The 144179-nt window shown below is 45.1% G+C and overlaps 3 protein-coding genes across 3 annotated transcripts in view; 2 read left to right on the forward strand and 1 right to left on the reverse strand.

Moving 5' to 3' along the window:
- The window catches only part of LOC146073958 (uncharacterized), an 11320-nt gene extending 4845 nt beyond the window's left edge, over positions 1–6475 (forward strand). The window contains exons 5-10 of the mRNA XM_083181577.1: positions 543–620; positions 1277–1345; positions 2947–3123; positions 3947–3997; positions 5840–5878; positions 6068–6475. Coding sequence (XP_083037703.1) covers positions 543–620; positions 1277–1345; positions 2947–3123; positions 3947–3997; positions 5840–5878; positions 6068–6144 — 491 coding nt within the window. The 3' untranslated portion in view covers positions 6145–6475. The remainder of the gene's footprint in view (positions 1–542; positions 621–1276; positions 1346–2946; positions 3124–3946; positions 3998–5839; positions 5879–6067) is intronic.
- A 31064-nt stretch (positions 6476–37539) lies between these two features.
- On the forward strand, positions 37540–105978 carry CSF1R (colony stimulating factor 1 receptor). The gene is made up of 21 exons (XM_083181578.1): positions 37540–37718; positions 52274–52534; positions 54406–54672; positions 56856–56989; positions 57068–57227; positions 60507–60705; positions 63110–63225; positions 65250–65361; positions 66170–66336; positions 70960–71069; positions 75526–75652; positions 80140–80244; positions 83213–83323; positions 86498–86651; positions 90727–90785; positions 93185–93300; positions 94281–94403; positions 96906–97017; positions 99813–99912; positions 100752–100857; positions 101533–105978. The coding sequence occupies exons 1-21, from the start codon at positions 37670–37672 to the stop codon at positions 101638–101640; spliced, it is 2796 nt and encodes a 931-aa protein (XP_083037704.1). The 5' UTR covers positions 37540–37669; the 3' UTR covers positions 101641–105978.
- Positions 105979–112333: 6355 nt separating this feature from the next.
- Positions 112334–116674, reverse strand: LOC146073960 (HMG domain-containing protein 3-like). Its single transcript, XM_083181579.1, is given in 5 exon segments — positions 112334–112846; positions 114796–114908; positions 114911–115004; positions 116420–116442; positions 116445–116674. Coding segments are annotated over 5 exon segments (795 nt in total). The 5' UTR covers positions 116530–116674; the 3' UTR covers positions 112334–112366.
- Between the last annotated feature and the right edge of the window lie 27505 nt (positions 116675–144179).

Genomic DNA, 144179 nt, shown 5'->3' on the forward strand with positions numbered 1-144179 from the left:
CTGTATTTGTGAGAAACTGAAGCCAACCTTCCCTCGATGATTTAAATAAAAATTAAAAGACATGAAATGTTAGCATTGAAAAATGTTGGTTGGTTTATTTAGCAAAATATTTTGTCAAAAAGTTATACAGTATTCAGTGATGAAGCGCACATACTGTAGCGGTATAAAAGTGCAGCATCACCCATGTGCTCCCCCCAGTCCTCTGCCCCTGCAGCAGCATTCAGTTGGTCGACCTAAAGATGGTCGACAGTCATTAGGGCCTCACCACTAGGTCGACATACTGCAAGGTCAACAAGTCATTAGGTCGGCATAGGATTTTTCACTGTTTAAAGAGCCGACAGGCGGTATTTCATGCCCTAATATCCACTAGGGCAGTGATGGCTAACCTTGACACTCCAGCTGTTAATGAACTACACATCCCAGCATGCCCTGCTACAGTTTTACTATTTGGCCATGCTAAAACTGATTTTTGTAAACCCAGTAATGAGTACAGTAACTTTATTTAAACAGCACACTTTCTCATTTTTCTCATCTTCACATAGTGCCTCCGCTTGAAGACCAGGGCACCCTGCCCTTGCGGGCCGTTACAGCCCCCAGCGCCTCAGCCGCTCCGTCTGACAGTAAGTCCTGTCATTTGTTTATTGAGTTTGTGTATTTTTTCTTCCTTTCCAACTTGTGTCTTTTGTTGGCGTGCCGTTGGCCGAGGCTGAGGGGACGCAATGCACTTTTCTAGTGTCCATGTTGACTGTGTCGACATTCAGTCAACAATAATGAAAAACTCGATGGTGAACTTTTTGAATGTTGACCATACCCATGTCGACCTAATAATTTAGTTTTCCTAATGACCATGTCTCCCTAACCCATGTTGACCTTCAGTCATGTCGACCTTCATGCATGTCAACCTTCAGTGGTCGACCTAATGCTTGTAGATGATGGCTAACCTTGACACTCCAGCTGTTAATGAACTACACATCCCAGCATGCCCTGCTACAGTTTTACTATTTGGCCATGCTAAAACTGATGCAGGGCATGCTGGGATGTGTACTGTAGTTCAACAACAGCTGGAGTGTTAAGGTTAGCCATCACTGCACTGGGGCATTGTGTGAGAATAAAATAGTGTGCCGAGTGCATGGACACTTAAAACTACAGTACAGTATGTCGACATTCGGATAAAAATGTCGACCTTTTGACTGTCGACCTAGACCATGTCGACCTAATGCTTGTGTCTGGCGTGCCGTTGGCCGTTTGCTAATTGCGGTGACATGTCTTCCAACAGCCCAGCAACCCCCTCAACAAGTGGGAGCTCCCAGACAGCTCTGGAGAGGCCGTATCAGCCCTCCACCTAGTAAGTACAGTACATGTTTTTGTTTACAGTATTTGTTAGTTTTTCTCTCTATGGGGCTGCATCAGATGTTACAGTATTGTACAGTGGTGCAAGTAGAATTTTTTTGGTACTTATGTAATATCTGGGCTCCCGTTTTTCTTATGAGACCGTGTCCCCTCGCGGGGCTCGCTACGCTCGCCACGCTTCGGGCACGGTGGCTCGCTGCGCTCGCCACAATATATAAAATCAACTCCATGCATACTTGGATAGTAGGGGTATGAAAAAATGGGGTGCATTTAACATGGGAGCCCAGATAATACATAAGTACCATTTTTTTCTTGGTGGTACTGATAGCTTCCACCAAAAATGGGCGTGGCCATGTGTCATGAGGGGGCATGGTCACACAAAGCTAGGGGAGTGACTTACAGTATACCCACTTTAAACCAAAATCCTTGGTTAGACCTGATCTTTGTACACAGGAGTTTCCAGGGTTGAACCCAGCTTTATACCCCATTTACACAGCACTATGTCCCAGGTCGGACCCAGGTCTGCGCCATTTATACTGAACCTGGGTCAGCCCTGCTTTTCCCTTTGGATGACATTAAAAAATGTCCATTTTAGGACTGATAAACTTCCAGTCAACCTTCCGTCATTGATTAAAAAAATAAAATAAAAAAGACATGAAAAGTTAGCATTGAAAAATGTCGGTTTGTTTATTTTGTTAAATATTTGTTCAAAAAGTTTTATTCAGTGCTCAAGGACACATAGCGGTATAAAAGTACAGCATCAACCATGTGAGCTCCCCTGTGGAACCTGGGGTGGGACCATTTACACCACCCACGACCCAGGTCCAACCAGTGTTTAACTTCGGTCAGGACCTGGGTAGGAAACCAGTGTTACTGGACCAGGGTGGCCCCTTTTACACCAACACTGACCTGTGTCCAACCTGGGTTTCTCACTTGGTGTAAAAGGGGTATTAATGACAATAGTAGCATGGCATTGGGAGACAGGGAATGAGAAACAGGGAATGACTGGGGGTGGGTTGGCTCTTGCTTGGGGAGAGCCGGGCAGCTTGTACTGTACTTACAATTGTGGAGCCTGCTCTTCATGCTGTCGGCACCGTGTGACAGGCTAAATCAGCAGTAGCCAGTAGCTGCATACAGCACCAATCATAACACTGGGTGGGCGGGCTGCGGATGCATTACAGTATATTTAGACTTACAATAAAAATAGAATTGACAGTGGGTCAGGGAATACAGTAAGTGGTACTGCGTACCTGCAACATACAGTATTTCTCCGTACCACGCCGTACCCCCTTACTTGCAACACTGGTACTGTATCTCTACCAGTACAGTACAGTACAGTATATTATGGAGGCAAGTGCTGCTAATATACCCCACCTCCCTTCCATGCCCTCTTACACATGCGCAGAAATACTGTACAAGTGTGTCTGCTTGTGCTCACCTCTGAATTAGGCACTCTGTCTCTCTTCACCCCTCTCTACTGTACAGCATACAGTATCCTCTACGCTCAAGACTTTATTGTTACCTATTGTATTTATTGTTACCTAGTATACTGTACTGTATCAGCAAGCTCAAATTTTGGTGCAATTTTTTTTACAGACCTGCAATACCCAGAGGTGCCAAAGGAGGACAGTATGGACACCTGCAGTATGGACACCTGGAGCTGTTCATCCCCGGAGCCACAGGAAAATTGGAGCTACTGTTCCTGCCGCTCGGAGGAAGAAAGCGAGGTGGCAGCAGCGCTTCCTCCTGCATCCAGCAGAACTCCCCCAGGGTGTAAGTACTGTACTCATGGCCAGCAACAGCAATCCTGGGGCCCCATAAATTGATCTCTCTGGGGCCCCTTCCCCATCAAGCATAGTAGTGGTGTGGAGCAGGGGGGGAGTAATAGTGTGGAGAAGGGAGGGAGGGAGGGAGTAATAATGCAGAGCAGGAGGGAGGGTGGGAGTAGTAGTGTGGAGCAGGGAGGGAAGGTGGGAGTAATGGTGTGGAGCATTGAGGGAGTTGTGGAGTCCACCTGTAAAGCCATACTGTATACTGTACAGTACTGTACTGTACCTGTGCACTACAAAATTCCCTCAATATTGCCATTCTGTATACTGTACAGAATGACCCATACTGTATGAAGAATGCCCCCCTTTAGTGCCTACAGTAATTACAGTATGCATTCAACCCCCCCCCCCCCATCACCTAATGCACAATGCCCCCTGACTTGTGTAATGCCTTCATTCATCAACACTCACTGCTGCAACTGCTTCTGCTGCATTGAATACTGGCCTACAGTATGGATAGCTGTCCTGAGATTCTGTCTCCAGGAGCAGCTGAAATGGGAGCTGCTCCATCTGTACATTACTGTACACAGAAAGTTGTGCTCCACTATGACAATTCTTATGACTTTATTGGTGTTCATACAGTACTGTACAGTACACTAGTGTACAGTACTGTACTGTATGTGCTGCAGTATGAGACACTATTGTTCAGTACTGTACAGTAAAGTATTTGTACTGTAGTGTACAGTAATGTACCGTATGTACTGTACAATATGCTGTACTGTATTACTATTGTTACAGAAAATGATCAAACATTTCTTTTTCCACAGTGCATTCCCCTTGGCTACCTTGGCAGTATGAACAAACTCCTCCCCAACCATGTAAGTAGTAATAGTAGCAGTACGTTTATTTATTAGGCGCCACCAGTGGCGCCGGAAGGGGGGGGGCGAGGGGGCAGCTTGCCCCCCCCAAAATTACTGAGGCGCTAAAGCAGCTGTGCGGGCGGCTGATTAATCAGTAATATACAGTAGGCGGGCGGGCGGTGGGCTGATTAAGCTTGATCCAGCCTCCCGCCCGTCCGCCTATATTACTGATTAATCGCAGCCGCCCGCCCGCACAGCTGCTTTAGCGCCTCAGCAAGAATCCGATTCCTATTCGCAGCCGTCCGCCCACATGGATGACTTCTGCGGGGAGATGTTGAGAACCAGCGCCCGCCAATCACAGTGGCTGTGGATGTGATGCGTCCACAGTGATTGGCGGGCGTGATGCGGGCCGTAGGGAGGGAGACTGGTCGCGTGGATCAGTGCATGGGCGGGAGCCGCGGGAGCATCCTACAACAGCCGTAGCAGCAGCCATCACGCTGTGCTGCCACAACTAAAACTTAAAGGTAAATGCTGCTCCTCTCACCCTCCCTTCCCCAGTGACTCCTGGATCCAGGGGTTGTCATTTACCCCTGGATTCACAACCAAACAGGTTTATGTAATTACTGTATGTCTGATTATCATAATCAGACATACTGTAATCACATAAATCTGTTTGGAGGTGACAGTGCCACTTTTTCCACTTTTTACGAGTAAATGACAACCCCTGGATTAATGTCAGTCCTGGTGTCTCTGGCCACATGTACTGTATACTGTATGCCGCTGCCCGGTGTATAATGCCCACGTGTATATGCCGCTGCCAGTGTGTATAGTGCCCGGGGGTAACATATAGCAATTTAGGGTGCGCCAAAATGAGATTATATCTTGCCCCCCCCCCCAACCTAAAAACGTTCCAGCGCCCCTGGGCGCCACAAAGTGTCCACAGCGCCGTACATACAGTACTGTAGCAAACAAAAAAACAAATTACAAGGTAACGTACTGTACAGGGTGTGTTGAAAATTACAGCATACTGTAAATAGGGGTACAGTATACTGTAGCTGGTAGAACTAAAATCAGCATCAGTTCAGAAGTACTGTAGGTGTTGAAATGAAGTACAGTACAGTACAGTAGATGAAGGGAACAACAGGAGAGGAGCACAGGTGAGGTAAAGAGGTAGGGTGAGTACGTGAGGAAGGAGGGCCCTACTCATAAGAGTTAACAGACTACAGTAAAAGGAGGACGAACGAAAAACAATAGGATACTGTACTGTAAGTACTGTAGGAACAGATGGGAACGGAGGCATGATAGGAGGATCAAAAGAGGTTAGGAGGAGGGATAGGCTAGTCGAAAAAAGTGGGTTTTGAGGGAGCGCTTGAAGGAGGTAAGGGAATCAGAAAGCCTGATACAGTAGGTGGCGGGAGGTTGTTCCAGGAGGCAGAGGTAGAGTGGCGGGAGAGGAAGATGAGCCTAGCAGCAGCGTTAATAATGGATTGGAGTGGTGCAAGGCGTGTTCGAGGTAACCCAGAGAGAAGGATGTTGCAGTAGTCAAGGCGGGAGATGACAAGAGAGTGAATGAGAATTTTGGTCGTGTCAGTGGAGAGGAATGGTCTGATGCGTGAGATGTTGCGTAGGTTAAAACGGCAAGACTTGGAGAGAGCACGAATGTGGGGGGTGAAAGAGAGGGAGGAGTCAATGATGACACCAAGGCCGCGCGTTTGGTCGGTGGAGGTGATCTCGGTTTCACCAATGCTGATGAAGATACTGTAGTGGGAAAAAGGGTACTGTACAGTATGTTCGGGGGATGGAAGATTAGAAGTTTAGTTTTAAACTAGTAGTAAACTGACAGTGCTTTTTTTTTTACAGCAACTCCTGCACCATCAATTCAGGATGAAGACCAACAAGGTACAGTACAGTTTTGTACTTCTTAATACTGTAACTTACAGTACAGGTGTTTTTAAACCTTTTTTTTTACAGTAATTAAGGCTTTCACCACTGTCTCTCAACTTAATTCCCCACACGGTGCCTTGTAACTGTAAAGTACTCAACTTGTATTACTGTTCTAAAACTGTTAATTTTTTTTTATTTTCACAGATGCCATACGAAGTGAAATCGGGAGACTGATTGCGACCGAAAATGAAGTTTTTAATTATATTTTAAAAAATATATAAATAATTTATTTTGTTTTAAATGTGCAGTGCTATTTATTTGTGTTACTACAGTATCCATCTTAGTAGTAGACTACTTTTTTTTTTGTGGTTGATCACCCCGCCCATGGAAACGGAGCCACCAGGGCAATCCCTGGCCCGCCAGCCGGCCGACCCCAGCGCGCAGCATGTCACTTGCCATCTCCCCAGCACTGGCACAGTGGGGGTTGAGGTGAGCGAGCTGGCTGCCTCACTAATCCACTGTCCCTTTGCAGCATTGGGCATCTGGCAGCGGGTACTGTATACTGGGATTTACAGTAAGATTGGACTCCATGCAAAGCAGCAGAGATTTGGAGACAGGGAAGTTATAAAACAAGTCCCATTCTACCCACCCCCCCACCCCACCTTAATGGAATTACTGCGGTGAATTACAAGGTGAGCAGGAGCCGGACAGCCAACACAATAATCTCCCCTGGTCTCCTTCACACTGCCGGACAGCCTCTGCACTAATCCACGCTGGTCTTCCACGCAGCCACACATCCCAGAGCATGGGCTCTGCCGACCTGCAGCAGCGGCAACGCTGCTCTCTCCCCCCGGCTGCTGAAGCTCACGCTCCACTGGAAGCACCCTCCCCCTTCACCTCTCCCGTGGTCATCTTCTTCCTCCCGGGTTCCATTGGCAGCACAAAGAAGAAGGCTGGCTCTATACCTAGCAGCTACAGTAACTGCGGACCACAACAGACACAGGTACAGTACTCCCACTCGCCTGCTCTCTCTCACACTGTGCATCTACAGTATACCATGCTCTCTCTCACACTGTGCATCTATCCCCTGCTCTCTCTCACACTGTACACCTACAGTATCCCCTGTTCTCTCTCCCACTGTCTCCCTATCCCCTGCTCTCTCTCCCACTGTCTCTCTATGGCCCCATTTATCATCTGGGCGGAATATTACAGTACCTCCAGGATCGCATTGTAAAATGCGATCATACAGTATCACCGGGATGTACTGTATCACCTGCTGTGCGCAGGGACAGGGCTCCGAAAGGGGGGCTGATACATCGGGCAGCTTCGCATCCCCCATAGAAACCTATGGGGGATGCGGCCGGCGGTGCTGCAGGGGGGGATCGCAGCAGGGATCGGAGATTCCTGCTGCGGTCCACCTTAATACTGTACATTTCAGTGCTACAGTACTTAATATTTGTGCATCTATCCCCTGCTCTCTCTCCCACTGTCTCTCTATATCCCCTGCTCTCTCTCTCACACTCTCTCCCCAATGAACCCCGCCCCCCCAGCATTACACACACACACACACACACAAAAGCCAAATACTGTAGTACAGTATATGCACCCGCACCCCCTGACACACTTCCCAGGTCACAGCACAGACACACAGGTGTACTCATTACTCACTGACACACTTCTGCAGAGTGCGCACAATGCCTGCTACCCTCTCCAGCCGCGACCTCCAAGCTACAACTCCCCTCACAGCCGCAAAGCCGCCTACTACCTCCGCAGTGCCGCTACCCTGACACCCACCACTGCACTCAACTCTCCGCCGCTGCCTGCTACAGTACTTCAGCACCTGCAAGGACTACCGGTACTTTATTGACAAAACACAGCATTGACCAAAAATATTGTACAGTACATTACAGCACTTCATTTTTCTTAAAACATACAGTACAGTACAATACAGTGCAGGAGAAGTGTTACAGTATTTACAGTATGCATGTACTGTACATTACATTACATTCAATGACGTCAGGCAAGACCCTGTACAGATGGTTTGCAGTTTGTCTGGGGACTTAACGTAGAATACAGTATAATAATAAAAAAGTACAGTAATTCAATCAGTCCTAACACAGTATTTTAAGTAAAGTACAGTACAGTATTTTACAGTAGGTGACAAGAAAGCTTTTTCCAAGGCAGTGGGTCTCTCTTTTGTCCCAAACACGCTTGATTTTGCTCATGGTAGAGTGGTATGGGGAGAGAAGAAAAAAAGAATAGCGTTAGTACTGAATGGTCACAAGGATTTCAGGGGGGGGGGGGGGAGGGTAGACACATGTTGGCAGGGGAAGAGGAGGGGATAGAGGGAGAGAGATACAGTAATGTACAGTAAGATCATTGGTGACATTTACAGTATTAGAGATCGATGGTGGGTTTTTGGCGATTTTTATCGCCAAAACGGCCGTTTTTTCATTGTTTTCCCAAATCCATTTTTGTAATGGGTGGCGATTTGCGGCATACTGTAAATCGCACTTTTCTAAAAGTGCGATTATTTTTAACTCCGGAATTCGCATTCGTGTGCTTTATTTTAACATTCTTTTTACAGGTGGGCTACTAGTCCCAGCGGGCCCATTAATGCCACGCATGCTGGGACTTGTGGTTCCCCAAGTCCCAGCCTGCTGGGGAGGTCTGCTGGCACTTGCAGTTCTCCTGTATTAAGCAATGCTAGGAATGACAATTTAACCCTATCAGGCCGGCGTCCAATGGCCAGGGACGCCGGTGACAGCCCCAGGCTTCAGCCCTGGACGGGTGAAGGCTGGGGGGGGGACCCCTTTATTGGGGGGGTCCCCACTCCTCCAGGTACCACTTTTCATGCCGGAATACACACCTCATTAAATATTCTAGTTCTGGAAAAAAAAGCGATTTAAAAAAACGGCGATAAAGGGCGTTTTGAGCAAAAATCGCATTTTCGGAAAAACGGTAAACACAATAAATCTCGCCCCATAAACTTACTTTTTTCCATTTCATTGCCTGTCCTTTGCTCTCTGTCCCAAACACGCTTGATTTTGCTCATACTGTAGTATACAGTAGTGGCATGTGGTGGATAAGGGGAGAAGAAAAAAGAATAGCGTTAGTACTGAATGGTCACAAGGGTTTCGGGGGGGGGGGGGGGGAGACACATGTTGGCAGGGGAAGGGGATGGGAGAGAGGGAGAGAGATACAGTAATGTACAGTAAGATCATAAACGTACTTTTTTTCCATTTCATTGCCAGTCCTTTGTTCTCAGTCCCAAACTCGCTTGATTTTGCTCATTGTAGAGTGGCATGTGGTGGATAAGAGTTGAAGAAAAAAGAATAGCATTAGTACTGAATGGTCACAAGGGTTTCGGGGGGGGAACATGTTGGCAGGGGAAGGGGATGGGAGAGAGGGAGAGAGATACAGTAATGTACAGTAAGATCATAAACGTACTTTTTTTCCATTTCATTGCCAGTCCTTTGTTCACTGTCCCAAACTCGCTTGATTTTGCTCATGGTAGAGTGGCATGTGGTGGATACAGTAAGGGGAGAAGAAAAAAGAATAGCGTTAGTACTGAATGGTCACAAGGGTTTCGGGGGGGGGGGGGGGGAGACACATGTTGGCAGGGGATGGGAGAGAGGGAGAGAGATACAGTAATGTACAGTAAGATCATAAACGTACTTTTTTCCATTTCATTGCCAGTCCTTTGTTCACTGTCCCAAACTCGCTTGATTTTGCTCATGGTAGAGTGGCATGTGGTGGATACAGTAAGGGGAGAAGAAAAAAGAATAGCGTTAGTACTGAATGGTCACAAGGGTTTCGGGGGGGGGGGGGGGGACATGTTGGCAGGGGAAGGGGATGAGAGAGAGGGAGAGAGATAATGTACAGTAAGATCATAAACTTACTTTTTTTCCATTTCATTGCCAGTCCTTTGTTCTCTGGCCCAAACACGCTTGATTTTGCTCATGGTAGAGTAGAAAAAATAATAGCGAGGGAGAGATACAGTACACATGACAATCTGTAAGAGTGTTGTACAGTAAGATCATAAACTTACTGTACTTTTTTCAGGCCAGTGGTTCTTCCTTGTTCTCTGACCCAAGCAAACTGCAATGTGTAGTACATGTCAAGTAAACATTGAAGGGAGGGAAATACAGTAAGTTGTGAGGTGGACAGCGAGTAAAAGGAGAGGTACTGTACTGTACAGTACAGTATACTGTACTGTAAGAGACTGCTGCGAGGGGTTCATTTTTACAGGTACAGTACTTTATACTGTATTATACAGTACTGGAGAATCTACTTAGCAGTTGCATGCCCATTTCGCTCAATGACGACAGGCAAGACGGTGTCCAGATGGTTTATGTACTTAATACACTGGACACGTGTCAGTTTTTTTCCCAAAAAGTCCTGATCCCATCCAAAAGTTCTTGTTTATTTTTCGGTTTCACTTCATTCCTGATGAACTTCTTCATTTGTGCCCAGACCATTTCAATTGGGTTCATGTCCGGTGACCTAAAGTATACGTAGTACAGTACATACAAAAGTTAAGTACTACTGTATTAACATACTGTACAGTACAGTAGTAATAAAATCACGACTGTACAATAAGTAGTGTACTGTAGTTCAGTAAATGCTGTTCGAATAATACTCACTCTGGTGGTGTGCGTTGCCAAATTATTCCTCTCTCTTCCATGTATTTTGCAGAAGCAGAATGTTTTGGGTCATTATCTTGGAATACTCTGTGTCCAGATGGATAGTATTTTCTGATAAATGGCACCAAAACACGATCGACTATTTGTTCTTGGAAGAAGATCTTATCCATAATCCCTACAGAGATACAGTACAGTAAGATGCCATTAACATGTACACATTTCAGGGTTCTGAGTTGTTTAAAACTACAGTACAGTAGAAATGTACAGTACAGTACCTTCAAAAACTAACATAGGTCCAGCACCCCTGCGAGATATACCTCCCCATACGTGGACTTTTAATGGAAACTTTGCTCGTGGTTTCAATGAGATAAAGGTAGGTTTGCAGAAGGACATTCTTGAGAACCTCTCCATAGAAACAGAAGTTTCATCTGTGAAAAGTACATCATTAAATTTTTCGGCACTGTCAATCCACTGTTGAGCTTGTATCACTCTCTTTTCTTTATTGACATCTCTTATCATGGGATGCAGCCTAGAGGTACAGTAAGTAAAGAAAAATTAGGACCATTGAGGCATTAAATGCTTATGACTTGCAGTATACAGTATTGTAAAATTAAGGTTGATGTACTGTACAGTACAGTATTTTACATTACCTTGTGCGACAATATCTCCATCCCATTGTTCTTCGCATCCGTTTCACACTGGAAACTGAAACGTCCATATCATAGTCCGAATGAAGAATGTTTTTTATTTTTCCAGCAGTACGCTCATCATCACCACAAGTTAATTCTTCTACAATCTTTTGGACTTTCCTATAGTATAACACAGACAAAAATGATTGTACAGCATACTGTACAGTACAGCAGGCATGCCCAAACTGTGGACCTCCAGCTGTTGTGAAACTACACATCTGTATCTTTCTCTAATAGCAAATCGATGGCACAGCATGATGGCAATTGTACAGTAGTTTCACAACGGCTGGAGGGCCACAGCTTGAAGCCGCCTGGTACAGTACAGTATACAGTAGTAATGTACAGTACAGTAATTATAGAATCTGCTAATACTGTATAGAGTACTGTACTTACAATGTGCAGTGAGAAGAAGTTCTGTATCTGGGGCGCATCCTCATAGAAGCATGATTGCGCACAGTCTGTAAATGAACTTCAGTACCACTTTCTTTCAGCCAAGCCTGGATCTCTCGTGTTGTCTTGTTATCTTGCTTCATCTTGACGATGATCTGGCTCATTTCTTTGGTGATTTTTGGCGGCATGTTTAATCTCAGGAACTGTGGAGACAAGATACTGTACAGTAATGTACCGTAAATACAGTACTGACCAGTAATGGAAATTTTGGTACTTCGGCAACAAGTCGACTGGCTGTCAGCCAGGCAGGCAGGAGTGAAGTTGGGGCCGGACGTGCTGCCAGTAGGGTTGCCTTCCCTTAATTAGTGGTATGCGATGCGATGATAATAGACAAGTACCAAATACAGTACAGTCTCCAGGATTAAAGGGATGAGGTGGCAACCCTAGCGGCCGGTAATGTGTGGCTCATAACAACACAGAGCAGGGGGAAGGAGCAGGGACAGGAGAAGGGGAGGCGCAGAGGTGGTCCGCAAGTTGAAAGCACGCGCGGTGTACACACACACACAGCGATGATGGATGAAAAATTATCCATCATCGCTGGCATGCTGGTCAAATCAGCAGACGGGAGACTTTGCTAGTGTTGTGTCTCCCATTGGTGGCCTACACTATACACACTTGGAGATTTACTGTAGATCTGAAAATTGGCAAAAAGTAGCATGATTAAAAAAAAATGGGGTACTTGTGTATTATCAAGGCGCCCACCATTTCCATCGCAGGGCATTGTACAACCAAAAATCGCATCGCATGTGATATGAAGCGATAGGACCGATTTGTAATTGTACAGGCAACCAGATGAGTACCCTGATGGGTAATGACTATTTTAAATGCACCACCATTGTTAACGAGACCCCATTATCAACACCAACCCGAAGCGTGGCGAGCGCAGCCAGCCCGCGAGGGGCGGCGGTACGCGTCCTCTGACCTTTTTATACCCCCACTACACACGTCGGCGTGGAGTTTGGAGTTGATTTTACAGTACAGTATATAGAGCGCAGCGAGCCACTGAACCTGAAGCGTGACGAGCGCAGCAAGACCCGTGAGGGGACGCGTAATACTTGTGAAGTAATGCGCGTGCCCTCGTGGGGCTCGCTGCGCGCGCCACGCTACAGTGTATACTGTACTGTACAGTAAGATCAACTTCACGCCGACGTGGATAGTGTGGGTATGAAAAGGTCAGAGGATGCGTACTGCCGCCCCTCGTACTTACAATACGAACACCCACAGCTAGGGGATTTTGTACACAGCTAGGGTATTTTTTTACACAAATACAGTACAGTATGAGTGCAAAATAGCGAAAAAATACGTTATTTACAGTATTACACCAATTGTATTACGGAGAGAACTAGTATTTAGCAGCCTAAAGTAGCCCACCCTAATAGAGTACTGTCATCGCTAGTCGGGGATCTGCGGCCCATACACACCAGGCAATTTTAACACATTGTACAATATTCTCAATGGCGCTATCTCTACTGCACTGCACTGAACGTGTAAGGCATCAAAAATCACGATATCACTACCACTGTAGATACTGTATACAGTTAGTCTGCGAAACAGACTCTAGTATTTATGGACAGTGGGGCAGGTGTATTAAGCTTTAACAAGAGGTACTGTAAATCCAAGGGTGATAAGGAGAGATAAACATCCAGCCAATCACCTCCTAACTGCCATGTTACAGGCTGTGTTTGAAAAAAGTCAGAAAGGAGATGATTGGCTGGACGTTTATCTCTCCTTATCACCCTTGGATTGAATCTCTTGTTAACGCTTAATACTGTACATCTGCCCCAATACTCATAGCGGCAGCCTGCAGTATCTGAATACAGTATACACAGCAAGCGATGGTATACAGTATTCTGCACCGGGTGCATTTGAACAGTAGGAAAAGAAGGGAAACAGCTTCATTCAGGGAAGGGTGGGAACCGAGCGCTTCCGCGCAGGGACCGTTTTGTAGTGCTGCTTACTGTATACTGTAATGCAGCAATCAGTGAAATGTACAAAAGACTGTACTACTGTATAGTGTACTTACTGTACTGCTCCAGCGAGAAGATACAGTAGTGTTCTTGCGGAAGGAAGGCAGTATGATGGTAAAACGGTAGAAACACGAAAGCAGCAACAACTTGACTTTGGATTCAGCAGAATGAATAGTCCAGGTGTACAGGTAGAATCTCGTGCTTGTATACAGGCAAGAGATGAAGAGACGATCCGTAGCAATTCTACACGGTTTAGATGCAGAAAAAAAAACTGGATTGTTTGACAATTTTAATGTAGCTGAATTTATGCTGGCAGAGACAAAGGAAATCCTTCATGAAGCTGATAGGTGCATTTGAATTATGTACAATTACCAGCGAAACAAAAAGGCAGACTGAAATTAACATATGACTGCAATCAACATCTTATTGTCTGAGGTGTCGGTCTGTGTCTGAGTTTGGAGAAATCTACTGTATTGTTGCTGAAAAAAAACGTTCTCTGTAGCGCAGTACAGTATGTACAGTATGGGTATTAACTATCGTTTTTGTTTGTGGAAAAGTCCGAAAGATTTTGATAAGCACCAACTACTGTAACTGTATTAGTTTAAAAAAAAAAAAAAGAACGTTTAAAAAATAAAAATATAATGTAACCAACTGAGGATCGAACTACTGATACTGAGATAGTGAAGCCGTGCCTCTACCCGCTAGGCCACTATTGCCTGTGATTTTACTGCTGGCAGATGGTTAGCATGGCTTCTGCACCAATCAAATACAGTTCATGACCATCCAGTACGTCACTGCGGCTGCGAATAAAAGAAAAGAACTCTGTCCGTAAAGTAAGGACAAAATCCGTAGTGTAAAGTATGATACTGTAGGTCCTCAAATAAAGTTTTAAGTAGTCATCCAGCAATAGCAAAGGTTAGCATGTCTTCTGTACCAATTACATAAATGACCGTACGTAGCTGCTTCTGCGAATAAATACAAAACAATCTGTCCGTAAAGTAAGGACAAAATCCGTAGTGAAAAGTGGCTGGTTAGCAATGGTTAGCGAATTTTATCCCGAAACACGGTCCTCAAGGCAAGGAGTTTTACCTGAAAAGCTAAATCTATTTTGCGAAAAAAAACGTTTAAAAAATAAAAATATAATGTAATCAACTGAGGATCGAACTACTGATACTGAAATAGTGAAGCCGTGCCTCTACCCGCTAGGCCACTATTGCCTGTGATTTTACTCCTGGCAGATGGTTAGCATGGCTTCTGCACCAATCAAATACAGTTCATGACCATCCAGTACGTCACTGCGGCTGCGAATAAAAGAAAAGAACTCTGTCCGTAAAGTAAGGACAAAATCCGTAGTGTAAAGTACAGTATGATACTGTAGGTCCTCAAATAATGTTTTAAGTAGTCATCCAGCAATAGCAAAGGTTAGCATGGCTTCTGTACCAATTACATAAATGACCGTACGTAGCTGCTTCTGCGAATAAATACTGTACTAACAATCTGTCCGTAAAGTAAGGACAAAATCCGTAGTGTAAAGTATGATACTGTAGGTCCTCAAATAATGTTTTAAGTAGTCATCCAGCAATAGCAAAGGTTAGCATGGCTTCTGTACCAATTACATAAATGACCGTACGTAGCTGCTTCTGCGAATAAATACAAAACAATCTGTCCGTAAAGTAAGGACAAAATCCGTAGTGAAAAGTGGCTGGTTAGCAATGGTTAGCGAATTTAATCCCGAAACACGGTCCTCAAGGCAAGGAGTTTTACCTGAAAAGCTAAATCTATTTTGCGAAAAAAAACGTTTAAAAAATAAAAATATAATGTAATCAACTGAGGATCGAACTACTGATACTGAGATAGTGAAGCCGTGCCTCTACCCGCTAGGCCACTATTGCCTGTGACTTCATTCCTGGCAGATGGTTAACATGGCTTCTGCACCAATCAAATACAGTTCATGACCATCCAGTACGTCACTGCGGCTGCGAATAAAAGAAAAGAACTCTGTCCGTAAAGTAAGGACAAAATCCGTAGTGTAAAGTATGATACTGTAGGTCCTCAAATAATGTTTTAAGTAGTCATCCAGCAATAGCAAAGGTTAGCATGGCTTCTGTACCAATTACATAAATGACCGTACGTAGCTGCTTCTGCGAATAAATACAAAACAATCTGTCCGTAAAGTAAGGACAAAATCCGTAGTGAAAAGTGGTTAGCAAAAATCCGTAGCGTAAAGTCTTAACGTGGAGCATTAGTCACCCAGTGGTTAAACTATGTATTGCATGGCGTGGTACATAACGCAGGACATAACGTGATCTGCAACTCGCGAGTCAGAGCCCTCAATGGCGCGTTGTAAACCACGATGTACCAGGCCATAACTGTAGGTATTTTTATATATGAATTTTGTGAGGCGCTGCTTTGACGGAAATGCCGGTGACTGAAATTGCCCTTTACTAATAAGATCTATGGCTACAACATATAAAAAGATGGCTGCCGTGAGTAATGGAGACGTTTTCTTCAAAAAAATGGCCTCCGCATTCAATGATATATATAGAACAATGCGAGTAAAAGGAGAAAACAAACATGTCTTAAAGAAAGTGAAAGAAGTCCGGCACTCCCCTGAAAGCAGCGCTGCTAATGATGTAATAGATGATTACCAATCAGAGGGCTATATATACACACAAGGTCCGTGAACGGACACACCCACTGACGAAGTCCGACAGGGACGAAACGCGTTTGGGCGGAGCTGAAGGACGGGAGCTGGTGAACTCGTGGTGACGCGGTGACGCAGTGACACGTGGTGACGCGGCTAGGTCCAGGAGAGAGACTGTCTGTACAGTGTGCTACGTTCCAGAGAGCCCCAAATTGGTGATATATTCATGCGCTTTTGTGTTATTGTGATGATAACACCTGTACCTTTGTGAGTGAACCTTTTTTATGAGTAAAGATTGATGCTTTTAAATCTAAAAATACTACACTATTGTGCGCCTCTTGTTCTTTCCTTATCTATCTATATATATATATATATATATATATACACACACACATGTGTAACACTGTGTGTGTGTGTGTGTGTGTGTGTGTGAGTGTGTGTGTATATATATATATATATATATATATATATATATATATACACACAAATACACACACACGTGTGTGTAACATATATATACATATATATTATAGATATATGTGTGTGCGGCCCTCAAATATTTACTGGGAGTATTAAGTGGCCCCCCACCCAAAGTAATTGCAAATAATCTAAGAAAAGCAAAGCAGCAGCTCTGTCTATATCTTCAATGCTCTCCCTGGACCACGAGCCAATAGGAGCTCGCTGTCCGGCAGCCAATCAGGAGCGGCCACCAATGATGCTCCTGATTGGCTGCTGGCAGGAGCTCGCGGTCCAGCGGGAGCAATGAAGATATCGACGGAGCTGCTGCTTTGCTTAGACAGTGACTATACAGCTCATATATATCGTACAGCATACAGCTCTTTCTGCCCCGCTGTCATTTCTTTAAATTGTGTGCGCCCAGTGTCAGTGTCACTCCCCCTTGGCAATGAGCAATTCCCTCACCCTTGGCAATGAGCAATTCCCCCCCCCCCTGGCACCGAGCATGAAGCCCCTGGCATCAAGCAAGAACCTCCTAGCAATGAGCATGTAGGTAAGCGGCACTTATGTGTCATAGTATGTAATGGGCATTATGGTGTGTGGCCTTATGTGTAATTGGCATTACAGCGTGTGGCTTTATTTGTAATGGGTATGACGGAGTTTTCTAAAATGCATAATGGGCATCACGGTTCGTTATACAGTATGTAATGGGCATTACGGTGTGTTATATAGTATGTAATGGGCATTATGTTGTGTGGCCTTATGTGTAATTGGCATTACAGCATGTGGCTTTATTTGTAATGGGTATTATGGAGTTTTCTAAAATGTGTAATGGGCATTACGGTGTGTGGTCTAATGTGTAATACCATGCCCCTTTTTGTGATGACACACCTCCTTTTTATGAGACCATGCCCCCTTTTAGCCATCCGAATTTCTGCATAATTTTGATCTGGGACCACCCATTACCATATTTCTAGATTCCCCTATGCTGGTTGGATGTATGTTATCTCAGGTACACCTATTGTACACCTACTGCACTGCGGCCAAGGGCAGTAGAGGTTTAGAAGTCACTCACCCAGCCCCTGTTTAGGGAAAAAAATGCTGGGGATCTAGTAAGATGTGGAATGAAGTGTTCTATTGCAACATCTATGGATATGGATCCGTTTGAGTAACAATTGCTCCGCAGACCCCACGGTGGCTTGGAAGCACTAGATAAGTTTGGTCGCAGCGGGGTCTGCGGAAGCTATTGCTGCTCCAATAGTGGGACTGCTGCCGACGCATCTGTTGCTGCCGGGACCAGCAGAGCTTCCTGTCCTCAGTCCCGGTGCTACAAATTTTACTGACCGCTACTGGATTCATCAGACATAACATTAAAACCAATGACAGCTGAAGTGAATAAAATGGATTACCTCATTGCAAGGGGATGGAATATATTCCGCAGCAAGGGACTCTCATTTCACCAAGTTGATGTGTTGTAAGCAGAACAAATGGACAAGTATAAGGATGTAAGCGACTTTCACATGGGACAAAATTTTGGTGGCTAGACAGCTGGGTCATAGCATCTCCAGATTTCTTAGGTGTTCCCAGTATGCAGAGATTTGTACCTACCAAAAGTGGTCCAAGGAAGGACAACCGCGGCCATGAGCGCGTGGGGAGGCTAGCATGTCTGGTCAATTCCCATTGAAGGGCAACTGTAGCAAACACTGCAGAGATAGACAAATCTGGCCACTGTACATATAAAATAGCCATCTAGGGTACACTGAGTATGGATCCTGAGGAAGAGATTGTGTATCTCGAAACATGTTGATCTAATTCAGTGTACCAACATAGGAAGAGGACCCAGTTTTGGGCGGATTAGCTTGCGGTGTCCCAGTTCAAGTCAGATCCGGATTTTGATCACCTCGGTGAGAACCGCAATAACTACCTGCCTATACTGAAACCTCAACCCATCCTTTTACCTTTTACACCATTTTATTGTAAATGTACCCATAAATAAAAAAAAATTGTATTTACTGGAGTAAAAGAAACCTTTATGGACGTCTTAATTCGCCATATACCGTGAGTACTGGTACGCCATTCAATATTTACAAAAGATACAGGTTATTATACAATTTCACATGTGAGTTTGGTACACACTTTGGGCCTTATTCAGATCTGAGCTCAGTACAAATTTGGAAAATGGGCAAAAGCATGTCCACTGCAGGTGGGGCAGATGTAACCTGTGCAAAGAGAGTTAAATTTGGGTGGGGTGTCTTGAAACTGAAATCTAAATTGCAGTGTAAAAATAATGCAGCCAGTATTTACTCTGCACAGAAACAAAATAACTCACACAAATCTAACTCTCTCTATACATGTTACATCTGCCCCACCTGCAGTGCACATGGTTTTGCCCATTTTCCAAACAAATTTGTACTAAACTCAGATCTGAATAAGGCCCTTTGTGGATACATACCTTTGTACTGTATATGAAATATTGTGATAATATCCGGATTCACCCATTGCATCTAGACACATTCACCGTAACTAAAACCATCATCATTCTAAAAAAAACACTGCGAAAATACGTTTCACCTATTGCATCTACGAGAAATACGAATACAACAGACAGAGGGGAGTATTGTATTTATTTTAATTCTTTTTATCACATATGTGCACCTCAATGTCCAAAATAGGGAGCGCCCATTTTCTGGATATTTCCACACAATAATTGGTACTTGTTTCCCAGCACGGCGCCCCCGATATTGCTCGAAGTGCATCTTATACAATCGCATCGCATGCAATATAGCGGCATACGATTCGATTTTTAATTGTACAAGCACCCTGATTGGTGCTTACAATGTTAAATGCACCCCCATTGTCAACGCCACCCCCACTATCAATGCCAACCCGAAGTGTGCGTCCTCCGACCTTTTCATACCCCCGCTATTCACGTTGGCGTGGAGTTGATTACAGAGAGTGTGGCGAGCGCATCGCGCCCCGCGAGGGGACACGGATTACTTTACATGTATTCTGCATCCCCTCGCGGAGCTCGGTGCGCTCACCACGCCTCGGGCTTGTATTCCGCGTCCACTCGCCACACTTTGGACTCGGTGGCTCGCCACACTATCTAAAATCAACTCCACGCCAATGTGGATAGTGGGGGTATGAAAAGGTCGGAGGACGGGTACCGCCGCCCCTCGCGGGCTCGCACTCGCCACGCTTCGGGTTGGTGTTGATAGTGGGGGTGGTGTTGACAATGGGGGGTGCATTTAACATCAGGGTGCTTATACAATTAAAAATCGCATTGCATCGCATGCCATTTGCTGGCATACAATGCTATGCGATATTTCATTGTACAAGCACTCCTGTTAATATAACGGGAATATCACATCGCATCGCACACCACTAGTATGGTATGCGATGGGCGCCGTGCTAGGAAACAAGTACCCAATAATTATTTCACTGTCTATTGAAAGAGGTCTGGGGCAGACCTTATTATATCCAGACAGGCTGATCCCTAGGTGCAGCGCCACATTATCCTTCAACAGAAATATTTTATCGATTTAAGTCTAGACACACTTGGTGCTGCGAAGGTGGCCACTGCTGACGTCATCGGCCGGGGAACGTGAAGGCTAGCTTTTGCATGGTCCATTCGCAAGGGGACCCCAAGCATGCTCAGTCTTTTGATATTTTGCAGGGCTCTGTGTGTGGGTCTCAATCGGGCCCTTTATGTGTTTCTGAATTGAAACTCAAAGTTTTGTGCTAGTGTTTTCTTTTCCTCTTTGCAGAAGTATGAATGATACATTGGGCATCTAGGGTTAGATGTAATAAGGTGTGATTTTTTTTTTTTTATAACACTTTTATCACTTGCGATTTCTGGTGATTTTTAGTAACGGCAGTGGTGTGGTCTTTTGTTACTCCCAGGGGAGGCTTGCTGGGACTTGTTGTTCCACAGCACAACCTAATGGTATTTTTTTTTCTATTCTTTTGGTTATACATTGCATTGTGACATTTGCCATTTATTTTGTGTGGCGCTCATTTGTATTGTGTGAATCATTTATGAATCACCATTTCTTTCTTGTCTAATAAAACAAGATGCACAACATCCTCCAGTGAGTCACAATATATTTATACTGAATTCCTATTAATGCAAAGAAAAATTCAATGGAAAATTCCTAAATTAACTCAGGGGTATGCAGTCTTGAGATCGACATTGTCTAAATCAACAGGCAGAAGGTTGACACATTAAAAAAGGTAGACATGCAAAAGGTTGACACGTTCAAAAGGTTAACATGGGAAAAGGTCAAAATGTATTTTTTCATGATTTAAAAAAAAAAAGACTTGTTTATACTTTACCAAGTGGACATAGAGTTATGCATGCACGACGCATGGCAAACACAGCGAGTGGCAAATATGGAGCTCGGACCTGATTGGCTGAGGGGAGTCCCATTGAGCGAGGACAGTGGGAAACCCCATGTTGATCTCATGACAGTGTTGACTTTCCTTATGTCGACATTATGACCCCATCGACCTAACCCATGCCGACCTTCAGTCATGTCTACCTTCCTGCATGTCAACCTTCAGTCATGTTGACCTTAATGCATGTCGACCCTGTGGTGGGGGGGGCTGGGTAATGCAGCATCCGTCGCTATACCCCATCGGGGGGTTTGGTGGAGGGAGATGCGGCCGCATCTGCCACCCGGTGGGGGGGGGGGGGGCGGTTAGAGATGCGGCGATCGCCGCAGTTCCAGGCTCCAGGGGCGAGGGTAGGCTCACTCACCTGCTCTCAGGACGGTGCTTTCCTCCTGCTCTCCTCAGCGCCCGTGGGGGTTCAGGACCCTTCATGCTGCTGCTGCTCCTCCAGGCAGCTCATTACCGCCCTCTAGTGGCCGGGTGTCGCCTAATGCTTGTAGACCTAATGCTTGGTGACCCAGTGACTATAGGACTGGCCAGTCAGGAGACTATATGTTTTGGCTATGGCATTACACTGCTGGCTGTTGGAGCCCATTGCTGGTTGCAAAAATACAGTGACCCCCTACTCCTTTTGTCCCCCTTGTTTTTGGAACCAAGACTGGTCCAAGAGCCAGTGCCGGTTTTTGAATTACAGTCCAAATACTGTATTTCTGGACCCGGGATTGGCTAACAACGCCCTGGGCTGTAATGTGGGGGGGGGGGGGGGGGGGGCACGCCGTTTTTGTTTTTTTCTTCTTATACCCCCTAAACAAAAAAAAATAGCACCCTACTACATGTGCGCTTTTGGCAGAAAATAGCTGGTTGGTAAGAGGCCCATTTAACATTTCAAGCTTCAGGGCCCTTAAAATGAAGGTCCACCACTGTGCATACAGTAAAGCACCTGTGTGTTACATACAGTAGTTAAATAGTTACATAGTAGGTAAGGCTGAAAAAAGACTTGCGTCCATCTAGTTCAACCTGGTATAGATATCCATTGCTGATTTGGTAGGTTCTGGTATTTTACAGACAAATTATATTTCTTATTTGTACCCATGGATGTTTTTCTCCAGTAAATGTTTGTCCAACTTTGCCTTGAACGCATTTAATGAGCCAGCCGTTACCACCTCCATGGGAAGAGAGTTCCAGAGTTTGACTGTTTTGACCGTAAAGAAATTCTTTCTACTAGCTGAATGAAATCTTTTTTCTTCTAATCTATACTCATGCCCTCGTGTCCTAGATTCCTTTCTAGTAGAAAAGAGGGTGTGTGACAGTTCCTTATATTGGCCCTTGATATACTTGTACATGTTGAGCATGTCCCCCCTTAAACGTCTCTTTTCCAATGTAAATAGTCCCAAATTGCTTAATCTCTCCCCGTAGCTTAAATTCTCCATTCCCCTAATAAGCTTTGTTGCTCGCCTTTGGATTTTTTCTAATTCTATGATGTCCTTTTTATAGTGTGGGGCCCAGAACTGCACTCCGTACTAGAGGTGAGGTCTCACCAATGATTTATTCAGTGGCATAATTACCGTTGAGTCCCTAGTTTCCATTCCCCTCTTTATACATGCCAGAATTTTGTTCTCATAGTGTACTATTGTATAGTGGTTCCCAAATGGTGTACCTAGGCACAACCGGGGGAGCTGCAAGACACTTGAAGGTGAGCCTCGGCTTGGTGATCCAAGACCAAATTCAATTATTCATGGTCAAAGAAATAGGCAAAACCAGTGCTAGTGCATGCCTAGTAGTCGTGCATGCATAACTTAGTCATGAGTCTTGTCCTCCGACCCCTTCCACATGCACTGACCGTCTCTGCCTGTCTTCATCCTGCCATCAACCCACCTCCCAACTGCTTGCACCTCATGTAATCTGTCTGTTGCCCCTTCCTATAAGATTATAAACTCTTCAGAGCAGGGCCCTCTTCCCTCCTGTCGTCTAAGCCCTCTTCTCTTCACATTTCACTCACAGCTCTCCCATACTCAAACAATCAGTGTCCATCTTTGACTACCAGCCCCTACTACAGGGCTGGGCAACACCGGCCCTCCAGATGTTGATGAACTACACATCCCAGCATGCCTTGCATTAGTTTCAGCATGGCCACATAGCAAAACTAATGCAAAGCATCCTGGGATGTGTAGTTCATTAACAGTAGGTAGTACATATCAAGTCCTCACTACCTACTTTTAAGCTGTAATGTGTATTGAACTGTGGCATTCATTTTACCTGTAATCTATCTGTTATTTATTTACTGTAAGTTTTGTCTCCCTGTACTGTTCCTTTGTATGGCGCTGCAAAACACTTGTGGCGCCTTATAAATAAAACAATAATAATGCCAATCATAACATATGTGGCCAATCAGAAGTACAACTGTGCACCACCACAACTGGGAATAAGGATAACAGGCATGTTACTTAATTTTTTTTTTTTTCCTTTCTCATTTTATCATAAAAAAAAAAAACTTTTCTCCTAGGGGTGCCATGAAAATAACGCAGGTACTATAGGGTGCCGTGATTGAAGAAAGTTTGGAATCCTCTGTATTAGTGAGTACTATGGTAACAAAGGATTTTCTATGTTTATGATATCGTAATATTAATAGTATAAACAATTGTGCATTTCCAGAAGTAATTTTAGGTTAAAATAAAAATCTAAAAAATACAATCTCTGCAGAGTAAGTAGTTGATTTAGGCATGGCTGAAAATTCCCATGAAGCCCATCCGGAGTCTGAACAATGGAGTGAACTTAGAGTGGAGGTCAAGCTTTTTTTCAACCAGTGCTAAAAAAAAGCTTGAAGAAGGGCCAAAGATCGAGGATTTTAGTATTGGCTGTCATTTTGTATCTCATACGACAGAGTTTCAAGTATTACCTTCTCCTGGAGAGACATCTGTGCAATTAATTTCTGATACAAAGTATGATTCAGACCCTGGTGACGATTGGTCACCTAGTGAACTGGCGCATGAAGATGTGACTAGTGCCATCAGCTCACCTCAAACATCTTTGGATAAAGACCCATAGGATTTTTTTCCCTCTCTTCTGTGGGCATCTGTTTGCAAACACATGCAGGGTTAAGGTGATATAAAAGGTAATGTGCCAGTTTTAAACTCTGTCGGACACATTTGGCAACACAGTATGTAATTATGATGGTAAATAAGACTATAGTATACGCCGGGGGGGGGGGGCATAATGTCCTCGTAGGGATAAGTGGTTTAGGGGAGTTAGCCTCATAGGTAAATTGTAGTGGTAGTGGTAGTTTCCCTTGTGAAGGGAGGATTCTAAAGTATGCCTAGGGCGGGGTGGTATACAGGGTGGAGGGAGGGGGGTAAATATAATGTTGTATGTGTAATGTACTGGACAGGGACAGTGTGGCACCAAGACAATAGAAATACTTTGTTAGCTGTGGTGGAGACAAAGAGTGTACGGTGCACTAGAAATAGTTAATTTGTATAACAAATGGTTCGCTTATTAACCTGGAATACCATGGGTATGAATGATAAGATAAAGCGGTCTTTAGTTCTACGACATCTTAGATACTGTGGTACACAGGGGCGGGCTGGGCCAGGGTGCCATGTGCCCCCCGGGCCGCTCAATCTAATGTGTGCGGGCCGCCTGTCTGTTTCTGAGGCTGCTGCTGCAGCCACGGCTAACCAGTCTCCGACCGGTCTTCGGAAACATGGCCGCCGGCCTCCTGCACTGAGGATGTCTAGTGCAGGATGCCGCTACAGAGAGTGGCTGTGGACTCTCTGAAGAGCTCAGACCTCTGTGGCTGCCAGCAGCTGCTGCGCCTGCATCACACTGCATTACAGGCAGCAGCGTGGACAGCACAGAGGATCCCTCCCTGCTCCTGGTCAGCGTCCCTGTAGGGATCGGAAAAGGGGTGGGGCTAACGTCCGGAGGGGGCGGAGCTACACGACTGTGAAGGAGATGATGATGAGCTGCCAGCCTGAAGTGCCCTGAACCAGGTATGTAAAATGTGAGTGTACTTTAACTGGTGTGGGCATGTGAACAAGCAGCGCTACTAGTGTCTGCAATTGGTGTGGACATATGTACAGGCAGCGTTACTAGTGTCGGCAACTGGTGTGGGCATGTGTACAAGCAGCGCTACTAGTGTCGGCAACTGGTGTGGACATATGTACAGGCAGCGTTACTAGTGTCGGCAACTGGTGTGGGCATTTGTGCAAGCAGCGCTACTAGTGTCGGCAACTGGTGTGGGCATTTGTACAAGCAGCGCTACTAGTGTCGGCAACTGGTGTGGGCATTTGTACAAGCAGCGCTACTAGAGTCGGCAACTGGTGTGGACATATGTACAAGCAGCTTTACTAGTGTCGGCAACTGGTGTGGACATATGTACAGGCAGCGTTACTAGTGTCGGCAACTGGTGTCGACATATGTACAAGCAGCGCTACTAGTGTCGGCAACTGGTGTGGGCATATGTACAAGCAGCGCTACTAGTGTCGGCAACTGCTGTGGGCATATGTAGAATCAGCGCTACTAGTGTCGGCAACTGGTGTGGGCATGTGTACATGCAGCGCTACTAGTGTCGGCAACTGGTGTTAGCATATGTACAGGCAGCGCTACTAGTGTCGGCAATTGGTGTGGACATATGTATAATCAGCGCTACTAGTGTCGGCAACTGGTGTGGACATATGTACAAGCAGCGCTACTAGCGTCGGCAACTGGTGTGGGCATATGTATAATCAGCGCTACTAGTGTCGTCAACTGGTGTGGGCATATGTACAGGCAGCTTTACTAGTGTCGGCAACTGGTGTGGGCATATGTATAATCAGTGCTACTAGTGTCGGCAACTGGTGTGGACATATGTACAGGCAGCGTTACTAGTGTCGGCAACTGGTGGGGGCATATGTATAGGCAGCACTACTGCTGTTGCGTCTGGTGCCGGTGTGGGTGTTACGTATAAGTAGCACTACTACTGTCAGAAACTGGTGCGGTTGTTATGTATAGGCAACGCTACTATTGTCGGCAACTGGTGTGGGTGTTACGTATAAGCAGTGCTACTACTGTCAGCAACTGATGTGGACGTTATGTACAATATAAGTTGCGCTGCTACTGTCGGTAACTGTGTGCGATATATATATATATATATATATATATATATATATGGGAAAGAAAGGGGGGTTTCAGGGTGTGCTTAACCTTTCCTGATTGAACAGAATCTTTCAAGTAAGTAAAACAATTTAATATAAAACTGCCCTAAGGGCATAGCAGTGTACAATAAAGGTTTGGTACAATTACATTGAATCACAATAAAAATTATATATTTTTATACAAATGATGTCCAATCACAACAAGTGTTTCAATACGCCCATAAGCCCAACGCGTTTCGTCATTTGCATGACTTCATCAGGGGCACGATGCGATAGTTGAACAAGATGATCACACAATTGTAAACTGAGACAAAATTCTCCCAGGCGGTAAAAAAGCGAAGGTGATTCTTGGGTAATGTTAATACAAACGACCAGAAATCCACTGGTTGCTGTATATAATATATGGAATGATAGCACCTCAGGCTCTTTTAAGCGAAAGAAACGGCCTTCAAATATTATACGTATAGTTTTTTGCTTGACAAGTCCACAGTTGGTATTTGTGATCCAATAGATGGGTGTACACTGCTCAGCTCCAAACATGAGAATGCCTGGACTACTACACAATTTGTGTTTTTTTTTCTGTTTTTATTTGCATGTAACCATACGAAGTAATACTGGAAAGGACACAGTCCAGGATTTCAAGTTGGTAAAATATAATCGATATTCAATTTATCAATAATATCCACAGTAGAGCGCTGTTCTCCCAAAAATACCATATAAAAACAGTAAACATTAAAAACATGAAGTACAGTATAATTCGCAGAGATCATATGCCAATTCAGATAAGTCAAGTAGCTATTTAGCATACCTGGCAAATGTCGATAAACCTTCAAACGTAATTCATAAAATTCTAGATATAAATGGGATAATGCAATATAAAGCAGCGGATATAGGTAGGGTATTTAGGGACTATTTTAGCAAATTATATGAGTCCAAAACCCCATACAATCAAATCCAAATCCCGGAATTTGTCAATAAAATCAGTCTACCCTCACTTACGGAAGTAGATAGGCTGGATATGGAGACCCCTATATTGTTGGAGGAAATAGTGGGTGCTATTAAAGAGCTACCAGGAGGCAAAGCACCGGGATTAGATGGCATTCCTATTGATATATATAAAAAATATGTTGAGTTCTTTGCCCGACTGTTGGAGCTATTTTCGTCATGTTTTGCTACAGGTATATGTCCTCAGACAATGATGGAGGCAAAGATCATTCTTTTACCAAAACAGGGCAAGAACCCTGCAGACCCTGAAGCATATAGGCCAATATCACTACAACCCTCAGAAGCCAAGATATTGGCAAAGATATTGGCAATAAGGCTAAATACATGGCCAAAATTATCCATCCGGATCAAACCGGCTTTATGCCGGTAAAGTCAACGTCTATTAATATAAGAAAGGTGTTTAGACACCTGCAAATATCGCAAAATAGGATGAAAGAAGCAGCTATAATGTCATTAGACGCCATTAAGGCATTTGATGCAGTGGAATGGCCATATTTGTGGGAGGTATTGAGGGCATTTGGATTTGGACCTAAATTTGTGAAATGGATTCAACTGCTTTATTCCAGCCCAACAGCCAGAATATCGGTGAATGGGTGGGCATCAACTGGCTTTGCCCTCTTTAGAGGGACAAGGCAGGGATGCCCCCTGTCACCTAGTCTATTCTCTCTAGCAATAGAGCCCTTGGCTTGTGCCATAAGAGCTCATCCCAATATAGTTAGTAGGTTTTGGAGTGGGACAGTGCATTGATACAGTTGCTCTGTATGCGGATGACCTATTGGTATTTTTGCAAGACTATGTTAAAGCCGCCCCAGAGGTACTACAGTTGATTACAACACATGGAGGGTAGTCCGGTTTTGAGATTAATGTGCATAAGTCCAGCATTCTTGCAGTAGAGAAACAACAGGTGAATGTGACTTGCAAAACATTGTTGATAAAATGGACAGAGTCCTTTAAATATCTTGGGATCCAGATTTCTAGTGACCCATTTGAATTTGTTCAGTTGAACGTGCAACCATTGCTGGATTATGTCACCTCAAAGTTCAAGACCTGGAGTAAACTATTGCTCACAATGACAGGGCGGGTTAATTTGATAAAAAATTATTGTCCTACCTAAGTTTTTATATGTTTTACAGCAATCACCAGTGTACCTACCGTTATCCATCTTTAATAAGATTAATAGTTTAATTACATCCTTTATATGGGACAATAAAAGGGTAAAAATCCAAATGAATACCTTAACAAGAAAGAAAGGGTTGGGTGGGTTAGCCCTTCCCAACTTTAGACTGTATTATCTAGCAGGTCAATTGATGCACATAAAAGATTGGGTGGCGGAAGTCACTGGGAGTAAATTGGTTAGAATATTAGTAGCACAGGGCAAACTAAATAACTCTCCCTTACAACATCTGTTAATAGGAGCAATTTCTAGAAAAGATGTACCATTGGTGATACAGGCGGTAAAAATCTGGCGTGAGGTGGGTAAAATAACTAATTTTACTGACATTGAAATAGATCACCCCATATCTGACTATACAGTAAGAGGTTTGATGAACTTGCATCGTTACAGCCAGATGGACCGTGGGGGCCATATGGGATTAGTAAAAGGAGCCAGTTGTATGGGGGAAATGGTCTAAAGTCTTTTATGCAATTGTCAGAGGAATTTACACTCCCAAGATCCTTTTTCTTTAGATTTTTACAACTAAGAAGTGCGTTGGAGGCCCAATTTAAGAACAAAATACCCAAATTTTCAATATCACCAGTTAAAAAATGCTTGCAAGAAGGGGCTAGAGAGAAAGGTGTTTCTAAATTGTATAACCAATTGTTGGTAGCAATACACGGGGAAGAGCTTCACAAGCTCAGTGCAAAGTAGTCAGTTGATATGGGTCCCTTGACAGAGTCAGAATGGAAAATGGCTATGGCCTTGGTACCACTATCAACAAACTCAATAAAAGTACAACAGGTGCAATTGTATATTCTTCATAGGTGTTATCTCTCCACTCCAAGGCGGTTAAAGATGGGGGGGCAGATCCTCACTGTTATGTCCTAAATGCCTGAGAGAGAGAGGTTCGCTCTGGCACTTACTATGGGAATGTACAGTTCTTGGGGCATTCTGGGCTAAGGTGGTCCAAAAACTGATAAAAACAGGGATACCCAGCGCTCAGCTGGGCCCCAAGAGCTGTATATTGGGTATATGCACAGGCGGTATATTAAATACATTTGATAAAGCTTATATCCTCAACACATGTGCACTGGCTAAGTTGGTTATAGCAAGAACATGGATGTCAAAAGATGGTCCAGAGTTTGCAGCCTGGATAAATTTGGTTGAGGAAAAAAATCAACCTAGGTTGATTAGGAGCGCTTCTCACAAGCTGTTCCCTCAAGGATTTAAGCAGCTGCTGAAAAAGGGAGTAGTCAGTTCCCTCACGAAAATAGACAAGAAAAAACAAAAATAGCAGCGCTGTACAGTAAAATTAATAATTGATAATAAGTGAATCAAATTACTATAAAAATATAACAATTTTAATGGTACATAGGATACAATTAATCCGGATTTGAGAATAAAAAGCTTCTATGTAAGAAAATTTTAAAATCAAATAACGTGGATATTTAGCACATCATATGACCTGCACTGGAACGGGCTAGAGTCCTTTGTGGAGAGAGTCCTTGGGTGAGCCAATCTTAGTTAGAAAGCCGTTGGAGGTATGAAGATCCTTGAAGAATTAGGGCAAATTTCGCCTACAGTGGAGCAACCTCGACGATGTATGCGGCATATGGCTTGTCCCGATAGATGGTAAGTTCTCCCAGGTCTCGGTATTAGGTCCAGTAAATTAAGCAGGTGGCAGGGTCCAAATAGGTAAAGTGAGAGGATGGCAATCCACACAACACCAACGCGTTTCGCTGACCCCTGTCAGCTTTATCAGTTAAATTTGGTTAACTTCACTATCTCACTCGAGAAATGTATTTATTTAAGTAGAAACAATATTAACACATACACAAAGATATGGCACAGATGGCAAGATTCTGGTTACATGTCAACAAGTATATCGCTAAACAGTGTGGTATAATGTATAATCTGTATAGTACACATCATATGTAATGTGTCACAAAGAACCACGGCACATTTGAATGCAAAGTATATGTTGACCATTAGGCACTAGGATAACTAATCACAAAGCAAGAAGGCACAACAAGAGCACTTGGTATAATCGCATAATATATTTATTAAAAAGGGAAAAAAAATCTTTACTGAGGTATCCGAAGGTAACTTAAGGTTGTGTGTACGATGTTATAATGTTGGCGCACTAAATTGGACTACTGGCACCCCTAGATTGGGTGAGCGCAAGTCGCCTATAAAGATGGGGGTATTCGGCCTTGTGGAATAGTAATTCATACAAGGGCAATATGTGTGTCATCTAGTGAAGGTTCATCCAGGAGTGGATCCCTCAAAAGTCTCCAATCCCAACAGCCATAGATTATAAGTAGCTTGGTGCCCCACTGTTCTCGTTTATTAGACCTGTCCAAGGGAATAACTGTATTCTATTTTATATCTATATGTTATGTATGTCTGGAAATGTGTATAAGATGGTATATACTGTTAAGTTAAATCGAGTCAGCAGTATACGCATGTACTAATGTAATCTGTTTTGTCTAAAAGTGTTGAATAAAAATTCAAAGTTAAGAAACCCTAATTTCCTCTCCTGTTTTTTGGTATTTTCCATTTTGAGACCCATGAAATTGTTATATTCTGTTTTTGGCTGTACTGTTCTACCCATAATTCTTGATTTTCCAGTGTGTTTTTCATTATAAGGTATCTGTTTGCAGGTCAGAAAATATGAAGCAAATGTCATTGTATATTGCTCTGAAATGTACAAAATGTATATATAAAATCCACTAAATCTAAAAAAAAAAAAAAAAATATATAGAAATAAAAAATGGGAACTGTGTGTGTGCGGAGAAGTCATTGCTCAATTCTTACAAGGCAAAAGTCTTGTGCAATAGTCTAAAAAAAAAGTATTTTAGTTTCCTTTGTATGAAGGTAAGTGCTTACGCGGCAATCCACAGCCAGACAATGCCAAAATGTTTTTATTTACAGTTTATCCTTTTATGGAGGCAAATGTAGATGTTCTATTCCTTGTATATACACCTTTTGCAATGCCCCTCCCCCCAAACAAATTCTTCTTGTTCATGAAGATATACATGAAGATATACAGTAGATGCACCCTTTTTTTTAATCCTTTCTTCAAAACTGGATAGGAAATTATAAAAAGTGATCATCCAGGGCCAGTGGTACAATTATACCCCATTCTCATTGCTAGGCAAATTCCCAGGTTAAGCATGTCGACCAGGTAGTTTGCCTTTCAACACAGGTTTTTTTTTCAGTGTGAACAGGTCAACCCGGGTCTAAATTCCCGGGTCTCAAACCCTGCTTTTAGTTTTTACCCACTGAAGAAAAAAAAACGTGTTGAAAGGCAAATTACCAAACTGCTTCACCCGGTAATTTGCCTAGCAGTGAGAACGGGGTCCGGCGCTGTTCCCAGCATTTAAATGCCAGGTAAAAGCCAGGTTGTTCTCAATTGCAGTGAGAACATGGTATTAGGTGAACATATGTTGGCTATTGTCACCTCAAAATATTGAATACATGACATGTCACATAATGGGGAGTATTCAATGTGGGATCCCGACTGTCAGAATGTCCCGACAGTCAGAATCTGGGGCCGTTTTCAGCCGGCTTGTCTGCAACTCGACAGGCGGAATTCAATTTTCCACCTATCGAGTGGCGAAAGTGGAACAAAACAGATCTGACTTGTTTTAAACTGTTTTGAGGAAACCCACCTTCAATGCTGTTGGAAACAGCAGCATTGAATAGGCGGGCGGCGTTATTTCCCTTGTCGTAAATAGCGACCGACATTGAATAACGCCCAATGTGTTTTTAATATCGCTGTGACATCTACAGAGGGTATAATGGGAGTAGTTAGTAGGGACTCCTGATCAACTACAGCAAATCCCCGTCCTTGCAAAAAATACTCCTTAGTAGCACCCCAGGCAGAATCTGAAGAACCCAGGTCAAAATTTACTAAGAAGGGAGTGCTATTTAACATGGGATGTTGCTATGGGCAACCAATCAGAATCTACTTATTCATTTAGCATTTTCTAGAACATTGGTCAGGGAACAGGGGTAAATTATGAAATTCTGGAGGGTGCCGCAGCACAGCCTCTCTCCCCAGCTCAGCACACACTGCTCAGTGCCATGTGCTGAGCTGGGGAGAGAGACAGCGTTATTTATTTTTTTCATGGGGGGAGCCCTCCCGTAGGGCCCGTCCAGTAGCCACGCCCCTACCATTTTACCAGGGCCCGGCCGACCTGTCAGCGCCTCTGTATGTACCTGTAGTAACAATGCTACACAGGCATATCACAGCAAGGATGTAAGACACCTATATGTTACCTTATACTGCACAGGACTATGATGTGTTTTGTACAGTGCACTGCTGTTATTAATCGGGTACATTAACCCCTTCACGACATATGACGTATATATACGTCATATGTCCGTTGCGGGGGAATCAAGCCAGCTCACGGAGTGAGCTGGCTTGAAAGAGAGCAGGTAATGGCTGTATATTACAGCCAGGTCCCTGCTCTCACGGCCACGAGCGGCGAGTTCGCCGATCGTGGCCGTTTAACCCTTTAAGCACCGCGGGCAAAGCGCCCGCAGTGCTTAAATAGCTGATCGGAGGGGGGGCGCCCCCCTCCGGCGCCGATCGGGGCCCCCCGCAGCGAGATCGGAGGGTGCCGATCGGTTGCCATGGTAGCCAGGGGTCTAATGTAGACCCCTGTGCTGGCCGTGTATGCATACCTATTACATCCTGCCTCAGGCAGGATGTAATAGGAAGTGCATAAAATCACTACGTTCAGCCATAGAGCTCTATGGCTGAACCTAGTACAGGCGATCGCGCCCCCTAGTGGTCAAGTACACTAGGGGGCCTTGTAGTAAAAGTAAAAAAAAAAAAAAATAAAGTTTAAAAATAAAAAAAAAATAAAAAAATATTAAAAGTTCAAATCACCCCCCTTTCCCCATTTCCCAAATAAAAATAAATAAAAAATAAAAAAAATAAACATATTTGGTATCGCCGCGTTCCTAAAAGTCCGATCTATTAAAATATAACATTAGTTATCCCGCACGGTTAAAGGCGTAAACGGAAAATAATCCCCAACGCTAAAACTACGTTTTTTGGTCGCATCGCGTACCCAAAAAAAAATAACTAAAAGAGATCAGAAAGTCGCCCATATCCCATAATGGTATTAATTAAAAAGTACACTTCAGCCCGCAAAAAATGAGCCCTCACCCAGGTCCGTAGGTGGAAAAATAAAAAAGTTATAAGCCGCAGAACATGGCGACGCAACGCAAATTAGAAAAACCGTAAAAGTTGCGATTTTTTTTTTTAGTGGTAAAACATAACGAAAACTATATAAGTTTGGTATCGCCAGAATCGTAACGACCCATAGAATAAAGATAACCCATCATTTTAAACGAACTATGAACTCCAAAAAAACCGTAACCAGCGCAAAATTGTGCAATGGCGGTTTTTGTTTTTTTTACCCCACATTGAATTATTTCCTGATTCCCCAGAATATTATACGGTATAGTAAATGATACCATTACAAAGTACAACTTGTCCCGCAAAAAAAGCCCTCATGTGTCTATATAGCCGGAAAATTAAAAAAGTTACGCTTATTTGAACGCAAGGAGGAAAAAAAAAAAAAAAATTACCTTAAAAGGCAATGTCGTGAAGGGGTTAACATGTATGCACCTGCATTACTTATATCGGCCCCAGCTTATGAACTCTTTGTAAGGCACACCTGGCCACACCCCCTTTGGAGACTGCTACATGGTTTATGGTGTAATTTGTCATTTTGTTTGCAATCGATGGGGGAGAACACGATAGTTTTCCGCTACTGGTGGTATAGAATCAACCGATGCAGCCCCCCACTGAAACTATAGGGATGACCATGAGGTTGTGCAACCATCGATGGTCATATATTGCATAGTTTGCAACCATTTTAGACAAATTAAGGCCCATCGCTACTCTACGAAGAGATTCATACACCCTGCAGTAATTAAGAAAACAAAATTAGATCCAGTGTAACCTTCCCCTATAATACATACACAGCAATGGAAATATATGCACTCTACTTAATGTTTAAAATGAGATGTAGGTTGTAATCCAGGGAAATAGGATATAGAAACAGTGCTGTGCCCACTGTAATACACCCATAGACATGACTGGATGCGTTTAGCATACCAGCTATCGGGATGAAGGCAGGTGAAATCCCAGTGCCGAAAACCCAACTAGGGCTTGAATCCCATCACTGGAGAACACGAAGGCCAGCATCCCAATTATATGGGTATCTGGTTAAAAATCACTAGGTAGACCACTAATGGTTGACACTAGGTCGACACCTAACAATAGTGAACATAAAGTGCATCCAGAAAGTATTCACAGGGCTTCACTTTTGCCGCATTTCTGTTATATTACAGCCTTATTTGCAAATTCATAAAAAAAAAGACGTGCATAAGTATTCACAGCCTTTGCTCAATACTTTGTTGATGCAACTTTCCAGGGCCTGTTAGCGTTATTCTGTGGGGGTTAGGGTGAGGCACTAAGGGGGAGGGTTAGGCAATAAGGGGAGAGGGTTACTCACCAAGGGAGAAGGGAGGGTTACGCACTAGGGGGGAGGGAGGGTTAGGGTTAGGCACTAGGAATAAGGGAGGGTTAGCGTTAGGCACTAGGGAGAAGGGAGGATTATGCACTAGGGGGTAGGGTTAGCGTTAGGCACTAGGGAGAAGGGAGGATTATGCACTAGGGGGTAGGGTTAGCGTTAGGCACTAGGGAGGAGAGAGGGTTAGGCACTAGGGGGGAGGGTTAGGATTAGGCATTATGGAGAAGGGAGGGTTATGCACTAGGGGGAGCGTTAGGGTTAGGCACTATGGAGAAGGGAGGGTTAGGATTAGGCACTATGGAGAAGGGAGGGTTATGCACTAGGGGGAGGGTTAGGGTTAGGCACTAGGGAGAAGGGAGGGATGGGGTTAGGCACTAGGAAGAAGGGAGGGTTAGGCACTATGGAGAAGGGAGGGTTAGGCACTAGGGGGGAGGGTTAGGTGCTAGGAAGAAGTTAGGGTTAGCGTTAGGCACTAGGAAGAAGGAAGGGTTAGGCACTAGGGGAAGGGTTAGGGTTAGGCACTAGGAAGAAGGGAGGGTTAGGCACTAGGGGGAGGGTTAGGGTTAGGCACTAGGAGAAGGGAGGGTTAGGCACTAGGAAGAAGGGAGGGTTAGCGTTATGCACTAGGGAAAGGGAGGGTTATGCACTAGGGGGGAGGGTTAGGGTTAGGCACTAGGAAGAAGGGAGGGTTATGCAAGAGGGGGAGGGTTCGGGTTAGGCACTAGGAAGAAGGGAGGGTTATGCACTAGGGGGGAGGGTTAGGGTTAGGCACTAGGGAGAAGAGAGGGTTAGGGTTAGGCACTAGGAGAAGGGATGGTTAGGGTTCGGCACTAGGGAGAAGGGTTAGGGTTAGGCACTAGGAGAAGGGAGGGTTAGGGGTTAGGCACTAGGATAAGGGAGGGTTAGGGGTTAGGCACAAGGGAAATGGGAGGGTTATGCACTCGGGGCTAGGGTTAGGCACTAGGAAGAAGTTAGGGTTATGCACTAGGGGGAGGGGAGGATAATGCACTAGGGAGAGGGTTAGGGTTATTCACTAGGAGAAGGGAAGGTTATGCACTAGGGGGTGGGTTAGGCACTAGGAAGAAGGGAGGGTTAGGCACTAGGGAGAAGGGAGGGTTAGGCACTACGAGAAGGGAGGGTTATGCACTAGGGGGAGGGTTAGGGTTAGACACTATGGAGAAGGGAGGGTTAGGATTAGGCACTATGGAGAAGAGAGGGTTATGCACTAGGGGGAGGGTTAGGCACTAGGGAGGGTTAGGGTTAGGCACTAGGAAGAAGGGAGGGTTAGGCACTAGGGGGGAGGGTTAGGCACTAGGAGAAGGGAGGGTTAGGCACTAGGAAGAAGGGACCGTTAGCGTTATGCACTAGGGAAAAGGGAGGGTTATGCACTAGGGGGGAGGGTTAGGGACTAGGAAGAAGGGAGGGTTATGCAAGAGGGGGAGGGTTCGGGTTAGGCACTAGGAAGAAGAGAGGGTTATGCACTAGGGGGGAGGGTTAGGGTTAGGCACTAGGGAGAAGAGAGGGTTAGGCACTAGGAGAAGGGAGGGTTAGGGTTAGGCATTAGGAGAAGGGAGGGTTAGGGTTCAGGACTAGGGAGGAGGGTTAGGGATAGGCACTAGGAGAAGGAAGGGTTAGGGGTTAGGCACTAGGGAGAAGGGAGGGTTAGGGGTTAGGCACAAGGGAAAAGGGAGGGTTATGCACTCGGGGGGAGGGTTAGGGTTAGGCACTAGGAAGAAGTTAGGGTTATGCACTAGGGGGAGGGGAGGATAATGCACTAGGGGGAGGGTTAGGGTTATTCACAAGGAGAAGGGAAGGTTATGCACTAGGGGGAGGGTTAGGCACTAGGAAGAAGGGAGGGTTATGCACTAGGGAGAAGGGAGGGTTATGCACTAGGGAGAAGGGAGGGTTAGGGGTTAGGCACTAGGAGAAGGGAGGGTTATGCACTAGGGGGGAGGGTTAGGGTTAGGCACTAGGGAGAAGTTAGGGTTAGGCACTAATGGGCGAGGGTTAGGGTTAGGCTATAAGGGGAGAGGGTTACTCACTAAGGGAGAGGGGAGGGAGAAAAGAGGGTTAGGGTTAGGCATTAGGGAGAAGGCAAGGTTAGGCACTAGGGAGAAGGCAGGGTTAGGGTTAGGCATCTGATTATCGGGATGGTGCTGTAGGTCTTCTGACCACTGTCATCCCAAACACTGTCTTGCATATGTATTTTCATGTTGAAAATAGAAGAAAATGTGAGATTAGCAAACACTATCCTGCAATATGCTGGCAGTAAAACTATAAATGGGTCCTGTAAATGTTTGTGTGACTTATTTGCAAGTCACCTGATTTGTCCACAGACCCGGCTGGTGCAGTTGGGAATTACTGCTGGGAATTACCACTGCGCCAAACCACCTTTGGTCATGTAGAAGAGCACAGAAACGATGCGATCTACTCTAATGTCCATCACTGTACACTTTGCCCTGTTCTTCCCCTGACACACAGTATGTAGAGGCTGGCTCTTTTGTTTTAAGGTTAGCAGACAATTTCCACATCTGTGATGAGCAATTTGGAAAACAGAAGTTCCTAGACAAAAGACATGTGTCAGTAATACAGATCATCACATCCTTCTGGTCCCTCTGCTGAGCTGCACATGTTACTTACTGGATCTACAGTACTACCACTATACTCACACACTGACTTGGATAACTGCGACTGACCCAACGGTGGGACACAATGGTCACAGCAGCCCTGACCCTGCTGGTCCTAATAAGTGTCAGACACGGTGAGTTCCAAAGCTTTCTATTCTTACTGTCATGGACTTATGCCTCCAATTATTGCTGTGTGTGTGGATCTGATCTGACAGCAGACTTCTTAAATCATAAATTGGTCCAACCATGCAGCATACATACATATATGGACACTAGGTTGTCCACAGGAAGGTTGAGTCAAAAGGTCGACATGGGGTATTGACTTATTTTTTATTTTTTAGCCGACATGGGCCAACAGGTGGTATTTCATGCCCTACCATCTACTAGGGCGTAAAGCAGAGGTTCCCAAACTTTTGTTCCATGTTTAGGAGCAAATTGTCAATTGTCATTTGCTCCCAAAAATTTCGAGATTTTCATTCCAACCAGCCAGTTTGGAAAAATAATCTTCTAGTGTGTATGGGCCTTTAACTTCTTGTCTAGCGTTCTAGGCCCTTATTCTGGTTCACTCGCAAAGGCAAATTCCTTCTCAAACGGACAAAACCATATGATTGCAGGGGGAGGGGCAGATGTAACATGTGCAGAGAGAATTAGATTTGGGTGAGTTATTTTGTTTATGTGCAGGGAAAATACTGGCTGCTTTATTTTTACACTGCAATATACTGTAGATCTCACTTTGAAGTAAAACCCCACCCAAATCTAATTCTCTTTGCACATGTTACATCTGCCCCCCCCCCCCTGCAGTGCACATGGTTTTGTCCATTTGAAAAGGCATTTTCCTTTGCAAGTGAACCAGAATAAGGGCCCTAGTCTGCTTCTGATGGACAATAGGGTTCTGCGCTGCACATCAGATCTGTTTCATAAATGTCCTTGGTCTGCAGTGTATGAACTACTGTAGACCTTGCTTAGTAACTTATACATTGGTGTACATTAATAAGGACCACTGCAATGTTGCTGAACAGACTTTTTAAAGCAGAAAGCCTGGACCGGTAAATTATTTCTGCATTAAAAAGAACAGAGCCTATTGTATCTGATAAATGAGCAACTGTAACCCTGGTCTGTCTGATTGTTGAATTGCAGAAAGCTTTGGAGAGAACCTAGAACATGTGGAGATATCATTCCGCACTACTAGAGACACCACGTAGTTGCATAGGTGTAACCAAGTTGCTCTGCTGTAGGTGTAAGGAATTACTTTTATAAGTGAGTTACCACTTGTTAGGACATTGATATTTAAAAGGGGTTTAACAGGTACAACTATAAAGGTGACTGCAGAGAGTGCGTTCAAATTTAGTACATACTATTTACTGGAAAGTGCACAGATAAACACTTGTAAACAGGGTGGCCAATCCTGGGATCGGGATCGGCGGGATCCCGGGATTTGGCCCCAAAGTGTCCGGGATTTAAATCCCGGGATTGAAGGTATCCAATCTCAGTATTTCGTGATTAGACTGCATATGCGCAGTGTTATGCCGGGAAATGTCTGAGCACCCGCTGCTCGGCTGTTCCTGACCCCGGCGTGTGGGCCACACGACTTGGTCATAGGTCATGCTGCACAGGCCGCACCTCCTCATCATGGCTCTGCTGCAACACTGCCACCTGCCCCGCTCGCCGAAGTAAGTAAATGTGAGGGGCGGGGTGTTTTTCTTTTAGGGATGCCAATCCTGGGAATCCCGGGATTGAGCATTTTTTAATCCCGATTCTCGGGATTTAAAAAATAAAACCTGGGATCGGCATCCCTACTTGTAAAGTATGGCCCTAAACATAATACAAATCAATTACTATTTTACACTAATCTGAAATGTAGTTAAGCAGATTGGCTAAATAGGGTGCCGGACAGGGTATCCCGACAGGCATTCACCCGACGTCAGGATCCGACTGTCAAAACAGCGACAGTCGGGTTCCCGACGGCCACCCGCTATTTACCCTCGTGGGGGTCCTCGACCCCCATAGAGGGAGAATAGAATAGGTGGCTCACGTACGAGCCACCGTGCCCACAGTGTGGCAAATACGGCGAGCCCGCAAGGAGCTTAGTTGCGCTCACCATGCTGTATGGGTCCGGCCAGTCGGGATCCCGACTTCGAGATAATGACTGTCGGGATCCCGACTGTCGGACCCCTATACCACACCTGGCTAAATACATACCAGCTGGATATAACAATGGCTACTTTTTTTGGGGAAAGCAAAATACTTCTTTAGTAAAGACCAAATGTACATACATGTTCCTATAATAGACACACTGGGAGAAATTTACTAAGATGGGTGTTATATGTCAGATGAGATGTTGCTATGGGCAACCAAGAGATACTATTGGCCAAATGTAATTCAGCGTGAGATTTAGAAAGTGAGAGATTTTGGGAGAGTTTTCCCATTTTTTTAAAGCGGAAATGATTACCGCTTTACAAAAATGGGAAAACTCTCCCAAAATCACTCACTTTCTGATTCTCACACCCTATTACATTTGGCCCTATCTATTATCTTCTAGAAGGTGCTAAATAAATAAAAAAGTAGATTCTGATTGGTGCCCATAGCAACATCCCATGTGAGCTAGAACTCTCATCTTAGTAAATTTCCCCCATCACCTCTACCGGTTTCGGAAACCTGGAATCTAAGATTTGGCAGAGGCAACATTACTGGGTACTTGTGTATTATCACGGCATATTTTAAAAAGTGATCCAATTTAAAAAAATGTTTTACCAGATCGTCCAAGTTTTATTTATCGTCGAGCACCCGCTCTTAAAGACAAACTCGTTCAAAGCAAATTGGCGGAGGAAAAAAGAAGCAGCACAAGAAGTCAGGGATTCCACCGCTGTGGAATGTGCCTAATGTGCAGGACCACAAAAGGCCCTAGCAAACAAAAAGATTTTAAGTGCAATAATTTTACGCATAAGATTAAAGATTTTATAACTTGCAATACAAAAACCGTTATTTATATTTTAGAATGCGACCGCAGTCTTTTTTATGTTGGCAAAACTACCAGACCACTAAAGACCCGTATGGCTGAGCATGTTTATAATATTAGAAAGGGCCTGGACACACATACCGTGTTGTCGCATTTTAAGAGTAAACATAATTCTAAAGAATGTCACCTAAAATCATTCCTGGGAATACAAACTATAGCGCCTGACTGGAGAAATAGGAATACTGACCTTAGATTATCCCAAAATGAAATGAGGTGGATACATAAATTAATGGGTGCTTACAATGTTAAATGCACCCCCACGCCACCCCCCACTATAAACATGAACCCGAAGCGTGGCGAGCACAGGGAACCCCCCGGGGGCGGCGGTACGCGTCCTACGACCTTTTCATACCCCCACTATCCACGTCGGCGTGGAGTTGACTTAATAAAGTGTGGCGAGCGCAGCGAGCCACTGAGCCGGTAGCGTGGGGAGCGCAGCGAGGCCCGCGAGGGGACACGCATAACTCCACAGGTATAAGCGTCCCCTCGCGGGGCTCGCTGCGCTCACCACACTTCGGTCTCGGTGGCTCGCTGCGCTCGCCACACTTTATAAGATCTACAGTGTCTAGATAGATAGTCGATAGGTCTACCCCAAAATGTCAACATGCAATAGATAGACAGGGTCAAAATGTCAACAGGGTCAAAGGTCAAAATGTGAACTGTCTTGATATCACTTCACCATCCATGTCGGCATAGAGTGATATAATATAATAGTGTGCAGAGTGTAGCGAGGCACTGAGCCCCAAGAATGGCGAGTGAAGTGAGCCATGTGAGGGCACACGATACACTAATTGGGGGTCCATGTCGACAGTTGTCGACATGGACACCTAAAAAAAAATGTAAAAATAAAACTGTGATGAGCACTGGAAGGGTAGAACAGTTTGGCTGTATCCCTGTTCCCTTATTTCCCATAAATATCACAGTTCAGAAACCAAAATGCTGAGTGCTTCATTAGGGTTGGCCTTTATATAAAGTAGCAGACACTAAGCCGGCCAGAGGAGTGTACAGTATGCGTGGAAGTGTGCATGTCTAACCTGCTGATAAAGCAACTTACTGTATGGGCTAGCACATTATACAGGAGGAGGTTACACCACAATGGGGTTGAAAATAAGAGGACGGAGAGCACAGACTCTGAATTGAGGAAGTAGGAACATTTCTCCGTAACAAATGTCAATATTTGTTGTGATACAACTGAAAACATACTTTACTGAGCCTGAGCACTGACTATGTAATTATGTACAACTAGCAGTGCCGCCGAGAGGGGGGGGGGGGGGTACTAATTACCTGGGCCCAGGCTTACTGGAAGGGCTCAGCATGAGTGTCTCACTGAGGGGCGGCAGTTGGGAGGAGTCCCCCCTGTTTTATGCATGCGCATAGCTTCTATTACCAGAGACAGAATAGAACAAATAAGTAACAGAGATATAAAATACAAACAAAATAGGCCAAATAGTTGGAGTCAAATTATGGGCCTAATTCAGACCTGATCGCAGGGCAAATTTGTTCTCAAAATGGGCAAAACCATGTGCACTGCAGGTGGGGCAGATGTAACATTTGCACAGAGAGTTAGATTTGGGTGAGGTGTGTTCAAACTGAAATCTGAATTGCAGTGTAAAAATTAAACAGCCAGTATTTACCCTGCACAGATACAAAATAACTCACACAAATCTAACTCTCTCTGCACATGTTACATCTGCCCCTCCTGAAGTGCACCATGGTTTTGCCCATTTTGAGAACACTTTTGTCCCGGGATCAGGTCTGAATTAGGCTTATATTTATTTATGTTCTAGAATTGTTTTCCCCCCACTTATTGCTATGTTAACTAAAACAAAAAGGTTGCAATAGTTACAGTGGCACAAATTGTATACAGTTACTACAGTACGTGTACATATATTGTTAAGAAATAAACAGGAATTTTTAGGAACAAAATAAGTAAAAAAAAATGTGCTGTAAAGACAGAAAAGCAATAACAAATGAAAGTGTGGCATAATATAGAGTAACTAGAGAATATACTGTGGTCGCTGCCTGCAGTATACAGGAATGAAGTTCCTCATTCAACAGGCTGAATTCTGAGAAATATTTCGAAATTCTAAATCTGTAAATACTGTAATCTCGGGAACGCAATGCAGCCCGTCTGCAAGTAGCGATTTATGTGTCAGTAATAGCAGCAAACGTCGGCTATGTACTAAGCCTTGGAGACAGCTAAAGTGGACCGAGACAAAGTACCAACCAATCAGCCCCTGTCACATAATAGCCTGTTTCAGAAAAAATGACAGTTGGGGGATAATGGCTGGTAAGTTATCCCAGTCCACTTTTATCTCTCTCCACGACTTAGTAAACAGACCCTTTTTTAGAAAAAAAATACAGTTAAGAGCTGGGTGGATGGTACTTTATCTCTATCCACTTTTTCAATCTCAGGCCTGGGTGTGTCAACCGAAAACTGCGGTAAAAACCCGTTCTCTGGGCTTTTACTGCATTCTCAAATGTGTCAATGCAGGACTGCCGGGATTTCTGTATGGAGGGTAAAGCTGATTTTTTTGTTGTTACCCTATAGAAGCCTGTGGGCTTCTTAGCGCATTCCCCGCCACCCAAGCCACGCCCCCCTCCTCCCCAGCTTCCGGGTGCAGGGAGGAGGAGCCTGGGAGTCCCTGCAGCCATGTGCAGCAGGATGCTCCTGGGCGTAGGATTAGGAGGTGAGAGGTGCCCGTGGGGGAACCTCTCACCTTGCGTTGGCTGCTTTGTAAAGGGCAGTTCTTTTTGCAAGAGTGGTCCTTTGCAATACTATTGCATATGTGTTATTATACATATGGGATTACTGTTGTTGCAATGCCGGGCTGGCTCATGTATTTTGCACTGTTGATACATCCGGCCCTCAGAGGCTTTGTACATAGAAAACTACTTCCCAAGCTTCCACTATTGATAATGCTCCATGTTTCTAATGCTTCTCCAGGCAGATGGAATCCAAGTCTATTTAAATTATAAGAAATTCTGAAGCTTGGATTTTACTAGCAAAACATGTGGGGGTTATAGCAACCAATCAGCTTTGACGAATAATTTATCAAGTACATTCGATACAATGAAAGGTAGATGCTGATTGGTTGCTTTGGGCAACATTACACTTTTCACTGCTTGATTAATAAACCCCATGGTATTATGGGAATGTCAATAAAAAGGATCTGAACATTTTCTGAGTGATGTCACAGCCATATTAAGGACATAGAACAGCATCATAATCAATACATTAGGGCCCTTATTCAGATCTGATCGCAGTACAAATTTGTTCTCAAAATGGGAAAAATCATGTGCACTGCAGGTGGGGCAGATGTGCAGAGAGTGTTAGATTTGTGTGAGTTATTTTGTTTCTGTGCAGGGTAAATACTGGCTGCATTATTTTTACACTGCAGTTTAGATTTCAGTTTCAACACACCCCACCCAAATCTAACTCTCTCTGCACATGTTACATCTGCCCCAACTGCAGTGCACATGATTGCCCATTTTGAGAACAAATTTGTACTGCGATCAGATCTGAATAAGGGCCAAGATCCACTGCATAATCCGCCCTTGTGTTCTGTCTATAGTTACTATTATGTCTGATCTGGGGAATATGTCATCTTCTATATAAATTGATGTTCCCTATTCCCTCCTGGTTCCCTTATTTCATCATCAGACATCCTGTCCAATGATTCTTCATTTAGCTAGAAAAAGTAGCTGGTTTATAAAATGAGATGAGTAAAACTGTCCCATGAATCACAGTTTTAAAGTAGAGATGTGCAGGTTCTGATTTACTCTGATTTCAAAGCAGGATCTTATTGGCTATACCAAATCACATGACAGTTGTTGACAGTTGATAGCCAATAAGATCCTGCTATGAAATCAGAGTAAAACGGAGCCTGCACATCTCTATTTTAAAGTTGAATGTTTTTCAAAGATGTTCTCCAATAACTGCAAATACAGTTTTGGTGAAAACCAATTATGCTGCGTTCTCATTGCCGCCCCTGCAAAATCCTGGGTTTTTCTTGCCGGATTTTTGGCTGGGCACAGAGCTTCTCAGCTCAACAGACCCCCTTCATACTGCACCTCAGACCCTGGGATTTCCCATGTCTGCCCCTTTCACACTGCTTTCCATGGTCTGCCTTCCAACAAGTGTGTGGAATTTAATTGGGTGTTGGGAAATTTGTACAAATTGCTGTGATTGGCTGTTTAAAAACCATCTTTTATTGGCTGGCTGTCACATATCACATGATTATATCCCCTAATAAACTTGCTTTTTTACATTTTGTGAGAAAAATCCGGGTCTCTGCTGTTCACACTGCCATACACCCCTGTATTACCCAGGAAAAACCCTGCAAAAAAACCTGTGTCTAATTCCCAGGACATAACACCCAGGAATTTCACAAAGACCCTTTGTGCAGAATCCCTTTCAGAAGAAAAAAAAAAAAATATATATATATATATATATATATATATATATACACAAAATATATATGTCCTCCTGTGGTGAGTCTGTGCCTTTGCAACTCAATTCTGGATGTGTTGCTCTGTGCAACAGACTGTCGCTTAATTAGCTCGTTATCTTTGGTCTCAGCTGCAGTAATTTGTGCTTATGGAGACCTGTGCCTCTGCAGCAGTGTTCATTGGTGCTTGCTCCTGTTATATGGACTGCAGACACAGACCCAGATGCCGGTAATAGCTTTAGCTTCAGCTCCAGTTTCCAGATGCTAGCTTCCAGCTAGTAGTCTCTAGCGGCCTGTTTCCAGTTACCAGCTTCAGTTCTACCTTTGTGGTAGTCACCTGCCCTCCTGTTAGTTCTGGTCTCAGCAGGCACCTGCCTTTCTCCCTGCTCCATTATTGTTTCCCTGGCTGTATCATTCCAGTCTTCCCTGCAGTCACCCTCTGCATCATGCTGAATGGTCGGTCATCCATTCGTGGACTCCTGCCGCACTCCTGGTTCCGGTTCCAGTAAACTATAAGTGCTCCATTGTGGAGCCCGGGTGTTTCTTCGTTATATTCTGGCTGGCAGATTCCTGGTCATTTTGTTATGTTCTCTACCTGTCCATAATTACATGCGGGTGCTCTGGTCAGCTGAGTACGCCACAGGTTTTGCACCATTACTTGGCATTTACCACAGCGGGGTTATCTTCTGTTACGGTACTTCTGGTACCTTAGTGTGGTTTTCTGTGTCTTTTGTATGGTGTTATATTGTGTTTTTGAGTGCCGTTTTTTTCTTATGCTTGCAACTAGGTTGCCTCTGGTTTGCAACGAGGTCGCATATACATTTAGAAATCTCACTTCCCTGATACTGGCTCAGGAGCCATTAGTTAGTGTTTTTCCCAGTCAGGCCCCTTTTAGTCAGTTTGACCTATTTCCCTGGAAGATCGCTGGTACCTTGTCCCTGCTTAAGACCTGGTTGCACTGGAGTTGAGGTGGACATAATTCACCCCTTTAAACGTGGCAATTGTAGGTGAAGTACTAATTATAGCAGGTACCAGTCATCTTTCAGTGGAGGCCAACAGAGGCAGAGTAGGGTGCATTGTGGCCATTCTAAACAGCTGTCACGACTGTAGGGTAACAGCCAAAAACTATAACACTGAGTGATGCACTATTGCTCATGCTGCATCATTTCTTTCACAACTGGAGGAGAATCTTCTACTAGGAACATTCCCCCATCTAATTGTGCAATTGTTTCATGGAAAGGACACTGAACGTTGTGACGTTCTCACTCACCCAAACATTAAACGGGGATTCATGAACAATACATGATAAATAATTTTTTACCACCATCAGTGAGACCAGTGACTTACATTTGGTAATAAAATGATGCTGCATAGCTTAAATAGGACACATGGAATGACATTGAGGGGTGAAGATTTAATTTCATTGCACAGGGGCCCATCTTCAGATGGACAGCCTAACTCAGTGGCGTATCTATAATGGGTGCAGTGCGTGCAGTGCACACTGAGCCTCGAGTCCCAGGAAGACCCACACCATGCACACTGCACTCAATTTTGGAATACCGATCCTCAAAAGTCCAGAGGTGGCAATAGCGCTGCCAAAATCGTGTATATAAAAAAACACACACGCACACACACTCACACACGAGTATATAATCAGCCTAACTTGATTGGTGAAACAGTAGTCTTTGTTGAGATGATGGACAAAGCTGGGAATCATATATAAAGACCCATCAAAAACAAAACTCGATATCGATTGCTGCCGGGACCTGGCATCGAACAGGAGGGCGGCAGGAGGATGGTGCCCGGGAGGAGGGAGGGGGGATGCTGCATGTAACTGTCTTAGATCTGGAAAATCGAAGCATGGCAAGTCTATTTCTGCTTTCAATCATGCTGTGCATCGGGATTCAATCTAGATCAAAGTCAGATAATACTGTTCAATTCTAGAAGCAAAATCGAATTGAAAACATAACGGGGGAAATTTACTAAGATGTGTATTCTACTTCACATGTGATGTTGCTATGTGCAACCAATCAGATCCTGTCTACTATCTTCTAGAGGGTGCTAAATTAATAAGTAGGTTCTGATTGTTTGCCTATAGCAACATCACATCTGAAGTAGAATACACATCTTAGTAAATTTCCCCCAATATAATTAATGTTTATAGCACAGTGTTATGGACATTTGCTCTCAGGGATTGAGACGGAGTATTCGGATTGGGTTGCAGGCTCATATTAAGACAAGTCTTCTCCATAAAAATGGCCGTCTAGAACCTTGACGCAGTGGGGTGAGAAAGAAGAAGTCAGGCAGAAGAGATATATTGTATTACTGTCACACAAGAGGGAACAATGACCAATTCTTTATGCAACATGTTTCCTGAGGCTCACAGAATAGTATCTGAAGAGTATGTATGAGAAGTTCCCTCAGCTTAACACTGACTCTCAAGTCTCACTTCCTTCTCTCCATCGGCAAAGACATTTCTCAATTATCAAAACTTAGAAACTCTTTTGCATGGAAGTTGTGGATTTATTTCTTGTTAAAGTTACAAAATACAATTTCTCCTGCACACAAATGCCAAGAAAGGTCGTCCTCAGGGCCGGCGCCACCACTTGGCAGCTCTAGGCATTTGCCTAGGGCGCCGGCCACTGGAGGGCGGCACTTGGGACGGAGCAGGTCACAGAGTGCACCCCCCTTCCCACCGGCTATCCCCGGCGGCTTTGTGCAGACACTCTCTCGGGTGGTGATTGACAGCGGGGGATCAGGAAGCGCTGCTGTGCTATGATTGTGCCATCGGACACACAGCGCGTGGGGACACTGAACTTGCGCTGTCTCACCATTATAGCAGAGCAGCGCTTCCTGAGCCCCCGCTGTCAATTGCCGCCCAGGAGAATCTCCCCCCCTGGAGTGACCCGGCAGCGGCGGTGGACGCATCACCCCCCCCCCCGGCGGGTGAGTGGCGGGTGAGCGGCGGGTGGGGGGCGGGTTAGCGTCGGAGCACTCCCCGCCGCCTGGGGCGTTGTGTTAGCTAGCACCGGCCCTGGTCGTCCTTATTATTGGGTGGGAAGAAAAGTGCTAAACACATACTGTATCTCCAAGCTATGAAGATGATGGTTGAGGCTGCAGGACACAGAGCCCAATTTCGCCAAATATAAACAGTGTCAAAAAGAAGTAATGGGTGCCTATCAAACCAATTCCATTGTTGCAGTGGCCAGATGACCATTAATCTTTAAGCACGCAAAATCATCGGATTTAGCTGCACAACGTAGCTAAATAAGACTAAACTAGTGCCCACAACATAAGAAGTCCCTTTTGGGAACCTAAACAGAACACTTTTTGACCACATCTGCTCACCACCTCAACAGGCTGCAAGCAGCAATTGCCAATGGTGATGTAGCCTGTATGGCGGAACATTGAAATGGCTGCTGTCAAGCGCCATCTAATGGCAGGCTCCAGGCAAACTGCTGCTCAGTATGAAAGGGGATCAGACTGCACCCGGCAAAATGAACCGGCCCTCAAAATGCTGGGTGGCATGTCTGAAAGGGGTATGAGTCACTTTTTTACATTACCATCTAGACTTTTTCTCTGCGTAGTGTAAGTAATTAACAGGGGGAATATTTTCACCAGGAAGGCGCGCGCCCGAAATTAGGGAGCTTGGATTATAATATCCTATTTTGTGAGGCCACGCCCCCATTTTGACACTGTGGGGGCATGGCCCAGAGGCTCTGTGAGCCTCTAGCCATGCCCCCAGCCCCTCTGGCTGTAGCAATAGATTTTAGCGCTGCTTAGCAGCTGACAGGGGGGACTCCCGACTGCCCCCGCGCCACTGGCAACCCTGGTCGGGGTGCGTGAACATCCCCGAACACCGGGACGTTCCCGCAGGAAGCAGGACCGTTGGGAGGTATGCATTGGGGGTGGAAGGGAGGGGTTAGTAACATGTGAGAACCAGGAAGTAAGGGACTTTAAGGGTTGTTCTAATTCATTCGGTCCCCGTGTGTTTGCACGGGGGGACCGATTGTTCGTGACTGCACATGCGTATAGGTTTTTATGCTGTTTGCGAGTGCCCACAGTGCTCAAAAACAGAAGTCCGGGCGGGGTTCCGGAGGGGTGTGCCGGTGAATTGGCCTATGCGAATGCCCAGCATTTCATGGGCGTTCCCATTACAATGCTTGGTGTTCCCATGGTGATTCCCTTATGACACGGGTGCGGTGGACAGCTGACGTCAGCTGCCCGTCCTGCCATTGCACAGGGCACTAACAGATCAGAGACACCATAGAGGTGTTTTAGATCTGCGAGCGCTGAAGAAATCATTTAATGGTCGTTGACCATCGAATGATTTCTCTCCTGCACCCAAGACTGTGAATGGATGATTATGCAAATCCCCCACCCCTTCTACCTTTTCCCTCTCCTTCCAAGGTACTTACGGCGAAGGGGAACTAGCCGCAACCTTCTGGGAAACCTCTGTGTATAGGTCATAGAGGGGAGTGCCGAGCTGCTGCTGATCGGCACTCTGCCTCTGCTTGGGATGCAATGGAACAGGCAGCAGCACATGGAATAGCGGAAGAGGGAGGAGAGGGGGCAGCAGATGACCCACAGACGTCATTGCTGAGGGGAGGGGCGGTCATGGCCAGAGATGACCCGCAGCCGCAGGCTTGGCTGTGCAGTGAAGGGGGGTGCTGGCAGCCATGGGAGCTATGGGGACAGAGAAGCCCAGGCCACATGCCCTGTCAGAGTATCCGGGCCTGGGACAGTTGTCCCCATTGCACCCCCTGATGGCGGCCATGCCTGGCCATCCAAAATGTTTCCAAAGTAGCATTGCGCGACTACCGCATATCACACGGACTTACCCACACTCCCAACGTCACTATGATGTTCTTTACATGTGACCCAGGTATTAAGCTACTTCCAAAAGACCTAGAGACGGATCAGATTTGTACACAATGCTGATGTTCTCACCGCTGAGAATTTATCGGTAGACTGTGCACACGCCAAGGTACTCTATCCATGCCACCTGCAATAAGCCGCAAAATATACAGTAGTGCTATGGATTCTGGGCGAGAGGAGGGCCCCAAACCGATATCTTGCCTAGGGCCCCATGAGGTGTAAATACACCTCTGGATAGGAATGGATGTGCATGAAGAATGACTTCTTACATAGATATTAAAATATAAGTTTACAAAACACTCCAACAATTATAGCAGTACAATTCTAATAGAGATCATATTGCTCTTTATATATATATATATATATATATATATATATATATATATATATGTATTTGTAGAGCTATAAATATTGGTGCATTTTGTGTGTTAGCTACATTGAAACAAACAGGCAGATTACTTGCCGTCGAGTCATAGGATGAAATTTACTAAGATGGGAGGGGAGTGATACTAAATCCCGGTGGTCGGAATCCCGGCGGTCAAAATCCCAACGCCGTAGATCGCCCCCCCAGGCATGGACACCCATAGAGGGAGAAAGTGTCTGTATTTCGGCGGTCGGGATTCCGGCTTCGGGATTTTGAACGCCGGGATTCCGACCGCCGGGATTGTAACTGCATCCCGATGTGAGTTCTATTTCACATGGGATGTTGCTATAGGCAACCAATCAGGTACTATCTATTATATCTAGAAGGTGCTAAATAAATAAGAAGTAGCTTCTGATTGGTTGCCCATAGCAACATCACATGTGAAATAAAACCCACATCTTAGTAAATTTCCCCCACAGAATCCTAGAAAGGAGGGCACTTGGAAACAGCACAGATTCATGGAAATAAAAAGTTATTAAGTAAAAATAATAAAATTTACCATCTAAAACGGAATAAGAGATACTGTAATACAGGATTATAATACAGTTAAATACGGACACAGGGATGGGGCCTAGTAATAACATTGTATCCCGGGCCAGCCCCTGGTAGTTGTCTCCAGCATCTCTCTTCCAGGCTCCTCCCTGGGAGGAGTTCTACAAATTTGGCAAGCGTATGACTTACAGCAGGGGTGGGCAATTATTACAGCTGGGAGGCCACTTAATACTTCCAGCAGATATTCGCGGGCCGCACTACAGAAAAAGGGGGTGTGGTCACTCAAAAGGGGGTGTGTCTTTGAATGTATTGTAGGACACCATATACCCCTTTTACACATGATGCAACACAATAGTAGGACCCTTATACTTTCCCCTCACATTAGTAATTCCACACATCTGCCCCCATTAGTGATGCCACACATGCCCTCACATTTCCACACACCAGCTCTCCCTTAGTTATTCCACACACCTGCCCCCATTAGTAATGCCACACACCTGTTCCTCTTTAGATATTCCAAACACCTACATGCCAGCTTTGAAAAATGGCACCGATTGCAGCCCCATGTAGTCATGGCGACTCACCTATCCTCGGCAGAAGCGCTGTGGCTGTAGTGACATATTGGGGGGGGGGGCGGCGTGGCGGCTGTGTGTGTGCGTGTGGCGTAGTCCTGCGGCCTTTCGTACATGCGCCAGGCCACGCCTGGCACCTGCTACGCACAGGCTGAGCGTTGGCTACACAGGACTATGCCGCGCACACACACAGCTTCCATCGGACACACATACAGCAGCGCCGAGCGGCAGGCCATTCGGGAGCTGTTCGCGGACCACATTTGGTCTGTTGCCCACCCCTGACTGGGAATTTAATAGGATGAGAAATTCAGAAACTGAGAGATTTGGTAAGAAATCTCCAGGTCTTTTTAAAGTGGCAATCATTTACACTGCAAAATCAAATGAGTTTTGCAGTGTAAATGATTGCCGCTTTAAAAAAAACCTGGAGATTTCTTACCAAATCTCTCACTTTCTGAATCTCTCTTACTATTAAATCTCACCCACAGTCTATGTACAGTAAGTGCAGTGGGTGCATATGCTATGGGGACATTGGAGGGTATATATGGTCTGTATCCCATTAGTAAGTATTCTCTGACAGTCCTGCTAGTCCTGATAGTTACATCGTGAACAAACTGGATATTATTGCATAGCAGTATAGGAGTCAGATCATAGTCGTTTGTGAACACTGAGTGGATCAGGTATTTCTGGTTAGATTTTTAAATGAAGCATATTGGGAGGTATTGTAACAACCAAATATATTCTGTTTTTTAATAAAAACTTCTGTCAGTTTATTACAATACAATACAATACACTGTCATGTATATTTAATATGCTAATATGTTCCCAATTTTTATGAACCACATTTTACCCTGTCCAGGTTTGGCCGCCCCACTCATTGAACCGGCTGTGAGTGAGATCATTATACAAACAGGGGACCCGGTCACTTTAACATGCTCTGGAAACGCAACTGTGATGTGGAACATTACATGGAACTGGAAGCAAAGGAAACAAGTACAACCAGGCAATAACTCAGTGGTGCGAATACAACAGGCTAAATATGAAGACACTGGAACCTACCGATGTATATATAGCAACTCCAGCCTCACAGAAAGTGCATCAGTTCATCTCTTTGTAAAAGGTAACTATTTAGGGATCGCACCACATGAAGTGGGGCATTAACCCTTTGAGTGCAAAGTGAATTTGTTAAAATACTAGGCGTGAATATTGCCAAGCAAACAATTTCTATCATACCTCCCAACATCGGCCAGGCGCTGGTCTGAAATTTTGAGGGCGTGGCCTAGCAGTAAAGGGGCATGGCCTATTCCCGCAAGGTCATGCCCCATTTTTTTAGCCGCTGTGGGGGCATGGCTCACGGCTCTCTGAGCTTCTGGCTATGTCCCCAGCCCTTCAGGGTGGCTATGGCTATGTCCCCAGCCCTACATGCACACAGTGTCTATTCAAGGGTGACAGGGGCGACTCCCAACTGGCATTACTTTTATATTATACAGGGGGAGCAGTCTGTGGTGTCATGGCATTATTATTATACAGGGGGAGCAGCCTGTGGTGTCATGGCATTATTATTATACAGAGGGCATAATGCCATGACACCACAGGCTGCTCCCCCTGTACAATAATAATTATGACACCACAGGCTGCTCCCCCTGTATAATATAAAAGTAATGCCATGACACCACAGGCTGCTCCCCCTGTATAATATAATAATAGTAATGCCATGACACAAACTATTATACATATGGAGCAGCCTGTGTGTCATTGCATTATTATTATTATTATTATTATACAGGAAAAAGCAGAAATATAGTTTTTTTATTTGTGAGTTTAATTCTCACTTACTGTATTTTCTCCCTCCTGCCCTGCTGCTGCTGCGGCTCCCAGAATTTCACTTCTGCTTTCTGCGGCCTGTCCTGCTGCGGCCCCACGACTCGTCCAGCCTGCCTTCCGTCCTCTGCAGACGCGTGGGTGGGAGGCGTCATCGTCATGCCGTCCACACCCAGCGTCTGCCACTGCCGCCCGGGGATCAGAGGGAACAGGCGGCCAGGCCCTCCTCCACGTAGCCGTGGAGGCTGGCGGCCATGTTCCTGTGGCCGCAGACATCTTTTAAAAGACTACAGGAACATGGCCGCCGGCAGTGCAAAAAAACTGTAAGGCGGCTGCGTACATGGCCGCGGCCCGCAGCACACCTGCCAGAGCGTCCTAGGGGGCAGATGGCACCCTGCCCCCCGGCCCAGCCCGCCCCTGCCCAACGTTTTGGGAGTAGATACCCCTTTATCAAGGTGTACAAGTGCACTTTATTCTTGACTGTGGAGTGCCGCTGTTTGAGTGCCGCTTCAGGGAGACGGGCAAGATTAGGGGGGGGGGGTCAGGGCGACGAGGGGGACTGATGGCGGGGAGCTCCATTGCCATGGGGTGCGCGAGTGTCCCGTGCACACGCGCCCCCTGGTGGAAGCTAGTGGCTGGCAGGGGCTGGCGATAGTTTCGCCAGCCCCCGGCAGGATGAGACCTGCTACATCTGTAGTAGGACTTACCCTCACAGTGCCAAGCTGAGTGTGCAGTCTTGAGTGCAGGACTCCAAGCTAATTAAGAACTCGCAGGGAGGTCTCTCTTCCTGCTACTCATCAACCCTCAGTATACCAGCTGCCACTCTGATAGTTAGTGGGCTTCAAGGTATTGTGGACAACAAACCTAGAATCTGGTGTTTCCCTTTGGAGCAGCTGCTGCCGAGCTTTATATACCTATACAAATTTGGGGGTACACTAGTTTTCTTCAGAGGCGTCTCCCTCTAAGACACCAGAGTAAGGCGTGTACGCCATTTTCAGACCATGGTGAGCTTAGATACACCTTCCCGTTTCCTTACAACCATCGCAGACATGCCAAACGCAGTGTAGGACAGGACGACAACATCCGAACATTTGAGAGATATTCATGTAGAAAATAATTAGAACTAAAAGATGCTGTCGTTATTTTTCACTGTATTTTTTTCTTGAATAGACCCTTCACATTATTGGAATAGGCTGACAACGCGGATATTGGTAGACGAAGACACAGATGCCGTACTTCCATGTCTGCTAACAGATCCATCAGTTCCTGAATCCATGATCTCTTTATTTCCTACAAAAAATGGGTCATCATTCAACGCAAAGACCGGATATACTATCTATAATGTGCAAGAGGCAGATGCAGGGACATATAAGTGCCAGGCTAAGGTGGACGGCATTGATAGGATATCCACGCCAATCACACTTCTGGTGAAAAAAGGTAATTTCACAGGCAACGTGACTCAGGCATGCCGAAACTATGACCCTCCAGCTGTTGTGAAACTTCAAGTCCCATCATGCCTTGCCACAATTTTGCTATTCGCGAGTACTAAATCTATGGCAAAGCATGCTGGGAGGTGTAGTCACTGGAAGGCCACAGTTTGGACATGCCTGATAACTGTTAGGACATTGGGCCCGATTCAGACCTGATTGATGGGCTGCAAGTTCTCAGAGCCCAGCGATCTGGTAAACATTCCCTGCACACATGAATTCCCGCCCATGTGCACAGCCGTGCACATGAGGGGAAAACCATTTGCAATCACTCACCATGGTTTTCCCTTCTGTTGGCAGTGGCGAATAAGCCAGGATTTACTTGGCGCTGCGATTGTCATGAGGAGAAGGAGGCCGCCCTCCCTCCCAATGCCCAGGGAACATCTGCGTTTTCTGGGGCACTCCCAGAAAATGCAGGGTTACCACCCCCAAACAGCTGCAGGGTGTCACTCACCCTGCAGGCAGCCATCTCTTACTGCCTTTGCACGGACGGCTCGCGCATGCGTGGTCATTTGATAATCAGCAGGGCTGTGAATTTGCAGCTCTGCGCGCAGGTCAGAATCAGACCCATTGTTAGGACATTTAAATGGATTCATATACAAACATTATCTGGTGGATTGGCAATAGAAGCCCAAGTGAAGACCCTGGTGGGTCGATGAGGCCATGAGGCCGACTATGGCTGGAAAAGGGTGGCAGGCAAATCGCCAACCGCAAGTTGCCACCATCTGACGTAAAGGGGGCGCATGCGCATGAGATGCGCATGAGAGAACCCTCCGCCACCTGCTGCAGCTTCCCTGATGTCCCCAGCAGCTGCCCCCAGCTTCCCCCGATCCCTGCCCGTCTACGTGAAGCGTAGACTGGCAGGGAAAGCACTCCCCTCCATGTGAGACACTCTCCCCTCACCGTCAGATGGAGCACCTCTCCGCCAGCGATCGTCAGCTAAAGGGGAATACGCCGATTCCCAGCGCTGGCTGAGAGGTGCTCCATCTGTAACTTACCATCCAATAATTTTCACAGTCTGAGCAAGTGTGCATAATTCTGACCCTTCCACAACTCTCCGACAGATACAGGCTGATCTAGGCCGGCCAGCGCTGACGTCACAGACCCTCCCTTAAAAAGCTCGGACATGGCTGTACTTTTGCTGACACTCCCAGAAAACAGCCAGTTACCATCCCCAAATGCTGGCTTCCTGTCAAGTCAAGTTGCAAGAGGATTGCGGAAAAGCAATCGCTGATTTTTGGCCTCATGCATGCATGCTACGATCTTTGTGCGTCCATTCGATAATCGATAGGCTTGCAAATTCGAACAAGAGCAATCAGGTCTGAATAAGCCCCTAAAATCCTCCAATTTAAAATTTCGAAAATTTGACAGATTGTCAGTAAAAAAAAATGTTGGATTTTAAACCTAGATTAAAATGCTGTTAAAAATATTTACACCTTCAGATGGAGCCGCACTTGTCGTCCATGCTGGCTCACCAGATGCCCACGTCCATTGCCGGGGAATGGGGCATGTGAGCAGGGCAGCCGAGAGGTATACTGGGCCCGTTAAAATTTCGGAGGTGTAGCAAAATCACGGGAGGTGTGGTCACATCCTGTGGCTGGGCCACACCCCCAAAATGTTTAGGGCGTGATAAAACACACTAAAGTCGAGGGGGAGGGTTATTGTATCCTCCCTCAGCAGCAGCACACCTACAGCATGTGCAGTGCTGACAGCAGGCTCAGCATGAGCTCTCACGCTTTCAGTGGGTGTGTGCTTCTGCTGCTTCTGCCCGAGAAGAACGGAGGGGGTTTGACCAGGGCCCTGCCAGGCCCCTACAGCAAGCCTGGGCCCGGGTAATTAGTACCTGCTCCCCCCCCTCTCGGCAGCCCTGCGTGTGAGTGTCACAGATGCATGTGTGTCACATTTACTGGCGTGACAGCTGGCATGCCTTCAGCAAACTTCTTCCTTCCCGAGGAGCATCAAATAGGATTGCCTTCAAGCTTTGTACATATGGGAATGGACTTTTTATTTTTCAGCCATTAATATATTCATGACATGCACATGACACATTATAGCAGAAGTGGTCCCTACATATTAACACCCTTGTCCAAGCTAAACCAAAATGATGACTGTCAAATATTTTTATTTGCTTAGTGGCACGGGAGCCACCTTCAGTTACCCTGGAATCTGAGAAATACATCAGGATTCAAGGAGAACCTTTACAAATTAGGTGTACTGCAACTAATCGCATCAGGCCCAACATCATATGGGAGCACACCACGAAACAAGTAAGTACTGTACCTCTTTAATGATATATTTATGGGCACACATGTAACTGTGACTGACAGAGTTTTGTCTTGTAAAAGGTGACAGGAACCACAGTAATTGACTTTATAAAGTCCACGTGGGTCAGTGTCTCCACCCTGCAGATTCCTTCAGTGGACTTCAACGACAGTGGGAACTACACGTGCATAGGAGAAAACAAAGGGAAGATCAACAGGATTTTTGCAAACCTCCAAGTGCTAGGTAATGTAACATGTTCCCGTGGCTAGTTCCTGTCTGTCACAGCAGCTGGTGAAATAGACATCTATGGAGTCATGTGCTATGGCTTGTTGCTAGGTAATGGTATATGTTCCTCTCTAGTCATACACAGCCACTGGTGAAAGACGTCTATGGAGTCATGTAACATGTTCCTCTCTAGTCATGCACAGCCACTGGTGAAAGACCTCTATGGAGTCATGTGCTATGGCTTGGTGCTAGGTAATGTAACATGTTCCTCTATAGTCATGTTAGGTATTGGGAAGGGAAACGGTTTGTTTTTTTGCGGTGCACCAATTGGCAAGAAAGGAATCATAAAAAATACCTTTTATTATAAAATTTATCTAAAAAAGGAACGCAAAATATGACAAACTACATAAAACATCAAACAAGTGAATACAGTTCATTAAAAGATGCACGTGCAGAGTCTCAGATCTACTGTCACGGTACTGGTATATGCATGTGGCAGTGTAAGGGGGACACTTTGAAATATTCCTTATTCAATTGTATAATTTTTAATATTTAAGGAAAGTGTCACCAACTAATTTCTGCGGTCTGTGTATTGATTTTACTATTGCTGCTGGGTAATGGTTGTTTAGAGATAACACCGGTAGTCTGTTGTTTAGTGGTATTTCCCAAAATGGTTCAATCAAACAGCGTGTCTCACTATTCCCGCGATATTATGTATTGTGGGTTATTACAGTTCCTTACGGTGCAGCGGCATCAATGAATGTACTATTATTAAGCCCATACACAAATTGGGGAGATATTGCTGTAGGCAAACAAGCATCGGTGTTGATATATAATTGGAAACCAATTCCCCCGACATTAGCAGGTTAACAATGATGTATTCATTCCCTACACTGTATTGGTTATAGTAAACCCATTTGACATACAGTTGTGGTGATATACATAAATAGTGTGGTTTGAGTCACCGCTGTTAGTATTAGCTCTAGGCAAATGGCTGCCGTCAGCTGTGTCTCTCCTGTCAGGAGGGTGTCAGCCACGAGGCAGCCTAGCGTGTACTAGTTGGCACGTTATATGCCAGCTCTCAGTCAGGTGGAAGCAGCGTTTTAGCAGAAATACAATTACATTAGAGTCCTGATAAAGAATGGTATACACCGACAGAGTTATCAGACGGTGATCTGAGGACGTCCGCACGGCTTGGTCGGCCGGCGTACGCTTGCCCTGAGGAAGATCTGCGAAGGGTTCGCCGGCCGACCAAGCCGTGCGGACGTCCTCAGATCACCGTCTGATATCTCTGTCTGTGTATACCAGTCCTTATCAGGACTCTAATGTAATTGTATTTCTGCTAAAATGCTGCTTCCACCTGACTGAGAGCCGGCATATAGCGTGCCAGCTAGTACACGCTAGGCTGCCTCGCGGCTGACACCACTTCTGAGAGTGGAGGCAGGCGATGTGCAGATCTGTCATATGATGCCTTGGAACCTACTCTGCGCCTGTTAATGCAGTCACGCACCTGGGATTCCACTCTGGGTTGTAGAACCTGCTTTGCCATTGGAAGTACTGTGCGGGTGCGCCGTGCCAACATACACTGTGCAGGGGAGGCTAGTCCATCTCTGGGTGTATTTCTCAGGTTCAGTAAAGCTAAATAGATATCTGAGCCATCTTGTGCACATTTTTCCATCAGGTGCTTTGCCGAACGGACTGCTTGCTCTGCCAATCCGTTGGACTGCGGATAGTGAGGGCTGCTGTTGATATGCTGAAAGTCCCAAGTATTCGCAAACTCTGTGAACTCTCTGCTCTTGAATTGCATAGCATTGTCAGTGATTAACTGCTGTGGAGTACCATGTGCTGCAAAGTGCCTTTTTAGTTTCGAAATTACCATCAGGCTTGTGGTGGTGGTTAGGTAGTTTATCTCGAACCAGCCTGAGTAGGAGTCAACGAGCACCATATACTCCTTCCCCCTTCATTCAAACAAATCTGCCGCAAGCATGGCTTGGTGTTAGGTAATATTACTATCTAGTCATGCACAGTTACTGGTGAAGAGACATCTATGGAGTCATGTGCTATGGCTTGGTGCTAGGTAATGTAACATGTTCCTCTCAAGTCATGCACAGTCACTGGTGAAAGACGTCTATGAAGTCCTGTGCTATTGCTTGGTTCTAGGTAATGTTATATGTTCTTGTCTAGGATGCAAAGACATCTCGGGTGGTAATCAAATGTTTTATCACGCCTTATCTTCAGTCTAAAGTGGCAAGAGATTGTGGTGTGATATTCAATTGATATATTTCTCATGGCGCTCATGATAGTGAGCTGAAATGCTGGTAAAAACAATTCTACACCACCCCTAGAGTCATGTGGTATGGCTTAGTGCCAAGTAATGAAATATGTTGTTTTTTATTTTATATTTTCATCCATCCACAATAAAAAAAGGTATTTATGATCTAGAACATGGGTCCTCAAACTATTTTGCTCTGGGACCCCCATCAGACAATAAAAATAATTACAGGATCCCAGCAAGTTACTGCAGAATGTCATCACACCACATGTGTAGTCAGCAGACAGCACACACATCGCAGCATTGTGGAGGCACAAAATTATGGGAGGAGTCTAAAATAACAGACCATTCAACAGATTTTCCAAACTCCTTGAATCACTGACTGAGATTAGAAATGTCATAAGCCTGATGGTCAGCAACATGAAGTCATGACTGAGAAGGCTGGGACCCACTTTGGGGTCAGGATCCACAATTTGAGAACTGCTGATCTAGAAGATGTAGTGTGTGTCCACTGCGTGGTCAGAAAAAGATATAACTTCTAATTCCTCCTCTATCCTAATTGAGTGGAAAGTCCCTGTGCAACTGCTGCCTGAGTAAGTCTAACCTGACGCTGCCCGGCTTGCTTGGCCAAGGAAACGGTGCCGTCTTTGAGAATTGGGGCATCATGCCCACGTTTTCCAGAAACATTGGACACCCCTGCACCCATCGCTAGCTTCAAACTCCTCTGTCTGTCAATCAGGCAGAGGCATTTGCTGTTCTGTGGTGTGATCGCTGGACACCACCATCAGCCATAATGCCTGTTGGATCACTTATGCGATCCAATCAGAATTAGCCCTAGTGATCGTAAGTTCCATTGGGGCAGGGACTGAGGAGCATGACCAAAATATCCTCAGTACAGTGCTGCAGAATATGTGTGTGCTATATAAATAGTTCATTACTCATTCTTTATTATACTATGTTTGCAATGATACTAGGTCTTTATAATGCCACCAGAAAGTGACAATGACTGTGTTTACTTTCCACAGCTAAAGGGTTTCTTAATATCTCAACGTCACAAGCCACTGATATATCATTATTTGTGGGTGACAACGTGGAACTAACGGTTGATATTGAAGCATACCCCAGTCTTCTGTCCTGGAACTGGCAACACAACAATTCACACAGTAATGGTGATGCATTTAACATTTCCTCATTATGGAAGATGTTGCCCGGTGGACCATACAGGTATAACTGCTGTAGGGTGGACAAGTCAATGAGGGCAAACCAACTTACACTTTAGCAAAGCTGGTGAGGTATCATAGGAGCAATACAAGGGTAAAGGTGGGACAAGGGTCAGTAGCACACGCGGAGGGGGGGGGGGGTTCTGAGTACCCAGAACCCCCCCCCCCAGTAGTCTAAGGACTCTAGTTTGTGTTCTTAGGTTTGTCAGTTTTTTACCTGGTTAGGCAATGTTACATTATATACCCTCAGGGGCAAACAAAGGATTTTCAGAAGGGAGTTTCCAGAGGCAAAGCACGGAGATGGACACTTAGGTGACCCAGTATATGCCGGGTCAGTTAAAGTATTATAGATAGACCAAATGTATATTAATAATAATAATAATAATAATAATAATAATAATAAAAAACACACACACATATAAATATAACAGCAGTGTAGACCCCTGGGCATAACAATGTATTGGGGCCCCTACCGATCCTCCAGCGGTAGGGGTGGGGGAAGCTTTGATGTCCCGCTGGTGGAAAGGGGTATTATACCTAACGCTCAGCATGTAGGGCTCAGTAATTTCCACTAATTGCCCCTTTACTGCACAGATGGTGGGAGATGGGGTGGGAGAAGGGGGCATTGGGCTTAATGAAGGGGCCCTGATACACAACTTCCAGGGTGGTAGATGATGTTTAATATGCTTGACTGCAGATATCTCCAGTTCCCGGAAATAGCTTTCTTAGATTTTAATGGAATTAAAAACTAGAGAATCCCACCTACCAAATGGTATTGGGGACTAGGGGATCAGACTTCAGTAGGCAGAGCAATCTGCCAACGAGTATATAAAACTACATACCAGGTGTGTGGAGCTGGAGCAGTAACCAGCTGCTGGAAGGCTGATATCCCCGGTTCTGGGAACAGTAGAGACAAGCTTCTAGTGTCCTTCAAAGGGGGAGAGTCCCTGCTTTTGGTATATACCCTCAGAAAAACTCTAAGTCAGACAGAAACTGAAATATCTGACTGGGGAGAGCAATTAACAGGCTTGGATGGGGACCACTTCTTTGGTTCCCCAGGGCCGATTTTTAAAATTCTTGTACCTATGGAAAGAGGGGACCCTCAGCTTTCAGACTAGGGCCCTCAGATTCCTGAGGGGGGTTTCTGGGTACTCAGACCCCCCCCCCTGCGTGCGCTACTGTATCTAGTTATGCCACTAGGTAGAATTGTGATAAATACACCAGACATTCAGGGTGGCTGGGGTATAGATTCATACTGTATATCCCAGTGTCACAATTAAAACATAGTTAGACATACTATAATAATTTAATGTGTATACGAATAAAGAAGAAAAAAAGGAAATTAGTTTACCTAGGACGCACTCCTCATCCACAAAGTCTTCAATAAGACTTAAAAACAAACATACCTAGAACTAGGTGTATATTTTATTGGTATATATTCTTGATAACTAGCAGGCCATCATTTCATATTCACAATAGTTGATTTTATTAATCATATGTGACCTTATATAGTGTTTCCCTGTGACAGGGATTATAGTAGCGAAAATATTAAAACAAGATAAAGATATAGAAGACAGGAATTTTTTTTTAAAGATTAAAATTTACTCTGCAATCCGTAGCTTAGTAAATATTGTATTTGAGTTGCTTCTTGATGCAAATACATAGGTATAGAGGCCAATGTTTAACCCTCTTATAGTCAATGGTTATTTCATCTCTTCGTGTAATGACCTATACGCTGGATATTTGTCCTTGTTGCAAGTGTTAAAACTGAAAGTACAAATATCCAGCGTATAGGTCATTACACGAAGAGATGAAATGTTACTCAAATAAATGGTGCGGGTCTCCCACCCCTTTTCTCACTAATTTAAAGTGTGTCTGGTAATGGGTACAGCAGCCTAACCCTCCCTCCCCACAGCCTGACCATAGCCCTCCCTGCTAGTATCTAACCCTAATCCCCTTTGATAGGGGCCTGAGACTGCAAACCTCAATTCCATGTAATGAGAGGTGCTACACTGCTGAGAATGTTAATGTCACACACAAAGAGAAAGATGCGCGTGTGCTATTTAAACATTCCTAATTAGAAGTGTAATACTTTTTGCAATTAAAGTTTTTTGGGATAATCTTGGCCAATGTTATGGGATTTCCTACCATGTCCAGGTCACCTCATCATCGTGCAAGTCCCTAACATTCTAAAGGTTCATGTCTAGGGAGTGGAATACCTTTAAGCCAGGGCAACCAAACCACCCCAGGGCAACACACTAGTAAGAGATAGAAAGTCTAGGGGTAGACAGTGTTAAATAAGTGAAGAAGCCATATTGGGGGGTTATTCAGTTCAGCCCTAGGACTGCCAGTGGTGATGGCTGATTTGACGTATGGCCAACTTTAAGTATTTTATTTTTGTGTTTTAGGAACAGAAGCATTCTGTCTCTCAACCGTTTGAAAGAAAATGAGAACGGGGCCTACACATTTTATGCCGAAAATGCCAAAACCAGCTCTTCCCTGACCTTCAATATCATCCTATACAGTAAGTTATGTGGTTAGTCCTTTGTCCAATCCCGGTCATTACAATTCCAGCTACTGAAATCTGCTCATTTGTTACTGGCCATTTAAGCCAATGTGTTTGACCTTATGGGACAATGATACGTGGACAATCTATGGCCTTTGCCACAGAACAGGGCTGGTTACTGTTACCTTACTGCAGGTTTCCAAAACCAACAGAAGGAAACTTTAATTACAGTGCTCTAGGGGGCCGATTCAAGATCACTCGCAGCGATCCAACTTTCGCCCCTTCCCCGATGGTTGTGTTTTGTGCATTTCTGCGCATGTGCAAGCCCCGACAGCAAATGGCCGCGGCGAGTTCCACACTTGCCGGGCCGTCCGTTGCTGGGAGGGAGGGATGGGGGGAGAATGGCGGCGGGGACAGGTATTGCCCATGGGAACGCCCAGCATTTAAATCCTTTTTTTTTTGCCTGCATTTTATAGTATAGTAGTGAAGCTCCTTTGTGAAGGAAGATGACCAATGCTCAGTGCAGAATCAGCTTTAGTGCCATTGTGGAACCCAATCTGCACTATAATAAATAATGATAGCATTCAGCACAGGGAAGAGCTGCCGCACAGGCTGTGCTGCCATGGAGCACCAGCTCTGCAAAAGGCATAACATCCGGCCTGGTGGCCAATAAGTGTCTTCTGTTGTATGTGTTCCCAGGGACACCAAGAAAAAGTATCACGCACCATCTGCACACCTTCTCCCTCAGTGCCCCGTGTGTTCCTGATCATCAGAGGGAAAACATCGGAGTCATGCCTTGATGTAATTCCAGCTTACACGTATGCATGTAGGCCAGCAATAGGCCGAATGGTTTGCACAGCATTTGTCAAGCAGGGATGTAGACAAGCATCTATAGGTTTGCTGGATGCATATATGTACAATGAAGTTCCTTGCGTGTGCAGAAGTGAATGTGCCTTTTATAGATACTGACACCATAGTGCTCATAAGGTGACCATAATAATAAAAAAAAGTGCTTCACACATTTAATGAAAGAAAACGAGTACTGTCCTTTTAATTGGTAATGATCCGTCGATGCTAACGACTGGCAATATCCTTCAACAAGGATTTAGATAGTTGATCTCCCTATTTAATGGCTGGGAGAGCAAAGAAACCGATAATAGTGCAGATCATTTAAAACTACAACATGTATTTTAATAAAATGCACTCACAAAATGTAGACATACTGTAGGTAACAACATAAAACAAGGAAGCCCAAGGCAAACACTGCTCACACGTCCCAACCGTTCTGGGATATCTGGGATAAGAGTAGAGTAAACTGACAAGTTTTCCATGTTCTATTCAAATGCTTGATGTCATTTGCATGTTAACGGACTTATAGCTGCACAATAGGTTTCTGCGCACTGAATACTTGACTCCTTTTCACTTTTTATAGATACTGTAAACACATATACTTTATTAAGATGTAGGGATGGCCATACTTTTGCCATCGATGGGGGAGAACCATATGGTTTCCCTACATCGTTGGCAGTTGGTACACCATAATCAAATAGTTTTTGTATTTACCCAATATGCAAAGACATGGAGCATAGCTTCCCCTCCCCTGTCACCCATGAAGTTCCGCACCCAGTCACCCATGGGTCAGTAAGTAGAAGAAAAAGGGATGACCGGCAAAACCATCAATCGTTATCCATTGCATAGTATCCTGCCATCGATGACCACTTGCAGTATCACCATCTGTGTCAACCATCCATGACGTGCACACCGATGGCCACCCCTAATAAGATGTAGTTTGAAGAGTTGTTCAACTGTTTATTTCATGCAAATTGAATAAATATCTTATTACTTCCAGATAAGGTATATAGACATCATATTCACCTACTATTACCTGTTTTTCTCCCATGAAAATGAGAATTATGTGAGCTAGAACTTAGAACCCATATAACTATAGGCGACGCAACTGTTGTGAATATTTGTTATGGTAGACTATGCAGGATCGGAATGCATCAATGCCTATAATGACTAATTTTGTATGTCCCCTCCAGGATCTCCCATATTGGTTCTAAATACACAAAAGATTAATGATTCCCAGATCATGACATGCAATGCACGGGGCATTCCACGGCCAACCATTCACTGGACCCAATGTGACCCAAAGTAAGTATATTTATATATAATGGAGCATAGGAGACACCTACAGGAGGAATGTGTGCACAGTGCGACCTGCAGTCAAGTTACCATGGGTGCAGGGGGTGCAGCTGCTATGGGGCCCAGAGCTGAGGGGCCACCTTCCCTGTCACAGTTACATGTGTTAAATACAGGGGTGTAGCTACCATAGGTGCAGCTGCTATGGGGCCCAGAGCTGAGAGGGGCCACCTTCCCTGTCACAGCTACATGTGTTATATACAGGGGTGTAGCTACCATAGGTGCAGCTGCTATGGGGCCCAGAGCTGAGGGGCCACCTTCCCTGTCACAGTTACATGTGTTATATACAAGGGTGTAGCTACCATAGGTGCTGCTTCTATGGGGCCCAGAGCTGAGAGGGGCCACCTTCCCTGTCACAGCTACATGTGTTATATATAAGGGTGAAGCTACCATAGGTTTATCAAAAGTGAAAACCCCATGTCGACCTTTTGACTGTCGACCTTCACCATGTCGACCTAATCCTTGTGTTGACCTAATGACCCTGTCAACCTAACCCATGTCAACCTTCAGTCATGTCGACGTTCATGCATGTCGACCTAGTGGTGTCGACCTAATGCTTGTCGACCTAGTTGCTGTCTATCCAATGATCCATACCCTCTGGATCCTGAAATTGGCATCTCTGTTTGTAGTACAACAACAATTGATGAAAATCAACCGTTAGTAAATTTCCCACCAAGACTTGTTTGAAGGAATAAAATAAAATAAACCAAGATTTCTTGTCATCAGTCCAGTCAGTGATCCTTTCTCTCTCCTCTTTCAGCTGCACCCATGAGGAACTTGGCGATGTCACCGAGACAACAGACAACCATAGTGTAACAAGCGTCTTGAAGCTTAAAGAAAATATTGTCCAGGGAAAAGTTTTTTTCTGTTTCGCTTCAAATATTGCGGGAAACAAGTCTGAGCCCAAGTCATTCCCTTCATTTTCAAGTAAGTGTTAACGTATAGGCCAATTGGCTCATGGCAGTGCTTTGCATACACATGTTTCTATAGGATACCTTTATTCTTTATAGTTATATGGAGCAAGACTTTCACATCATGCTGTGCACTCATTTTTTATGCATCTCTGCGCTTTTACGGCATATGGTAAGGAATGGCCAGGTCTACCCATAATCCTTTGCAAGGTTTACTCACTACTGAGCTCCCTGCAGTTCAGTACAAAATAGGTGTAAGGCCCAACAATACACAATTATGACACCTTTAATTGATTTATGCTATGCCTCAGATTCCTAAATGACCATTTGGTTGACATGGCCAAAAGGTCGACAAAAACAATATGTCGGCGTGGGAAAGGTCGACATGAGAATAGTCAACATGGGTTGATCACATGTTTGTAGTGTCTATGTTGACATACGTCGACATGGGCACTGAATGAGTGTACCGCCTCCCCTAGCATGCTTCGGTCACGGTGCCTTGCTATACCCGGCACACTATTATACTCTATTGATACTCTATTGATGGCTAACCTAGGGATGGGCATCATTGCCATTGCCATCGATGGTTGCCATCGATGGCAATTCCGCAACTGGCCATCGATAGTGCTAAACTATGCAATGGATGACCATCGATATTTTTACATATCGATGGTCATCCATTGTGTTTCATTGATTGGCCTGTGGCCCAATCAAAACACGGGGGTGGGGCTTCGGGGGTGTCGGGGGTGGAGCTATGCTCCATGTCCCGGCACTTTGAAAAAAAAAAACCACAGCAAAACATCGTTGTGCTGTTCCATCGATGGAGAGAAACCATCTGGTTCTCCCCCATCGATGGCCAAAGTATTTGACATCGACCATGAACCATCGATGATTTCAAATCATCGATGGTCGATGGCCATCCCTAGGCTAACCTTGACACTCCAGCTGTTGTTGAACTACACATCCCAGCATGCACTGCTTCAGTTTTGCTATTTGGCCACGCTAAATCGGATGCAGAGCATGCTGGGATGTGTAGTTCAACAACAGCTGGAGTGTCAAGGTTAGCAATCAAGGGTCTACTCTATGGGGGTTATTCTGGTTCATATGTTCACATGTGAAGTTACATGTGAACACAATGTTTTTCATCTGTGCATTTGCATGCGCTAGGTGCGTGCAGCCACCACTCGCACCCACCACTGCGGGTAGGGGGCGTGGGGAGGCGGGTAGTCGCGCCCATGGGAACGCCCAGCGTTTCATGGGTGTTCCCATGGTATTCACACAGTGACTTGGGTGTCGGGGATGGGCAGCTGACATCACCGGTTGTCAGCTGCCAGCCATTTTTCCCTTAGGAATACACGTAAAGCTAAGACACCTGAGAGTGTCTTAGTTTTGTATGTACCTTCCACATCATTCAATGGTCTCCAACCATCGAATGATGTTGGTGTTTCCCCATTGGCTGCGATAGGATGTTTATGCTAAACATCCATTCGCAGCTGTGTGGGCGAATTCGCCCCGGGGAAGGGGGCGGTGGCATTTGTGAACGGCGGATGGGCTCTAAATTGCACGCAGCACTGCAAAATTCGCAGCACTGCGTATGAACCAGAATAAGGTCCTATGTCCACTTGGATAGTAAAATATGAAAAACCACCTGTTTCGGGAAACCATTTTAAAAACTCATGTCAACTCTTTTTATGATGACCCATTGCGTGCATCAACTTTTTTCATGTGTCAAACTGGCCTGTTGACCAATAGTCGCAAACCTATTGACTGTCAGCCTTTTTACTGCCAACCGGCTGACTGCATGCCGCCAGGAAAGTTTCCCCATGCTTCGTTCTGTGCATAAGCCAATCTGCACGTAACTGCTGCTATTGTTTCATACAGTATGCTTGCATTATTTATATACAGATTTATTAAAAAAAAAAATCCATGCTGCTAAATATGAAACTAATGTGCTGTGGAAGCTCCAAGTTATTTAATGAACTCATTTTAGACCTAGGACTGAGTCTATATCAGCTTCAGGTTCAGCAGCAAATGTACATCAGTCCGGCATCACCTACTAAAAACAACCTTTTCATGTGTCTTAACTACGCTTGTAGTCTCCCATATGCCAAGCGATAAATCTACTGTCACAGAAATGGAAACCTCTTGTTTTGTTTTGGAGATATAATGGGCAATTAGAAATATATAGTTGTATGCTTGGGTTGGCAGTTGGTACCGATCCAACTCGAATTACAGTGTTACAATAAAGGCAGCAAGTGTTTCTGTAATACACTAATGCAGTCTGTGCTAATGCTGCTACAAAGCCCGTCCTTGGTGTACAGCCATGCACCATAGTGTGCAAGCATCATACCTCCCAACATTCCTCGTTAGGGAGGAGGGACAGCTCACATGCCGCAGGCACGCGCCACTTTTTTTGAGGCGTGGGTACCTGAAAGGGGCGTGACCAATAACCGCAACGCTGCCACAAGGCCACGTCCCGTTTTCGCCGCTGTGGGGGCATGCTCAGATCTGGCTCCCCATCAGTGCCAAATTGCCAAATAGTAGTTACCGGCCTAGGATCAGAATAAGATGGATCTTGAAAAAAAATTACAATCAGGCTTTCATGGTTTCTTGTTAGGGTTACCACCTTCCCCCTTTAATTCTGGACACATATTAATTACACAGGTTCTGTGGAAGTTTAAAATCGGGTGAAATGGAGTCTTGAAGTCAGCCAGCCACAGAACCTGTGTAATTAATATATGTGTCCGGAATTAAAGGGAAAAGGTGGTAACCCTATTTCTTGTACCAATTAACAACTTCTGGTACATAAATCAGATTCACATTACAGTTTGCAGATTGTAAGCTGTTGGTTGGTTAAATTAAAAACGTATTAGGAAATAATTTGCAAGAGAGGTCCCGAGATTTTGTTAGGAAACTTCCCAGGAGCCTCCGCAGGGTTTACCCAGTGTTATTACACTGTGGCCCTTATTCAGATCTGATCGCAGTACAAATTTGTTCTCAAAATGGGCAAAACCATATGCACTGCAGGTGGGGCAGATGTAACATGTATAGAGAGAGTTAGATTTGTGTGAGTTATTTTGTTTCTGTGCAGGGTAAATACCGGCTGCATTATTTTTAAGCTGCAATTAAGATTTCAGTTTCAACACACCCCACCCAAGTTTAACTATCTCTGCACATGTTACATCTGCCCCACCTGCAGTGCACATGGTTTTGCCCATTTTGAGAACAAATTTGTGCTGCAATTAGATATGAATAAGGGTTTGTTAGTGTAAATCCGAATATACACCACTGGTTTCAATTTAATATACACAATCCATAGCTAACAGCAGGACCCATTCTAGGAGAGACAAAATGCTTTCTACCTGGACTTCACTCTCAATTTATTATTACAATCATTTGTGCTGAAAAACCCTTTCTTGTCAATTAACCCTTTGAGTGCCAAATGAATTTGTCAAAATAGGTGCGAAAATTGCCAAGCAAACATTTTTATCCATCATAATGACCTGTAATGTTACCTTATAAAGGACATATAACCAAGGCTATTTTTCAGCAGGAACTGAGGCCCTTATTCTAGGTCACTCTTTCTGACAAAATATTTCTTAGATGGACTGTGCACTGCAGGTGAGGCAGGTGTTACTTGTGCAGAGATAATTAGATTTGGGTGGGGTTTTACACGTGCCTCACCAGCAGTGCACATGGTTTTGTCCATCTAAGAAATATTTTGTCAGAAAGAGTGAACTAGAATAAGGGCCTCAGTTCCTGCTGGAGCCTGCTGAATAATAGCCCTGCATATAACCTTTTTTTACACATTTTTTATTTGAATTGATATAACAAATGTGAGTGACACTGGCATTTTTAGCGGATATTTTGCACTCAAAGGGTTAGAAGCCCAGGTAGAGAGCATTTTGTCCCTTTCGGAATGGGTCATGTTGGGAGATATGCACAATCTTATAATTAGGGTTACCACCCTTACCCTTTAATTCCGGACACATATTAATTACACAGGTTCTGTGGCTGGCTGACTTCAAGACTCCATTTCACCTGATTTTAAACTTCCACAGAACCTGTGTACTTAATATGTGTCCGGAATTAAAGGGGCAAGGTGGTAACCCTACTTATAATACACCCCCCCCCCACACACACACACACCTTCCCATGGGCCCCCCTGCCTTAAGTCCCCCCCCCCCCCCCTCCACTGTGTCTAACATGGCCGCCGAATACGGATGACAATCAGGCCCAATGTTTACTGTAACCCAGTAACCACGCAAATACTCACACTGGCATGATAGGATATCTCACTGATTGATACATCATACTTGCCTACCTGACCCTCTCCATGCGGGAGAAAATGCTCTGTTCCTGGACTTCCCTGGTAATGTATGATTGCCATCACCTGTGGTGAAACACCTTTACCTAGCTCCCCACAGGTGATGGCAATCATACATTACCAGGGAAGTCCAGGAACAGAGCATTTTCTCCCTCATGGAGAGGGTCAGGTAGGCAACCCTGCTGTACATTCTCTTACATTTCTGTACATTACGGTTTAATTTTTATTATATCATAAAGAATATTTCATATTCACTTTTACACAATATTACTGTGTTTATTATATTTGTATGTTGCTTCTTATAATCACCAGTGGTAACGAGCCCTTTGAACCAGTCCTCCAGTACGGCACTGATGGCGGTATCATTAGTCGCAGTGTTACTTGTCCTGGTCACAGTCTTTCTTCTGTATAAATACCAGCAGGTAAGTGATTGGTAATCATGTCAGAATGATTGGTTTGGTCCCTGTAAGTCACCCTGAGGTCCTCTTTCATGAAATATTTCCCAGCAAAATGGGTCACATTATTTTTTACATTGTGGAACGCCTAGGAACGGGATGCAGTCAAAATCCCGACAGGGTCAAAATCCCGACAAGGACAAAATCCCAACATTTAAAATCCCGACAAGGTCAAAATACCGACATATAGAATGTACAGGTGAAACAGTCAACATGACTTTCTCTCGACAGGTCGCGAGGCCGACATGGGTTTTTTTCGCTGTTTTTTGACCCGACATGTGCCGACAGGCAGTATTTCATGCCCTACCATCCACTAGGGCGTGGTGGGAGAATAAAATAGTGTGCCGAGCACAGCGTGCACCATCATCGAAGCATGCGAGGGGCTGCGGTTCACTTCCAACTGTGTCCATGTCGACTGTGTCGACATTCCGGTCAGAAAACAGCTAAAAAAACCATGTCGACCTCGCAACCTGTCGACCAAAATTCATGTTGACTTTTTCACCTGTACATTCTATATGTTGGTATTTTGACCTTGTCGGGATTTTAAATGTTGGGATTTTGTCCTTGTCGGAATTTTAAATGTCGGGATTTTGTCCTTGTCGGGATTTTGTCCTTGTCGGAATTTTGTCCTTGTCGGTATTTTGACCCTGTCGGGATTTTGACCCTGTCGGGATTTTGACCGTCGGGATTTCATGCCGAATCCCTAGGAACAAACACCAAGGGCAGATTGTTATGCTTCCCAAGTTCAGGTAAAAAGGTTGAAAATTGCTGCACTAGACAATTTTTATAATGATTTTAAAGACCCTTCGACAAAATCATTAACAATATCGTGTTAGCACTTGCCAATGCTGGCTCCCGGCCAGCTCCCTGTCGCTCCCCATGTTGCACCTGTTGTACATTGTTTAGTGTGTACCCAGAATAACATAAAGTTTAGGAATCACCGTGTGTCATTGCTTTGACATAAAGAGATTGGTATCTCTAGGAATTGCAAGATTCACGATGCTTTTGCAGTCTACTACTTTTGCCAGCAGAACGGTTAAAGGCAACTGTAGTCAGGGCTGTGGCAAAGAACTAATGCATCCTGGACTTGCTCTACCCCCTGCACATGATGCATACCTCCCAACCGTCCCAATTTTCGCAGGGATGTCCCGTTTTTTTGGGGACGTTATCACATTCTGCCAAGGCTGGCATGCCCCCGCCCCTGTCACCTGCTGCGCAGCGCTGAATACGCGCTGAATACGCGCTGAATACGCGCATTATCACTTTTTGAAGCTTGATACCGCTGGTCCTGAAGGAGTACGGTATTTATGGAAGGGTAGTCAGGAGAATAAAAATGTATTGTCTCATTCTTGGTTAAATTTGAATAATTTGAATTTCTGGATGAATGAGACCATGGTAAAGTTGTTTAGTCTTAAGGAACCATGGTATGTTTGGTAAAAAGAGATTAAATAACTAAAATAACCTCATCAAGCACGGAGGTAGAGGGGAGATTATTGGGGTTGTACTGAAGAGAGAAAGCTCTGATTTATCACAATCATTGAGTCCACAATGAACCCCTCTTACTACAAGAGTATCCTATATTAAAATGTGAGTTCTAAGAGCGGATCGTTGGCCTTTGTTGGGTCAATTATGCATTGTACACAATATGGTTGATAAGTAAAGAGTAGATGACAAAAAGACATTAAATCATTGAAGTGTTGTAGGATAGTGTGGTTCAATATTCTCAGCGGGGGCAATTCGATGCATTCTCCTGCACCTCGCGGCCAACAAGATCACATATTTACCACGTGCCCCGTAGAGGCCCGCCATAAGTAAGTGCATGCTTATGGTCACATAATCCCGAGCAGATTGCATGCTACAGTTAGGACATCAGTTCGGGGAACGATGCGTAGTCACAAACCCAGCAGGAAGCTCTGTCGCAACTCTTAAGAAATCTCAGCTACAGTACAACTCAACTGAAGTTGCAGATATAAAACAGAAAAAAAAAATCAAAATATTGGTTTTGAAAATAGGAACAGAAACAAGGAAAATGTCAAAATCCTAAAACATTTTGCAGAGATGATAAAATAGGATTATGTAACTCAGTGATATTTAAAAGAACTTTATGGGTGAGAGAGAAGCAGAGTTAAATAGGTGAGAGAGAAGAAGAGTTAAATAGCTCAATAATGGTACTTAGAAGTAAATTTACTAAAGCAATAGAGAAATAATATACAGAATCGGATTGTTGGCTACAGCTTGAGCCGTGCTTATTCAATCCGCCGGCGCGCCAGAGCGTTCCGGCTCATTCGGCGAGACGGGCCGCGCGAGCGGCTCACATGCATGCACGTCCAATTGCCATGAATGGGGCACGTGAGCGTCTCACCAGAATGGCGCACTGGCACACTGGCAGGTTGAATAAGCGCATCTTCATCTTCATGTGCAACATGAGCTCTTTCCATTTTTAGAAGCTTTAGTACAGGGGTGGGGCAACCAGTCAGTGGTAAAGAGCCGAAAAATATCTGTAGTCAAGCTAAAGAGCCAACAACATGCCAAAAAAAGGGGCGTGGTCTATTTGGAAGTAGACCAAGCCCCATTTTTGTGTCTATGCCAAGCCAGATTCACGCAAAAAACACTGAAACAAGCCTTTCGTTTTGTATCCTGACGAAAGGTGCTCCAATAAATGCACCTGAAACGTTCATATGCTGCTGTGACAGTGTTCTTATTATGCCAGGGAGTGCCGCCCATTCTGCTTGCTTATATATATTTTTGTATTGTATTTAGAACAGGGGAGGAGGAATCAGGGAGTATAGTGCTGTGAAAATACGGCGCGGGTCAGGGTTAGTATATCCTGCCTGCCGTGGCGTCCCCCTAACCGAGGAGCTGACAGTTCCATAGGCGACAGGCCCGCTCCCCCCCGCTGCCGGTCACTACCGCCTCGCTCCCCCCACTGCCCTCCGCTGCGGCATGGACTTAAGAGGCAGAGGAATACTTACCACTCGATGGTGTCCTCAAGGCCTGCGACCGCGTCCTCTCCTCCTGTCATGCGGCAGCACCTCCCGCCTCTCATACGCGATATGACGTCCTGACGTCACATCGCGCAGAGCGGAGCCGGCATAATGGCTGATGCCGCTGCTGTGGGGAAGGCTGGGGGGGGGGCTTCTGGGAGCCGTATTAATGTATGAGAGGGGAGTGGGAGCAGGAGCCGCACTTTAACAGGGGCAGAGCCGCATGCGGCTCGAGAGCCGCGGGTTGGCCACCCTTGCTTTAGTAAATGTACCCCACAGAGGTTGTTAGGTCACTTAGGTGTGGGTTGGGTCCCGCAAGATGTTTTAATAGGGAACTTGCACCTCGCTTTGCATTTTTTTATCACATTTGTGTATTTTTGTGGAGTATGGGTCATTGGGCCGACCCCTAATAGGTCGACTGCTGCATTCCATTATTTATTTATTTTTAATAACAGTTAATTATATAGCGCACACCTATTCCGCAGCGCTTTACAGAGAATATTTGAACATTCACATCAGTCCCTGCCCCAGTGGAGCTTACAATCTATATTCCCTACCACATGTACACGCACACACATACATTCTAGGGTTAATTTGTTGGGAGCCAATTAACCTCCCAGTATATTTTTGGATTGTGGGAGGAAACCGGAGTACCCGGAGGAAACCCACGCAAGCACAGGGAGAATATACAAACTCTGCACAGTTAGAGCCATGGTGGGAATTGAACCCATGACCTCAGTGCTGTGAGGCAGTAATGTTAACCATTACACCATCCCTACACCATCCGTCGGGATGTTAACCGCATCCCTAACAGCCTTCTATCTGTTCCCGCTACTGTATCTCAGGCACCTCTTCTATTGAGGTCATGGATGGGTTTCCTCACTTTTCCCTCCCTTCTCAAAGGTCACTTTCTGTGGAAAAAACTAAAATTACCTCACCACAAGCCTGCAATTGGGCATTTCTAATTAAATCTTGCAGATTCCAACTAGTTTTTGCAAACTCCACCTGTAGCGAATTTATCCCTTAGGGTGGATTTTACTAGGATGGGAGCTTCATTTCCCATGGGATGTTGCTATGGACAACCAATCAGATACTATCTATTATCTTCTAGAAGGTGCTAAATAAATAAGTCGATTCTGATTGGTTGTCCATAGCAATGTCCCTCGTATCTTAGTAAATTTCCCCCTTAGAGTCAAATATATCACTTACATATTGTAACTTATGAGCTATGCTATATAAGGTGACATATCCTGGAAATGAATGTTTAGATGCAATACAACAGCCTTTCGCCCATGTCTGGGATCCATGTTACAATGTCTACAATTGTCTGTAGGTCTGCAGCAATTGGAATATTGTTTGTCATCAAACTGTACATGGGTAATGTATGGGAAAGCTGTTAATTGGAAGAATTGTAAATCTCTGTTTTCATTGTGCCACAGAAACCAAAGTATGAAGTTCGTTGGCAGATTGTAAATGTATCTGAAGGCAACAATTACACTTGTATTGATCCAACCCAGCTGCCGTACAATGAAAAATGGGAGTTCCCAAGAGCGAACCTGCAGTTCGGTACAGTCTACCTCTTCCACAGTTATTATACATCTGTATCGTTACTTGAATAGCCAGTGTATGATTGAGATATGAAGGGCCCCCCGGAGAATGCAGTGGTAGGGTCCGGCCACCACAGAGGAACCAACCATTATAGAAGAAATGCAAAGAACAGGGTCCCATTATAAAGGAGGGGGCAAGGGTGTGTCAGGAGTCAGGACCACCCACTTTGATTGGCAGGAGGGCTAAGTTTGTTCTAGTTTCCATGGAAACAAACAAAGCACCCAAGTTCATCCATGATCTTGCTCCATCAAGTCACTGATCCCCAAAGGATGGGGTAGGGCACTGCAGCACCGTGTAGGGTGAGGCTAGCAGCACTGCTGGAAATCTGGGCTCTGTCATGCAGGTCAGGTGTGTGTTCGTTGGGAGCCCTCCAGTGGCCGCAAGTGTCACCACAGATATGAGGAACAGCGCTATGCTTTTATTATATAGTACAATTCATGTCGAGCTGTTTGCGTCCATTGTCCGATACAATACAGATAATCTGTCATGCACTGAGTATTCTGAAGTTTTATCCCCAAAATTAATTTTCAAAGGCAATAAGAATTTTTAGCATTATTGTTGGCACATCGGCTAAGGGAGCGTAAAAGGAGGGATCGTATATTATCATAAAAAGATACACAAAATAATATATTATTTGACCACTCAAGCATTGTACTGTATAAAATTCAGAGTCCGATAGAGGAAGAGACTTTGCGATTAGGTACAGATAACTTTCTTGATGGATGTTCCCTTCCAGAACTCTCTGAGGGGTGAATTTATGAAGCTTGGAGAAGTGTTATCTATCCCCATAAAGAACGTTATGAGCAAGGTGATAATGGTTCAGCCAATCAGCTACAATATGTAAATTGACAGGTAAGAGCTGATTGGCTGAACCATTATCACCTTGCTCATAACGTTCTTTATGGGGATAGATAACACTTCTCCAAGCTTCATAAATTCACCCCTCAATCACAACATCAATTTTTAGATACAGAGATTTCAAGCGAAGAGATTGCAGCCACAATTAAATCCATGAAGATCTCATCGGCACCTGGCCCAGATGGCCTGCCGGCTATATATTATAAGAAATTTGGAGAGATCTTGATCCCAAAATTGAAAATTCTTTTTAATGAAATATTGCAAGGACAAAAATTTGATATATCTTCGACAAGTGCAGAGATTATAGTATTGCCTAAGGAGGGACGAGACCCTACAATATGTAGTAGCTACCGCCCAATCTCATTATTAAATTCAGACTTAAAACTGTTCGCTAAAATATTAGCAAACCGTTTAGCGAAGGTGATCTCCCCCCTGGCCCACCCTGACCAGGTGGGATTTATACCAAATAGACAAGCTTCGGATAACATTAGAAGAGATATTGATATTATTAATTTTATAGATAGGTCTAAAATACCTTCTTTAATAATGAGTTTAAATGCTGAGAAAGCATTTGACCGAGTCTCATGGGTCTATATGATTCGTACTTTGGGGTCGTAGGACATTTTCTTACAGCTATCCAAGCTTTATATACAGCACCGGTAGCCACGGTATTGGTAAATGGATTTAAATATACCCCATTTGCGATAAAAAATGGAACAAGACAGGGGTGTCCTTGATTTTTGCCCTTATGATAGAGCCCTTAGCAGCTAAAATTCGAAATCCCTCAGATATCAAGGGAATTAAAATAGGAACACAAGAATCCAAATCTTCATTATATGCAGATGATATTCTTCTTACACTCTCAAACCCCCTGACATCCTTACCTAACCTATTTCAAATAATACAAGAATTTAGTGTGGTCTCTAATTTTAAGATTAATTCATTAAAGACAGAAGTTCTGGACATTCATCTTCCTTTGCAAGTAAAAATGGACATAATTTCTAGTTTTCGATTTGAATGGAAAAAATCTTGAGTGAAATATCTTGGGATATATCTAACTGGACAATATCATCAATTATATGATGCTAACTATTATATCTTGGTAGGTGGACAGAACAGTTTATATCATGGACGGGTAGAGCAAATGTATTAAAGATGAATGTGCTTCCTCGTTTCTTAAATCTCTTTCAAGCCCTACCTATAAGGATCCCGGCGGCAACTTTCCAGAATCTGCACAAAATATGCACACGGTTCTTATGGGCAGGAAAAAAAAACAAGAATACGTTTGAAAACATTACATAAGGGAGCAAAAGAAGGAGGGATGGGGGTCCCAAATTTAAAATAATATTATTACGCGGTACACATCTCACAAGCAGTGCTTTGGCATTCAGATATAGGTACACGGAGATGGGTCCAGCTGGAGCCAGAGTGCATACAGATGCACTCCGTCTCCACACTGTTATGGATCCCACGTAAATCACGTCCTGGAAATATACAGGATTCATCAGTAATCTCCTTTACACTCGCTATATGGGATAGATTAACTAAGTATTACGGGATGTTATCATCTCCACCGGCTTTAATTCCAATACGAGACAATCCTGACTTTCCAGCTGGAAAAGATAGACAATTCTTTAAATGTTGATCTAATGTCAATTTACTGTTTATTAACGACATCACCACAACATATATATTCCCAACTTTTAAAGAGCTGCAAGTAAAATATAACATCCCTACGCAATCTTTTTATCAGTTTCTCCAACTCCACAGCTTTCACAAGGCATGTTACCCAGCTCAAAAATGGGAAGTAAAACCCCATTGGAGTCTCTCTGTCACAAACGGGCATCCTCTAAAGGTCTCATATCTATAATTTACCAAATTATGCTCAATTTTGGTAATCCCATTCGTACCCCCCACGAATTGGCATGGGAAAGAGATCTCGGAAAACAATTAGAGGTGGAGCTATGGGACCAGATTAAACTAAATCTGGTATCGGTCTCTCCCTCAATTCGATGTAGAGAAAATGCATTTAAATTATATACTAGATGGTATATGACATCGGAAAAATTAGCCCGCATATACCCAAATACATCCGATCAGTGTTGGTGGATATGCAAAGAGGCACTCTGCTTCATAGTTTCTATGAATGTCCTAAAATAGTAGGAGCCTGGAAGGATATCCATAGACTAATAACACAGGTTACAGAAATTGATATCCCTTTGAGGCCAGAGTATTTCCTTCTTCCACAAAAAGTCCCAAGGATACAGAAAGCAACACAAAAACTCATATGGTATATGACCAGCGCGGTTAAAATTAAGATAGCAGCACATTGGAAAGCACAGACTATTCCATCCAGAACAGCAATAATGGCTGGAATCTGGGATGTATACCATATGGAATATATGGCCAGTATTGTACCAGACAACGAACATTCCTTTAGAAGTATATGGTCTCCATGGTTAAATTATCACAAGCTGCCATTACCATTTACATATGGGCTATAAAAGATAGATAGGATAAATAGATAAATGAGAGTCAGAATGTGAAGGAAAACTCCTACCTTGGTTCTTTTTCTTGTTATTCAAAAAATGACATTTAAATATAAAACTCAAAATGTATTGTAAATTGAGTGAAACCGCATTTAAACTTACTGTGTATCCCTCCCCCCCTCCCCTACCACCCTAACTTTCCCTTTTTCTTTTTTGTTAATCCCTTCCCCCACCCCACCCTATGTATAGGAATGTATATGTTGTTATGTGTACAACTGGGAAAATCATTCAATAAAATAATTACAGTATTCAAGAATTTTTAGCATTAGTACATTAATAATACTTTTTCATTTTCTCCTAATTGACATTTACGATCATTACAAAATAAGTTATTGATAAATATAAAAAAGTCAGTCATCTCAACCTTTACGGGACGTGATGAATGTCAACTCTCCCTCTTTACGGGTTCAGTATCATTTACCGACAACTGAAATACCAACAATCACTTGGCCAATACTGTTATAACGGCAGGGTGTAAATTCCGATGGTCAAAATGCAGACAGGTAGATAATACCGACAGTTGAAATGCTGACACTCAATATATCGACATGATCATAACGCCGAACATGTTGAAAGGCCAACATGTGGTTCGTCTGTGTTTTGTACCTGTCGGTATTTTGATTGTTGGTGTTTATACCTGTCGGTATTTTGTCCATCAGCATTTGGTTGCAGAGATTCTGTCGATCGGTATTTCGTCTGCCGGCAAATTAATGACATACTCTATCTACAATGCAGCAATTTATTATAGTCCATAGGCTTGGCCCTAAATATTACTGCTTGAAGTCTGCCGACTAAATTACCGTATTTGCAGCAATGCCTGCAGCTCTGGGTCTACTGTACTGTATCTATTTTAGGCTTGGCCTAGAAACAGAGGTAAATAAGAGAGTCTGTTTTTTTCCACTTAGTACCAAAATGTTATAGTTCCACAAAATTGTGCTTCGCTTATTTCCTGTGGTTTTTACAGAAAGAGAACTGTGGAGCCAGCAGAGCAATGGACGTTATATCATGTTTCCCTTCCCCTTCTCCCCCTACACATAGGAAAAACACTGGGAGCAGGTGCATTTGGACAGGTGATGGAAGCTACAGCCTTTGGATTGGGAAAAGATGACTCTGCCCTCAGGGTAGCTGTGAAAATGCTGAAACGTGAGTAAAAATGCTGAAATATCAGTAAACTTTTCTGAGGTGAAAACTAACGAAGCTCAGAGGCGCTTTCCTGGTTCAGCACACTAGTATAGGGGTAGGGAGAAGAGGCAGCTTGGGTGTAGGTCACTTATGGTGCACAGTGCGATGCAGGGGTGGATCCAGGAGAAAATGACAGGGGGGCACCAAGATAGGAAAGGGTTTAGGAGGGGGAGGGGGGGGTGTTAGTGGTGCCAGTGTACATGCTAAGAGAGCGGCAAGAGAGCGGAGAGCAGAGAGAGGGCGGGAATGGGATTAAAAATAGGCCTTGGAGTTTAAAGTACACAGGCCCAACTTGGCGTCAAAAGTGTAGGATGTAGTTGTGCGCGCCGAAGGCGTGCTCCGGAAAAGGGGGTGTGGTCACTCAAAAGGGGCGTGTCCTTGAGTGTAGTGTACCACGCCATATACCACTTCTACACATTATGCAACAAAATACTAGACCCTGTTATACTTGCCCCTTACACATGATGCCAAATGGAATGAGCCAAAATTCACATAATGCCACAAGGATTGAGCCAAAATTCACATAATGCCACATGGATTGAGCCAAAATTCACATAATGCTACATGGATTGCGCCAAAATTCCCAATATGCTTCATAAACCATAATGCCCATTACATGTTAAGCCACACACCATATTGTCTATTAAGTTTTATGTCAAACACCAAAATGCCTATTAAAAATTATGCTACATAAGTGCTGCTTACCTACGTGCTCATTGCCAGGGGTTCCATGCTCATTGCCAGGGTTATATGCTCATTGCCATGTGGGATTACATGATCTTTGCCAAGGGGGAAGACATGCTCGCGGTAACTGGGGGACAGCTGCCGTTGGGAAGAAGTGACAGCAATTGACAGCCAGGCAGAGAGCGGGGGGCTGCCCGGCTGTATTCAAAGCACTGCAGGTCCCGGCTATTTGAATTGATACCCCTTTCACACCTGAAAATGCAGGGATTTATCTGGGAATATGGACATTCCCGGATTGGCCCCTTTTACACCAGCCTAATCCCTTCATTTTCTGGTGTGAGGGGGAGAGAAACCCCCCTTTAACTGGCTATATCATTTCGCCGGCTATAGCTTCGGAACTAAGTGACCCATTTACATGGGACCAGTATCATATTTAAGAACTTTTGAGTGGGCTTAGAATGATTTTGGTCCCGTGAAACTGGGCCATTTAATTCCAGAGAAATCTGCCCCCAAACAACATGAACAACCATGAAATTACATTTCAGAAACAAAAAAATCGGTTTACCCGCAATATCTCCAATTGACCCAATTGGCCCAGCGATTTGGGTTTGAAAAAGATCAACCACAAGCTTCTGTGATGCCGGCAAGCAACTGGCAACCGTCGGAACCGGATGGGGGTCAGAATTAGCAGGTCCCATGTTACCCTATGGGGAAAACGCTCCAGGTTTGCCCGGCGGTATCTCCGGTTCCCAGGGGGCTAGCGATATGGAGCCGGGCTCGTTGGAAAGCCCCGATCCTCAGCTATGATAGAAATTACAGGGCGGGGGGCACATGTCCAGGTCCCCCCCCCCTAAATCCGTCAGTGCCTGGATGGTCCTCCCAGAGTGCACCAAGGTTTACTCCTACTGTATTCTCCACTCACGGAAAAGAAATCTGTAGAAGTCTGAGGGAAAAAAGTGTAAACGCTATTGTGAGTTGTGGGCAGCTCTGTATGCGGCAGAATAGGTGGTCCTCTATATTTGAAAATGGCCGCACATTACTCTTACTCTTAATCTATGTAATTCAGTTTAATGAATACATTTAATCGACAAACGTGACACCTATCTATTACGACTTAACAAAAAGCCTTTAAAACAAACATAACAAGCTACAACACACAAATAAGACAACAGAGCAGAAAGTTGGTGTACAGTATCCCCAGTTGATTCAGATGGATCTCTCTATGGGGAGCCTTGAAGCGAGATAAAGTGGAAGAGTTGCCCAAAGCAACCAATAAGCTTCTGTCATTTATCTAACACAGTCTATGAATTGACAGAAGCTGATTGATTGGGGCAACTTATTCACTTTACCACTCTCCTCAATGGTAGAGCCCAGGTCAACTTGAACCCATGAGCCCAGTTCTATCGAGCTGCAATATTAACCACTGTGTCACCATGATGCCCTAACATTGGCCTTAGTCATTTTGTGGACTATAAGGGGGTTATTCAGAACTAATTGCGATAATCGAATGACTGCACATGCATATGGATCATTGCGCGCATGTGCAAGTCAAAATAGCGACAGAAATAGCGAAAATATCTAATCGCAATCTTCTCGCAATTTGACGGACAGAAGGCCGGCTTTTGGGGATGTGTACCTTCCCGTTTTAGGGGAGTGTCAGATAAACCACAGGTGTGCTCAGGCTTTTTAAGGTAGGGTGTGTGACGTTAGTGCTGACCTTGATCCGCCTGTCTCTGTCGCAGACTTGTGGAAGGGTCAGACTTACTCACATTTGCACAGTCATCTGAAAATTTGATTGCAGATGAGCGATCAAGTCTGAATCAGGCCCTAAGATAAGATTCATGAGACTGCAGTGTATCAACTCAACTGACCAGGATCTAGGAACATCCCTCAGACACCAACTGACCAGGATCTAGAAACATCCCTCAGACACCAACTGACCAGGATCTAGGAACATCCCTCAGACACCAACTGACCAGGATCTAGAAACATCCCTCAGACACCAACTGACCAGGATCTAGGAACATCCCTTAGACACCAACTGACCAGGATCTAGGAACATCCCTCAGACACCAACTGACTAGGATCTAGGAACATCTCTCAGACACCAACTGACTAGGATCTAGGAACATCCCTCAGACACCAACTGAACTTAATTGAATTTAACCTAAAAAATTGGTGTCTCCACCTTGTACGGGCAAAATGTGCTGTAAAGATAATGAGTTTTCTTTCCTGTTTTGTTTAGCCAGCGCCCATTCTGATGAAGTGGAGGCTTTGATGTCCGAGCTCAAAATTCTCAGCCATTTGGGGATCCACCAAAACATTGTTAATCTTCTGGGTGCCTGCACATGTGGAGGTAAGTCTCGGAGGAATATTACTTTGAACTTGTCAGCTTTGTGTTGCATCCTGTGCCTTTTACTTTCTGTTTAATTCTCAGTCTCCATTTACAGATGGATCTGGGAGCATCTAGCCGGGCCTTGGTGTGCCATTTGCTAAGGCCTGCCCAGTGAATGTGGCATGTGTGAGACGCTCACATGCCCCATTGGCCAGCCCTGGGTTTCAGCCCTGGACGGGTGAAGTCTGAGGGGGACCCTTTTGTTGGGGGGGTCCCCACTCCCCCAGGTACCCTATTCAGGGCTGACCAGCCACGGTGGGCATTTTATGGGCAGGGGACTTTACGTAAAAAGTGACTCCTGGCTGTGGCATGACACCGCGGGCTATTGGTTCCCGTTTATTTTATTTTATCCCCCGTATTTTTGGAACCTGGACCGGTCCAAGAGTTCGGGGCTGGTTTCAGAAATACGGGGGACCCCTACACTTTTTGTTGGCTGCTTATGCTCAGGAGGGGGGACACCATGCCATTTTTTATTTTATTTTAACTTTTACACATGTTTTGGTACAGAACCCTGCACAGATCTCACTGATCTGTCCATGGTTCTGTCAAATTTGCCAGTCAGAACCTGGTCTATTTGTTTTGCGATTTTTGGTAACGTTTACCAAAAATTGCACCCTATTACATTTGCGAGTTGTATACTTTATAATGCAAATTGAAGTGTGTGAAAAAATCAACAGGTCAAAATGTGCATTTTTGGTACTGCTTTCCTAGCACGGCGCCCACGATCTAGATTGTATGTGTGGGGCTGATATCTCAAGCATCTCATGCATCTTATGTGTTTGTGCAGCATAAGATGCATGAGATGATGCAATCGACACGATCGACGAGATTTTTACATTGGAATCAATGTAAAAAGCCCCCAAAACCCCAATTTTATTTGCTAACCCCCCCTCATGGGTGAAATGGCCCCCCCATTGTTAACGCCACCCCACTATTGACGCCAACCCGAAGCGTGGCGAGCGCAGCGAGCCCGCGAGGGGCGGCGGTACGCGTCCTCCGACCTTTTCATACCCCCACTATCCAAGTCGGCGTGGAGTTGATTTTATATAGTGTGGCGAGCGCAGCGAGCCACCGAGCCCGAAGCGTGGCGAGGGGACGCGGAATACATGTAAAGTAGTCCGCGTCCCCTTGCGGGGCTCACTGCGCTCGCCACGCTTCGGGCTCGGTGGCTCGCTGCGCTCGCCACACTATATAAAATCAATTCCACGCCGACATGGATAGTGGGGGTATGAAAAAGTCGGAGGACGCGTATCGCCGCCCCGCGTGGGCTCGCTGCGCTCGCCACGCTTCGGGTTGGCGTTGATAGTGCTGGTGGCGTTAACAATGGTTATTGGGGGCTCACGATTTTTTTATCTCATGCATCTCATGGATCTCATGGATCTCATGCATCTTATGCATCTTATGTGGGCATAAGATCCATGAGATTAAAAAATCGGGTCCATCACGTTGATTGTATGCCTTAAGTACCTTAAACTTAAGGCATACAATCAATGAGACGGGCGCCGTGCTAGGAAAGCAGTACCGCATTTTTTTTTTAAATTGTATTCATTGTAGGTGCTTACGGGTAAGATTAATTGTGGGGGAGATATTTCAAAATTTGAGAGAGAGAATAGAGAACTTGCCCACAGCAGCCAGATTCTGTCACTTCATGCACTGTGCTCGACAAGTGACAGTTATAGGATTATTTGTGTAACTTGTCCGCTTTATCTTTCTCCAAAACTTGCTACATCTGCCCTTGTGCATTGCTATATTTATTCATAGGATGGGTCATGGGTGAGAGTTAGCTATACAGGGTCATTGGTTCTAATATAGAAAGACACTTAGCATGGACCTACTTTACCATAATGGATGACAACACGTGTCGATTGTTATGTTCTGCTACGCATATTCATACATCAGCTATCTCAAGTCGCTTTTCTGCATGGTCTGTTTATTCCCACAAGTGCATTGATCGGATGAGTCAGTGTGTTTTTCAAGATAATATGGGCTCACCTGCCACAGTCTATACTTGATACATGTGATCTCCCTGAAATGAGGGAGATCTTAGCATAATGTGTGAACAACTCAGTGCAGCCTGCAATTTCGACTACACTCCCACAACATGCCCTCACTCAACAATAGCCTATGGGGGTTATTCTGGTTCACTCGCAAATGCACAATCACTCTCTAATGGACATAACCATGTGCACTGTAGGGGGCAGATGTAATGGGGCAGATGTATCAACCAGCGTTAAGTGCAAAAATGCACTTAACGCTGGTTAACTGGGGGGGATTACGTCTATCCCTAATGTATTACTAGCGCACCTAACGTGCGCTAGTGACAGCCCGCCGAGTTACGCTCGGCGGGGCTGTCCCTGCAATCCCCCCCCCCAGGGATTAACGGCCGGGGTGATGTATTAACAGCCTTCAAGGCGTTAATTCGCCCCGGCCGCTTCGCCAGCTCAGGGCTAGCGTTGTCCTATCCCCCACTATGGGGACAACGCTAGCCCTGCGTCTGGCTTGGGCTGCGCTGGAGATCTCGCGGTTTTAGCGAGATCTCGCGCATGCCCAGTAAGCCGGGCAGGGGGGGCGACGGCGAGTGCGCATGTGCGGGGTGGCAAGGGAGCCGATAAGGAGAGCCATTAACGCTGGGGATAACGGCTCTCCTTATCGGCATGGGGGATGTTAATACATCTCCCCATAACGAGTGCCCGCTTCTCCTCGTTATGCAGGAGAAGCGGGACGTTATTTCAGAAGCGCAAAGGGGGGGGGGGTTAGTACATCTGCCCCACTATGTGCAGAGAGAATTTACTCTGCACAGTAACAATAAAACACCCAAATCTAACTCTCTCTGCACAAGTTACCTCAGCCCCACCTGCAGTGCATATGGTTTTGTCCATTAGAGAATAATTGTGCCTTTGTGAGTGAACCAGAATAACCCCCTATGTGCAGATGCCCCCATAATTATCCATTGTGCCCAATCAGCCACAGTGGAGTCACCACTATGACTGAATCATGAGTAAGCATGGCACTGGAGCTTTGCACAGTGTGAACTCTTTGTAAGAAGTGCCTGGAAACTGGACATGCATGGAACTCTGTATCAGCGGCAATAAAGTTATGAACACTGCCTCCGAATAAGTTGCTTCTGTCTGCTAGGTCCAATTCTGGTGATCACAGAGTACTGTCCGCACGGAGACCTGTTGAACTTCTTGAGAGGAAAAGCGGAAGTCATGAGGAATATGTTCACTGCTGGCCTGGCACAGACAACCGGAGACTACAAAAATATGTCGGTGGAACAAAAGTATCTGAGGTAATGATGGGTATAGAAAGGGTTGTGGATTATTAAATAGACACTGAAACCACACCATGATTTGCATTACGCCACACACCATGATGCCAATTACACAATACACCGCACACCATGATGCCCATTACACCGCACACCATGATGCCCATTATGCCACACACCGTGATGCCAATTACACAGTACACCGAATACTGTGATGCCCATTACACCGCACACCATGGTGCCCATTACGCCACACACCGTGATGCCAATTACACGAACACTGTGATGCCCATTACACCGCACACCATGGTTCCCATTACGCCACACACCGTGTTGCCAATTACATGAACACTGTGATGCCCATTACACCGCACACCATGGTTCCCATTACGCCACACACCGTGTTGCCAATTACACAGTACACCGAAAACTGTGATGCCCATTACACCACAAACTGCGATGGCAATTACACAATACTCCCCACACCAAAATGCCCATTAGACATCAGACCCCACACCATGATGCCTAGTACACTTATGCCCCCATAGTGCCAGACACAGATATGCCCCCACAGTGCCAGACATATACCCACAGTTAGGGTTGCCACCTTATTGTTAATGGATTCCTGGAAATTGACTCCTATAACTGTAATGCGCGCACCGAAGGCGCGCGCGCTCTGGAAAAGGGAGCGTGGTTTATATCAAAAGTGGGCGTGGTCTACCCCCAAAATGGCATATATACATACATATATATACATACATATACATACATACGTATACATATAGGCCGGGGGGAGCTGGCGGGGGGGCAGCGCTCGCAGGCCGGGGGGGGGGCAGCGCGGCTCAAGTCCACTCACCAGTGGTGGTTACAAGCAGGCGGCCAGCAGCAGCACGGTGTACAGTCCAGGCAGCCAGGCAGCAGTGGAGAGTGGAGGGCAGAGGCAGGGCATGCTGGGAGGTCCACGGCTAGCAGCAGCACAGCACATCTATACAGCGGGCGGCGGGCTGCAGGTTAATACTCCTGGAAGGCGCTGCGGCGGACTGGGCACTGGGGACACGGAGAGGCGGCGAATAAGGCAGGGAGGCTTTTTCAGACACCCGGATTCCGAAGCCTCCTGGAGGGTTGCCACCAAATTCAGGAGATTCTCGGAAATCCGGGAGAGGTGGCAACCCTACACACAGTGCCATATATACCCACCACAGTGCCAAAATATCCCAGCATACATTATTATACATACACTCCTGCTCTGGCTCCCCCAGGCCCCACGCCCTGCCTTGCCTCATAAAACAGACTCACCAACAAAACAGATGCACCACCAGCACCAGTCCAGGTTTAGGCAGCAGTGCCAGTGTCCAACTCCACACAGAAGAAGCAGGCAGCAGGCTGGTTAGGACTCCTCCTAGCTCACTAAGTTCAGGTCACACGAACAGGAGGTGGAGGACTCGGGCTGGCCCTGGAGCAGAACTTGAACTTCAAGTCTCAGATTGGTCCCTCCTCCATCCATGGGTGGCCAATCCCCAGAGCAGGAGGGGGAGCCACTGGTGGTGAGTGACACTGTCACTGTGACACATCCACACAGCCTGCACACAAGCAGCCGGGTTCCTCCTCCTTCACTTGGGGTGACCAATCCCCACAGCAGGAGGGGGAGGCACCAATGACCCACTCTTACTGCCAGCCGCAGCAGCCTAGCCTCCTTGCGCCAGAAAGTCAGTCCCTGCCCCGCCACTCCCACCCCCTGTGCTGTGCACCGCTCACACGCAGCCTGGCGGTCAGTCATTATCACTGACAGCCAGGGCCGGCGCCACCACTAGGCAAATCTAGGCATTTGCCTAGGGCGCCGACCACTGGAGGGCGGCATTTCGCGCCACCCCCCTCGTGCCGCGGGGGTACCTGTCCTGCGGTTGTGTATATAAAGCTTGCGGCGGCAGCGGGGGGTCCCTACAGTCAATAAGAAATAACGAGCGCTATCCGCCTGGCTACGTGGAAGCGCTTCTGTAGTGGAAACACTGGCCGCACGCTGATTGGCTGAGATTCAGCCAATCAGCGTGCGCCGTGCGGCCAGTGTTTTCACAACAGAAGCGCTTCAGCGTAGCCAGGCGGATAGCGCTCGTTATTTCTTATTGACTGCAGGGACCCCCCCGTTGCCGCCGCCGCAATCTTTATATACACAGCCGCAGGACAGGTACACCCCCCCCCCCCAGCACCGGGGCGCCCCCACCCCGACTCGCCTGGGGCGCTCCGGTGACAGCCAGGGACCCCAGCCCGGTGCCGTCCTCACCTCAAGTCTGCACTGCCACTTGCACCGCTGCCTGCGCACGGCGCATTGAAAAGGTGTCACCCCCGATACCGGTGACACCCGGTGCGGCCCACCCGCACCCCCCCACCGACCTTGTGACGCCACTGCCCGGCGGAACATTAGGTTAGCGTTAGGCCCCGCCCCGCTTTGAAAGTGGGCGGGGTCATAAATCAAAGGGGCCCACCGGGGAATCCCCCGGTTCCCGGCTAGGCCAGTCTGAGCCTGGTCAGCACTCACCTGTCCTGCTGGGTTTCCCCGATGTTGGGTATACACTTGCCAATATATTGGCCGATCAATTGGGCAGCTGGTATACAGTATTGCTGGCAGGACCGGTGCCCGGTATGGCAGGGGGGGTTTGATGCGGCCGCTGAGTCACTCCACGACAGGGGGGGAGAGAGGAGCAGAGTTGCAGCAGAGGAAAGGGAAGGGGATGCGGCTTCCACTGCCGAGGAGCTCCACGAGGGGCAGGGTGTGGGGATGGTGCGGGCGCCGCTGCGCTCACCTGGCTCCAAGGAGGTTGTTGACGGTGCGGGTGCCGCTGCGGCACTACCTCTCAACTGGCTCCAGGAGGGGGGCTCCCAAGTGCCGTCCTCCAGTGGCCTCCTGATTGCTGGTCCGTTTATGACTATCAGAAAGGTATACAAAGATTAACAGTGCATAGCTCAGATTATTCCTGAATAAAAAGGTGGAACGAAATGAGTCATTACACTGATAACTCAGCAACCTAGTTCCGAGAGCTAAATAAACGAAGGGAAATCATTTAATAGTGGTCTTTGTCTTACTCTGTAAATAAAATAAAGATCAATTAAAAATATCAATGGGGTACTTTTATTACGCTGCGGGTTTATAATAAAGTCAGGATTTTGGATCCGTGCAGTATAGTGTATATTTTTTAGGATATAAAATATATACTAAAAAAATGTGTGTATGGCCCGCAAAAAAACTGTAACGAGTTCTGCAGCCTAGACTGGCGCAGGTGGAGTCTTTTATATGTGAATATCAGATATCCAAAATTCAAAATGTGTTTAGCATGAGATAGCGGCACCTTTGCTTTCTGGTTGTGCGGTGTACACTAACTCTGTTTTATGCAAAAAGTTATCAACATTTTAAATGATCTGCAGGCTGTGCATGTAAGGTGTGTATGAAGCATAAATGTTATGCAAATATTCCAAAATATGGACAAATCTGAAATCCAAAATGGGACCAAATGTAATGACGCCAGAGTTTGGCGGCCGCATGACCGCCGAACTCGGATATTTGATTTAAAGGAACAATCACTTACAAGGCAAAACTCATGCGTTGTAAGTGATTGCCCTTTAAAAAAAACACCTGATTTCGTCCGGCATCACGCACGCTTGCCGAACCCAGGCGGCATTACAATTGGCCCCATTTTGGATTTCAGATTTCTCTGACAAAATAGGTAGCATCTGGCAAGTTCCAATCAGTGGTAACCAGAACTCACCCAGCAGCCCAGGCAAGGGGGCATTTTCAGTGTAGTACGATGTCTGTGGCGGGGTTACTTATTTGACTCTGAGGCTGAATGTGGCCATATTTCCCTTTTTAATTCAGTGATATGTAATAGAAGCAGATGGACACATGGGGTAAATTGACTAAGACGGGAGTTCTGGTGAAGATGGGATGTTGCCCAAAGCAACCAATCAGATTCTATGTAGCTCCAATCTTAGTTAATTTACCCCATCCAAACTTACCTATCTATGGTATGATTATGGATAAACCTGTAATATAAGGACATGGTAAATGCTAAACACATGGGGCCTAATAGATGCTTTTATTTTCCAGTGACAATTCCATTAATATCGGTATGAAATCAGATACCTCCAACAGCGAGTCACAGCAAGGTAAGCATTCTACAGATGGCTGGATGGAGGCACTTCTTAGATGACTGCCCCATGCTATGGCAGCTAAACCTCTCCCATTTTCTGATACTGCCGGAACCTTTCTTAGGGGGTCATGGGTAAACTTGCTAGCTTTTCTGAAATATAATACCAGATTTGCTATATTTCTTCTACTTCATCATAAGTACAATAGGAGGGGTGTGCAATAAGTTTCCAGATGCCCAAAAAGTATTTTATTTACAAAGTAAACATTGGATCAAAGTATTCACCAAGGGTGTGGTACATGGGTCCGACAGTCTGGATTCCAACGGTCATTAGACAATGCCAAAATCCAAACTGCCGGTACTCTGACAGCGGGGCGAGCGCAAAGAAGCCCCTTCCCTTGTGGACCCCCATGAGCGAGAATATCAACTGTAAGTCGGGATTCTCCTGTAAGTCGGGATTCCGACTGTTAGGATTTTAACAGTCAGGATGGTCTACTGACCATCGGAATCCTGACTGTTGGGAGGTCAACAGAGCTTCTCCAGAGGAGTCTATGCAACAATGCATTCACTCAAACCACTTAGACTAGGAGCTGGATCATTCTGAAGCAGATACGCTTTCTACATGCTGGGTGAAGGTCTCCACTGCAGCTTTTGGTGACTTGAAACAAGTTCCACGCACCTTGCACTTGATTTGCAGAAACACAAAAAAGTTGCAGGGGGCCTGGTCTGGACTGTTAGGCAGATGACCAAGTTCCTACATTCATTCATGGGCCAGAAAGAACACCGCTTTGCTGGACTTGTGGGCAGCTGCATTGTCGTGATGAAGAAGGGTACCATGAAGGCAAGTTCTTGGAGGTGCCTGAAGATAGTGTAGGAAGTAAACATGCTGATTTTTTTGGTGTGCAGTGCTGCTTATATATAGCTCTGTGACTGGACATTTTACAAGAACTTTAGTCACAGATTACAGTTCACATCTGGGGCCTTATTCTGGTTGGTGCGGCCGGGCCGTACGCGTACGTTCCGGGGTTTTTCATGATCTGCGCATGCGTACAATCGCCAATGCGCAGGCGCGAACACTCCACAACGCTTACGGACGGGTCTCTCTGTGCGAAAAAACCTGTACGCGAGAGTACGGGCATTGGGGGCGGCATAGGGGCATGTTGAGGGGAGCGGCCGAAATAATGAGGAAAAATGGGCGTAAATATGGGTGTACACGGGGGTGTGCACCAAAAATGAACGGTGCTACTACCGCACGATCGCCTAAAGCACCGTTCATTTCGGACACAAAACAGGCGGCCGCCAACCGCCAGCTCTGACCACCCCTACAGATACCGCATGCCAGCGTGCGCCTGGGTTTGCTAATTAACGCAGATTACTACTCAAACACATACACCTGAATGTAATAAGCAATGCTGCAGTCTATTAAGTCCAAACCATGATTTCACTACCTGCAAGCCACACACAGCACTCAAACACATTGGAAGCTTATCTTTCTATACTTCTCTACATTTAAAGGTTTGTTTAATTTAAGGTAAGAATCTTTTTAAGACCTGCTTATATATGCTAAGGTAGGTATTTGTTAAACAGTTATACACATTCACTACGTGCTTTCATAGACTTTACACAGTAGCACACTCAATCTACACAAGTCGACATGTGTCGACGTGTTCACTCTAATACAAACATAGGTTTTGTATTTATGATACAATAACATAAACCACATCTAACACCTACAAAGGATGTTTCAGCAATGTTTTAAGCCCATGCCCACTATTTTGCACACAATCTTCAATTGAGTTAATAGAAAACAATAATTGAATAACAATTAGAATAATTAATTAATTGTCAGAATTGTAGTTGAAAGGCAAGATTTGCAGGTCCATATATGTAAAGGGTATGCTAGCATGCACGGACGTACGCTCACTCTCACGAGCGGTGACATAAGCTGAGTTTTCTATTGAAAACAATAGGGACCCGTCCGTGCAAGCTGGCGTACGCTCAGATAGCCGCAAGAAGTCGGTGGGAAGACGGACGAGAGACGTCCGTAAACGGTGGCGTACGCTCTGTTGTACGCTAGTTGTCGGAGTGTAAGGGCTGGTCCGTCCGTGTACGTTGGCGTACGCTCAATTGTACGCCACTCCCCTTCGACGTTGTTTCTGGCCGTACGTATGCGGCTGATTTGTGGGTGGACTTAACCCCAACGGCCGCGTACGGAGAGCGTACGTTAATAGCGAACGTACGCACGTTTGGCCGCTCCGATCAGAATAACCTCCCTAGTCTGGAGACTTATTGTACACCCCTCATACTAACATTGGCACAATGAGTGGAGAGGTTACCCATAACAAACCAATCAGCTTTGAGGTAGCGTTTATCATTCTGTAAATCTAGAATCTAGCAATGGAATAACTGTGTTTTTAGAAGATCTTCTGGATGGGGAAGAAGACATGGATGATCATTTGCCATTGGATCTTCATGACCTTTTGAACTTTTCACTTCAAGTGGCACAAGGGATGTCGTTCTTGGCATCAAAAAATGTAAGTAGCCTTGGGTGGAACGGAGTTCCACCACCTCTAACGGTGAGGTGGAACTGGTTCAACCTCCACCTTGGCCCTGCATGGTAATTCTAACAGAAAAGCAATATAGTTTGCAGGTGGTGACAACAGTGCTGGTCCTGGTTCTGCCTAATGGGGGGATGGGGGGTGGGATTAGAGGGAAATGAGTTCCACCACCTCTCCAGGGCCACATGTAGTAGTAGTAGTTAGTTTATACGGCGTCACAAAGTGTCCGCAGCGCCGTACATAGCAAACAAAAAAAAAAAACAAATTACAAGGTGACGTACAGGGTGTGTTGATAAAATACAGCATAAATAGGGATATAGCTGGTAGAACTAAAATCAGCATCAGTTATGAAGTAGGTGTCGAATTGTCGAGGAGACTGAAGATGAAGTAGAGGAAGGGAAGAACAGGGCAGGAGCATTGGTGAGGTAAAGAGGTAGGGTGAGTACGTGAGGAAGGAGGGCCCTACTCATAAGAGTTAACAGAGTAAAAGGAGGTTTGTGGACGAACGAAAAACAATAGGATAAGTAGGAACAGATTGGAACGGATGGAGGGTAGGGTAGGCAGGATAGGAGGAGCGAAAGAGGTTAGGAGGAGGTTAGGAGGAGGAGCCCTGGCATTGGTGAACATTTGGGTGGATTCTTAATATAGCCAAAACATACAAAGCAGTTAGAAGACTCTCACTTTCAGGGGCAAAATCGAATAACCACAGGTTGAGTCATCGGGGTAAATTTCCTAAGATGGGAGTTCTGTTAAAATGGGATGTTGCCCATAGCGACCAATCAGGTGCCATCTGTTATCTGATAATAGAACTTCTCTTTTCTGGCTCCATATTGGTAATCTTGTATTATCGAAGGGACTAACTTTTCTTACAGCTTCATTATATTACACTCATGTTCTCCAATTTGTGTGAGTATTGGATAATTACTATGTACTAACGTTTGCTACATCACATCTAGTGTATTCACAGAGACGTTGCTGCCAGAAACGTGTTGGTGACACAGGGGCGCATTGCTAAGATCTGTGACTTCGGCCTGGCCAGGGACATTGAGAATGATAGCAACTATGTTGTCAAAGGCAATGTAAGCATCACATATCTCATTCCTCCGTTATAATAATAGCACTGCACTCTTCTTTATGTTCTTGCACCCCCCTTTAACATCTTGGCACATTTATAGTTGACCCTAGACCTACACACCATGGGCCACAGCAAGTCAGGTGATGTCACCGCTCTTGTTGTTAATAGGCAGAACATTGCTTCATCCAACATGGCCGCCCCGCTCCATTGTGTATAGGTGAAGGGTCTCTACGCAAAATCTCATTTGGAAGCAGAAACACTTTGTTACTCTGCTGACGTGGTGCTTAAATTAGAGAAAGGCAAGCTTGTTCCTTACAGTGACTCAGACTGTACTTTATGTGCACAGACTCCGATGGTAGTGGCATAACCTTACCAAGGTTAAAGCAACATCATTTGATCAATGTGATCCATAAAACATTCCCACAGCAATCTAGTTATTTTCCTATTCAGCGCATTTCAGTATTCGCACCCAGGATTTTGGAGGTTATTCTGGTTCACATGCAGCGCTGCCTGTGATTTAAACGCCACCCGCTGCTCATCCAGCCACCCACCACCCCCCGCACAGCTGCGAATGGACATGTTGCTTAAACATCTATTTGCAGCCTTGGGTGCGGGGACCAAACCATTCGATGCTCACCGACCATGAAATGATTTGGAGTGCACATGCAAAACTAAGTCACTCTCCAGTGCCTCAGTTTTGCGTGTTCCCTGTACGGGAACAGCGCGAGCAGCTGACATCCGGTGATGTCAGCTGCCCGCCCCCGGCAGCCGCATCACTGCCTGATTTCCGTGAGAACGCCCAGTGTTTTCATGGGGACACCCATGAAACGCTGTGCATTCCTATAGGCACGTCCACTCGCAGCTGCCCCACTCCCTCCCGTACTGTTGGGTGCGAGCGGGATGGCGAACTAGCAGTTGACCATGCCCGCTCACACCCGGTGTAAACACATGCGCAGAAATGCACATGAGCATTAGCAAAACATCGCCCCCCGTGCGAAAGCATGCATGGGGGCGGCGAGTAAATCATAATCAGACCTTTTATACCTGGCGTCAAACCGTATGCGATCCACGTTGGGAGCCCTTAACACTGGCGTCCCTCCCAGGGTTATTGCTGGGTTGCTAATGTCTTCGGAGGCAGGTCCTGAGCCAGAGATTGGCGATGAGGTCATACCTATAGTGCACACATGGTGCTATTCAGGGTCACTTTCTATCCGATTTGGAGTGGACCATATAGTCCAAATAGAATAGAAAGTTAGTCTGAATCGCACATGTATGTAAAACGTCATTCGATGCCGATTCAATCCCGATGCACGACCACGCCGAATTGGGCAGAAATAGACTGTGCAGGTCTGTTTCTGCCCAATTGAAAGGAGGGCCCTCACCCTCCTCCCCCCCCCCCCCCCCTGCACCGTCCCTCCCTCTCTGTCAGGCGATGTTGGCACCCAGCTGGGTCCCGGGAGCCGTTGATATCGATGGCCGCCAGATACACACCTTAAGTGCTGGCTAATTCATTGCTGTGAACGGGTCGCAGTGATATGGCTTACCATTCTAGAATGCGATTGAGGCTGGTGATTTTACACTGTGCAATATCCCAGGATGCTGTGAGTTACCATTCAATAATTTCCGGAAATTTATGGCAGTGTGAAAGGGGTATCACTCAGAATTGGGAACCTATTTTGGTTATATTGTAGTCGTCAAAGCCAGAAAATCTAATCTGTTTTGTAATGTCATATAGATATTAATAAAATATAATTAATTACTAAATTATTTGTTTTGTGCACTTGTAGGGACACTACAGGGTAGATCAGATGTTATCAAACTCGATCCTCAGGACCCCACACAGTTCACGTTTTTTAAAGTGACCCGACAGGTGCATTTATTACTCACTGACACATTTTAAAAGATCCACAGGTGGAGCTAATTATTTCACTTGTGATTCTGGGGTAGATGTATGAAGCAGTGATAAGGGAGGAGAAGTGATAAAGTGCCTGGTACTTTATCACCGGCCAATCAGCTCCTGACTGTTAAGTTAAATGCTGGGTTTAAAAACGGACAGTCAAGAGCTGATTGGTTGGAGATAAAGTACCAGGCACTTTATCACATCTCCTCCCATATCACTGCTTCATACATCAACCCCTCAGTGAGGAGACCTGGAAAACATGCACTGTGTGGGGTCCTGAGGACCGACTTTGAGAGCCTGTGGAATAGATGATGGGATGGAGGAGTCAGCCCATTCTGTGACAAACACTAACTGGCCTTAGTATTCCACTGTCTGCTTGGGCTGACTGATATCCTGTTCCCAGTTTTGTGGAATATTGAAGTTATTCTATAAACTCAGTTCATTATGTGTAAATACAAGTAGTGTTGTTTTTCAATTAAGGAAAAAAATGATAAGTTAGAAAGAAATCTCATACATTTTGTGAATTATATACACGCATTATAATGAGCGCAATAAGAATGGCGTCTGGGGGTTATTTTAATTTATTTGAACAATTTACGTCTTTAGGCTCGCCTGCCGGTTAAGTGGATGGCACCAGAGAGCATTTTTGACTGTATCTACACAGTGCAGAGCGATGTTTGGTCCTATGGTATCCTCCTATGGGAAATGTTCTCTCTTGGTAAGCTTACATCCCCAAAGTGTGCGTTGGTTTTGTATCAATAATTAGACATTTACAGTACTATGTTCAGGGAGTTTTTTTCATTCATTCATAATCCCTTCATCACATGATCATCCAGACATCTCCACATTTCACATAGGATAGGAGAAAATGTAGCCAATCAGATCATCTGGATATTTACAGCAGTACAGAATATCTGATATTTCCCTCATCTGTACAGAGAATATGGCAGTAATCTACATCAGTCCCTGCTCAAGTGGAGTTGCTAGAGTATTTTTATTTTTTTGTCAGACGACAATGAACCTACCAGTATGGTTTGTGGAGTAAATCAGAGCACATGCAAACTCCACACAGTTGCCTGGCAGCTTGTAACATTTAGGGCCAGATGTGTCAAGCTTCAAAAAGTAATACAATGGAGAGTGATAAACAGCCAGCCAATCAGCTCCTACATGCCATGTTATACCGCTTTCACACTGCCGAAACATTTCAAAAACCGGTATTTTTAAACGGTATTTAAAAAGGGATGCGGTCATCTATTAGAATGAACTTAGGTCTACAGTCATTAGGTCGACCCCACTAGGTCGACTGGCAGGAAGGTCGACCTGACTTAAGGTCGACATGGGCCAAGGTCGACATGACTTAAGGTCGAATTTGCATAAAGGTCGACATGAGGAAGGTCGACTGGTCATAAGGTCGACATGGGTTTTTCACTGTTTTTTGAGCCGACATGTGCCGACAGGCGGTATTTCATGCCCTACCATCCACTAGGGCGTGGTGGGAGAATAAAATAGTGCCCAAAGCATAGCGAGCGAAGCGAGCGATGCGAGGGTCCGATTCTCATTGCCAACTGTGTCCATGTCGACTGTGTCGACAATCGGATCAAAAAACAGTGAAAAACCCATGTCGATCTTATGACCAGTCGACCTTCCTCATGTCGACCTTTATGCAAATTCGACCTTATGTCATGTCGACCTTGGCCCATGTCGACCTTAAGTCAGGTCGACCTTCCTGCCAGTCGACCTAGTGGGGTCGACCTAATGACTGTAGACCTAAATGCAGTCTGACGAATGATCCCATTCCTTTAAAAAAAGGGTCTGAGCCTTCACATTGCAGTAGATTACCGTTTTAAATACCGTTTAAGTACCATTCACATCAGTCAACCCGTTTAATCCCCTGAACACGTTTCAAGGCAGAATGCAGGGGACAGCCTATCACAGGTCTGTAATCTGTTGATTTTACTAAATACCGTTTCAGAGCCATTCTCACTGCATAAAAAAAAAACGTCTCTGAAACGTGTAGGACTCTGCTTTTTAAACGTTTTGAAATACTGGTTATCTTTAACCGGTAAATCAATTCTGGCGCTTTCCCACTGCAGCCTTAAACGTTTTGAAATGGGAAAAAAACGTCAATATACCGTTTAACAAGTGCAGTGTGAAAGGGGTATTACTGGCTGGCTTTGAAAAATGGCAGGTAGAAGCTGATTGGCTGGTTGTTTATCTCCACTTTATCACTTTTTGAAGCTTAGTGCATCTGGCTCGTAGTAATCAGTTACAATAGGTGGAAACTCACATGCGTGGTAGCCACAAGAGAGTCCATAGGTGAAATTGATCTCTTATGAGATCACTTTCCTTTTTTTGAATCCTGATTAAACTCTTCTTGGAGCTTGTGTCACTGTGATTCATATTGATATATTTTAGCAATATATAAAGCATTTGGAATATTCAGAAGCTGGCTGCATATTTTAGTATATACAGTATGCCCCTTAGCCTAACCTCATTTTCTTTATTTTCACTCTGCTTATGTTCCCTAAAAGCCATGTTTTTACTGTTAAAATACTTGCTGCCTTTATGAACCGGTTTTGGAAGAAGTTCAAGTAGACACAAAACCTATCTACCTTCCCTTCCGCCTTTCCCGACCTGTTTACTTCTGTAAAAAAAGTTGTAGCCCTATTTTTGGCCACTGTTACAGGACTCCATTAAAGATCTTCCACCCTACTAAAGAGTAACTTTTATGTTTCCCTTTGCATTGAAGTCTGTCCTCCTAAAGTTTAACGTTTTTTTGTCTTTGATATGAGTCAGTCTCTGTTTATATTAAAACATTATTATTTATGATTGTAAAGTAGTGTGCCAATCAACACAAGACTCTGGAGAGCTGCAGAAGTGTGTCTTTACTACCTACAAGCCATACTGAACAATGGCTGCAGCAGCACTTCTGCTGTAACATAGAAACATAGAAACATAGAATTTGACGGCAGATAAGAACCACTTGGCCCATCTGGTCTGCCCCTTTTTTAAACATGTTACCTCAAACCATATTTGATCCTTATTTTTTTGTAAGGATATCAATATGCCTATCCCAAGCATGTTTAAATTGTACTACTGTATTTGCCTCTACCACCTCTGATGGGAGGCTATTCCACTTATCTACTACTCTTTCTGTGAGTAGTATTGCTGTAACACACATTGTATTGTAGTATTGTAACACACATTGCTGAGTGACGAAAGGTTGCAATGATGCAATCCACACACAACATACATCTACAATAATCACTGGATCTTGGTTCTCACTAATAATTACATTCAACAATCTGTCCTTCTTTGTAAATATGAGGTCCAGTATTATTTGGTACTGGACTCCCTCACCAATTGCATAAGCAATGCTACCAATAAGGACTTGACACTGTCCGTATTTTGGAGAACCAATAAGGAAATGACACTGTCCGTATTTTGGAGAACCGGCAGAACAGGTGTAACCCCAGTCCAGTCTTTATTTCATTCTCTATGTTCTGACTACAGGTAGAAGCCCTTATTCTGGTATTGCTGTAAATCGGAAGTTTTACAAGATGATAAAAGAAGGTTACAAGATGGACTGCCCAGATTTTGCACCCATTGAAATGTAAGTGAGAATGATGTCACATGGGTGCTCTGCGGACCCAGCGTATATTAGCCCTAAAATGTGTGGAAAGATTTGGGTTTCCGGAAATCACTGGTCCTATATTTCTGCATATGAATTGGTGTGCTATAACCATGCTTCCTAACTTTTCTTCCTCCCAGACCGGTACCCTTGTGCGCCAAAGGTGCTCGACCCAAAAAGGGGTATGACCTCAGATTGGAGGGGCGTGGCCTCATACGAGAGGGGCATGACCTAGAAGATCACTCGCTGCTTTGCAAAGCAGTGGATGATCAAATACTTGGAGCTATAGCCCTGTGACTGATGGTGGTGGTGGTGGGGGTTGCGCATTTGCGCAAAAGACTGTGGTGAGTTTCACATTCGCTGGACCGTTCCATCCAGAGGGGACGGGCAGGAGGCTGGAGCAGGGGAATGGCCAGCGGTTTATGGGTGTTCCCCTAGGTATGCAGTTGGGTCGATGCCTGCTTGGGGTGGGTGGCTGACGTCACATGACATCAGTGCCCGCCCTCTTTTTAGCCATCTCTGTCTGAAATAAAGGATCGGATCAGACCATACTGACTTTTATTTCCGATGGGGAGAACAATCATTTGATGGTCGGCGACCATCAAATGATTTCTCTCCCCTTGGGCTGCATGGGAGGGGGTGTATTCTCACACACATCCCCTGGCATGCTAGAGAGGGGATACAGGTGGCGTATGCCCATTTTATTAAAGGGCAAGCATTTGCCAACCTGGTTTTACCTGTAAATGATTGCCGCTTTAAAAATAATTTTCAGAAAGATATGTTTTCTGTAATGATTGGCTGTAATGTATTCCCAATTGCAGATATCACCTAATGAAGGCATGCTGGGACTTGGAGCCCATAAGACGTCCAACCTTTAACCAGATCACTGACATCATCAGCAGGCAAATGGGTATTATCAAAGACCAGGTACGGGCCTGCTTGCACAGAAGAAAATATAAATGTATTTGCTCCCCCTTACAAGGCAACATGGTTTGGTCCAGACACAGCTTTTTTTGCTTTGCTTCAAACATTAATCAGGCCAAAAATGCATTGCTATCCCTGCAGAATTTAAATTTTCAGCATGCCCGGACGATACTTTATTTTGCCAGGTGGTTTTCTCTTGGTTATTATCATCGATGGGTGGACTATTACCCTATTAGACATTTTTCCCTTATTGGATCGTACCATATCGGCACTATATGAATATATACAATTTAAGGTTCCCATTTCTGTACATAAGTTTTCGGTTCATTTACCTTTCATTCATCTGCCATGTAATGGAAGCAAAATCACACCAACGATAAACTCCAGTGGCATGCCACTCAGAACATGGCACCATACTCATTTTCCAATAACTTTTGAATTATGAAACTCACAAGCCTGCAAACATGACAAGAGCAACTCTGTGTCATAATGATGGTTAGAAAACAAAATCCCTAAACAAATGCACCTGCATGTACAAAGAAATCCCTGAAAAAGTACAATAGAGACCTAGAAAAACTTCTGCAGCAAACCAGCCAATATATTAAAGTCATGTGTGCAAGTGAAAGCATGGTGGATGTTATATCTTGCTTTACACCTTTTTTTATTGTATTTTTTTAGGAATATGCAAACATCATCCAGGGGCAACAAGATGAACAATGCACGGATATAAAGTGTGTGGACCTCCAGGAGCCCCTCATTAAGGGAAACAATTACCAGTTCTGCTAATCCCGATACTACCGCACTGGTCTCCACGGACCAAGTACCAAATCTACAGGGATTGTGAGATGATGTTGGGACTTCCCAATTCCGTAATCTCATTTTTGGGCATTTTCTTCTTACCATAATTAAGCTAATGACACACTCTGTTCTGAAACGTTTAGAGGAGTATGATCCAATGTAGCATTAATGTCACAGCACTGGAAGCTGTCTGAGCATTCGTCATTTACTACTGAATCAACTAACAATCCAGCTATACTGTATGTAGGCTTTACAAACAATCATTAACTGACCTATATATGTGTGCTGCTCCTTATACAGTCTACTAAGGGAAGGTTTCTGGAATGGAATTCCTAAATAACATTCTGGAAAACCATAGATCAGTTTAATTATTATGTGACCAGGATTAGATTGAAGGACGTGGTTCTACCTTTAGTTCCAGACTGAATTTTTTTTTTTTTACGTAGATTTTATTAGAATAGAAAAGGCAATTACAACAAAAAGGCCAGTACATTATAGTAATGTTAAGAAATCAGCAAATCATATAGTCAAGTAACTGGCCAACGTATAATAGCCTTACAAAGATGGCTATTAGTTTAAAAAAAAAAACATTTTTTATTAACAAAATATAATAAAGAAAAATAAGAAAAACATAAAATCTTTATCAGAGACATATGTAGTATTCATATCAAAAAGAGTTTAGAAAATAATGGAAAAAGGAGGATGAAAGAAATATGAGAAAAAAAAAGGGAGGGGGGTAAGGGAGAGAGGGAGGAGGGGTAAGGGAGAGAGGGAGGGGGGTAAGGGAGAGAGGGAGGGGCAGACACTGTACACGGCTAAATGGGTCTGGTGTGAGACCAGCTCACTCCTGGCCAGGTATTTGCCTTTGGTACAGATTGTACCAAAAGTCCCAAATTGAACGACATTTTTTGACACTGTCATTTAGGAGGGCCGTAATGTACTCCATAGATGCAAGATACCACATCTTGTTAATCAATGCGATCCAAGAGGGGGCCTCTGATTGCTTCCATTGAGTCGCTATTAGTATTTTTGCTGCAATGAATAACTGAAGGCACAATGAATTCTGAGATTTAGATAGGGAATCAAAAGGTTTACTGAGAAGGGAATGTGGAGGGTTTTTAGAAATAGATTGACCAATTATTCTCGATGCCAATTGCATTACCTTGTCCCAAAATTTACATATCACGGGGCATTTCCACCAATGGAAGGTACCAATATGCCCACATTGTCTCCAACAGGAATCTGAGAAAAAACATTAAATATCCTGTCAGGAGTCATGTACCATCGTGAATAAACTTTAAAGGAGTTCTCTCTAATGTTGGTGTTAATTAGGGGTGGATTGGCACACCAGGAAACTGGGCCATTTCCCGGTGGGCCGGATCCGACTCATTAAAAAGGGGCCGGACGCGCTCCCCCTGGGCTGGCTGGGCCGCTGCACTTTGCCTAAATCCAAAATGGCTACGGGAGGGCTGCTGTGCATGCGCGCACAGCACCTCCCAGGCTCACGGCTCCTGTTCCCCCTCCGCCCAACCAGCAGAAAAAAGAAGCAGCAGCAGGTGAGCTGCTCCCCCCCCACCCCCCCCCCCATGGGCGCGCATTACATACCCCCCCCCCCGGCCCAGATTCAAGTCCCAATCCGCCCCTGGTGTTAATTGAGGATGTGCTCATATATTGCCTCAGATCAGTCCAGTCCTCGTCCACCAGGTCTACACTCAGGCCGACACGTGTTTTTCTGGGTTCTCCAGACTGGATTGTAAAACTGCATTACATCCCTAAAGCTGTAAGCATTTACTCTTATCAGCATACTGTAAATGTCTAATGCTGCAGAAGAGGCATGTAAGTAGAATGTCTGTGATGTCACTGTGATCCAACTACAATCACCCCTTCCAAAAGAGGACACATGGAGAGATTTAGCAAACCTTCTAAAGAGGGATAAGTGGAGGAATGCCCAGAGCAACCAACCACATTCTAGATTTAATTTCATAGACTGCACTAGTAGAATGATTGCTAAAGCTGTTTAGTTGCTAAGGGTAACATCTCCACTTGTCCTGTTTCGAAGGTTTAAGAAATCTTCCCCAATTGCATTGGGAAGCAACAAACCTTTGCTATGGGGCCTACGACTATCTAGTTACGCCCCTGGGTGGAAGGGATCGTTGCGGCGGGTGGTGCGGCACCTGGAACTGGTCCAGCACCCGGGCTGCGCAGCATGATCTCTGACTGCGTCACACTGTGCAGAGCTGCACGCCAGGTGGTAGGAGCAGTCGGACAGTGTTTGAGCAGGTTCTCAGATACTGCCTGGCATTAGATGCGCAGGCCAATCCTGGGAATCCTGGAAGTGGAAGCTCCAATCCCGGGATTCATATCCTGGCAAGTTAAGTGCTAAATCCCAGGATAGGCATGGCCACCCTAACCATGATGTTACACCTAGGGGTTGGAGCTCCTGGCACTTGGTAGTAGAGCACCGTTGTTCTATGTACCTTGAAGCCACATGCAGGTGCTGTAAGGCAGAATAGGTGCCGTTCCAGTGTGGTTCCACTGACGGCAGCATCGCATGCACACCCCTAGTTACAGCCCTGGCATATTACACATATATCTATCTATCTATCTACACATATACATACACTGCCCTTTACAGTCAAGACCCCTCATTGCTAGATGGTTCTCAATCATTCACAAAGCATTAGGCATTATAGTACATATATAGCACATACCTATTTACAGCAGTCTCGTCTATATATTTAATGCATATTCATATATAGCCGTCAAGTTAAAATATGCTTCTATGACACAGGGTTTGAAATTTATTTTTGGGAAAGGTCTGGGTTTTACTGAAGAGTGTAGAAGCTACTTGTATCCTGGGGTCTCTGTATCCCGGAATGTAGGTGGTCAGAAGTCCTCAGTCCGCCGGCATATTGCGTCCCGGGATGCCAACTACTGTACATCTCCCCACTATAGTACATATGGTGTGAGGATCTTTAAAGAGTCTATTGCCTAGAACACTGGGCCTGATTCTGAGATGGGCACAAACACAATTTGTACACAATTGAGTGAATATTGGCTGACTGTGCATGCATCTAAAGGTGGGTACACATTGGCTGATATATCGGTAACACTGATATATCGATGTTCCATTGGCCATTGTGCAACAGCGATAGGTCTGTGAACACTCCTTCAAAAACCTGCTGTTAATATGTTTTATAACTAAAACTGATCTTGTCCAACAAACTAAATACGGAACATTTATACGTTCTATTACATTGTCTATTTACAAATGCTAAATAAAGTTAACAATTTCAAAATGGATGTTGCCTTCCCATAGCTTAGGGTGCAATTTTGTGAGGGGATTAGATAAAAACCGGTACGGTCTGGACCCCAGGACACTGGACTGGACTACTCCCTGCAGCAAACTTTACTATTCCAGTGCTTGTAGTGCTTGTTCCTGTCCTTCCCAATTCAGGGAATGTTCTCCCAGCAACAGCCTACAGTATGGGAGCTGGCACTGAGGTGTCGAACGTGAGATTACAGCTTCCCTGTACAGTCTGGTGATAAGGTAATAACCAGAACGGTCTGATCCATACAGGGAGGCTGTAATCCCTCCTGCCCCACTTGCAGCTGTTACAGGCAACCCCCTCACCCCCAGACAGGACGGTGAAGGGCAGAAACTAGGACTACAAACTCTGAATTGGCAAAGGTTGGTGCAGGGAGACGGTCAGGTCCAGCATTCTGGGGTCCAGAAAGTTCGAGTTTTTACCTAGTCCCTTTTGCAAGCACCAATGAGTCATGAGTTACTATTCCTTAGAATTTGGTATTTTATTCAAAATTGTCTACAGTCCCTCTCAGGGGCCTTTGACCTGACCAGTTATTATTCCTTCTTTAAAGAAAAAAAAAATCTGAATGTAATCTAATCAGAGTTAATGCTGCTTTTTGTGATGCTGATATAATTACTCTGTTGATTATCCTTTTGTATTGATTTTGGCAATTGCCGTCATTTTGTTTTACAGCTGTGTAATAGCGGTCATGGAAGGTGTAGCTTTATTCATTTTACTGTAATTGTTATAAAGTAGAGGGAAAAAAAGTTTGCATTAATGTGTCGAGTCAAACATTTATTTTTGATAATCATTTCAGCTTTACATGAATTTTCTATGTTCTATTACATACTGTAATAAACAACTAATCTTTACTGAATCTTAATGAATGATATGGCAGCTAGGAGGAAGGCTGGGAGAGGCCTCTAACAGTATTAACACTTTATATCTCAAATAAACTTGACATATACTGAATCTGTATCTGACTATTTTGATAAAGAGTAAAAGTTGGGCAATATTTTTTGTGTTCTGCTTTTTTGTGGTCCTCTATACATTTGTAGACACATATGGCTTAAGTCCCCCAAACACTCATACGAGTCCTCAGGGAGGTAGAAGTCGCAAAATATTTCTTTGGAGCCGCCCGGCAGCTTTCCTGGACAGTAGGAACGCATACGATAGATCATATTCGGTCCTTTTGCGTATGGGGGGTTATTCTGGTTCATTCGCAAGGACTGTATGTTTGCACAGGGACCTTTGTTTTGCTCATGCGCAGCCGAAACACGGCCACGGTGAACAGGCTGTTCGCTGGGTGCACGCACCCAAGGCTGCGACCGGGGGGCATGGGCGGTAGTGAAACCACTGGGCGTTCCCATGGAAATCGCCCGGGGGCGGGCAGCTGACATCATCGGATGTCAGCTGCCTGCCCACTTCCTTCTGAATGCCCACGCACATCTAAGGTTACCTCAGAGTAACCTTAGATGTGCGTGTGCCTTCCACATCATTCGATGGTTGGTGACCATTGAATATTGTGGGTGTTCCCCCCACAGCCTGCGAATGGATGTTTATGTTAAACATCCATTCGCAGCCTGTTGTTATTAGTATTAGCTTGATGGATTGTCGTATGTATAGTAAGTTCAAGGGCCGTGGGTCCAGGGAGCAATTGTACCATTTCCTGGTGATCTGCGCATGTGCAATACAGATGTCCCCAAGAACAAGACGCAGGTGCCATTTTCCTGGAGACCTGAGCATGCGCAGTCACTCTTCTATGTTGCTCCCAAAGAGGAGGGAGCCCACACAGTGTCAGCACAAGGGTGCTCTCCTCTCCTAAAACGACCTTGCTTGATGGATCCAAAACCCACATTATGAGATCTACAGATCACCCTATTTTCCACCAGTTCCAGTCATCATATAAACAGTATTAAATGGCCAACTGGCCTGTGAAATAGCATTGTATGTGCCCATCAAGACATTTCTATAAAAAAAAAAAAAAAAATTAATTCAATCTATGGATGAAAATTTACATTCATTGTCAGAGATTAGAATCCAATGAGGCATTTCAAATTGTATAAATGTACAGTATGAGAATAACCTAGAAACAGCTCCAGAATAATTGACAACCAAGATAAACAATCAATACATAACTAATAAGTGTGTTGTAAACGATGGACTGCGTACTCTCAGATTTTGTGAAATAAATAAACAATAAATTTATTGCAATTTAACAATTAACAAAAAAGGAGATATAAATAAATGTACATGAAAAGAGCAAAATAAAAATATATAGCACACATCACAATTTCAGGCTACTGTCCAAAACAAATTCCATGTGAATTCAATTTTGAAAATAAAGTGGATGCAAATATTTTACCATAAAGGGTGGTATCCAATTAGCTGCAATAACGTATCACAGCGAATGGATTCGCCAGGGGCTATCCAATTAGCCCCTTCACCTGACACATTGGGATCAGGAGCTTATCCCGAATCGCATGCATTATCGCCCATTTTGTTTTGTCAAAACATAATGACCAAATATTAGCCCATTTTTTTCAGCAAAAATTATCACATCTAATTGGATACCCCTAAGGCTCTTTATAATCAGACATACATTCTTTAGAACAGGGGTGGGGAACCTTCGTAAACGCCCCCCGTAGTCAGTTTAAGTGGCACACCCACCCGCTTGCTCAGGAGACTAGGAAGGGGGAGTTCTTGCACGAGGAGGTGACGTGGGCAGGAGCGAGTTATCACGAGAGGCGTCCTGCAGCAGCAGCCATCTATCTTCACTCTTCGTTCTGTGGCAGCCAGAGCGTGGAACGGGGGAAGCAGGGGACTTTTTTTTTTACATGGCCCCCGAAGGATTTCATCCATTTTGAAATGGCCCTTGTTAGAAAAAAGGTTCCCCACCCCTGCTTTTGAATAACCAATCATTACAATATACTAAAACTATTTACTTGTGAATATGGTGCGAGGCCTCCAATGGTATTTATAAAACAGAATGCAACATTTTGGGAGGGGAACCTGTATCGTTAAATCACTTTATATTAATAGACCAATTAAAACATTGTATTGACGTGCATTTTATTTAAGTCCTGCAGTCAGGGGCGTAACCAGAAGTTTGTGGGCCCCATAGCAAAATTTACAATGGGGCCCCCCCATGTCCATTACCCCTTAAGCAAGACACACATTTTATATACTGTACACACACTCACACACTATATATACTGACACTCACACACTATATATACTGCACACACACATATATCCCACACTATATATACACTACACACACACACACACATGCCACACTACATATACTACACACACACATGTGTCCCACAAAATGCAAGCACAAGCCCAGTATTTTAAACACTGCCCTAACCGATCCATTCATCTTTTTGTGTTACCTTGGCCACATCAGGGTGCTCACACTCCAGGCTGAGGCAGTTGGTAACACCGAGCTGGCCCTAACTATTTGGATGCCCTAGGCAAAATTTTTGTTGGTGACCTACCAGATAATCCCACCATTATTTCATCAGAATAAGAGAAATATAAGTGATGGAAGAAGTTAGGGTCTAGGGCACATACACCAGGATCCTATATTGCTTACAATAAAGTATATACATACTGTATATACAAATATACACCACACACTATACACCCACACGCATATACAAGTATACACCCACAACACCTGCATGGGAATACCGACATCGGTGGACCTCGGGTCTCTCTCTCAACAGCCCTTTGTGTGCCTACTGTCCTTCACCAGCCTTTTTTATGCAGCATGTTTTTTTTTTTTAAATATTGTAATAAGTTAAATTAAACACATTAGAGACTTGACCCCAGAGTGGACTGCCCCTTCAACACCCAGCTGGTATACATGGCTGTGCATAGCGGTCCACAGCGACCTATGCAGGGACAAAAATCGAAAAGGACACAACCATTTTAGTGCTGCCTTTGCTTTTCTATATTATACATATAGAATGGCACCAGAGTACTACTGCATTGCCACACAAGTTCTGGGACCCCTGTTCTGTATATATATATTCATTCTTATATTCATACATAAGGCTAACAGGGAGAGAGGGAGAGAGATGGAGGCATGGAGAGAGGGAGAAGGGCACAGAGAGTTGGTTCATGGAGAAAGGGTGGCATGGAGAGAGAGGGGCTTGGAGAGAGAGATGGGGTACAGAAAGAAAGATAGATAAAAACATAGAAACAGTGACAGGGAGAAATAGAAACAGAGTGAGATACAGAAAGAGAAGAGACATGGAGACAGAGAGAAGTATAACATTAGCATCTGAATGTAAGGTACCCAGGTGAGCAGTGATCGTGAGTTATCCTGAATGAGGTTGCGCCAGGCAGCGGCTCTGCAGGGGCTCTCATATCTTGTAGCCTGTGAGTGGGAGGAGACAGTAGTGTAGTCGGGAGGATACTGTAGTTGGTAGAGAGGAGGCGGCAGATGCAGCAGCATGGTGTCAGGAGCCCACTTTCCGGGCGGCGTGGCACTTCCCAGCAGAAGAGCTGTGCGCTACAGTGCCCCCTACAGTGACCTGCCCAGGCTTCCAGAAACTGCTGATTCTTGGAAACCTCCCTGCAGACTGTGTGCGTATATGGAGGTAGTGTAACTGTGCTGCTGCTGCCCCCTTTATTTATATCTGCCCAGGGGACGGATCACCTGTGCTCAGCCCGCCTCTGCCCCTCCTGCTTTTCCCTGCTGCCGGCTGCTTAATGAGCTGCCTCATCGGAGCTGACCTGGCGGCTGGCCATAGGCTAGGCACGGTCACTGGGTCACATACAGTTCTGACTTCCCCGGCACTCTCCGCTCAGCTGAGCTTATCCGCCCGGCACGGCCCCCCCATCCCCCCGCCCGGCAGCAGGCAGTGACAATACAGGCGGCCGTGTCCCGCGTTGCGCCATCGCTTTTATGAAAAAGAAAAAAAATCACAGTCACGGTGCAGGGGAGTGCTTTCTGTCCATGGGGCCCCCCCAGCCCCCGGGCCCCATAGCAGCTGCACCCCCTGCACCCACGGTAGTTCCGCCACTGCCTGCAGTGCCATCTTCCTCATGATTCAGACTACTGTCATACATGTTTAACTCCAGAACGCCTGGTATTATTAATAAGTGATATATGCTTGCAACAAAAGTAAAAGGACTGACTCTACTAATAAAGGTTTGAATTTAGATTTGTAATTTATAAAGGGGATTATTACATTTATATGAATTGAATTACTCAATGCATTAGGCACAAAGAATTAGCAGCAGAATGGTCTACCTAGCTGTCAGAGGAGTCATGAGTAAATGGATCACACAAAGCCAGGTACTGTATACCCCAATGATACTGAGGGCCTTATTCTGGTTCACTCTCAGAGGCAAATTCCTTCTCAAATGGACAAAACCATGTGCACTGCAGGTGGGGTAGATGTTACTTGTGCAGGGAGAGTTAGATTTGCGTGGGGTTTTACTTCAAAGTGAGTTCTATATTGCAGTGTAAAAATAGGGCAGTCAGTATTTTCCCTGCACAGAAGGAAATTGCCTCTGAGAGTGAACCAGAATAAGGCCCTGAGTCTCCTGGCTGACCGCATGGATTCGTGCAATGCTGTCACATCACTACAGTTTATGGAAAATGCTTATATTTTATAGAAATAAATGGATACGTTCATATTTTATTGTAAATAATCAGTTGATGTTATGGAGTCACCCTATAGTTAGGATCTTTTATTTATTTATTTTTTCTAGAAATTACTTTTTAGCCTTTAGACTTTTTAATTGTTTTCTAGGGCATTACTGGTTTGGAAAGATTATTTATTCTTGGTTTGTGGGAGTAAAACACATGGAGTGCATACATGGATTCTGGAGTAAAACGCGAGCAGCGCATATGCTCTTTTTGTTTAATAGAGGGTCAAAAATGACAAATGGAATCTAGAACTGCATAGTGTGTCCAATGGATTTCTGGATATTATTTACTCCTTGGGGTGTAGTAAGAGGAGTGTCTACACTGAAAATAGCAGCTAATGGAAAACTTCAAAAAGGATCTGGCTAGCAGCTTTGGGACTCGGTAAGGCAGTGGTTCTCAACTCGTTCCTCAAGGACCCCCAACGGTGCACGTTTTCCAGGTCACCTGGCAGGTGCACTCATTATTCACTGACACATTTTAAAATATCACAGGTGGAGCTAATTATTTCACCTGTGGTTCTGTGCAGAGACCTGAAAAATGGTCCTTGAGGACAAAATTGAGAACCACTGCGTTAAGGTGAGTGTGGACTGGGATAGGAAACTCAACACATTTTTGTTTGGTCAAATTATTATTTTACTGAAAGTTATTTAGTCAGCAACAAATCTACAGACATCATGAATCAAACAAGCCATCAACTGTTCCTCCGCCGTATTTAACACCTTCAGTGGTGGATTTTCCTGGGGCAGGACAAACCTACCAGAGCAGGATTGTCCTGCCCCAGAAATACTCACCAATCAAGCTGCAGCCACTACCTTCTACAGTAGCTCTGCAGTCAGAAGCCGAAGTGGACCCGAGCGGACACTCCGGAAAGTTTTGGGCCACTTGTAGGGGATCACTCGTGGGGGAGCGCTCAGGTGCGGTTGGGGGGTTACGATTGTGGACCAGGGTCGGTGGGAGGATTGGTGGCTTGGACCAGCGAGTGGGGGGAGCACTGGTCCAGCACAGGACCAGTGGTGCACTCCTGCTTATCAGTTGCATATCTGGAAATTTTCTGGGAGAGCCTACTAATGCAGCGCAGCACGGCCCAGAAAATCTGCAACCATACCACCGAAGCGATTAATAGATGGAGTCTCTATATTGAAGAAAGAAGATGTATTAACGGTCAATGTAAATCAATCATCTGCTCTGTGCTAATCCCTGGAATTCACAGCAGTAGGCACAGTAAAATACATAGAATGGTATCTGGGGCCCAAACATACGAAAGTCCATTCATTTAATTTCTTATGATAAGTAAGGACTTCGCATCCCAACTTTGGCATTCCGATTTCTCCCAATAGACATTCCTGTTTGGGAATTAATGTGCTGTGGAATACCAACATGCTCGCTGATTGTCTCCATTTATTTGTATGGAATAAGTAACATTGGGCCTTATTTTGGTTCATTCTTTCTGACAAAATCCTTCTTAGATGGACAAAACCATGTGCACTGCAGGGGGGCAGATGTAACATGTGCAGAGAGAATTAGATTTGGGTGAGTTATTTTGTTTCTGTGCAGGGTAAATACTGACTGCTTTATTTTTACACTGCAATATAGATCTCACTTTGAAGTAAAACCCCACCCAAATCTAATTCTCTCTGCACAAGTAACACCTGCCCCCCTGCAGTGCACATGGTTTTGTCCATCTAAGAAGGATTTTGTCAGAAAGAATGAACCAAAATAAGGCCCTTTGTCACTGTCACTGAGAACTTGACTGTTCCAACAAAATCTCTTCCTCCAACACACTGTCCCCTATTTCTGTCTTAATCTGTGCAACACCAAGTCGGTACAGAGTGTCCCTGATGACCACCTCTCCAGGCTGACAACTCTGGACAATGTCATGAATTTGCCGATTCACAATCTCCCGGCTGGTGAGAAAATCAATCAGCCTGTTGTAAAGGTAATAGTGCGTGGCGTTCTCAAAATTGATGGGGTGGTGGCGGATATTACTGGTCTTGCTGTCCCCAATAGCCGTGATGATGGCGCTGTATGGCTCCAGCTCACGACACAGCGACAGAGAATGGTGGCGAGATGTTGGGTCGGAGGCTCCATTCTGTTCCGCTACGGCATGGACAATTCTTCTGGAAGCACATTTGGTAACAGGGTGCTGAATGGAGGGCTCACTGTCCATCATATCCACGTTGTAATGCCTGTCTAGGAGTTCCGGGCAGGAGACATACTAGGGCACAAAAACAAGAAAATTAAGATTTTGCAAAGATGAAATACGACTGCACAACACGACTGCCTTCACTGTGTGTAGGTCCAGTGGCGGAACAGCCAGAGGCAATGGAGTCAGTTGTCTCCTGGTGCCAAAACTGAAGAGGGCACCTCTCCCCCATAGTCTGCTTGGTGCTGTATGAGGTCAGTATACTGTATAGTGAAAGGGACCTGTACACAAAGCTGAAGAGCAGAGCTGGATTTGCGACAGGGACGTGCAGTCAGGGGAGGCAGGGGAGGCAGAGCCTCCCCTGTCATAATGATGAAAATAATAAAAAGAAGATATATTTATATATCTTCTTTTATTATTTTCATCATTTCTCCCTCTCCGGCTGCCTCCCACCCTCTTACACTGCTGCATGTGAGGGTGGGAGGCAGCGGGAGAGGTGCCTCCCGCTGTTAACATTAAAACTACGGGCAGCGGGGGGCGGGTAGGGGAGGGCAGGGGGCAGGGTGCAGCAATGGGCTGTAAAAGCCCATTGAAAATGAATGGGGAAGCGGCATTCATACTGGTGCCGCAATGACAGGGGCACCAGTATGAATGCACGCCCCCAGATGTGATTGGGCCAGCGGATCCAGTGCTGGATCCGCTGTCCTATCACACACATGCAGGGCAGAGGATGCGGCAGCGCGGGCAGCGGGGAGTCCGGCGCTGCTGGGAGAAAGCCACAGCCGAGAGGACAGGTGAGTCCGCCCGGGAGGGGAGGGAAGAGGCCTGTGCTGTGCCATGCCTGACCGCGGCAGTACGGGGGGGGGGGGGGGAGTAGGCTCCCGCATGTACCCCCTGCTGCCTAGGCTAGCTGCTGGCTAGGGGAGGTCAGATGCAGGGGCGTCCAAGACAATGCCGCTTAATGATACCTGTGCCCCCGCCCGGCATGTTGGATCCCCCGCCCGGCATGTGAGCTTTGCACGCAAGAGGCTGTCACGTCTCGGGCTGCAGTGAAGATGGTGTGGCCAGCACTGTCCGCGTGCAAAAGTCGGGGGGATGATGTAGGGCAGTCTGAGGTAGAATCACTTATTGATTCCTGTGCCCCCCTGCACGTGTCCAGCCTCCAGCATTTGCGCAAAGGCAGGCGGCTGTCACATCCAGAACCGTGGGGATGATTATGCGGCCGGTACGGTTTGCTGAGGGGTGTCTGAGCCTGAGGCAATGACGCCTGGCGATCCCTGTGTCCCTGCACTCTGCCCGGTGCTAGTGATGTACCCCCGCATGTACCCCCTGCTGCCTGTGCCCGACAGCGGCAGTGCAGGGGGGGGGGAGTAGGCTCCCGCATGTACCCCCTGCTGCCTGTGCCCGACCGTGGCAGTGCGGGGACGGGGACAGGGTGACGCAAGTACCCCCTGCTGCCGGTGCCCGCGGTGAGGTGAGTGCCTCCCCAGGCAATGTCCTCACCGCACGTCACTGATTTGCGACGTCAACAGCACACACACACACACACATACTGCTACACTCATGGACTGCTGTGACTTGTAGTCCTACATCAGCTGGGGAGCCGTACATGCGATCTTTATTCTGCTGGTGACCAAGCTCCTCTCTCCCGCACTGCACAGGTTTCTGCGTTTGCCACTTATTGTGCAATGGTGGCATGGGATACAGCAAAACCCCTCTCAGATTTGCTTGCCAGGAATTTGCCAGTTCTTCTTGTCTCAGGTCATTTTCGTTCAGACACACCAATGTCCCAGGATGATGCGCATTCATGCACAAAATAAATACCGATCCACACAATGCAACTCAGTTTCATAGGAAGGCTAATAAGTTGGAGAGTAGGAATGTGTGCGTGTGTGGTAGGTTGCCAACATCTATCTTGCCACCGGGCATCAGGGATGAAGTTGTGCCACTTTGTAGGTTACAGATGAATTGTAGGGATATTACATTGGTGTTGGATGATCCTAGGTATGTACAAAACTAACCTTTGGTGACTCTGACGGATCGGAGAAACAGCCTTGATTCTTCCCCCACATCTGTTGTGTCAGAACTGGGTAACAGATATCAGAACATAGGGCCACCTGTGTTGCCATATCACCATGTACACTGATGGCCAGTGCCGCAAGGAGGCCAAGAGATCCACGTGGTCATAAGGGCTCTCTCCACGGACAATGTACTTGGATCCACAAACCACCTAAATAAAAAGAGACAATATAACCAAGAATTAAAATTATCAATTAAAAAGTGTATTGTACCATACAGTTTAAAATTGCATCCTACAGTATATCCTGTATTTAAAATCTATATATAAAAGGCTATATGAGGTGAAGTACCGCCAGTGACCACTAGAGGGACCAAATTACTAACAGAATGCTGGATATGAAGATTGGAGGTAGGAGCAGATAGAGGGGGCGATTCTCTAGGACATAAATGCGGTAAAAACCATGTTATCGGGGTTTTTACCGCATTTCTGTATGCTTTAACCCCCCGCCACAGTGGCAGTGCTGCGGAGAGAATTGCCAGCAAAAGCTGGCGATTCCCTGCAAAAGCCTATGGGCTCTTACCACAGCGCTGTTTGAGGAATCCGTCACGGATCCCTCCCAGCATGCCCTGCGGTCGGCGCGTCACTCTGCTCATGCGCAGATGGACTCCCGGGTCACAGGCCCGGAAGTCCAGTGCCGGCACCGCAACGCAAGGGACAGCTCTTATCGCAAGAGCTGTCCCTTGTGTTAATAACAGCATATGTTAGAGCATATGCCGTTATTAAAAATGCGATGCCCGGCGATATAGGGCTGCGGATGTTACAACATCCCGCCCAGGGACTGGGTTAGGGTGGAGAGTTTGTAGGCTAAAAACTGTCACAGCTCAAAGTGAAAGTACTTTGCAGAAATGACATCATTTTGACGGTTTTTTAACTAGTGTACAGTATGAACAAAATATTTCAGCCAACTCCTGAAGGAAATTATTGTCAGAGAACAGTATAACCCTGAAAATGAAAGGGTATAAGGTAGCTGAGCTTGTATCTATTTAATTTATTCATTCACATCAGTCCCTGCCCCAGTGGAGCTTATAATCTATATTCCCTACCACATGTACACGCATACACAGACATTGTGGGGTTCATTTTGTTGGGAGCCAATTAACCTACCGGTATAATTTTGGATTGTGGGAGGAAGCCGGAGTACCCGGAGGAAACCCACGCAAGCACGGGGAGAATACACAATTCTTTACACATCATTTCTTATTTGAATTTATATAACAAATGTGAGCGATGCTGACATTTTTATCCGATACTTTGCACATCTCTCACAGAGATGTTGGCACTCAAAGGGTTAACCAATATAATCTCCGAAAATCTGGAATGTACCAATTATTCTGTGCCCAACGACTCTATTAAGGATATTCTGTATATAACTGGGGCTATTGTATATAATATTTACTACATTGCTAATGGTATATTATTAGACTGTCCGTACTGATTACAGCGGCTGTATGTCTATCCAGTCTTGTGTTCGGATTAATAAAATGTTAGCTTGTATTACAGTGCTCATTTTTATTTTTATATTTTATTAAAACCTTCTAGAGATGTAGGATTGCACTTTGTCATACCTGATGGGGGCAGACTTTGTAGATTTTCCCCCATTTAAATGAGATGGGGGCTGCTTAATCTGTGTCCCATTCTGCACAAACTCTGATAGAGCCAGGATGGAGTAACACATGTTGTCCTATAAATGAGAGAAAGAGAACCGGTTACATTTATACAGATTAGACGCAGTTTGTTGCCTTACACGGACCAACCCCTGTGCTGCCATGCTCCAATACAAAGAAAGCATCATTTATGGCGGGAAAACGTACAGCTACATCTTTGCAGGGGCTGGTGATTCTATCCGCGGCAGGCTCCGTTGCCATTGGGCGCGCACGCATCTCGTGCACGCGCCCCATGGCAACGGAGCCTGCCACGGGTCCTCGCCACGCCCCCCCCAATCGCCGCCGGTTCCTCTTGCCGCCCGACCCCCCTCCCGGAACTGGGCAGCGTCTTCCTGAAGCGGAGACGGGCAGGAAGACGCTGCCAAACCGCCGTGATACTGGGACACGCGTGCGTGAGAGAAGGGGATCTGGCGGGCGCCGGCAATGAATGGAGGCGGCTCCATCTGTATGTGGTGCATGAGATACACAGGGATGACAATCGCATGGGATGCCGGCGTTCACAATACTGATGCTGGCATCCCGAAGGAGGGAAGCCAACAGGGGTCAGGTAACTATACTTACCCTCTCCCTGCTGTTTTCTAACCATAACCTTCACTATCTGCAACTTAACCCTAACTCCACAACCCACAGCCTGACCCTAACCCTCCCCGCTAGTGCCTAAGCCCTGTACCCCGCCACCTATACCTAACCCCACCAGCCTAAGTGCCTAACCCTCCTTGATGCCTAAGCCTAACCTCCCACCCCCGCAGCCTAACCCTAAGTCCCCTCTACTGCCTAAACCTAGCTCCAACCTTCCCCGGCCTCATGCCAGTGTCCCAGTTTATTTACCTTTCAGCGTCCCGGCAGTAGGGATTCTGGTGCCGGTCTCCTAATTGACCAGTGTGTGAATCAGCCGGCACACAGTGATGGCACGGTGGTGTAGTGGTTAGCACTGAGGTTATGAATTGAATGACAGATCAGGACCCTATCTAGGCAGTGTTTGTACAGTATGTTCTCCCTCTGTAAGCATACTAGTAGGTTAAGTATCCTATATTAGGGATTCAGTCTGCACACTCCAATGGGGAAAGGACTGGTGTAAATAAAAAACATCCTCTGTACAGTAGTAAATGGTGGCACTATATATATATATATATATATATATATATGAAGAAAACAAGATACCCAGCGCAAAAGTCCTCAGAAGGAAATATGTCCACAGTATCAGTCAATGTGTGCAATCTTCTTCCAAAGGATCGTACCAAGATCCGAGTAGTACACTTGCAAAAAACCAGAGAAGAGACGCAACCATGAGCATATAATTCAAGACAAATTTACTGCACAATAAGGCTCACGTACATTGAAAGTTTAAATGAATATGCTTGCCAGCCTAGTAGAAGCCTAATCTCGGTGGACCTCCTCGAATTGTGCCAAAGCACCGCCACTCAGCCGCAGACCCAGGGATCCTTGAACCAAGCCTCAGGACTTCGCCGCACACGATCGGGAGCACCGGGACCACAGGTGGAAGACAGGACGTCACTCCGTCAGCAAGAATAAGCCACGCCCAACGCGTTTCGACTACGGTCTTCGTCAGGGGGTGTGGTTAACTCAGGTCAGTATCCAGCTTTTATACCCTATTCTATCCACAGGTGAAATCATTCATCTAATTCACTAATTATCAAGAGTGCTGGCAAGCAACAACAGCAGAAATTAACATACAGATTTACAACAATACACAGCAGGCTGACACCCAGCAACAAATAGACATACATCCAAACTCATTTATATTTCATAGATTCATAAAAACATATATATGTATATATAAAAATAGAAAAATACAAAAGTAGAAAAATACAAAAATACATTATAAAAAGTTAATTAAAAATCATTAAAGGTGTATATGAAACTTGGTGCCTGATCTCAGCCTGTAACAACAAAATATACATTAGCAGCAAGAAAATATATATATACAATTATAACATGCAGTATTGCAGTCTTGGTAATACAATATAAAAGAACAAAATCTATATAGCAGCATTTGATGAAGCATAGTTACATAATTAGTTTTTCTAAATTTATATCTATATACAGATAGATTCTAGCAGCAAACATGATAGTTAGGAGAGATATATATTAATAATATGAAGATGATAAGAGAGTGATTAGAACAAGGTATCAGATATTCATACATTATGTCGACACAAGGGTCGGCATCACCACTGTGAACACGATGTCCGATCATGACCTCCTATTAGTCTGAAGTACAGAGCACAGCTCAACATTGTCCATCAGACCAGGGGGCCAGCGATACCAGGGCACCGATTAATCACAGAAAGGGGGTGATGTCACAACCCTCGTTTAAACCTCTAGGGGTCATAGTTCCCAGCGTGTAAATCCAGAAAGTTTCTCTTTTGCTTAGTTTTTTCTGGATATCCCCACCACGCTCATCTAGAGTAACATGTTCAATGGCTTTGAACGTTAGATTATCAACATTAGAGTCACAGCAGTTCATAAAATGTCTCGGTACACTATGTTGAAACACTTTGTTCTTTATACTTCGAGCATGTTCTAAAATGCGCAATTTTAGTTGCCTTTTAGTTTTACCTACGTAGCGTCTCCCACACCTACATTCTAAGAGGTAAATAACATTAGTAGTAGTACAACACATACGACTTTTTATCTCGAAGAACTTGCTGTTATCATGATTATAAAACTTGTGTCGTTCTCGACTTGCATGTCGACAAATTTTACATTTATTACATGGGAAGAACCCTTTAGTGGTACATAACCAGCTATTGCTGCTTTCAGATCTAAGGTTACTGGGAGCTAAAATGGATTTTAATGAATTAGCTCTTTTGAAAACAACCTGTGGTTTGTCGGGTAATACAGGTTTCAAAAGGGGATCAAGCATTAGAATATCCCAATGCTTTGAGAGAATGTCTTTAACCAATTTACCTTGAGAGTTATATGATGTTACAAAAGGTACAAAAATTTTGTTTTCATCCTTAGTTTTAACACTATATTGTAGTAACTCTGACCTGTTCAAATTTTTTGCTTTTTCTTTACATTTTTTCACAAGTGGTTCAGGATAATGTTTTTCTGAGAACCTATTATCAAAGATTAAAGCTTGTTCTTCGAACTTTGCATCAGAGTTACAATTCTTTTTCACTCTCATGTACTGAGAATATGGCACATTATCAAGCCATTTCCGATAGTGACAGCTCTTATAGTCGACATAGCTGTTACTGTCGACACTTTTCAAATGGGTATAAGTCCTGATTGGCTGAGCTATGCGTCTCCATGGAGACGCATACTGTAGCTCAGCCAATCACGCTCTCAGCCTCTGTAGCACTGGGACAGAGCTACAGAAGCTACGGAGAAAGCCGGTGACAGGCAACGGAGAAAGCGGTTCTCCCCGCTGCCTGTCAGTGCGGGGGGAGCCGGCTGTAAAGCAGCCAGACCAGCGCTGGATCCAGGAATGGTAAGTATGCTGGTGTAAAATTGAGGTGTGTGTGTGTAATAAACTTGTACTTCTCTGTGTGTGTGTTTTTTATAAACATTCTTTTTACAGGTGGACTACAAGTCCCAGCGGGCCCATTAATGCCCTGCATGCTGGGACTTGTGGTTCTCCAAGTCCCAGCATGCGGGGGAGGTCTGCTGGTACTTGTAGTTCGCCGGTAAAAAGCAATGTAATGATATGTATGATGGATTTAACCCTATCAGGCCGGCATCCACTGGCCACGGACGCCGGTGACAGCCCCGGGCTTCAGCCCTGGACGGGTGAAGCCTGGGGGGGGGGGACCCCTTTATTGGGGGGGTCCCCACTCCTCCAGGTACCCCGTCCAAGGCTGACCAGCCACGGTGCTCATGTTTTGGCCGGGGGACCTTGTATAAAAAGTGTCCCCCGGCTGTGGCATGACACCGCGGGCTGTTGGAGCCCGGTGCTGGTTTCAAAATACGGGGGACCCCCAGATTTTTTGTCCCCCGTATTTTTGGAACCAGGACCGGTCCAAGAGTCCGGGGCTGGTTTCAGAAATACGGGGGACCCCTATGCTTTTTGTTCCCCCGTATTTTTGGAACCAGGTCCGGCTCAATGAGCCCGGGGCTGGTTATGCTTAGGAGGGGGGACCCCACGCCGTTTTTTTTTTTATAAAAACACTTTTACACATTTTTATTAACAGAACCATGCACAGATCTCAATGATCTGTGCATGGTTCTGTCAAATTCGCCTGTCAGAACCTGGTCTATTTTTTTTGCGATTTTTGGTAACATTGACCAAAAATCGCACCCTATTACATTTGCGAGTTGTATACTTTATAATGGGAAAACATCTGGATGCGAATTGAAATGTGACTAAAAATCGCACTTCTAAAAGTGCGATTTCGCGGTAAAAAGTGCGATTTTTTACCGCGATTTTCAACCTATTAAATGTGCGATTTTCGGAAAATGTGCGATTTCGGCCGTTTTTGACCAAAAATCGCACATGTCTAAAAAATCGCACTCTATTACATTTCGCCCCAACCCGGGATTTTGGTATGTCTGAAAGGGCAAATCTGGGTGTTAAAACCCAGGTCTCCGACCCTTCTTTTTACCTGGGTTGAGGACCTGGGATTTAAGACCCGGGTTGACCCTTTCAGACATAAGAAAAACCAGGGTTTCTCAGCAAATTACTGGGTAGAACTGCTTCACCTAGTAATTTGCTACTGTAAGTATGAAAGGGTGCAGGGCTGCACCCGGGAAAATGACCCGGCAGTCAAAATGCAGGGTAATTCCCAGGTAGTATGTCTAAAAGGGGTATTAGTGGGAACCCTGGAGACAATACACAACCAGCTGCCAGACACGGAAGGGCACGATTCCTCTCAGCTACTCGTTAATTTAGGACACACATACCGCTCACTTCCACTCCACTCATAAGTGCTTTCTATATTTTAAATTGAGAGGAGGGGGTACTCATCAATGAAAAGCCTAATCAAGGGGTACTGAAGAGAAAAAAGGTTGGGAACCACTGCTTTACATCAAGGCAGGGATGGGGGGGGGGGGGGGGGGTGTTGTGGTGCCCACTGTTTTTCTGCCAGCCACTGCAGCAGCTACTATTAGTATCAGCCTCTGTGCCAGCCCCTTGCTAGGTGCAAGAGATCCGTCAGAAACAGGCCTCACTTCCCCCTAAGCATTTGGGTGGTATTCCTGGAAAATTTCAGCTCCAGCTGTGCACCACCATCTAGGAGCACACACCCCCCTGCTTGGCTCCCCCCGACTCTCACCTCCCTGGCAATCCAGCATATGCCTGGCTCCACTTGTGCTGCCCCCCACTGACACCAGTCCCCATTTGGGGAAGTTTGGGGCTGTACGGGGTAGTTCAGGGCCGCTCAGGAGCCTTCGAGCATTCGTGTGTTCAGGCGCCTGAATATACGAACGCCCAAGCACCCGAGTGCTCCCGAAACAACCCCCCCGACCAGCTCTGAACTTCCCTGAGAGGCAGCAGCAGCCGTAGGGGAGCAGCTGCAGCTTCAGTGGTAAGTATTGCTGGGGCAGGACAAACCTTCCCTGGTAAGCTTGTCCTGCCCCAGGAAAACCCACCCACTTAAGGGGTTAAGCTGGCCATACACTTGTCCGATTAGGCCACTTTTCACCCAGTTCCCACAGATCGGGCTGAGAAATCTGGTGAAAATGGCAAAATCGCAAATCGATTCGTGAAAAAGTGTTTGACATCTGATCCGATCCGGTGAGCGGTCCCATGAGATCGGACCGGAGTCAGAGATGGGTCATGTTCGCACATCTGACCTCTGACTCTGACCCCTTCCCCGCAGCAGGGCATGGGACTGCATGCAAAATATCACAAGAATCGGGCGGCTCTAGGGGAATTGGCTGTGAAGTCTCCAGGGAAGAAGTCGCAATATTGTATGGGGAGGGGCTTTAGAATTGTACCGTTTGTGATACGCACCCACAATTCAGGGATGTTACCTGCGATCATATTGCCCCCTGCCCCACAATACCCTATGTCACAGAAATACAGATCAGGCCAAGTTCCTTCTTTCTATGCAAAAACTATCCATTTACATCAATGCTACGAGATGCATACAGTATGTAACGTCAGATTTCTAGTGTGATAACAGAGTATAATGCAACAATATAAATATCATCATTGGCTTCGTCAGACAACACGTGTGATAGAATTTACCTTTGTGTCCGTGATGTCCCATGGAATTCCACAAAGAGTCAGCATCCTCTGTAGCTCCTCATTACTGAGCTTATTCAAATCATCCAATATTAAGGTGCTATCATGCAGAAGTCTGGCAAGAGCACTGCCATTACCTGCAGCCACACATAGACGTAGTCACATAAATAGCATTATGCTTAGTGATCTCTCTTACACCTTGCTGTGGTGACCGGGGTGTGAACCAAGGATTCCCCTCTTACCTTGCGTCTTCTGGGCACTTTAGGTTCGTCGGGTTTCCCATTCTCCGGTGGACAGGAGATTACTCTTCAATGAAAGGGACACTGACTGATAAAATAACTCAGGTTTATTTTTGGAAGGAAGGTCACCATTGACCACTGACCCCCTCGGCTAGACAGTAGTGCAAGAATAGGGCACAATAATTACACGGCAATAATAAATCAATTCAGGGTTATCACTAGAGATTAGACAAATACAAACGCTACCTTACAATGTCATCCCAACAGATTAACATGGGGAGTTTACTAACTCCAACCTGGCCGGCAGTGTTGAAAACAGCAATAAATCGGGGTATATGCACTCCCGCAAGTCTAAATTGACTACAGACGCTTCTTCTGTTACAAGTACCGGACGGTGCGCTGTGGGGCAAACACCCCTGCTTTAATATTACCACTGGATCGCTATACCACACCGGTGCTGTTAACACAGAAGTTCTCCGTCGGTCTCACTCCACATACTGTGCTTAACCATATAACATTAACAGGTAGATTTATTAAGCTCGGTGAAGTGATAAACTGTCTGATTTTTATCACCGGCCAATCAGCTCCTACCTGTCATATTTCAAATCAAGCCTGTTGCTTCACAGGTAGGAGCTGATTGCAGTAGCGCACGCAGGGGGGGTTTCTGAGTACCCAGAAACCCCCCCAGGAGTCTAATGACCCTAGGCTGAAAGCTGAGGTTCCTCTCTTTCCATGGGTACAAGAATTTAAAAAATCGGCCCTTGGGAACCGGAGATATCTGACTTCAAAGCAGTGGTCCCCAGCCAAGCCTGTTAATTGCTATTCCCAGTCAGATATTTCAGGTTCTGTCTGACTTGGAGTTTTGCAGAGGGTATATTCCTAAAGCTGGGACTCTCCCCCTTTGAGGGACACTAGAAGCTTGTCTCTACTATTCCCAGAACCAGAGATATCAGCCTTCCAGCAGTTGGTTACTGCTCCAGCTCCACATACCTGGTATCTGGTTTTATATACTCATTGGCAGATTGCTCTGTCTCCTGAATTCTGATCCCCTAGTACCCAATAGCATTTGGTAGGTGGGATTCTCTAGTTTTATTTCCATTAAAATCTAATAAATCTATTTCTGGAAACTGGAGATATCTGCAGTCAAGCAAGCTGTTCCCCCACCAGAAAATTATGTATAATAAGCCCACTCCACTATACACCCCTCCTCTGCATATTAAACATCCTCTATCACCCTGGAAGTTATGTGTCAGGGCCCCTTCATTCAGCCCAATGCCCCCTTCCCCCACCCCATCTCCCACCATCTGTGCAGTAAAGGGGTAATTAGTGGAAATTACTGATCCAGGCCCTACATGCTGAGCGGTTGATATAATACCCCCTACCACCCGCGGGACATCAAAGATTCCCCCACCCCTACCGCTGGAGGATCGGTAGGGGCCCCAATACATTGCTATGCCCAGGGGTCTACACTGCTGATATATATATATGTATATATATATATATATATATTATTAATTTGGTCTATCTATAATACTTTAACTGACCCAGCATACACTGGGTCACCTAAGTGTCCATCTCCGCGCTTTGCTCCGCCCCTCTGGAAACCCCCTTCTGAAAATCCTGCGTTTGCCCCTGGATTGGCCGGTGATAAAAACCAGACAGTTTATCACTTCACTGAGCTTATTAAATCTGCCCCTAAAACATCTATCATAACACATAAAACACTGACAGAATTTGTATAACAATACGATTCCCCAAGGGCCACCTGCAATAGAGTGACCTGCGAGATAATTCAGGTTGTCCGCCCATGCGTTGGGCTCCTAGCGGAATATCAATGTCCCAGACGATTCCGGGAATCAAGGCTTACAGTGGGTCCTGAGGAAATGTCTCCTTCTACCTAGGATGCAATTTCTTAGGGCGGCCACAAGATGGCACTGTCTCCCCACTAATACAAGGTGACGTAAACGTTATGCTGCTGAACACCCTGTACCTCGGAATAGTGGCAGTGACTCCTCAGAGAGGATCCGGTTCCTTTGGGACCTCTCTCCTATTGTTCCCAACCCCCAGTGGATTCCTGGATGAGAGTGGGGATTTTGAGTACTGTATTCCCCTCAGTATGGGGGTAACGGCACTGGGGCTGTCTTCTGTTTCAGGTGAGGGAGAGGAGCACTGGGGTTAAGCTGCTGTGGGTAGTCAGTGCAGTGTGACAGCACTGGGGCCCGATCTGCCGAGTGTCCATGGGGGTGGCAGCGCTGGGGACTGGCTGCTGGCAGACTGGCCTGGGAGTTGGTACCTGACGACAGGATACAGTTGCAGGCTCCTGCCCATCGCGATCAGCGGCTCGGCTCTGGGCTCCAAATCTTCTCTTGGGACCTGCTGACAGCTGTCTTCTCCTGGGAGGTCGCACTAGGGGGGGCGCCACAGCCGCAGCGTTGCCGCACTCAGTGCCTCCCCGTCCGTCTGGCTGCGGTTACTGGAGCGGGTGTGTGCGCCGGTCTTCTCTCCCTGACAGGTGCCGGGGCTTCTCTTCTACACAGGCGCCCCGGGACCTCTCTGACGCTCTCCCCGCTTTGCTGCTTCAGGCGCTGGGGAGGATGCACCCCCAGCGTACGCCGGTCTCCGTTCCCAACACGCTTCTCCCCGAGCTCTCTCCTCACCCGGCTTCACTTGAGCCCTTTCTTCACTCCCCTTCTCTCAGCAGCCAGTCCCCTCGTTGATCCACCTGTCAGTCACTTCCAAGCACGCGAAGTCCCGGGGGAATGTTAACCCCTACTCTCCTGCACTGGGATCGGCGCTTGCACCGTTAACCCCTTGCGCCCTGGAAGGGGGATTGTGTGGCCAGTAGAAGTCCGGGGCACCACATTGCTACTAAGCAGGGTACTTGTGTAATATCTGGGCGCCCGGTTATTTGATTGTATGTCTTAACTTAAGGCATACAATCAGATGCGATGCAACGCGATTTTGCGGTAAAATCGTGCCGATCGCATCGCGACCAAATCGCATGCGATGCGATCGACGCGATTTTCCATAGGATTCAATGTTAAAATGGTCCTGTTCATTTCCCCACTATCCAAGTGGGCATACAGTTGATTTTATATAGCGTGGCGAGCGCAGCGAGCCACCGAGCCAGAATCGCGGCGAGCGCAGTGAGCCCCGCGAGGGGACGCAGATTACTTAAAATGTATTCCGCGTGCGCTCGCCACGCTTCGAACTCGAACACGCTTCGCTGCGCTCGCCACGCTATATAAAATCTACTCTATGCCCACTTGGATAGTGGGGAAATGAACAGGACCATTTTATCATTGAATCCTATGGAAAATCGCGTCGATCGCATCGCATGCGATTTGGTTGCATACGATGCAATGCGATTTTTTCCGACCCGATCTCAAAATCGGGCGCCCAGTTATTACACAAGTACCCAAATGATTGCCGGAGTTAACAAATTGGATTACAGAGAGGAAGACTGGTCCGGATCCAAGCCAGCCTTGCTAAAGCCAGAGACCTGGCTAAACGCGTTGGTGGTCTCCCTCTCTGTAATCCAATTTGTGACCTCCGGCAATCATTTGGTGCCTTCCATCTGGGGCCTACACTTGCCCTAATCAGGACATAAAGATCCTGCCATAAAATCACTCTGGACACATTGGATACAAATAATCAGCTATCATCTTGGAGACACCATAGGAACGGACCCACCGATTTGTGGTTTCAACTAAAAACGGTGCCGTATGAACTGGATATTCCTCTTCTTTTACAAACCCCCCCCCCCCCCCCCCCCTTTTTATTTAAAAAAAAGGGGTCCATTATGTTTTATGGTTTTTAATAAATATTCAGCATTTTTTTCATCCAATTGGCACTAAATTGTTATTCACTTAGAATTTGTTATCTAGCACCGTGTACCCTTGTGTTTCTCTTGTATCCAAATGGGGGCTGACCTACTCTTATCTTTTGAGCCCCCTATACCAGTGGATAACTTGTTACCCACTACCCTCCCTTTCGTTCCCAACACTCCACTGAGACAGCACTGACTAAAGTGGTGAATGATCTGCCAAGTCTAAAAGCCATTACACACTACTTATACTTCTAGATCTTTCTGCTGCGTTTGACACTGTTGATCACACTCTTCTCTTACAAACACTACACTCCCTAGGTCTTAATGATACAGCCCTTTCCAGGTACTTGTCTTACCTATCTGATTGCTCTTTCAGTGTTTGCTTTGCTGACTCCACCTCATTTTCTCTGTCAGTCAGGAGTTCCGCAAGGCTCAATTTTAGATCCTCTGCTTTTCTCAATCTATACCTCATCTCTAAATAATCAGCTCTTTTGGATTTCAGTATCACTTGTATGCGGACGATACTCAAATCTATCAACCCCAGAGTTGTCACCAGTGGTTTTGGCCCGTTTCTCTGATTGCCTCTTTGCCACCTCAGGCAATATTTCCAAAACGGAATTACTTATATTCCCACCAGCCAAGAACAGTTACCATCCTGATATCTCCATAACTGTTGACAACTCGACAATCTACCCTACCCCACAAGCTCGTTGCCTAGTAGTCATCCTCGACTCTGAACTGTCCTTTGTTCCCTACATTAAATCATGTTACATGCATCTAAAAAACATATACAAAATACGACCCTATCTCACACAAGACACTACTAAATCTCTTATCCATGCACTTATTATATCCTGCATTGACTATTGCAATAATCTCCTAACTGGTCTACCCAAGAACAGACTCTCGCCACTGCAATCCATTTTAAATGCTGCTGCTAGGCTGATCTTCCTAGCAAGATGCTCATCATCTGCTGATCCGCTCTGCCAGTCCCTACATTGGTTGCCTGTATTTTAACGTATTCAGTATAAATTAAAACACTTCTACTCACATATGAAGCTATTAACCATATTGCACCAGCTTATATCTCTTTACTTATCACAAAATATCTACCATCTCCACCACTCCGCTCTGCACAAGATCTGTGTCTCTTTTCTGCACGGATCACCAGCTCAGATTCACTATTACAGGACTTTCATCGGGCTGCTCCCACACTATGGAATGCCCTTCCATGCACAATAAGACTCTCCACTAGCCTCCAAACTTTCAAGCGTTCCCTGAAAACTCAACTCTTGAGGCAAGCCTATCATATTTAAGTACCACAAGCATAACCCTCTGAGGCACTTATGTATTATATAGCTTCCCTTCTGGACTTGCAACTTGGTGGGACTGCTATGCTATTACTGGTGCCTGTCCTTGTGTTTCCCTCCTATATCCCTATAGATTGTAAGCTTACAGCAGGGCCCGCTTACCTCCAAGTCTGTCTGTTGTTACCCAGTTTGTTTTATCACTGTCTACAATTGTAAAGTGCAACGGAATCTGCTGCGCTATATAAGAAACTGTAAGTAAATAAATAAATAAATAAATACAGTACGTGCTCCCAAAAACAGGATAAATGTTTGTTAATCATATCAATGTAATTTTCAGCTGTGGCCTCTAGATGTCGCTAGTTTATACTTTTTTTTTTTGCTTGAAAAGTTATTACAAATGAAAAGGGCAGCAAAGAAAAATACGGAAATCCTCCAGAGGAATATAACTATTTAACAATTTAAATATAAATTGAGATGGAGAAAGTTGTGATTCCGACAAGCTGTTTCTTTTTATGTAGTAACAAAAAAAACAAGTAACTTTCACAAGTGTTGGAATAACCAGAGAAAAATTTTGTATGGACCATAACCTACTGTATAAAATACGGGATGCAGTTATAATCCCGGCGGTCGGAATCCCTGTGTTCAAAATCCCGACACCAGAATCCTGACCGAGGAAATCCCAACACTTTCTGCCTTTATGGGTATCTACGACACCCATACAGGGAGAATAAATGAATGTGCCAAGCGTAGCGAGGCAACGGGCCCGCTGCGAGGTGAGCGCAGCGAGCCCGCAAGGGGAGGGGGGGGGCGATCCACGTCCCCCCCTTGTCGGGATTTCGGCGAGCGGGATTCTGGCATCGGGATTTTGAATGCCGGGATTTCATATCAAACCTTACAATACTATGTGTATAGAAGGAATACATATCAGATGCCAGGCGTCAGCATGTCGGCAGTCAGAAGACCGGCAACAGCAGCATTTTGATGCTAAGAATTGACAGGGGTCTGGTGGTAACTATGCTTACCTTCTCCCTGTAACCCAGGGATGGAGAAACTTTGGCCCTCCAGATGTTGTTGAACTACACATCCCAGCATGCCCTGCTACAGTTTTGCTATTTTGCCATGCTAAAACTGTTGCAAAGCATGCAACAGTGTAGTTCAACAATGTGTAGTTCAACAACAGCTGGATGTAGTTCAACAACAGTTGAATGTGTAGTTCAACAACAGCTGGAGGGCTGAAGGTTCCCCATCCCTGCTGTAACCCCTGAACCAGGCATGGCCAAACTATGGCCCTCCAGCTGTTGTGAAACTACAAGTCCCATCATGCCTTGCCACAGTTTTGCTATTAGGGAATGCTAAAACTATGGCAAGGCATTCTGGGATGTGTAGTTTCACAACAGCTACCGGATACCTGTAGGAGACACTACAGACACCTCCTGCATGCATCTGCCATATCTGAGTGCTGCATCTGAGGACAAAGCCTCGGATCACCATCACCATGTTTGCAGAGCGTGGTCAGTGTGTTTAGGCCTGCACTCACTCAAACTGGCCATAGGAATGGATGCAGGCACCTGGGTCTAAGACATTTGCATCCAATGGTGCAGACCCTGGACTCAGCACATCTATAACATGGGGACAACATGCCTCCATTTTATGAATGATCCTGAATACCATCCCTTGCTCCTTCTCCCCAGCTAACTGACCAAGCCGGAGAAGACTTGCGGTGTCCTGGTTCAGTTGCACCTTGTGCAAAGAAAGAGATGAAATTGCTTCTGCTCAGCCCCTGCTGCCAGTCCCCAGGCCATGCTGATGTGTGCTGGGCTGTGTGTGTGTGGGGGTGGGTGGGTGGGTGGGTGGGTGGGTGGCGGTCTGCTGGTAAGCTCCCCCTCCCTCATGCAGCACCTCTGTGTAGAAGGAGTGACTACTCCTACCTGATTTGGCCACACCCACAGGCCTATTAATGCTCCTGACAGCCCCACCCATAAACTTGTTTATGTTGAATAGAAAGGTAATAACAAAACACATAAGAAACGGAGCAAGACTTTATGACAAAGAAGTGACAATACAAACATAATGATATTAATATAAAAGTATAAAAATATTAAGTTGAAAAAATATAAATATCCAACTTGTTTCTAAATGCCGTCAGTGCTCTGGGTGGTACATATTCGCCTGCTTTTCTCCACTTTAAAAAAAAAAAAAACATTTACCTCATGTTTAACTGATTGCAGCAACACATATGTAGGTGACATAAGGCAGGAAAGAATCCAGGGACTACTGTTAACGCCTCTGAGCCTGCACCCATCGAGAGAACACATAGTATACAGCGCTAGGGCTGGTTCTGTGACATGTGTTTCCACTTATGCTGTCTGGTGTGGCTGTGTACAGTGATGTCATGCACTCAGATGATCAGTGTTCTGGTTCTAACTATTACACAAGATTTTTGGTAGTAATGTAATAAGGTCTTCTGAAGAAAACTATCAGCCTTAAAGTATCATTAACTAACCAGGATGGATTCTGCACCTTGTGTTGCCCAAAGGCATAAACACAATAGGGGAGAATTCTAGTTCAGAGTGTCTGATGAGCAAGAGTTATCTCTGTGTATCTATTTGCTGTGTTCTCTACGCCATGCCTGTTTTTCCCAGTTGAGTACCAGATATGAAGCCTAAATAGACCCAAATCCTGGGTCTGGTAGACCTGAATACACAGGACTAATATGAAAACACACTAGAAAGTAGGGAAGCCAATACGGGGGCTTTTTTCAATCCTGGAATCCGGGATTGAAATATGCCCAATCCCAGGATTCCTGTGATTGGCTTCCCTAATAAAAAAAATGCTCCGGCATATTTACCATCGTGGCCTTGTGCATCCGGGAGGGTGGGCGGGCAGTGTGGCAGGGAGAGAGGTGGGCGGTGCTGCTGGGGTTGGGTGGTGCGGCTGGGTTTGGGTATTGCAGCTGTTCAGCCTACGCAGGGTGGCCCTGTCATGCGCGCAGCGTCTAAGTGGGTGCTCAGATGCTGGCCGGCATTAGACTGCGAAACTCCAATCCCAGGATTGAAATCCTGGCCATTTTGGGGACAAATCCCAGGATCGCGATCCCGGGATTGGTCACCCTACTAGAAAGGATATTTAAAAAAATACACTAACTGATATACAGGGTTGATGAACAGTAGATGGGCCCTTCAACAAGACCCTAGTTAGGGCAATCAGTAGCGAACCCCCCACCACCACCACCACGGCTCATTGCCCCTGATGATGTGCCAGACTTCAAAAGAAACTCATATAAGAGATTTCTCATACATACAGAGGGGCAGGGAGCCAAAGCGAATCCCGGTCCCTTTGTGACTGCCTCATGTCTTGCTCGTTGTCAGGGGTTCTGCTCATTGTCAGGGGTTCTGCTCATTGTCAGGGGTTCTGCTCATTGTCAGGGGTTCTGTAGCTCCCATTAATGGTGCACAAATGACTACATACTCTGCCGCTGACTCTGCCTGTATAAAACTAGCACCCAGATTGTATCACCCACCTGCTCTATATTATATATACACACACACACACACATATAAAAGAAAGGCTTCAGTTCCTGCTCGGCCTCCCCACCTATGCCACTTGCCTCAGGCTCATACCAGAGCACATTGGGCATCGGGTATAAGATCTGGGTGCTGTCTCCGACTCTAGTCCCTCCCTGTGTCTGGTACCCCAGCGGCAGACATCTCTGCTGGCTTCTGCCCTCTGCTGGCCGCCTACTGTATGTATCCAGGAGGAGCAAATACCGGTAGAGAAGTATAAATTGGGAAAGGGGAATCTTGTTTTAAAATGTGAACTGGAGAGAAGTCTTTAAGGTGCATTCAGAGAAGAGAGCTATGTTAAGGTCTTATTATTGGAAGTCTGGGCTTGGAGGGGATGTGTTCTTGTCCACATCCCCTCGCATGGTACCGGTGGGGGGTAGGATTTGTCAGTGGGGTGGTGGGCTGGACAGCATTTCAGGCCCAGTGTGTACATCCTGGAGAAATATTACATGTCGCAAAACAAGTTTATCTGTTCCTGTTTCGGGAGAGCTGATCTACGGGATCACAAGACAAGAAAGTTGCTGATGCTACAGCTGAAAAAAAAACTTATTGTATTTTTAACATATAACAAAATATCGGAGTACATCCAAAAATTACACTTTATTTATGAGTTTAATAAAACATAAATGACTGCAATATATTATTTTCTGAAATTCTTTTGAGAATACATTTATAAGTTCAATAATGCAATTTTTTGGCTACATATTGTATGGTTTACAAAATCTCATTGCATGGCAGCATTTAAAGCATGCTCGCCTACCCTCCGGGGGGTTGTAAGACTCCTGAAAATGGCCTCCCCCCTGAATATATATATATATATATATATATATATACACAGCGTCTGGTAACCTAGCAACGGCCAGAACAACACACTCGTCATCCTGTCTGCTTGGCATCCGGCTCTGACGCTGAGGCCGCTGCGTGGTGACGTCAGAACCCGGAAGTTGGATCCGCTCTGCATCCGGCGAGCGCCCACACCCGCTCTGAACGCGTCAACCGACGGTGTACGGTGTACGTGATAGGAGGTGCCTTACAATGTACACTAATATAAGGTAGGACCCTATGCTTGTTTCTTTGTTATGCTGTCTGCCTGAAGAAGGGGAGTTTTGGTCCCCGAAACTGTGCCATGCCAGTGATTTCTCAGAACGGAGCCAGGATCACTACCAGTATTTATATATATATATATATATATATATATAAACTCCAATGGAAAGAATGGCACTCGAGAGGCAGACAACAGTGTAATGAAAGCAAGTATATTGTGTCAAGCTTTCGGGGAATTAAACCCCTTCTTCAGGAAAAAAAACCTACAGCCTGTAGGTTTTTGTCCTGAAGAAGGGGTTTAATTCCCCGAAAGCTTGACACAATATACTTGCTTTCATTGCACTGTTGTCTGCCTCTCGGGTGCCATTCTTTCCATTGGAGTTTGCATCTATTTCTGATTGGGCACCGGGGACTGTTGCATTTTTACACTGAGTGACGGCAGGTTTGGAGGAGTAAATATATATATATATATATATATATATATATATATATATATATATAAAGACCAAAAAGACACACTCTCCAGACTGTTTGATGCAAAATAAAAAGCTGTGTATTTGTATTCACATAAACATCAAATGTAAAAAGAAGGGTACTCAACGTTAGCGTTTCAGTCCATAAAGGACCTTCCTCAGGAGTTAGACAACAAGGGCATCCATTTGGGGTGAAGCACAGCGTGGACCACACAGCAGGTTCCTGTAGGAACCTGCTGTGTGGTCCACGCTGTGCTTCACCCCAAATGGATGCCCTTGTTGTCTAACTCCTGAGGAAGGTCCTTTATGGACTGAAACGCTAACGTTGAGTACCCTTCTTTTTACATTTGATGTTTATGTGAATACAAATACACAGCTTTTTATTTTGCATCAAACAGTCTGGAGAGTGTGTCTTTTTGGTCTTTATATACATGGACTTTGTTTCTTGCAAGGAAAGTTCTGGACGTCACCCCAGCGGTTGAATATTTTTTTGTATGGAGTGCGATCTTATTGCATATATATATATATATATATATATATATATATAAGGATCAGGATTACATTTAGATCATGTATAAGGACTAGTTCTCTTCAATTGTTAAAACAAGGTATGGGATATACCGACATCAAACTATAGTGTATAGTATTTTGTCATACAGAATGATGCAGCTCCATTAGCAACCAGATATCAAGACAGGCTTTAGATACTGATTAAACAGCTGACCGACTGATGTTTCTCCATAGCACTAGTACTTAATGGTACATCCAGCTACTTAGAAGCAAATCATGTCAGCAGTCAGATGCCGAAAAATACTGGCCGTATATTCATTAGTTAGTAAATTAGGAATCACCATCCTTTTGAATGGTGATTCCTATTCATATTTTCCAATGGAGTATTCATTAGGATTTGTAAATACAAATATGAATGTGCCATCAATACGAATAGGTGTATTTTTGGCATAGTAAATGCCAAAAATATGAATAAGCCTAAAAAATTAGCTTTACTCATACAAATACGATTTTTTTTTTGGTGTATTTGCCTTAGTAAATCCCCCCCCTCTGTCCCAGTTGCAGTGTACCTATGATGGAAATTACAGACCTGTGTAATATTTTTAAGCGGGTCCACTTATACAATCAGTGGCTGTCCAAATACTTTTTTGCTCCACTGTATATATGTACAGTATGTAGGTATGTATGTGTGTGTGTGTATACTGTATATATATATATATATATATATATATATATATATATATATATATAGCAAAACAAAATATAGCGGCACTCGTAGGTCTTTTATCAAACCTACCTACGAATGCCGCTATCTTTCGTTTTGCTACCTGACCATCATTGAGTGCACCGGGGCCAGTGTATCATTTCATTGGAGTGCTGGACCTACAACTATACTATATACTGTATATAATATATATATATATATATATATATATATATTTTGTTGGACGGCCTCATTTCGTGAGGACTGCAATATCCTCAGGTCGAGGCACCGCCAAACCAACTTCACAGCCAAGCATCAGTGGATCAGCACGGGCGAGCACTACAAATCACCATCCACAAGGCATGACAGACGCCAACCCCACTGAAATACCGGGGTTTCAGCAAGTTCAACTGCAGAGAGGTGAATTCCACACCTTCTCCGACCACGAAGCCGATCGCATCTTATTCAAAGAAAAATTGGCACGAATTACATCCGACAGTACCGCAGAGCAAGTATTCTACAAACTACTTAAACTTAAGAAGAAGGAAACTGACTTCCACCTGCACGGGGTATCGCTCTCTGACTACTACCGAGATAAAAAAATTCCCCGCGGATTCAGGATCCACAATATCCCGACAATCGGGAGATACAATCCTGAGTTTTGCAGAAAATGGGCTGCAATCCTGAATAAAGCCTCATTCGACTTGATATTGCTAGTGATAGAATTGGAAGCAGTGAAAGATAAAATCAGCACACTAGAAACAGAAGCAAGGGACATCCTGAGCACAGACACCACGCAAGATTGGGCGGCCAAATTGACAGCTCAAGTGGATAAATATAAAAAAGACCTTGTCAAATTCAAAACCGAAAAATTTGACAAAGTCACTAAAGACTATCAAGAGAATAGAGTCTATTCTTGGGTAAACAACACCAGTTTTGGCCACAAACAAAACAGACCCAGATACTTCAGACGAAGAGCAAGAAACCCACTGGACACAGATCAATCCAGTGGAGGTAGATCCTCCAACAGTGAATTGGACCAAGAACCTACAACATCCTCTGGTCGTCGCCCTTTAGGGGTCCGCACCCGGGCCCAACTAAAAGGAACAGAACCCGCAGAGGTAAGCAGTGCCAGAGGCAAGAAAAGTCAGCAAAAAAAAGAAGAGCTAAATATATATAATCTGTCTTCAAGATCTTTTTCCAAAGACGAGATGATCATCCTGACTAAAGGCCTGAGTTTTGTGTCTGAGTTTAACTCACTTGTGGATACTAACATCTTTGCAAGACAGCTCAGACTTAAAGAACACTACAACAAATCTGCCAACACCAAGTTGTACGTACCAGGTCCAATCAAAAAGAGGAGCACATTTGACCCCCCGTCCAACAACCCAGCCATCAAATCATACATCAATCTGCTGACCAATGAAGCAAAAAACTTCAAAGAACCTTCAAATCCAAATAAGAATTTAAGCAGATCAGAATTTATGGCGTTAAAACAACTATCCGGATACAAAGATATCACGTTAAGACCAGCGGATAAAGGGGGTGCTCTAGTAATACAGGACATTACAGCTTATAGAAATGAAGCGATGCGACAACTGCTTGATACAGAGGTCTATGTACAACTTACTAAAGATCCCACAGCTGAATACACGCAGCTGCTTGATAAACTTTTGCAAGAGGGTATTGAAAACCAATGGATTACAAAAGAGACTGCATCTGCACTACTAACTTCCAACCCGAAAGTACCACTCTTATACACGATCCCTAAACTACATAAGGATAGAATCAACCCACCAGGCAGACCGATCGTTTCAGCCCGTGACTCCTTGTTTTACAACTCTGCTAAGTATCTGGACTACTACCTACAAACCCTAGTACAACAAGAAGGGACGTACTTGAAGGATACGAACACTTTTCTTGAAAAACTGACACAACTGGGTAATTTACCCTTGAACTGCTACCTTTGTACAGCTGACGTAGTCAGCCTTTATACTAATATTCCCATTGAGCGTGGCACACAGGCAGTGCAACAACTCCTTGAGTCCTCAGATATGTACGAGGGACCGTACATTCCATTCTTCATAAAATTGTTATACATGGCATTGGACAAAAATTACTTTTTATATGATGGCTTATTTTTTAAGCAGGTGCAGGGCTGTGCCATGAGAAGTTGCGTGGCGCCAGCCTATGCTAATTCATTTATGTTTCAGGTTGAGAAATGTCTTTTCTTTACACAAAAATTCAAGGAAAATATACTCTTTTATACACGCTACATAGATGACGTGTTCATCGTGTGGATAGGGGGTAAAAATGAGTTCATAGAAATGATGAATGAAATAAATACTTTAGATGAAAATATAAAATTTACTTTTGAAATAGATGACAAGTCCAACCACTTTTTGGACGTTACTATATCCAAAAACAACACTGAACTCAACACCACCCTTTTTTCCAAACCCACAGATTGTAATACGCTCCTTGAAGCCAGTAGCTTCCATCCCCGCTCCTTAAAAAGTGGCCTAACGTACTCGCAATTTCTACGGGTACATAGAATCTGTAGTGACCCATTTGATGAGCGAGAGCAAATGTATAAAATGAAGAAAAAATTCCTGCAACGGGGATATTCAAACAAATCCCTTATGCTCAATATGCAGAAGGCCCTCATAGCGCCCAAAAATAGTGAACCCAAAAATTGACCAGACCCGGCTTTAGAACCAATAGTGTGGGTGAACTCATATACATCAGCCAGCACCACACTGAATAAGGTTGCTAAGAAACATTGGCCAGTTATTCACAAAGATCCCAACCTCACCTCTCTTATAAGCAGGCCACTCATGTCATGCTTTAAAAGAGGCAAAAATGTAAAAGATTTCATCATGCATGCAGATATAACGGGATTCAAACAAACTCCAGACGAACATTTCCTAACTCGCAAGCCAGGGGTTTATAAATGTACAGGATGTACTACATGTACATATCTGGAAACAGGGGATAGTTTCTATCACCCACACTCAGGTAAAAAAATCCCTATTAAGCATGTGATGTCCTGCAGTACCACACATGTCATTTATTACATCAAATGTCCATGCGCCCTCCTTTACATAGGTAAAACCACCACGCAGTTTAAAGAACGTATGGCACAACACAGAAGTGCCATCAATAAAATCCTTGCAGGCAAATCGGTAGATCAACCGGTTGCCAAGCACTTTAAAGAGAGGGGACACTCATTAGCGTAACTCCGCTACAAAATGATAGATCACATCCCCCCCAGCCTTAGAGGAGGTGATAGAAATAGAATACTCTTACAAAGAGAAACAAGATGGATTTCACAATTAAATACAGTACACCCAAGAGGGCTCAATGAACATTTATCCTTCACTAGCTTCCTCTAATCTCCTTCTAACATGTAGAATTTACTGCCGGGGATCTGTCTAGGTTTTTTAGTATGGTTCATTTTCCACTTAAATATGTGTCAATATAGCAATTATGCTCATTTGCGGGTAATTGATTTAAATTAGCTTAACATAATTGAAAGCTGATTACAATACCGGTACGGGGATGAAATGTCTATCATGTATATACATATATTTTTTCTTTGTACAAAACTTGCACAGCCTATTGTATTTTATTGTACTAGATATGCGGGATTTGTATGCACTTAAATGTTTTTTATCCCTATGCATTTGTAGATAACACGTATATGTATTCATGCATCATTTGTATTTGACCCCCACAATAGGTCACGTTTTTTTTCTGTTTTGAGGTGGCCAGCTAAGATGAGGTATCGGCTGTGAGGCGGCTCGCGGTCAATGATGTCACTATCTGGCGGGACACACCCCCTCCCTCCACGAGTTGCACACTGTCTATAAAAGCACAATGTACTGTATCACTGTATTCCTGATGAAGGTTTATTGAAACAAACCGAAACGTAGAAATTTGCACTTAAGAAGTGTAATTTCTTTATTGGAAAAACCCGAGAGTGCCGCTCATCCATCTACTGTATATATATATATATATATATAGATACAGAAGTACCAACACACTCGCCATTCCTAGGAATGGGGTGCAAACAGCACCCACATCCCAGGGTGGGGTGCGGTGGCCTGTGACCACACACTCTAGTAAATACAAACACTGGGGGCCCAGCACTCACTACAACAAACTAACTCACCTTAACATTCAAATAATCAATAAATAAATAATGGGGTTTTAGTTCATGAATTGATCAATGCATTTAAGCTTGCAGCCCATCGCCAAGGGACCCCATTTCACTGCAAGTCCTACACTAAAAACTGGTTTTCTTGGGAACCTGGCACCTGCTTACACATCATAGCTAAAATGAACATGTGTTTTTTTCCTGGGTTAATGCTCAACTGCCAAGTAACTAATGGCTTTTATAAGGTGAGACAATCCCAAACACAGCACCTGAATTAGTATTAAAGGGGCAGCTGTCACAGGTTTCAGGTAAATGAGCTTATCTAGGGTGCATGAGAAAGCTATGATCACAGTAACAGAGGTTAATTAAAAATCAACCCAAATATATAGATACAGAAGTACCAACACACTCGCCATTCCTAGGCAAACAGCACCCACATCCCAGGGTGGGGTGCGGTGGCCTGTGACCACACACTCTAGTAAATATATATATATATATATATATATATGAAAAGTATAGAGTGCGCTCTGTGATGTCCACCACCTTTAGTTTACAATTATCCGGTAGACAAAACAATTTAAAATTTGTAAAAAAAAATAAAAATAATTCAGACACAAGCTTCATATTTCAGTTCTTCCAAAAAAAACAGATACCCGATGTGTTTCATCATAAAGACTTCATCAGGGGACAGTTTTTCTAAACCCTTTAAATACAGGTTTAAGTGGTGGATCCTGTTTAAGGATAACTTTTGTGTCAGAAATGACCTTATTCCAGCAGGAAAAATGACTTTTCACTGAAAATAACAATGGAAATGGAATTTTCAACAGGTAGCAAACAGTGATCTGGATCTCATAGACCGGATCCTGTGTCACCAGTGCAGTGCAGCTGCATTCAGACACTGGTGACACAGGATCCGGTCTATGAGATCCAGGTCACTGTTTGCTACCTGTTGAAAATTCCATTTCCATTGTTATTTTCATTGTCTTCCCTCGTTCTCTCAAAAATCACACTATCATGCCAATTGATTATGCAACGTTTTGGGCCCATTATTTGGCTCTTCGTCAAGCAGGTACAGGCAAACATTACATGTTACAATCATTGACCTTATATCCCCGTGCAGACGCCATTCTCCAGACTCCGCCATTCACTTCCGGTCAGTCAGACCGGAAGTCTGTCATGCTGTAGTCACTATGGTTTGTTTTGGTTGTCATGGTGACCCGGCAACTGAGAAAGGGAGAGAAATACATACAGCAGTGTGAACACCTTCAATATATACATAACAAACAACAAATATACAGATGATAACAAAGACATAATTTAAAAGAACATATAATATACTAGGTGATTCATCGCGCCCTACGGGCGCTCTTCACACTGTCGTAAGGGGCTTAATTTGTGAACATTTGTATTGTGAGAAATATGGTTAGAATTGTATGAAAGATGCCCTGTATTGCAACTTGAGTTATAGGTGAAATGTGTTAAATAGAGAGCATATGATTTGGGAGGGGGTGTGTATTGTTTTGTTTAAAAAAAAAAGTAGTGTGGATGGTACAGTGACATTTGTGGGTGTGTGGGGGGTGTGTGTTGTTTAGGTGTGTGTGTGTGCAATAGTATAGTAACGACCCCGAAAAACAGGAGTCTGGGTAGTGATAGGGGTGTGTGGGCATAAGGGGGACTAAAGAGTAGGGTGGGGGACACTGTGCAGCTTCTGCCAGTGGGTGAGGGTCCAGCGTGGCAGCACAGGAGTACAGGACGGTGGCCCTGAGTCAGTGGCATATATTCAATGCCGTGGGCGAGCGGTGACTGCGAGCAGGACTTTTTGCTCGCAGTCACCGCTCACCCTGTCAGTATTCAACTGACCCCCCTCATACGCAAATTCCCCCTCGCTCCGTTTTTTGAGCGAGGGGGAATTTGCGAATGTGCCTCCAAAAACTGCGAGAATCGAGGCTATTTACAGCGAGTTTGCTGCACTAGCCTCGGCTCTCGCAGTTTAGGGGAATCCTCGCCGTTCTGTGACTGCGAGGATTCCCGACGGAACGTTGCATAGTGCGAGCGGCCAATGCGGGGGTTAAACTGCGAGGATCACTGGTTTTCTGTGATCCTCGCAGTTTAACCCCCTCGCCGGCCGCTCGCACCGGCATTGAATACCTGCCACTGTCTCCTCCTACTGGGTGGTAGTTAGGGTGCATGAGAGCAGGAGGCTGGGCTATGAGGCGTGATAGGAGTATCTATGCAACACAGCGTCAGCGAATTCCCAGTGGTGGAAGTTACGGTTCAGGAGAGCAGGAAGCTGGGTAGTGATAGGGGTAGGGGGACTAAAGAGGAGGGTGGGGGACACTGTGCAGCTTCTGCTAGTGGGTGAGGGTCCAGCGTGGCAGCACAGGAGTACAGGACGGTGGCCCTGAGTCAGTGTCTCCTCCTACTGGGTGGGAGTTAGGATGCATGAGAGCAGGAGGCTGGGCTATGAGGCATGATAGGGGAATGTGGGCAACAAAGCGCCAGTGACTCCCCAGTGGTGGAAGTTACGGTTCAGGAGAGCAGGAAGCCGGGTAGTGATAGGGGTGTGCTGGCATAAGGGGGACTAAAGAGTAGGGTGGGGGACACTGTGCAGCTTCTGCCAGTGGGTGAGGGTCCAGCGTGGCAGCACAGGAGTACAGGACGGTGGCCGTGAGTCAGTGTCTCCTCCTACTGGGTGGGAGTTAGGGTGCATGAGAGCAGGAGGCTGGGCTATGAGGCATGATAGGGGTATGTGGGTAGCACAGCGTCAGCGACTCCCCAGTGGTGGAAGTTACGGTTCAGGAGAGCAGGAAGCTGGGTAGTGATAGGGGTGTGTGGGCATACGGGGGACTAAAGAGGAGGGTGGGGGACACTGTGCAGTTTCTGCCAGTGGGTGAGGATCCAGCATGGCAGCACAGGAGTACAGGATGGTGCCCCTGAGTCAGTGTCTCCTCCTACTCGGTGGGAGTTAGGGTGCATGAGAGCAAGAGGCTGGGTGGTAAAGCATGATAGGGGAATGTGGGCAATACAGGGTGAGCGGGTCCCCACTGGCAGAAGTTACGGGGCAGGAAAACCTGAGGCAGGGCAGTGATAGAGCTGTGTGGGCATGAGGGGTAGTAAAGGTTTTTGCCTGTTGCAGAATAGGGATGGGCAATGGTGCAGACGTCATAGATGGTTGGCATTGATGCCGATTTTGCACCCTGCCATCGATAGAAGTAAAACATTACTTGGATAACCATCAATTGTTGTAGCTATCGATGGTCATCCATTATATATGACTGAAAAGGCTGTGGGACAATCAGAGCTCGGTGGTGGGACTGTCGGGTGTGTGTGGGGGGGGGGGGGCACCATAAAAAAATTATGAAACTTGATCGGTTCTCCTTTGCCATCGATGTAGGGAAACCAACTGGTCCTCCCACATAGATGTCAAAAGTATTCAACATCGGCCATAAACCATCGATGATTTGAAATCATTGATGGTCGATGGGAATCCCTAGAACTGGAGGAGGGTGGGGGACAGTATGCAGCTCCCGGCAGTGGGGAGGGAGTGAGGGTGCATGAGAGCAGGAGGCTGTATAATAGTATAATAGTGATATGTGGGCAAGACATTGATAAAAGTTGTGGCGCTGGTGCAGAGGACCGTGGGGTCACTTCTGGCAGTGGAGGAACCTGTAGCGCGGCAGCCAGGGCCGGATTTCCTGCCTGGGGCGGCACCTGCTTGTGGCGGAACAGGATCTGCCATTCTCACGGGGGTACGTGAAATGCGGGAGCGGGGTCGCGGGGGTCCACTGGGGGGTGGAATTGCCGGAAGGGAGTCAGGGGGGTCTGAAAATTGCGGGGGGGGCGCGGGGGTCCACGAATTGCGGGAGGGGACGGGGGTCCGCAAATCGTGGAAGGGGGCGCGGGGGGGGCGGGAATCGTGGGAAGGGGGGGTGTCCGCAAACTGTGGGAGGTGGGTTGTGGGGTCAATGAATCGCGAGAGGGGGGGTTGCGGGGGTCCATGATTCACGGGAGGGGGGTGCGAGGGTGCCGTGAATCGCGGGAGGGGTGCGGGGGGGGGGTGCCGTGAATCAATCATCCTCTTTTGTTGTCATCTGAGAAACAGTCATGATGACTTGCCATTTAATGCCACTCTAATTCAGGACCTGTGCATTGCCATTCTTTCTTATACTGGACGTATAGTCTTTCCGACATAGCACATGCCACAAAGGCATTTGATCAGATATATCACAAACGCACTATGGCACGATAAGGGATATCTAATCTCAATTTTTTTTCCTGTATAAGGATGTACAAAAAATTTGCCAGTAATCCTGTGATTACATGTGGTACATCCACAGCCTCGTTTCCTAGTAAATTCTCCCCTCAAAAATTTGTTATGTGAGGTGATCAGATTGTACTAGCCAGTCCCTAATGCTTCTGCCACATTTACAGCATGGCATAACTACTAGTGTTTTTGAAACTCTTTATTGCTCTTTCATTTTGTATAATGGGCCATAGATTTTTAGTATGGGCTTCCACATCTGTGTGGGCCAAGTTACAGTATATTGTTGTACCCATCTAATGACTTCCTGGCCATTCTTTTTCTGTTGTTTAGATATAAGTGTCTTCTCTACAGACATTATTAACACGAGTCCTGGCTGTCTTGATACGAGTTCTTGATACTGTCTCCATAACCTCTCTGTTCTCCATCTTGTCTAAACATTCTGTAAGTTCTGTCTCATCGCTGGTAATTCTTTATACACGTAAAAAGTTGGGAGTAAGGTAAGCTATTAATTGTGGCCCTGGGATGATAACTGTCAGCCATAAGTAGTGTATTTTTATCTGTCGGCTTGACATAAATTGATGTTCTCAGTTTACCGCCATCTACCTTGATATTGACATTTAGAAACACTGCTGTTTCCAAACTTACATTTTACATCAATTTAATTGTACTGTCCTTCTGGTTAATGTTGGTCATTAGGTCATGGAATTCCGAGAAACTTCCTCTCCAAAAGAGTATCACATCATCTATGTAACGTTTACAAAAGTAAATTTTGTCTCTGACATCTCGATTGAAGAAGAACAGTTTCTCGGTATAGTCCATGAAAGCATTCGCGTACGCCGGTGCTACATGTGATCACATGGTTACTCCTGCCTTCTGCAGGTAGTAGCCCGCATCAAAGTAAAAATTATTTCTATGCAGCACCAAGTACAGTAATTTTATGAAAAAGGTTAGTTCTGGACCTTCGTAGTGAACATTATCTTCCAGCATGTTTTTAATGGCCGTCATTTCCTCCACGTGTGGAATGCTGTGTACAGACTGGAGATATCAAGGGTACATAGCCATGTTCCTTCAGGTATATCACCTAGATCCCATAACATCAGCAATAGCTGTGTGGTGTCTTTAAGGTAGGTATCTCCAGCCTGTACAAATGGCTGCAGAAAAAAATCCAAGTATTTAGAAACATTGCCAAACAGAGAGTCGATTTATGTATGTATGTATGTATGTATGTATGTATGTATATATATATATAAATATATATATATATATATATATATATATATATATATATATAAATATATATATATCCATCCAGTTAGGACAGCACTCTCCTCCATCAGCCAACTGCTGGGGTGCAACAATACCAGAAAGTCCAAAATATCGGTCCTTCCAATTATATGCCAGTCAATAAACAGGGTG

The sequence above is a fragment of the Crinia signifera genome, chromosome 4 (assembly GCF_055691185.1).
Source record: "Crinia signifera chromosome 4, ASM5569118v1, whole genome shotgun sequence".
Taxonomy (NCBI): domain Eukaryota; kingdom Metazoa; phylum Chordata; class Amphibia; order Anura; family Myobatrachidae; genus Crinia; species Crinia signifera.

Coding starts and splice junctions, on each gene's coding strand:
- CSF1R (XM_083181578.1), top strand. CDS start 37,670: ATGGTCACAGCAGCCCTGACCCTGCTGGTCCTAATAAGTGTCAGACAC. Junction 86,652..90,726: donor GTGGAACAAAAGTATCTGAG/GTAATGATGGGT, acceptor TTTATTTTCCAG/TGACAATTCCATTAATATCG. Junction 93,301..94,280: donor CGTTCTTGGCATCAAAAAAT/GTAAGTAGCCTT, acceptor CATCACATCTAG/TGTATTCACAGAGACGTTGC.